The sequence below is a fragment of the Pogona vitticeps genome, chromosome 4 (assembly GCF_051106095.1).
Source record: "Pogona vitticeps strain Pit_001003342236 chromosome 4, PviZW2.1, whole genome shotgun sequence".
NCBI classification, from domain to species: domain Eukaryota; kingdom Metazoa; phylum Chordata; class Lepidosauria; order Squamata; family Agamidae; genus Pogona; species Pogona vitticeps.
The window spans coordinates 22,501,348-22,606,321 of NC_135786.1; the positions used below are offsets into that span (position 1 = coordinate 22,501,348).

At 40.7% G+C, this 104,974-nt stretch overlaps 3 protein-coding genes, 1 long non-coding RNA gene and 3 other non-coding genes across 36 annotated transcripts; 1 reads left to right on the forward strand and 6 right to left on the reverse strand.

Annotated features, from left to right (window-relative positions):
• Window positions 1-3,392: 3,392 nt before the first annotated feature.
• LOC110071821 (somatomedin-B and thrombospondin type-1 domain-containing protein) lies at window positions 3,393-19,916 on the reverse strand. The gene is made up of 5 exons (XM_072996868.2): window positions 19,541-19,916; window positions 15,327-15,521; window positions 13,949-14,027; window positions 13,117-13,293; window positions 3,393-3,870 (listed from the first exon to the last, which is right to left on the reverse strand). Exons 1-5 carry the CDS (start codon window positions 19,776-19,778, stop codon window positions 3,753-3,755), a joined length of 807 nt encoding a protein of 268 aa, XP_072852969.2. The 5' UTR covers window positions 19,779-19,916; the 3' UTR covers window positions 3,393-3,752.
• A 19,535-nt stretch (window positions 19,917-39,451) lies between these two features.
• LOC110071792 (uncharacterized) lies at window positions 39,452-44,564 on the reverse strand. 2 transcript variants are annotated; one of them, XR_002299280.3, is made up of 5 exons: window positions 44,481-44,564; window positions 43,707-43,824; window positions 41,996-42,123; window positions 40,235-40,329; window positions 39,452-39,594 (listed from the first exon to the last, which is right to left on the reverse strand). It is a non-coding gene; the product is annotated as an uncharacterized LOC110071792 (long non-coding RNA). The 2 variants fall into 2 exon arrangements; XR_012086150.2 differs by lacking the exon at window positions 44,481-44,564 and adding an exon at window positions 43,915-43,936.
• Window positions 40,081-40,172, reverse strand: LOC140707241 (small nucleolar SNORD12/SNORD106). Its single transcript, XR_012087161.2, has one exon. It is a non-coding gene; the product is annotated as a small nucleolar SNORD12/SNORD106 (small nucleolar RNA).
• On the reverse strand, window positions 42,203-42,293 carry LOC140707240 (small nucleolar SNORD12/SNORD106). The gene has a single exon (XR_012087160.2). It is a non-coding gene; the product is annotated as a small nucleolar SNORD12/SNORD106 (small nucleolar RNA).
• LOC140707242 (small nucleolar SNORD12/SNORD106) lies at window positions 43,948-44,044 on the reverse strand. The gene has a single exon (XR_012087162.2). It is a non-coding gene; the product is annotated as a small nucleolar SNORD12/SNORD106 (small nucleolar RNA).
• A 1,415-nt stretch (window positions 44,565-45,979) lies between the features above and the next one.
• LOC110071826 (retinol dehydrogenase 10) lies at window positions 45,980-57,277 on the forward strand. 3 transcript variants are annotated; one of them, XM_072996873.2, is made up of 6 exons: window positions 45,980-47,122; window positions 50,979-51,077; window positions 53,506-53,651; window positions 54,888-55,019; window positions 55,937-55,993; window positions 56,509-57,277. In XM_072996873.2, the coding sequence occupies exons 1-6, from the start codon at window positions 46,664-46,666 to the stop codon at window positions 56,612-56,614; spliced, it is 999 nt and encodes a 332-aa protein (XP_072852974.1). In that variant the 5' UTR covers window positions 45,980-46,663; the 3' UTR covers window positions 56,615-57,277. The 3 variants fall into 3 exon arrangements, with proteins under 3 accessions (XP_072852974.1, XP_020635210.2, XP_072852975.1); XM_072996874.2 differs by having other exon boundaries at window positions 46,197-46,951; XM_020779551.3 differs by lacking the exon at window positions 55,937-55,993.
• Window positions 57,278-57,712: 435 nt separating this feature from the next.
• Window positions 57,713-102,577, reverse strand: STAU1 (staufen double-stranded RNA binding protein 1). Of its 27 annotated transcripts, none has more exons than XM_078392651.1 (17): window positions 102,413-102,573; window positions 92,320-92,456; window positions 92,082-92,152; window positions 84,458-84,730; window positions 81,687-81,811; window positions 80,132-80,288; window positions 77,381-77,519; window positions 73,870-74,035; window positions 70,925-71,023; window positions 69,151-69,363; window positions 67,986-68,129; window positions 65,981-66,127; window positions 64,672-64,744; window positions 62,851-63,167; window positions 60,822-60,944; window positions 59,198-59,283; window positions 57,713-58,705 (listed from the first exon to the last, which is right to left on the reverse strand). In XM_078392651.1, exons 4-17 carry the CDS (start codon window positions 84,660-84,662, stop codon window positions 58,618-58,620), a joined length of 2,082 nt encoding a protein of 693 aa, XP_078248777.1. In that variant the 5' UTR covers window positions 84,663-84,730; window positions 92,082-92,152; window positions 92,320-92,456; window positions 102,413-102,573; the 3' UTR covers window positions 57,713-58,617. The 27 variants fall into 27 exon arrangements, with proteins under 27 accessions (XP_078248777.1, XP_020635128.1, XP_078248776.1 ...); XM_020779469.3 differs by having other exon boundaries at window positions 69,151-69,381; XM_078392650.1 differs by having other exon boundaries at window positions 84,458-84,733.
• Window positions 102,578-104,974: the final 2,397 nt, after the last annotated feature.

Genomic DNA, 104,974 nt, shown 5'->3' on the forward strand with positions numbered 1-104,974 from the left:
AGAAAGCTGACAGGGGAAAAATAAATTTGTTTGAAATATAGTAATGGAGGAGAGCTTTGCATATACCCTGGACTGCCAAAAAGATGTACAAGTGCATCCTAGAGCGATTCAAGCCTGAACTATCTCTGGAGGCAAAAATGATGAAACTTAGGGTGTCCTACTTGGGCTCAAAAAAAGCAATTTTCCCATACTCTACTGTTGTCACACTAACATGGAATGTATGGTTGCCTGGAGGTGGAGAGTATTTATATTTTCCAGCCTGAATAAAGCTGCAATCCTATGCGTGCTGTTTTAGGAGTAGATTCCATCCGATACTTTAGAATCTACATACATAGGATCAAGTTGTACAACAGAGCTTGCCTCTAATGTCAAATTCATTGTGGCAACTTATTGTATAGTCATAGAAGTGCCTGTCTTGGTGGCCACTCGCCATAGCTCAGTAGAGCCAATTTTGTTGAAGATAATGTTTTTGCATTATGCATTATGAAGGCCAGCTTCAAATGGAGGATTGTTCTCTGACAGACCGTCAAATGAAGGACTGCCCTCTCCAAAACAGTACATGTGGTCACCTGATATTAATCAACATACAGTCTGTTACCAGAAAATGAGTTCATCCCGAACAAACAAGATACTGGATTGATACTCATCTGTTCACAAAAGCAGCTGTTCTTTCATGAGTATTAAACTACAGAGGTCACAAGATTGTCATGGGAACAAGTGTAACTTCTAGAAAACATTTTGCTTGGTGTAAATCTGGCTGTGGGGCCTTTGTAAGTAATGTATAAAGTCAGCTTTTCCAGAAGCGTGTGGCCTTCAGATTTTAGTTCACTTCTTTATATTAAAGTTCCTCTTGCAGATATTAAGTCAATTGATAAAATATATGTTATGTTTTGGCTTTCACTTGCAGGTAGGTATTTGTCTTTGATGCACTTTCCTATGAACAGAATATGTATTTCCCAAATTTCCCAAATCTACTATCAATCCATAGTATCTGCCTTAAAAAGAAAAAAAGGAGGGCATTTATTGTACCGTGTTGGTATTTTTAAGATAGAATGAATAGTTCTTCCCTAAAGTACAATGCTCCCTCTTGTGGAATATTATTGCTAGTTTCCATTGCAGTACTAACTCTGCAGATTGCACAGGCCTTCCTCTCACACTTACATTATTTGTGCACCAATTCAACAGGTGAAGCAAATGAACAATCCTACCACATGGGTTTGGGAGGGATGATCTCAACAGGAACAGCCAAGAAGGACTCAGAATTATCAGTGGTCATTTTAAATTTCTCCAGTACTTTCTAATCTTTATGTTTGTCTTCTCTACACTGCTGTATGAAGTAGGTGGTTTGTACTGCCACAGGACAGAGACTCAGAGTCAATTTGGAGATGTAAGATATTTTGTGATAACAATCCTTGCACAGGGTTCAACCCCCAACCAGTGTACGCAGCATCCACTTTTTTGAGAATCTCTCTCCCTCAAAGCCAGGAAGTTAGCCCTGAACTATCGAGAATGGCTTATTCAAAACTTTGGGCCATATTAATATTTGGCGCAGAGCTTAGAAATGTTCTCTTTTTTACTACAATTCCCAGAATTACCCAGACATCTGGGATCCTGAGAATTATAGCAAAACTAAAAGTAACATTTCCAAGCTATGATTTGCTACGGTGCTTAACGATGTTGACAAGCTACATCCAAAGATGATAGGGAGGTACTGTTATATTCACCGGCACTTCTCTCAGGTACATTGTGAACAGCAGCTTTTTCCTCTCTTCCAATCAAAAATGTTCAGAATCCAGAAGCAGCATTGTGGCTTTCTGTCCATCCTCTCTAACTTATATGATCACATTGCGAATTCTTTGGCATCTCTTTATACAGTACAGTATTCCTTCTGGTGATCACAAGAAGATTGTAACCTGAATTATACTGAACAGATCACAGAAGACTGGGAACATCTGCATGTAGAAAGGGCTGTCAGGAGGGCAGACTTTTAAACACACAGTGCCCACATGCAATTCAGGACAATATAATCCCAAAAGAGGATGATTCTGCATGCCTCCTTCAGTATTTGAATAGAAAAGCAAACAAAGGTCACGGATTGTTCAGAAATCTGGGCTCACACCACTCTTGTTCTGGTTTCATATTGTCCTCTATAAGTAAGGTCCAAGCAAGTCATGAGTTTTTAAATATTGACCAAAAAAAAGCATCTTCAAAAGACAAGATGATATAAAGGAAGGAACTGGAATAGACGAGTTTAATCTTTTTCCAATCTGCCTCATTTTTTCCACTCTAAATGCTGGTCCAGCTGTTGTCTCCACAGAAGTTGTACACACACGAACACACTTCTGGAACTCTTCGAGAGGAAAAACAGGCTTGAGCGAGGGTTGTAATGTCTAGTTCAGCTCAAGTTATGTTGGATGTCGGCATGCAATATCCATGGAGAGGATCAAGTGACACAAAGTTTTTTCTTAACGTTGGCTAAAACATATATGGGATTTGAAAACTGGCTCTTTTCAGCTCTACCTAGCATTAACATTCTCACACATGTATGTATAAATAGCACCAGGGTCTTGCATGGAAACAAGCCAGAATTTCCTTTCATGAAACGTTCCAGTTCAACACAAGAGCAGAACAACATTATCTATGGTGGCTTCAGTTCATTCCAATTGTGATGATCCCCAATCACATTTTAAATTGGAGGTGGGCCATTTTGACAGCTCTGGGGCCCCTTCTGCTACCCTATAACCATGGGGGCCCATACCCACACCCACACAAAGTTAGGCATGAAATGGTTCAGTCCCACTCACCAAGAGCCTTGTGAATCTCTGGCCTTTGTTCACCCCACAATTCATAGTGGATATTTGAGGTATAAAAAGGCCTGGGGACAGCAATAGCATTTAAATAGCAATGCATGCACCCCTGAAGACTGGGAAGGGGCATGTAGCCATTTTCAGGCTGATTTTTTAAATTTAACATGGGAAAAATTAGAGAGGCTAAGGGAACTGTGGTGCCCCCATAGGAGGACTGGAGGGGCACACATGTGTCTTGGAGGTTGCATTTTGCCTGCCCGTGTTCTAAATTATCTAAAGCAGTGGTTACCAAATATGTTGCAAATATCACCCACATCACCTCTAGCCAACTATAAGACATGCTGGCTACAGGTGAAAGAGATTGTAATCCAAAGTCCTGGGACTTGGATTTGTCCTGAGACTTGAGACAACTGCTATGGAACATACCAGAGATACACATGCAGAGAAAGTGTGTGTGTGATATTTCCTTTTTGAAATATAATGCCAAAAATCCACCAGCCAATTGCCCCATGATTCTAGAAATTAGATTCCAAAAGAAGTACGGTAACTTTTGCCAACTCTGTAAAGACTGGCTAAAAATACAAATTTTCAATTTTTATGGAAATAACCTGACATTTATTCAAGTAAACCTGAGTTAAGCAGGGGTAAATCTACTCATCTCTCTTCACCACTCAGGATGTGTCAGCAGGTCTTAAACCCTGCTCTGATTCTCTCTAGCAGAAGTTCTTCTCCAAACTCCGCTACTTAAAATACTTAGCCAGGAAATTAAACCTAGCCTCAGATCTCTGAAAAATCTCCTTTAGTACAAGGTGGCAGCTCTTTAAAGCAGCAACACCTTGATCTTACAACCCTGAAGTCTAACCATATCTGTTCACAGTTGAATCTTTGTTAATTAGAACCAGCAAGTAAATGAAGGTTCAAGACACAAGGACAATCACAGGAAAGTCAGATGAACAAAAAGGTGTGAACAGAAGGACAGGAACAAATGTCCAGTTGGCGAACTCTCTTCCAGGTTCCGCGACATCTGGGGTTCCCCACTGCCTGCCAATGCAGCAATTGGTTCCTGGAGGAGAAAACAGAAGAGAACTTTTCCATGACACTATTTATTTCCTTCTACAAAGGTAATCTTAAAGCATGCACCACTTTCTCACTAATGGGGCAGCCAGAAATTCATTAGATCTTTTGTGCATAGAACCAACAGATTCAGATGGTCACATGAGCAGAAGGTACAAAAGACTTCACTCATAATCTATCTACTTCAGTGTCAGCCATCACTCTGTATGGATATTGACAAGGAAACTCAACAGAGTCATTGGAAGGACCACAATCATTTCAAAATAGATACTGTACCTAGAATTTCAACTGATGAAAAACCAAGTAAGGTAAAGGTTCCCCTTGACATTTAGTCCAGTCGTGTCCGGCTCTAGGGCACAGTGCTCATCCGCGTTTCCTAGCTGTAGAGCTAGCTTTTGTCCGAAGACAGTTTCCATGGTCACATGGCCAATGTGACTGGACACGAAACGCTGTTACCTTCCCACCAAAGTGGTACCTGTTTATCTACTCACATTTTTACATGCTTTCGAATTGCTAGGTTGGCAGGAGATGGGACAAGCAACAGGAGCTCACTCCGTCATGTGGATTCAATCTTACGACTGCTGGTCTTCTGACCTGGCAGCACAGAGGCTTCTGCGGTTTAAAACCAAGCACCTTCTGCATTTACAGTGGTGCCTTGCTTAACGAGCGCACCGTTTAACGACAAAGCCGCATAGCAATGTCGCTTTTGCTTACCGATCCTCGCATTGCGATTTTTTAAAAAACAGCTGATTGGCCGTTCCAAAATGGCCACCGGGTGCCCAAAATGGCCGCCGCAAGTGTTTTCGCGCCCTGCCCTCGCTTACCGAGGGCGCAAAAATGGCGGCGCTATGGAGGAACTTCGCTGAACGTGAGTTTGGGCCCCATAGGAACGCATTAAACCAAGTTTAATGCATTCCTATGGGTTTTTTCGATCCGTTTAGTGATGTTTCTGTATAGCGACGATTAATCCGGAACGGATTACTGTTGCTATGCGGGGCACCACTGTATATGTATTTTGGTTTTCTAACCTGGAAGTTGCAAATCATGAATTAACTAAGTGGTGATGTCTGTTGTTGTTTCAAATGATTTCTTGGTAGCTTCTCCATCTTAACAGGAAGGGGACCACATTCTATCCATGGAACCACCAATTTAAGAGGCTCCAAGGCAAAAATGCTAGGAATTTCCTTGCCTGAGAACCTGGTATTAGTAGTTAGAACAGAAATTACTAGATTACTAGAAGCCAGTGGCAATGGTGCGGCTAAATAAATAAATAAATAAATAAATAAATAAATAAATAAATAAATAAATAAATAAATAAATAAATAAATAAATAAATAAATAAATAAATAAATAAATAAATAAATAAATAAATAAATAAATAAATAGCCAGTGGAGTTGTTTGGTATAAGGCAGCTTCACAGGTTCATGGAGAATCATCATCATCATCTTAAAATTGAAGAGCGAAAAGGGACCCTGTGGATCATCGAGTCCAGCTCCTGGCAAGGAGGCACAGTGGGGAATTAAACTCCCAACCTCTGGTTCCACAGTCAAAGATGTCAGCCACTGAGCCATCCAGTAGTTTGAATAATCCCATTATTACTCTGCAAGAGTCACCAGATTCTCTAACAGCACCCTTAGGTCCTAACAACGTGGAAATCCTTTATTTATTTATTTATTTATTTATTTATTTATTTATTTATTTATTTAGATTTATACCCCGCCTATCTGGACTACCAGTCTACTCTAATACTCAACAGTTGAAACATGTGATGAACTCCACTTGAAATTTCTGAAGGCACCAGGCAGAAAGTATCAGACACTGATTTGAAGTAAGATAAATGAGTAGATAAATAGGTACCATCTTGGTGGGAAGGTAAAACGGTGTTCCCTAGTCACGCTGGCCACGTGGCAACGGAAACTGTCTTCGGACAAGCGCTGGCTCTACGGCTTGAAAACGGGATGAGCACCGCCCCCTAGAGTCGGACACGACCGGACTAAAAATGTCAAGGGGAACCTTTACCTTTACCTTTTTGACGTCCAGAGAAAGCTATCCTTTCCCATCTGCCGGTACATAAATGTCCATAATGAAACTGCATTCCACAATTAATAATAATAATCTCAGAACTGCCAAGCTGGAAGGGACACTGCGAATCTTTGATTTCAGTCCCTGTCAAGGAAGTACAGTAGGGAATCAAACTCCCAACCTCCGGCTCTGCATCCAGATCCCTGCAACCACCATCATTTACTGCAAACCATAAGGAACAGCCGATCCCAACAAGCTTTAAGCTCTGTTTTTTTTCTAGCAATTCCCATGTATGCTCTTTGCAAATGTCAGCTGCACTTACTTAGGACAAAATTTTCTAATACATGTTAATGCTATTATTTATTATATTATTAAAAGAATTTACTAGTTGTTTTACTATCTACCATGGTCCCCAAAATGATGTATCATATATATTACAGTAATATATTACACAGTATTAACATGATTATTAAGGGTTTTCAAGTACTGCTCGGAGAAAGATAACAACCAGAATAGCCGCCAGATTGCATCATTTATCTGCTGCTCTCAGAATTTAGTTTCTAAGTTACTGTACAAGTTAATCAGGCAGAACCTGGAACTATTTCCAAATAATCTAAGACAGAAAATGCTATTACTGGACAAAAGGCGTTTCAAATACAAACTTGGAACTGGAGGCAAAATGCAAGTTTAGCCATGCTGGTTGCAACACAAATTCCAAAATCTGTGTTGTAGTAATACCTTTATTAGGTAAACTAAAAAAGCACAACATTGTGTCTGCAAGATTCCAAGATCTCCAGATCCCTCCTTCAGGCAAAGATATTTTTAAAAAGCTGGGGGTAGTAGCTTTACAGCTTGACGTTAACATTAGTAAAGTCATGTCATCCCTTTAGTGTATTTGAGATGTGACATGAGGAAGAAGTTGTGGATGCTCAAATCAGGCTCACCGGGTATGAGGTTTCACCCTGAATTGGCCCTTGGCTGACTGAGAAGAAGACTTTAAAAGCTAATAAGCTATTAATCTCAACTTTAAAAGTACAAACAACCCCCTTCAGTACCCAAAATGTCTCTGTGCAGTGTGAGACTCATAGAATATTGAGCCTTCTTCTCTTGTTGTTATTTTTAAATATATTTTTTGCTCTTCTGCAAACCTATTCCCTAAGAGGCCACTGACACTTTCTTGTTTTGGTGGCCTTGTTTCTGCTGCTATCAAAATTTCTGGCATTCACCATCTCAGTTTGCTGCCAGAAGGAGAGGTGATGTCACACAAACATCCTGTCCCTTCCTTGAACCCTTGCAAGAGAGGAACTGTCTCCAGAAGGCATGCTGCTCTCCACTCATTCCAAAGACCTTCTCCAGCTGCTCTCCCTTCTCAAGTAATCAAGACTGGCAGATCTTCATGTCACCACATCCTCTGGTAAAACTAACCAATGCTCCGAAGCCTATTTCAGGAAGAAACAAGGAGGAAAGGAGAATGGATAAACTGGCCCAGTTGCACAGGACATGACCTTGTGAGACATTCCAAAGATGGCTGAACTAATTCGACAAAATGCTTTGAACTGCATGCACACAAACCAAAATTAGATCGCTCTATTAATCCAGCTTCATAACTGGTGAAGCGCTTCCCAAGAGTTTACTGAAAGACGTCATTCTGAGACCAACATTTTCCCCCAACTGCCAAAATAACAAAGGAGATGCCAGCAGCAATAGGAAAAAAATTAAGCCTGTAGGGAAAAAATGAATTCCACTGGAAAGTGTGAAAAAGCAAGGGCAAAGATGGAGACGAGGGACAGCTAACATTCCGATTTCCCAGCTGAAAATGAAAGTGCCAAAGTGGTAAATAACAAAAGGCAATTCAAAAGAACAGGGAAATCCCCAAATATCAGATTAATACTTGGACAGTTCAGCTTTAGCCAGGAAATGACTAAGCTTGGCTTCCCTATGGTGAGTTCCATCAAAGGCATCAGCTACCCCAATCCAAGAGAGGCCACTGACCCCATTTGTTACTCCACTGGGCAACTGGTGAGAACCAACATGGCTTATCCTAAGAAAAGCCTGGAATATAGGGTTGACAAGAATGATATCTCTGAACAACATCATTCTTGGTTTTTATAGGATGATGTGACAGCACAGGGGGAAAAAGAAGACCCAAATAATTATCACCCCGTCAGTCTGACATGAATTCCTGGAAAGATTCTAGAGAAGATCATTAAGCAGACAGTTTGTAATTACTTAGAAAGCAATGCTGTCATTACTAGAAGTCAACAGGGTTTTCTCAAGTCATGCCAGACTAATTTGATCTCTTTTTTTGATAGAGTTACAGGCCTGGTGGATGAAGGGAACGCTGCGGATATAGCATATCTTGATTTCAGTAAGGCCTTCAACAAGGTTCCCGACGATATTCCTGCAAAGAGGCTAGCAGAATGTGGGATAGATAGTGCTCCTGTTAGTTGGATCTGTAATTGGTTGACTGACTGAACCCAAAGGGTGATCACAAATGGCTCCCCTTCGTCCTGGAAAGAGGTGACTAGTGGGGTGTCCCAGGGTTCTGTTCTGTTATTCAACATATTTATCAATGACTTGGATGAAGGAATAGAGAGTATGTTGATTAAATTTGCAGATGATACCAAACTGGCTTGGGAATTGGGTTGCTAATTCTCCAGAGGACAGGATTAAAATTTCAAAATGACCTTGACAGATTAGAGTCCTGGGCCAAAACTAACAAAATGAATTTCAACAGGGAGAAATGTAAGGACCTACAGCTAGGCAGAAAAAAATGAACTGCACAGATATAGGATGGAAGACACGTGGCTAGACAACAGCACCTGTGAAAGGGATCTAGGTGTCTTGGTAGACCACAAACTGGACATGAGTCAGCAGTGTGAGGCGTCTGCCAAGAAAGCCAGTGCAAGTCTTGGTTGCATCAATAGGAATATAGTGTCTAGATCAAGGGAAGTGATAGTACCACTCTATTCTGCTTTGGTCAGACCTCACCTGGAGCATTATGTCCAGTTCTGGGCACCTCAGTTCAAAAAGGATGTTGACAACCTGGACCGTATCCAGAGAAGGGTGACTAAAATGGTTAAAGGTCTGGAATCAATGTCCTATGACGAGTGGCTTAGGGAGTTGGGAATATTTAGCCTTACAAAAAGAAGGTTGAGAGGGGACATGATAGCTGTGTTTAAATATTTGAAAGGATGTCATGTTGAAGAAGGGACAAGTTTGTTTTCCAGGGCTCCAGAGACCAGGACACAGAACAATGGTTTCAAACTACAGGAAAAGAGATTCCATTTGAGCATTAGGAAGAACTAATTGGTGAATGGCAGAGGGTTGGGAGTACTTTGATGGTTGTTCCCGCATGGCAGGGGGTTGGACTGGATGGCCTCAGTGGTCTCTTCCAACTCTATGCTACTGGCCTATCATGCATCATGGGTCCATTTGGTCCAAGAAGCCCAAAGTGGAGGACAACTTCTACTGTGACATCAACCCCTTGGGAGCTATAGCATATTCAAGTTCTTTTCATGATTAAGACACAACCCACCATGGCTATGCAAGGAAGCACTGACAACAATCATATCTAGCCCAAGAAGTACCTGCACCAAGAGCCTGTCACCTTCATTCACTGTCATATGGAGGGGATGAAGTCAACTGTGATGAAAGTAATTCAGGCATTCAGTTCAGAGGACCTGCCTGCTTGCCACAGGATTCTTACATTATCAAAGCTCAGCACACATTAAGGGTCTGCAGGATGTTCTTTTCATTCACTTTTCCTTTCCATCTATTCTTTCTCTCAACACACCATATATGCAACTGCACAAAGTTCTGGATTCTGAGAACTGATCAATCCTTCAACAAATTATTTTAGCCTCAATATGAGGAGCCTTTTTGGATCAACAATGGTCCTAGTCCTAGAATCTATTTTCCCAAAGAGGTCAAAGCAAAGTTCATGAAAGATAATTTTTTAGACTGTATCTTCTAGAATCCCATACTTCCAAACGGGTCCATGATGCATGACTTCCAGAACTACTCTTCTTTCCTAGTATGTTGCATTCAGTGCCATATTAGCAGTGAGCCTGAAGGTTTCCTATAGCACAGATGGGCAAAGTACAGCCCTGAAGTTGTTTTTAGACTACAACTGCCATCTGCCATAGCCAACCGGGAGGCATACTGGGAGCAGCACCTCAGCAATATCTGAGGGCTGTAGTTTGTCTACTCCTACCACAGAACCAATCCTATCCCACAGCCTTCCCCAACTTCATGCCCTACAAATGTGTTGGACTACAATTCCCATCACACCAAGCCAGCAAGAGCAAAGCTAATATATATAGTAATCACAAGCTCAGTGCCCCAATATATGAAACCTTCTTTAGCCAAATTAGTTCCCTTCATGATCAGAAGTATCAGCTGAAACTGAGGAGGAATCCCAGACTTTGCTGATGTATCCAAAATCTTTAGGGAATAAAATCTGCTGTAGGGATGGCAGCAAAGTAGTTCCATGGACAACGTACAGACACTCAACTATTTTTCACATTCTGATTTGCATTTCTCAGACTAATATGTGGACTGGAATGTAATTATCTTCCAGTTCTCTCACTCCTCCTTCACTCCACCCATCGATGCATACACACACAGACACACAGTTTTGTAGCAAGTGACTTGCTACCAAAAAAGAGTCTCTCTTAACTGATGGGAGATGCCGTGGATTGCCTATTGGACCACTGGTGTGCTGAACGAATATCTTACCACTGAACTATGGACTTTTTCTTTCTCCTCTCCAATCACTGCAGCCGTGGGGTACCCAATGGAAACATACAGACAAACAATATTGACTTCTTTTAACCAATTCACACATGCAAGTCCATCATCACCTTATTTATCTAATGCATGTATATTCCCCTCAGTTTATCCTCCCACTTTGAGCAGGCCTACCGTATCCACAAGAACCGGTTTCAACTGTCTATTTTTCTTTATGAAACAAATTCAAAGTTCCTCTGTGACCAAATAATCTAGAAATATAGGCATTATCAGAATGGTCACTTGCACTTCAAAATGTACCATTACACTGCAGAGTCCAGTATCACAGAATCACAGAACTGTGTAGCTGGAAGGGACCCCAAAGACCATCCAATGCAGCCCACTGCCGATGCAGGAAATCCATATCCTAAATCATCCTTGACAGGTGGCCATCCTACCTTGGCTTTAAAATCTCCAGTGAAGGAGAGTCCACCATGCTCTGAGATTCCTAACATTTAATCAAAATCTCCTTTCTTGGAACTTGAATCCATTTCTTCTTGTCCTATCCTCCTGAACTGCATAAAAAAAAAAACACAAGCCACTCCATCTTCCATATGAGAGCACTTCAAATACTTAAAGACAGGTATCATTCTTTTAGCCTCAATATGAGGAGCCTTTTTGGATCTCAGCCTTTTCTTCTCCAAGCAAAACATGGCAGGTTCTCTCAAACATTCCTCATAGGGCTTGGTTTCCAAAGCTGTTACAATTCTTTTTGCTCTCCTCTGGACCTGTTCCAGCTCTCAATATCCCTCTTAAATTGTGGAATTCAGTACTCTAGGTGAGGTAGGTCTGACTAAAGCAGAGTACATATAATGATACTGTTAGTTCCCTTGAACTAGACACTTCTGTTGCTACACACAATTAGCTCATGTTTAACTTGTGATCTACTAAGACCCCAGATCCTTTTCACAAGCTCTGCTTAAGCCAGCTTCCACTGACAAGAAAATCACCTTTGTAACAATTGCTGTCACTGAGCGAGACAATTAAGACACGATGAACGTGCATTTGTGGACTCTGCATAAATGTGCAGCAAAGTGGTTTTTGAGAATTATGGGTCTTGGTCTTCTACTCTTAAAAGCCCACAGTTCTGCAGGACTTGGGCTCACCTACTCTTAATGCTTTTCTTTTCTTTTTTGCTTCTGAGATTTCCAAAATTGTATTAGGCTTTCACTCCCATTTACATTTTACTGCATGATATGGTTTCTCCTGACAGCTTTACTGACTGCTATTGTTCTCTGTCAGAATAACTTTGCAGTGCTATGTGAAAAGTAGTGTGGATGGAGGGGAGGAGACCCAACAGCCCAGCTTTTGTTTCGCAGCACAAACATACCCCATCAAGAAAGACTTTACTGGCCAGACTAGCTGTTTTTCACCGATGAGCATGATTACATTCCCTAATAACCCAATGCTTATGCATGAAACTGAATTTATTCTGAATCCTGGGGAAATGCACCTAAAAATACTGACAAAGTCATAGTTAAGGCAGGATTGGCTTTTACGTTACTCTATATTCAGAAATGATCTTGTTGAACTAATACCTTTCCCACAGTCAGAGGGCATTCACACATGCATGTCTTTAATAACCATAATGTCAGTGATTATCCGAATACGTGAATCACCAAACCCTGACCTTATACCCCATGTGTTCCCACACCACCTTAGTCGCATCAGTGAAACTGGCCTGTCAAATTGTCCATCATCAAGAACGGACTGGTGTGATGTCTCCTAGTCTTTTGTATCTTATGCTCCATCAATCACTTTATGCAAGAACCTGGATTCCACTATGACAGAAATAAAAAGTGAACTTATTCTGCAAATAAGCCTATTACTATATTTATATTTCCTGTTAAATTTTAAGGATAGAAAAACTATTATAGCATTGTTGACAGTACTACTGAGTATAATATTGTAGAGTATAGTATTGCCGAGTGCAGAAGTTGCTATTACTGGAACTGTAATAATAATAATAAATAACAATAATTACTTTTAAATTATTATTATTATTATTATTTATTTAATTTATATCCCGCCTATCTAGTCGTGGTGGACTACTCTAGGCGGCCGGTACTATTATAGGGAATAAATGTCATCGCTGTTTGTAAAACACAAGCAAACAAATCATAATAATTTCATTATGAAAATCCAACACCTTATCTGGACAATGTCTGCATCCCAGTGGTGTTGCACATACCACTAACAGAAAACAACTGGACTAATTAAGTGATGCAAATGCATGGGTGGAATGGGTCCTTAGACCTATCTCCAAAGAAGCATATTCAGGGGTACCACATGTAGTCTATGCCATGTTCTCCCATCCCAATGACCACATTCTCTCAATAATTTATAGCCCCTGCAGGTATCTAGTGGTGTGAAATGAAATGATCCTACATAAAATCCCAAGAGAGTATCACCATCTCTTACTTCTTGGCTTCACTGCCATCTCCAGAGCAGTGCAGACTTCTGGAATCCAAAGCTGGATGCTGACACTCCACGCATACCCTGTGTCCTTCACTAAGATACTTCATCCAATGAGTATATGAACTGTTTCCATGTAGACATCCTTCTGCAATGGCCATGAGCTGAAACTCAACACAATACCTGCCATGGAAGAGACAGAAAAGAAAAAGAAAAAAAGAGGCTGCAATGAAAGCCTAAGGATGTTTGTTTATAGGGCAGAGATAGCATGCCTCTGTATACCAGCTGCTTGGGAGTCCACGTAGGAAGATGCCATTGCAGTGGTGTCCAGCTTAGATGCTTCCCATGTGCAACTGGTTGGCTGCTGAATTAACACAATGCTGAATTAGGTGGCCCTTTGGTCTGATGTAGCGTGTGGCTCTTTCTAGGCTCAAGAAAATCTTGCTGTGTTCAAAGGGGTTCAAACTCAGGAAAGAGTGCAGAGGACGGCAACGTCTGGCCAACTTCTCAATAAAGTGGCAAAACTACCAAACTACCAAAAAAAAACTGCTACAACTATTTCCAGACCAGCCTTTCCCAACCTGGTGGTCTCCATGTATGTTTGACTACAACTATCATCCCCGGGAATTCTCATCATTCCTTGTCCAGGACAGCCAATGCCCTATTGGCTGAGAAATGATGGGAGTTATAGTCTAATATATCTTCAGTACACCAGATGAGGTGATGGACTAAGTGGGCTAGACTGACTAGTCCTTTGATTCTCACTGTCTGCTACACAGATTACACTGTGACTTGGGGGGCTCTGCTACAGCCTTTTGTGCTCTGGTGCTTTACTTACCCAACTCTTTCATTCTCACTGAACACAGCACGCTTTTTCCTTGCTTTCCCATAGCCTCCAGTGGTTATTAATGCTGGGACTTTTCACAGAAAGGGGGAAAAGAAAACACAACAGATTTACTAATTAGCAATTAAGTGTCCCAGACCTGTTTACAACTGTAGAACAATAAAGACTGGGTCATTTATAGACTTTAATGCCTTGACATTTTCTTTTGGGCAAGAAATTAAAGAGGCTCCTTCTCTATACATTTCCAGGTCCCTTCACCACGTCACTGGAGAGAAACAGCAACTCTCAGAGTCTTGGAAATATTACTTGTTTCTTTGAACTGAGCTGGCCGGATAGCTCAATGGTTTAGGTTGCTGACTGCAGAGCCTAAGGTTAGGAGTTCAATTCCAAACTGTGCCTCTGGGGAGAAGACCCAGCCTGTGTAGCCATGGGCAAGCTGTACAGTCCCAGGACACTCCCCAGAAGGCGGGAATGGTAAACCACTTCTGTGTATTCTCTACCCAGAAGACCGTGGTAAGGGTGGCCTAAGTCAATATTGACTTGATGGCATATATTGACAGCTCCCAGAAGCCCACATTCAAAATGGACTATGGCCACCCCCACTGCAGAATTTTGGGACCTACTTTCCTCCCCCCCCCGCCGCCTTTGGCCAGAAGGGATTAATTGCACTTCCAATGAGTCTTGCAGTGATTTGGTGTGTGTGTATGTGTGTGTGTGTGTGTGTGTGTGTGTATGTGTGTGTGTGTGTGTGTGTGATTTTTTTTTCTTCAGCCGGAACAGATTAATTGCATTTCATTGCATTTCTATGGGAAATGGTGCTTCGACTTACAACCATTTCGAGTTACGCCCATCTTCTGGAACAGATTATGGTCATACGTCAAGGCACCACTGTATATCTTAACTGTGTTTTAGTATTATGAACTTAGTTCATCTATCTGTACCTACTCAATCCATCATCTTGTAAACTTAACACCCCACTTTTGAAGAAAAAGGGAGATATAAATCAAACAAATAAATATAATTATTAATTAATTATTAAGTGCTTTCTTCCTGCAAGTTAAGCTTCTCACTTCATTTATTGTTATGTTGTTATATATTGTTTATTTCTTTATTTATTTCATTTATATTTTTCCATTTCCTCCAGTTAATTCAAGGCAGTGTTCACAGCTCCCTTCCTCGCTGTTCATTTAATCAGGCAGAGATGGGATGGCCAAAAGTGAACCAATTGAGCTTTGTGGCTCATAGGTCTCCCAGATCACAGTCCAATATTTTAACCAGTACAACATAAATGCTGGCTCTGGACCTATGGAAAAGCTAGATTTTGAATATCACTAAGGTCACCTTCCCTGTTCCACCCAACTGCTCCACTTACTAAGGGACTGCTTGCATTTGGTTCCTTGGTGAGTCCAATACTCTAAACAGCCTGCTTTCTCCTCTAGAGGAGGGCAAGGTTCTCCTCCATTTCTGGGTTCCTGGATTATCTGCCTCCTTCGGATACGGTACGTCGCCTTGCAAGGCTCCGCGCAGCCACTCCATTCGCTCCAATCGGAGACCACGCAGGAGATCTCTGCAAGAAGGAGAAGGAGAAGAAGAAACACTTCCAGTTGGGATCCATTCTGCACAACACAGTTCAGCTGTTGAAAGGGAGCGGAATCGCTTTTTTTTGAGGCCAGCTCCCCAGTCAGGATGGCCACCCACTCTGGCATTAGCAACCTGACCTGGCAAACAGCAGCATTCCCATCCCTTCCCTCTCTGGAGGGTCAGCAACAAATGTCCAAAGTAGGTAATATTTCTAAACCGAGGACAGGCAGGAAAGGGAGGCAGCAGCTGCTGGTAGCAGATTTGGGTGAGGGAGTCACAACTGGGTAGCAAATTGTTAAGTTACTTAATTTATCATCATTGTATTTTTTCCTGCTAGGGAGGGGGCAGAAGCACTTGTGGGATTTTTCTGCATCTTGTGCCAAAATAATTGTCTGTCTTTAGGTGAGCTATTTGCTGTTCTACCTCACGTGTCAAAGTGCTTTGACCTCAGGCATGGTCTACACAACAGAATAAGGTGATAGAATACACCAGTTCATTCCTGTTTATTATTCCATGCATATGCCACCTTTCCTTTAATGAACTCAAGACAAAATACAAGGCCCTTCTCCCCCTTTCCTCTGTCTTCACAACAACACAATGAGAAGGTCAGGCTGAGAGTGTGTGATTATTCCATTGCATATCATGGCTGAGCGGGGATTTGAATCCAACTCATCCTAGTCAATAGACATATTGCCGCTCATTCTTGAAGTTTGAGGATACCATTTTCAAATACCTTTATACATGAAAAGCACAAAAACTATCTGCAAGCAGATAACTAAGAGATACAAAGACATTGGCATAGTTTCCACACAAGGTGTTCCATGCAGTTGACTTAAATTCCCTGGCTTGCCGAAATTAAGGTCATTATACTGTATTTGTCTTACAAGTGGTAGTATTAAACATAACATATTGCTATTCTTCTACAATGCCACAAGATGGCATTCTAGAAGAATATGTCAGAACATGTGCTTGTTCATACCTAAACCAAAATCCAAGGAAACAGAAAGTAAGGGATTCATATTTTGGAGCTGGAATAAACACTTATCAACTGATTTGTGGTTTTTTCAGAAAGGGAAAAGCTCTGTTCTGTTTGACCTCTTCTGTATAAAGAGGATCTGTATGGTTCTTTTTACCTGTCTATTGGTGCATGCAACATGTGTCTCTTGGATGGCTTTATGGACATGTGGTAAATGAATGTAATTAAATATCATCGGAGGGCAAGCTGCGTTTGCAGAAGGCTGTTCTAGCTATTACAGACTTAAAGAAAGCCCCATGTTGTACAAACAATGCCTAACAAAACCACAAAAAGCAGCATTTTCAATATTATTTTATCATGATTTTTATGCCAAGGAATAACAAAATACTATCAAAATGTAATTCTCTGTAAACTGGTAAAAAGCAGGCTAAAAGTAGATGAGATTCTCTTGATGGTTCACTGCCAAGCTACTGAGACTGTTAGCAGAGAGCTTCTGCTAAGCCAGATCTGGGGAGCCTGTAGCCCCGCAGAAGTTGCTAGAGTCCTTTCCCCAGATGATAGAAGTGCATAAAATTACACGTGGCATGGAAAAAGGAGATAAAGAGACATTCTTCTGCCTTTGCCATAATCCTTGAAGAACGGGTCCACTGAATTTAAATGGTGGGAGAATTAGAAACAAGAAACAGGATGTGCTTCTTCACACACAGTGAAATTGTAGGATTCACTGCCATAACAGGTGCAGGTGGCTGTCAAATTAGGCAGGTTTAAAAATAGATCCAATGCATTCAAGGAGGTTAGGACCATCTGTGGTTCCTAATCCAGATGTTATACACCACTTCCAGTATCAGAAGTAGTATGCCTGTGTGTATCTTTTGCAGGGTCTTATGAGAAAAAGGGTACGCCTGCACCTTATCCTGCTGGTGGGCTTCCCATGGGCCCACTGTGGAAACAGAACTCTGGATTGGATCGCCTTTGTTCTCATCCAGCACTGATCTTATGTTCTTACTGTACTGAGCACAGAAGGGGTCTAATTCAGTACAAAACAAATATAAGGCAATATGAAAAGAGCTGTGTCAAGTCAAATCAATATAATACATACTCTGGCACCTTGGTTTCCCCAGTGGCCAACCAGATGCCTAAGCAAAGCCCACAAGAAAGGCACAAGAGCAACAATAATTTCCCACTGGCATTCTCCAGCAAATGAAATTTAGAGCACGATGCCTCTGGTATGGGAGATAATATACAACCATCACAATCTGTAGCCACGGACAGCCTTATGTGACTAATCCTTTGTTAAAACCATCCAAAGCTGGCAGCCATCGCTGTAGTGTGTGGTAGCAAATTCCAAGGTCTGACTACATCCTGTGTGATTAAGTCTTTCTTTCTGTCTTGTGCCTCCCACATTTTCAGAGAAGGAGAAAATGCCCCCTTCTCTGTCTCCATACTATGTACTATTTTATAGCCTTCCATTAAATCCCATCTTACTTATCCTTTTTACAAGCTAAATAGTTAGAATGGACAAGATGCTACAAAGCTGCTCCAGCTCTTTAATACTTTGGGGGTGTACTCTTCTGCACACTCACACAAATGCGCAATCACACCTGTATGCAAACATACATGGTGGGAACAACCTCCCACCATGCAGGCCACACTCAGCATATTATTCCCTTTAAAATTACATCACGTTCCTGTGATTAATGCAATTCCAAACAAGGAATAATATTCTTCCAAGAATGCCTTGAAATACCAAGGACAGCAACACTAAGGACAGATCTGTCTTCATTTTCATTGCATTTATTCATGTACAGTCTTTCCCCCAATAAAGGAAATGAAGAAAGCTTGTTGACTCATTCCCAACACCTGAAAACAGTGACTGTATGAGCCTAAGTATATTTACTCAGCAAGTCTGGATAAGATCAGTGGCCAATATCCTGTTGCATAGCACCATCTGCACAATGGGAATGTCACCGGTAGTATCAGATTTCTGTTAATTAAAGAGTTCCTCTTTTTTACTTTAGGGTGCTCATGACTTTGTATTATTGACATGAAATGCCCACACTTTGAAATAAAAAAGGAACTCTTTTATTAATGGTTATCTGCTGCTGCCAGTGATATTGCTCTTGTTGCACAGGCAGAGCTACACAACAGGATACTGGCCACTAGGACCTACCCCCAAATAAGCATCTATCAGGCTGCCAGACTCTTCCTTGTTACTAGCACAAACTGTTGGCCGATCTACTCTGAATGGAAATTGCTCTCCCTAGGATCAGACAAAAAAAAATTCTTTTCTGCCACCTGCTAATTGATTGCATTATCTATCTGCCATAAAGTGGGATAGATTTCAACATAGAAACTCTGTAACTGCACACATCTAAGATTAGGGACTGGGTTGTCAGACAAAACATACACCAGGATGGGTGATATCATTGTCAGACCATTACAACATTATAAACTGAATAAACAACAAACATTATAACTTTTGACTCCTATAGCAGTCTTCATCAAGCAGGGCATGACAGATCTGGAAATCTATAGGGCTCCAATACTGTACATCTCCAGTCTGCAACCCTAGAAGCATGTTTGGGGCTCTCCAGATGTATTGGATTCTTTCTCCCATCGTGCCAAGCCCGGACATCTAAAAGGTAGCAGGCTAGGGGAGGATTTGATTTCCACAGAACTCTGGTACTTGTCAGCAAAAATTGTTCAAGGCTGCATAGGGCAGGGACAATTCCAGGCACTTGGCTTTGGGAATAACCCCCCCCCCCGGGAACCATAAGACATTTATTTATGAGACCCCATAGGTGGCGTCCTCGGCTCGCTTCCTCCTCTCTTTAGATTTACAACCACCCTGCCAGGTAGGGCTGAAAGAGAGTCAGTCACTCAAGACATCCATGAACTCCATGGCCCAGTGGAGTCTCGAACCTGGGTCTCCCGAACCTCACTCTCTAAAACCAGACGTTGTCTCTCCGCCTCCGCCCCCCCCCCCCCGCCGCCGCCACCTCGACCTGCCCGTCCACCTCGAGACGCACCTGGGCACGCCTGCCGGTAGTCGTGGCAGCAGTCCAAGGTGTAAGGACACGCCTGGTCGCAGTAGCAGGGGCCGCGGGAGCCGTCGGGTCTCCAGCCGGCGCTGACACAAGCCAAGCTCCTGCCCGCGCAGCACCGCCCCAGCGCAGCGCAGCCGCTCCCCGCGCCCGACGGAGCACAGAGGACGAGGAGGAGGAGGACCAGCCCGGCCACCAGCAACTGGGAAGGGGCCGCCGGCATGTCGCCGTCGCCGGCAGGAGAGACGGCGTGCGCCCAGTCCCTGGCGGACGCACCAGCAGAGTCAGAAACGAGGCAAACCTGGGCGCGGGGGGGGGGGCGAATCGTCACCGACTCTCTTGCCGGTGCAAAACAGCGCCGGCTTATGAGCCTCCTGACGCGGGGAATGGATTTCGGCCGTCCAGCTCTCCCCCGACCTTGGCGATGGCCCGCTCCGCCAAGTGGCAGCCTCGTTGCTGGAGGCACCACCAGGCCGCCCGCGGAAATGGGTTCAGCGCGGATGGAGGAAGCGGGAGAGGGAGGGAGGGAGAGGCTGGCGCTCCTCCGAGCCCCCCCCCCCGGCTTCAGGGGTCTCCAGCCACAGCAGCTTCCAGCTCAGGCGAGGGAGTGGCGACCAGCTGTCGTCCGGGCTGCGCTCTGGGAAGTTCTCCGCCCGCCGATCTCCACCGAGCCGGAGAGCCCCGGGTGGCCTTTCGCGCAGCCTTTCACCTGCGATCCAAGCGGGACGCGCCGCGCTCAAACAGCCGGCGGGCACCGTGCCTTGCCCGCTCCGACCTTCACCCCACCCCCTTTTGCGGCCAGGCGGCGTTTAAAAGGAGCAGAAGGCTCTCCGGAGTGACGCCGGCGCGAGTGGCCTTTGGGAGCAGCCTGGCAGAGCGCCCGGTCACTCCCAGGCTTCCTTCCTCCGAAGTACCTCATAAAAGCGGCCGCTGGGACTGTATGAGCGGCTTCTTCCTCGTCTCCCCCACAGGGTGAAGGTTCCTTCATTTTGCTGTAAGCAAGCAAAGGCACACCTGGGAATGCAGTACTTGGGTTTAAAATGAATGAGTTGTGAACCAGAGCCTGTTCTGCCCAGTTTTCATCACAGTAAAACCACCGACATTTCCCACCTGCTCACCCTACAGAATTGTTGTATGAGTTTCTCAGAGAACCTGTCTTCAGTTCTCCATAAATCACAGTGGGAAGCCTTTGGTTCTCCAGATGTTTTGGGCTACTGCTTCCATAGTCCCACCCTTAACCATCCTGGGTGGGGCTGATGAGAAGCGCAGGCCAAAACATCAGGAGACCAAAGGATAATGGTATTTAGAATACAGTGCCATAGATGTGCTCTTGGGAGCAAACCTCCTTTTCCCCCCAATACATAGGACTGTGTACTATTGTACTTTTCAGTTTGGACTGCATAGTCTTTCACTATGCAGCCTTGACATTGTCCGACTGCACTGGCAACAAAACAGGTGCAATGACAGTTGAAGTGCAGATAATAATGGACACAGAAATACACCCTTGCTTTTCGATTTCTAAATTGAAAATATCTCTAGATAAGCACTCAGTCATTTAAATGATAATATCATTGTCAATGGACAGGTTAGTAACAACATCCGATATGTGGATGATATATTGTTACTAGCTGGGAATTTGACAGACTCTGGCCCTTGTCCCAGAAATGTCTTCTAGTGTTCCTGTGAGAGCCAAATCCATCTGCTCTATACCCATAGCCCTGGCCAAGACCTGCTAATTTGGAATGATTAACAGCTTGATTAATCCCATTCCTGTGTTAATAAGCCATTGTCACATTGTCTATTATCTCTATCCTTACCTGGACATAGGAATATGTATAAACAGTATATATCATAGAATCATAGAAAAGTGAAGTTGGAAGGCGCCTACAAGGCCATCAAGTCCAACCTCCTGCTCAATGCAGGAATACAATCAAAGCATATCTGCCAGGTGATCCTCTTAGGTTTTTCTTCAGTACCTCCAGTGTTGGAGCACTCATCAGCTCCTGAGGTAACTGGTTCCACTGTCGTACTGCTCTAACAGTTAGGATGTTTTTCCTGATATTCAACCGAAATCTGGCTTCCTTGAACTTGAGCCCACTGTTACATGTCCTGCACTCTGGGATGATCAAGAACAGAACTTGCCCCTCCTCTGTATGACAGCCTTTCAAGTATTTGGAAAGTGCTATCATAGCAAACCCCACTCCCGACTTCTTTTCTTAAGGCTAAACATGCCCAATTCTTTCAGTCTTTCCTCATAAGGCTTGGTTTCCAACCCTCTGATCATCCTTGTCGCCCTCCTCTAAACCTGTTCCGATTTGTTAGCATCCTTGTATTCGTGGAGGCTTTCACGGCTGGAATCTAATGGCTGTTGTGGGTTTTTCGGGCTCTTTGGCCATGTTCTGAAGGTTCTTCCTAATGTTTCACCAGTCTCTGTGGCCGGCATTTTCTGCATCCTTCTTGAAGTGTGGTGTCCTGAACTGGACACAATACTCAAGGTGAGGCCTAACCAGTGCTGAATAGAGATTTATTTATGCAGTCTATTTATGCAGTCTAAAATAGCATTTGCCTTTTTGTAGCCACATCACACTGTTGGCTCATTTAGCACATGATCTACGACAATTCCAATATCCTTCTCGCTCATAGTTTTGCTGAGCCAGGTTATCCTCCATCTTGTAACTGTGTACTGTAATTGGTTTCTTTTTCCGAGGTGCAGGACTTTGCACTTTTCCCTGTTGAATTTCATTCTGTTGCTTTTGGCCTGGTGCTCCATCCTATCAAGATCATTTTGAATAGCGTTTCTGTCTTCTAGGGTTTTAGCTATTCCGCCCAAATTTGTATCATCTGCAAATTTAACAAGCATTCCCTGCACTCCCTCATCCAAGTCATTAATAAAAATATTGAAGAGCACTGGGCCCAGGACTGAGCCTTGGGGAACCCCACTAGTTACCTCCTCCCAGTTAGAGAAGGACCCATTAATCATCACCCTCTGAGTACAATTCTGTAGCCAATTGTGTATCTACCTGACACTTGATCCATCCCGCCCACATCTAGTTAGCTAATTAGGAGACCATGAGATGCTTTGTAAAAAGCTTTGCTGAGGTCAAAATATACTACAGCATTCCCTCTGTCTAGAGTAGATTCATCTAGACGGGCAGTATAAAACCAAATAAATAAATAAATATCAGGGAGGTTACCTGATCAAAAAAAACAAATCAAATTAGTTTGGCAGGATTTGTTCTTCACAAGTCCATGTTGGCTTCTAGTTATTACTGCATTGTTTTCTAGGTGCTTGCACAATGACCACTTTATGATCTGTTCCAGAATTTGGCCTGAGATTGATGTCAGGCTGACTGGCCTGCAGTTCCCATTTTCCTTCCACCACCACCACCACCCCCGCTTTTGAAGATAGGGACAACATTGGCCCTCCTCCAATCCTCTGGCACATCCCCTGTTTCCCATATAAATCTACTGATCATGTATTTACACTCCAATGTCTGCTGAAGGTGACTTTGATCCACCAAAGTCTGCACTGAAATAAAACTATTAGTCTTCAAAAAAGTACAATATGTTTTTCATGCTTTCTTTTTCCTTTCTTTTGCCGACATGTTTTTATTAATTTCAGTAATAGCATTAATGATCCCCTTCACAAGCTTCTGGGATTTTCTCTTGCATGGTGTGACAGAGCACAAGAGGGTATCCTGTAGACCAGAGGTCCCCAACCATGGCCTTGGAAGGACCAGGCCATGGAGACAGATCTCCCACCACATTCTCTCCATGCATGCACACCTGCACACAAGGCCCACCCACCCACATGCATGGGTGCCCAACCCATTTGTGCATATGCACACATGCACCGCACACACCTGTGAGCACACCCCACCCATCCACCCACCAATGCATATGTGTACCCCGCACACCCGTGAGCATACCCCACACATCCACACATGCGTGTGAACATGCCCCGCTGCTGCCCCCGCCGCTGCCCCCGTCCCCCCAACCAGTCTGCAGTTTGGAAAAGGTTGGGGACCACTGCTGTTGACCATCTTGACTGCTGTCATCGGCATTATCAGCATTCAGGTTGCCCTTTGCCATGTAAAGCTTGCTGGCAATATGGGCACGATGTTGTGCAGCAATATTGGGCCATTTCCTGGCATACTGAGTTGTCGATACAGAAACACAACATCTCACATTCATGAACCAGAGGTTTTTTGAAGGACTGAATTTATTTCTCTGTCTTATTAGGGACTAAGACTTTGAAATGGTCCTCCAGGAACATCCCTTGGCCTTGCCAAATTTTGTAAGGTGAGTCAGATGTACTTCCTTCCATGATGGCTGCCTGCTCCTAACCAAGACTACATTAGACTTGTGGGTCTCTTCCAGGGAACCATTACCAACTCTGTGCTGTTAAAAGCCAACGTCAGTGACCTTGACTCCAAGAAATTGTGGCTGCTTGCTGAGACCACACTGCTGGTCACAGGGAGTACATTATCTGCTTCTTTGGCACACAGTCCTTCTTGGCCAGCCTCTTGGGAGTTTCCTCTTCTGACTTAATTAAGAAAACTATACAGTGGTGGAACTGCCGGTGACCCAGTTCCCAGCGGCTTTCACTCGGTTGTCCTCTTTTGTTAAATGGATGGGCAGGAAGATCCGGGCAGCTGGGAACTGATAGACACAAAGGAACACTTATTCTCACTTTCACTGCTGGCTGGAAGTTGGCCTTGTTAATTGCTCTCGTTGGCCAGAGGCAGCATCAGGATTTGTCTGTGCACAGCAGGAAAACACTCCTGCTCCTGGAAAGGGGGGGCATCCCATTTAAGCAGTGAATGCCAATGCCGGCAAGCACAGAGGAGGTATACCCAGAAAATATAAGTAATCTGTATATATAATACATACAATAACATCTTCCATATTTTGCTTACCTGGCCACCTGCTATTTTAAGAACAATATTTCTGGCATGAACTAGATAGCTGCTGTTGAACTCCAGCTCCTGTCATCCTCAGCCAGCATGGCAAATGATAAAGGAGGTGCAGATGGGAGTTGTAGTCTAATGTTCGGAGGGATACAGTTTCCCTGTTGAGAGCCCCCACCCCAAAGTTGTGTGTTATATGCTACCGGGACAATTTCAATTTCAAAGTAGCCCTCCTGGTAGGGCTTCTAAGGTATGCGAGATGTTTATGGAGTGGTTTTACCAGTGCTAGCGAGTTTCCATGGCCAAGTGGAGATTTGAACCCAGGATCGCTGAAGTCCTAGTCCAATATTCTATCTAAGGGGTTGGAGGCCACACTCTTCCTTTCTAGTCTGTACTTTCTGATTGTCATTTCAGTCTCAACAAGTTTTTACAATCCACATCTCAACCAACCATCATCATCATCATCATCATCATCATCATCATGTGCTATCAAGTCAATTCTGACTTGTAGAGACCCTTTCAGGGTTTTCCAGGTAGAGAATAGTCAGAAGTAGTTTATCATGGGGGGGGGGACGGTTTACACATGCATAGCTCACTGGGGGGCAAATTTTCATTTCCTTAATTATGTTGTAACTACCCAGAGAGTGCTCGAAGCACTATGGAGCGGTATATAACTTGAAACCACCACCACTGCAACACACACGCATGCATGCAGGAAGCATATCCACTGATGAAGCAGACTGCAGCCCACACAAACATATATCACACAAATCTATTCATTAATCTTTAAGAGTGACAAAAGACTTCTCTCCTTTCCTTCCATCAGCAAAATTAAGTATCCTTTTGTAGCGGTTATCCTGAACCAGATTTTTATCCCATTTCCTCTCCTCCAGCAGCAAACTTCTTTGTTATCAGTGACTTTTTAAAGATGCTGACATGGAGCAGCATGAAAGGATTTAGCTGATAAAGCTTTGGAAACATTATTTAAATAGGAGACCAACATTTATCTCAAAGGTATGTGACATGTACCGTATATCTGTTGCCAATTGAAAGTGTTGTGTACTAGAAAGCTCATAAAAAGTAACAGACATTATCTGCTGTATACTGAGTTGTTTAACTCAGCAGACAAAGATAATCCTAATGGTGACGTCTTGAGGTAATTTGCCACCAAAGGCTACGTCATTGGTATTATGCCGGTGCATCTACGCAAGAGGATTTTGGCCAGAGCATTTGCCCATTGTGTGGATGGTACAGAGAGGTGGCTTCTGTACTTTCTATGCTAATGTCCAGGGAACTTTTTGAAAGAAAATTCAGGGGCCCTGCTATACTTTAACATTAAACAGGAATCTATAAAGCAGGACATATGGCTACTTTAGCAACATATACCTTTCTTGCTGCTATGGGCTGTCAAATTTCTTCCGATGTATAGTGACCCTAGCGTTGTTGTCAAGGTATGTCAGATGTTCAAAGAGCAATTTACCATTTGGGGAAATGGTAAATTGGAAACCACCTCTGTGAGTTTACATTTGAATCCAGCTCTCATGAATCCTAGTCCAATATTCTATCCATTACACCGCACAGACTCTCTAATATGATCTTTAGTGATATATTATATAAACACTTGTTTTAAACATGACGGGGGCATCTATTTGACATCGTCAATTCAACTCATTTTTGTTTTCATGTATATTGATGAAACAAGAGTATAATTCTCTACCAGAAGCAGTTCTGATTTTTATCGCAGTATTTCCTGCCTCGGAAATGCTTAACATAATCTTTGAATATGGAAAAAGAAACTTAGTAGATAAATAAATTAATAAATAGGTATTTGTGGAGACAAACACAAAAGGTCAGAATGTATGATGTTCAGTTCTGCTGTTGTGCCATACTGTTAGTCTTTGTTATAAACATGTGGTAGGGAAATATGATAAAAAAGGAGGCCAAATAATTATTTATTTAATTTGCTTTTGAGCCCTGTCGTCTATTCGACACAACTTTCTCTCAGCTAATTAAGTTTCCATTTCACTAAACATTGAGGGAATCTTTGCCAGACTGCTCTATTTCCTCAGGTCTCCTGAATGGCTTTTCCTTTTCGTCCCCTCTTTTTTTGAAAACTGTTTAATCCATCCCTCCCACCCAGTGTCTGAAATAAAACACAATGGCTGAAATACTGTAGAGCAGCTACACAAGTGGCATAACTGTTAGATGTGAATTGTTGTAAGTTAAGAAATCCCAACAGACATTATCTATTGCATACTCAGTTGAACGACTCGTGTTGTAACATACTGTAATGTCTATGGATGTTTCTTAATTTTCATCAATTTGCATCCAAAAGTTAAACAAGCAAATAAGTGTTACACTGTTCACGTAACTACACAACAGGATTTCAGGCAGTGTTTCTGCTTATTGATCAATCTGAAAATGATTCAATGCATATACTCTAGTTGGGGCTAACAATTATATTTAGCCCAATATGTTTACTCTGCTATTCTGTTCAAGTCATTTTGGTCCAAAAGAGAGAGGAGGAGAGGAGGAGAGGAGGAAGAGGAGGAAGAAAAAGAAGAAGTGTTATAACTGCTGAACAGCTCAGTGATTTAGGCATTTGGCTGCAGAGCTAAAGGTTGGGAGTTTGATTCTCCATGGTGGCTCCTTGACAGGAACTGGCTTCGAATATCCACAGGGTCCCTTTTAGCTCTGCAGTTCTGAGATGTCTTAAGTAGAGTAGGCCAATAAAATAAAAGGAACTTACAGAGGAATTTATTTACCAGATTTCCATTGATTCAATGGGCCTACTCTAGTTGTGATTTACTACACAAATAACAGGACTTCACTCATTATGTGCTCAAAAGACCCGATCTGCACTGAAGCCTTCAGATGCACACTGGAATTTATGGATTTATAACTCGCATCAGCTGTCATCCTCTCAATAGCCACAAAGGAAATTACAAGGAGAGATTTGAGAGACAACATAGAAAGGCAAAAATATATATTTTTATAGATACTAAAATGGAAAACACGATTCAATGTAAACAAGTGCATATTGGGGTATAAATATACTGTATATACCACATTCACATATACACTGATGGGCTCTAAGTTGGCAGTGACCGATGAAAAAGACTTGGAGATAGTGGTACTGTAGACAATTTGATGAAAACGTTGATCCATTGTTCCACAAGGCTGCAAAAAGGGCAAATTCCATATAGGGCATAACAAGAAAAGGGATTGAAATTAACACTACCACTTTCATATTACCGTTAAACAAATCCTGATTGCAGCCATTTCTGAAATACTGTGTAATTATATGGCCATCATATCTAAAAGGCACTGATGAAGAGATTAGAACAAATTTTTTAACATCTGTGCCTATTTAGCTGGAGGGGGGAAAACAAGAAGGGAAAACATGATGAAGGTGTAGAAAGTAGATAGGATGCTTTTCTCCCTTTCTCATGATATAGTGGATGATCCCAGGCAGTGGAAGAATGGTGGGAGATTCAAGACAGATAAAATCTTCCTTTATATATATAGTTAAACTATGAATTCACTGCCATAAGATATACTGATGTAGCCAATTTAGGTGGCGTGAAAAGGATACTGGACAGATTCACGGAGACTACTAGTCAAGTTGACTATTGGCAGCATGTATATCAGGCACAGCGTGTCTTTGTGTTTCAGATGCTGGGGGAAATGATGCAGATGACATGGTTGCATTCCTGTCATGCAAGCAATCTCTCCATGGGGAATTGATTGGCCACTATATGAACAGAATATGAAATAGGACTTTGGTATGACTTAGCAGTGTAGTGATGTATGGAAGTGAGAGCTGGACCATAAAGAAAGCTGACCGCCGAAGAATTGATGCTATTGAATTGTGGTGCTGGAAGAGGCTCTTGAGAGTCACCTGGACTGCAAGGAGAACAAACCTATCAATTCTAAAGGAAATCAACCCTGAGTGCTCACTGGAAGGACAGATCCTGAAGCTGAGGCTCCAGTACTTTGGCCATCTCATGAGAAGAGAGGACTCCCTGGGAAAGACCCTGATATTGGGAAAGTGTGAAGGCAGGAGGAGAAGGGGACGCCAGAGGATGAGATGGCTGGACAGTGTCATTGAAACGACCAACATGAATTTTACACAACTCTGGAAGATAGGAGGGCCTGGCATGCTCTGGTCCATGGGGTCATGAAGAGTCGGACATGACTAAACAATTAAACAATGACGATGACTTAGCAGAGGCTAAGAATTGCTGGATGGCTCAGTGGTTTAGGTATCTGCCTGTGGAGCAAGAAGTTGGGAGTTCAATTTCCTACTGTGCCTCCTTGATAGGGGCTGGACTTGATGATCTATGGGATCCCTTCCAGCTCTGTAATTTTTTGATGATGATGATGATGATGATGATGATGATGATGATGATGATGATGATGATGATGATGATGATGATGAATTTACAGTTCAGCTCAATTTAAATTCAGCCCCAAAATACAAAAAAAAAGTATCATTTGATAATGCTATGGGACTTCACACAACTTAGGGTCTCATCACAACTTAAATTTGGCCCTGGGCAACGTTGTGAGAACCTGCCTACCAGCAACTGAAAAGCCCGGAGAAGCTATAGTTGAAGGCATCTGATTCCTATTATCATTTGTGCAACCCTTTTTAAAGAACAACAAGGATCTGGTACTGTCAGGTTTGCTCAGCTGGGCTGACTCATTGACAGATTGATTCCTGTGCTGTAAAATTACTAACTGCTGCAAGAAGAATCTTTATTTTGAAAGAAGAGCTTCATTTCATTCCCTGTTTTGGATCTGAGCCATTTCTTGTGATGTACAGTCTCCTACACCTTTACAGAAGACACACACTGTGAATTCATTAACCCAGGGTTGATTTCATTAATTGCAAACACAATTACTGGTGCTGGTATCATAAAAAAATTTTCCATTGAGTCTTCTGTTTTGTGTTCATATTTAACCTACTACTCTCCAGGGACTCTGCAGATCTGAGGTTGTGCTAGAAGATAGTATAAGATGGGAGAATAACTGGCTTTCATTGAAGTCAACAGAGAGGAAAAAATGCTTAATTGGGAACTGGAGCACATCCAAATCGGCTGAGCTATTTTTAAGTGAAAAGAAAAACACAAATACTTTTAGAACCAGTATCATCACTTTTCTACAACCGATGGTACTCCCAAAAAATGAGAACTTTTTTTTAAATGACCTCTGATTTAGAGACAGTAGAAATATCTCATTTTAAAAGTCTAGGATTTTGTTGAGAATATTTTGCAACAGAAGAAAATGGTTTTGAGAAAGAAAGAAAAAAACCTTGGCAACAGTTTTAAAATAGTGCCCGGATGCCATGGGTTGCATAGAGACACATGGGCAGGATTGAAACATGAGATTAAATTATGGCTTCGTGTTACATGCAGGAACATGAAGATCGTGTGATTATTCTGTCATTATTTCTCCTCCAAGGTTACCATGAGCAAAAACTAGTCCTCCTTTTCCCACCTTGGTAGTTAAAGCCCAACCCCTCCAATTTCCTCCTTCAGCCTTTTCATCTGTCTCCCCCACTATTTCATCTTCCTTGGGCGCCAGAGGGGCAAGGTGGGACTTGGAGTTTCCCTCTCCTTTTTTTATTTGCTGCCCCTAACATCTCATTAGGGTAATTTACAATCAATCTTTAATTACGCATTTTTATTACATTTATTTATTCATTTATTTATTTATTTATTTTATATCCCGCCTATCTAGTCGATTAAGACCACTCTAGGCGGCTAATCACCTAAATATGTTTGAATGTGTCTTGCAATTTGTATTTCTGATTTTCCACTTCCTATTGATTTTAGATATTCTCCCATTTAGAATTTATTGATTTTGTACTAGTAAAGGGGATGGGTTGTGCACCTTCTCAGGAGTCAATGTATTTTTGGAAGGGGAATGGGGCTCCATAAAAAGAAATAAATAGAATATCTTTATTGGTCCCGGAGGGGTGCACATTAATTGTATTTATTGTTTTGTCTTAGTTTTGTTTTGTATGTAATTAAAAAGAAATTTAAAAGAAATTATTATTATTATTATTATTATTATTATTATTATTATTATTATTATTATTATTAATAATAATAATAATAATAATAATAATAATAAATAATAATAATAATAATAATAATAATAATAATAATAATAATAATAATAATAATAATAATAATAATAATACAGTGGTGCCCCGCACAGCGAGGTTAATCCGTTCCAGATTAACCTTCGCTGTGGGAAACATCGCACTACGGAACACAAAAAGGCATTGGAACGCATTAAACAGCGTTTAATGCGTTCCAATGCCAAAGATTACTCACCGTTGTGCGATGTTTCCCAGGGGCCGGCAGCCATTTTCGCGCCCTCCCCTCGCACAACGAGGGCGCCAAAATGGCTGCCATCAGCTGTCCGTCGGGTCCAAAATGGCCGCCGGAACAGCCGAAAGGGGCCGGGGCGCAGCATTTTCGCACCCTTGGTAAGCAAGGGGAGCACGCGAAAACGCTGCCGGAAGCCCCGAAATGGTTGCGCCGGCTGTTCCGGCGGCCATTTTGGACCCGACGGACAGCTGATCGGCGGATCGCAAAGCGAAGGTCGGTAAGCGAGCAGCTTACCAACCTTCGCTCTGTGAATTACCGCCTATACGGGCACCGTTTTGCGATCGCAAAAAAAGCCTCGTAGAGTGAATTCATCGCTCTACGAGGCGCCCGTTGTGCGAGGCACCACTGTAATAATAATAAAATAATAAAATAATAAAATAAAATAAAATAAAATAAAATAAAATAAAATAAAATAAAATAAAATAAAATAATAATAATAATAATAATAATAATAATAATAATAATAATAATAATAATAATAATAATAATAATAATAATAATAATAATAATAATAATAATAATAATAATAATAATAATAATAATAATAATAATAATAATAATAGATATTCTCCCATCTCAGCACCACCCTGATGCTTCTGCTATGTTATCAGAATGTTGCCGGCGGCTACAGCCTCACTGAAACAACTATATGCTTCTTTTGCTAGCTCTTCTAATATTCTTTCAATGCTGTCTGGCAGTGAGAACTTTAAAGAAAACTATCAAAGGAACGACGTTGGTGACAAATGGGGTCACCAGACTTTAAATAATTGCACTCTAAAAGAACTGGGAACTTTTTAATAACATGCTAAATGAGCAAGAGTAATTGGCATTACAGCCCAGAAGTTGCATTGCAGTACATCTGAAAGATTCACATTCCTTCTTGTTACCCCTATATGTAACTGGCGATGGAAGAAGGAAATCCTTTATAGCCAGTTCTTATCTTAACTTATTAGACTGAAAAAGAATCAGAGGAGAAGTTAGAGAGCACAGAAAAGTGTCTTATACGTACTTTCTTAGTCACAATGCAAACAAACAGAATGTAGTGAATTTACTCACCGATAGAACAGGAATCATATCCTGTGTGCATAATACCATAGGGGTTGTGATTAGACGAATACAAATATTATTTCAACATATAAACCTTTTATTAACTGTGAAAAGCATCAGATTTTTGGCAAAAAAAGTTCTCTATTGCAACACTTCACAAATCCTTAGTTTTGCCAATAATATAATATATTTTAAAAATTGCTGGACAGCTCGGTGGTTTAGGTATCTGGTTGTGGAGCTACAGGTTGGGAGTTCAATTCTCACTGTGACTCCTTAACAGGGGCTGGGCCCAATCCGTAGGCTCCCTTCCAGCTCTGCTGTCCTATGATAATGATATATTGTGCAGTTTTTGGCATCAGATTAAGTTATAAAGCATCAGCATATAACGTCCCATCTTTTATACCAACTCTGACCATTTGACTGTTTTTCCCAGTATGTCCTTCAAGCAATGGGTTGCTTTATATAAGCCAGTCCTCTAACTCAGTGGTTCTTAACCTTTGTTACTCGGATGTTTTTGAACTGCAACTCCCAGAAACCCCAGCCAGCACAGTTGGTGGTGAAGGCTTCTGGGAGTTGCAGTCCAAAACTCCTGAGTAACCCAAGGTTAAGAACCAGTGCTCTAACTGAAGGGTAGTCATGGGGCAGCCCTCTCTTTGAAGATGTCTGCTGTCCAGGTTTGATTTAAAGATAAAATGTCTAGTCCAAGCTTGGTTTAAATATAAGAACCCTTCAAAAATGGAGAGGAAGGGCATCAATGCTGCCTGTTCATGCTTACAGTCTTATTACCTATATATAACAAGAAGCACCATGTTTCTATGTACTTTAGTTACTTCCCACATTTTTAACCTGATTTCCACTAAAGAAAATAAGAGTTTAGAGCAGCTAACAACATCACTGAACACAAATTAAGCAATAAGATAATTTAAAACCCCATTAAAAAGAAACTAAAGTATAAAATCAAACATTAAAATCAGTCCTAATGATTAGTTCCAAATCTGTATGTATGCATATACATATAAACTGGCACATATAAACAATCCACACCATTGTTGTGGCCATCCATAACTACCCACTCTGCCTGGGACATATAGCTGACCCTAATAATGGAAGGCCTTAAAATTCAACCCCACCAGCACCATCAACAGCATGTGCATATGTACCTGACAAGTGAGGATAACATTTCCTGAATCTGATGAAGCAAAATTCAACCTTTGACAGTTTATACACAGGAAAAGTCTTAGTTTCATCAGTTTTCAGGACTGAAAGTTGTATTCTTCATGTTTTGTTCATGCTTTTGTGGAACCTGATCTGCTCAGTGACCCTTACAGACTTAGAATCAAATGTTGGTTTCCAAGGCAGAGAAGAACTTTCCAGGGAAATTATGCTAGTTTGCAAAGTGTCTAAGCATCATGAGCAATGGAAATATACATTCCAAGTCAGCTACCTATGAAATTTTGGACACTTCACTAGTAAAAAAATTGAAGGATTTTCAAATGGTTTGGAGTGAGAGGATAGTTCCTTGTGTCTGCTCCATTAGGAAGAGTCCAGCTGCAAAATTCTCACTCCTTCCCTGCCCTCTATTGGTTTGGAACACTATTTGAAATTTCTTTCCCACAACACAAAATACGTGTAGTCCCTTCTTGATTCTATCCCCACCTATTATGCAAAAAGGTTTGTTCAGGTGGCCTTTTGGAAAAAACAGCAACCATCACAGCAGAAGGCATCGCTGTTTTTAAAAGTGCAACAAATGCAGGAAATCCTTTACAATTGGGAACACTTTGGTAATGTGCTTTTTCTGTTACATACTTGTGCACGCACACCATTTAACAATGCTCTTTGTGAACACAACTATGTCAGAAGACTTAAATAGCCGGTAGTTATTTTAACTTAACAAAACAAGAAATTTCCTCTTCTGCTTGCTTTTGGTTTCAGTAATAGCCATGGTCCAAAGAAGAGGACATGAAGATTACATGTGGGCTACAAAGAGGCCACGCCGCTGTTCTCAACAACAAAACAAATCTCCATTTTTTAAGTGGTCCTTTCCAGTTTACATTCTTGCTGCCTCTGCTTCTTCTTGCAATCCACCTTTTCTCAAACTAATAAAACCAATTTTTGCATAACATCTGGATGTATCCGATGAGATTCTAACATGCATCATTAGTCACAATTAGCCTTTTAGAAAATGCCTGTTGCTTAGCATAGTACCTTGCACTGGAGTAGGCCCACTGAATCAGGGGGGATTTAGTGAGTCGATTCTTCCATGTTGTTGTTGTTATGTGCCGTCAAACTGGAACTGACTTACAGCAACCCTAAAAGGACTTAGGTCAGATATTTAAGGAGTGGTTTTACCAGTTCCACATCACCAGTGAGTTTCCACGACAAAGTGGAGATTTGAATCCAGGCCTCCTGGGTCCTAATCTGTCTGTCTAGCCACTATACCACACTGAGTAACTCCTACGTAAATTCCATTTATTCAGATGTGCCTGCTTTAGCTGTGATATACTATACTAACTCCTGGGAAAAACCATCACAAAAGCAGGTGCCACTCCAGAAAAAGTTCTTGCACAACTACCTGATATACATTCATTACTAGTAGAACAATAGATTCTACCATCCTCAATTATTAATTGTGTGTTGTTTTGAGTGCCCTATTATTGAAAAAAAACTATACATGAAAGACCCTTTTTGCTCTTCATACACACATCTCATTTTCCAGAAACAAGTTAATTAAACTTGCCAGCTCTCCAAGGAAAAGTGAGATTCTCTTTTACATCCATTCTCTGGTTGTTACAGTAGAGGTTAGGCTATAGCTGCCATCAGCTTTGTATAAGCACATTTTTATTAGCATTTTTTTCCATTTATAAGACCCACACCCCCACACACTTTTCTAATTCAAAAATTAAGAAAACTTAGCTTTGAGTATTCAGCCTCTGGGCTCAGAACACTCAGACATTATGAGCCTCTGTTGAATCTGAGCCTACAGGCTCAATCTCCAACGAGGTGTGTTCCAATTGGTTTGTTCAGCATCAGCTGACGTTGGTTCCATAAGGCTCATGATTGGAGGAAGCTAAGTCTCCTGACTGTAGGAAGCTAAGCCTTGTGATTGAAGGAAGCCTGTTTGCAGAGGCAAGGTATGAGCCGTTTTGTTCTCTCCTCAGCTATCTCAGCTTACTTCCATGTAAAAGGCACCCCTCAATTTTTAGCATAATGATTTTAGGAAAAAAATAGTGTCTTATACACATAAAAATATGGTACCTGGGAATGGGGTTGATAAGGACAAATCCAGTTTTTCTTGACATTTGTATTGAGGAAGGAAGGAACATCAATGCATGTATATCCCGAGTGGTTCAAAAAGAACAATTCATTCATTTGGTGATCAGTTATATTGTATTTTACTTTACGTCCCATGATCTCAAAAGTCACGGCCATCCTCCCAATTATGTTATCCACACAGCAACCCTGTAAGTAGGTCCGGCTGAGAGTGACTGGTCCAAGGTTACCCAGGGGCTGTTGTGGCATAGTGGGCATTAGTGTCTGAATTGCCCAAATTCATGTCTGTCGTTCTGGGAGTGAGCAAATTTGGTAGGATTCAGCATCTGTCACACAAAAACAAAGGAAAATCCCAACCAGTACTGGAACAGCTGCTTCCATTTCTTGCTGTTGTTTTGTTTTTGACCACTTCTGATCTATGTGCTTTTACTGGGTGTTTGAAAGCAACCTCTTTCCTAAGATAATTGTGGGCTGTAAAGTCAATTCTGACTTACAGCACAACCATTTCCAGGGTTTTGTCTTCTGCAATACTCAGAAGTGGTTTACTATAGCCTTTTTCTCGAGGCTCTGTGGGACTGTAGAACTTGCCAAGGCTACACAAGCTGGCTCCTTTCCCAGGAAGCACAGTGGAAAAGCTCCAGTCCTGCAGCCCGAGGCTTAACTCACAGAGCTATCCAGCCACCTGTGCAATCCAAGCCCAGTTTCCAAAGAATGCAGGAACACCTCTGTCTTGTCTGGATTAAATTTCAGTTTATTCACCTTCATCCGTTCAGTACTGACATTAAGACACTGATCTAGAGCTGAGCCAGCTTCCTCAGATTTAGATGGCAAGGACAGATAGAGTTGGATGTCTTCTGCATACTGGTGACAGATGAACTCCCAGACTCCGGACATGGGGTTTGTGTAAGACACTATAAATCTTTCTGGATATCAAGGCTAAAATACTTTAAATAAATAAAATGTGTCTTGATGACTTCACTGATACTAATAGCCTAACCCTAAACACTTTCATTTAGAATTACAGTAGAGGTATAGTCCAAACCTATATGCTTAGGATTGCAGCTTTAGGCATTTTATTTATTTCAGAGGAATTTGTGTATGGTTAACATTACATGAAAAAAAGAAAAAATAAGTTCTCTGCAGTGCTTACAGCAATGATATTGAAAATCATTGTAGCACTCAGAATCAAAAGGTGTTATAAAATGTAGATCTACATGAACGTTCTTTCTTAGGCTACATGCCCCATTACTAATAAAATCTAAAGCAGTTTTTAAAATGCTTCTGTGGTCTACAAACCAGATAATTCACCTATTAAATCTCTTGGTTTAGAGACAAACTGAAGTGCTGATACGGACTGGAAAGAAGTTATGACTTGGCAGATTTAAATGCTCTCCATAATTCATGGACAGATTGGGTAATAGTCAAACCAAAAGAAGTCCTCAGCAAAACACATGCTCACAGCACCCTCTGCAGTCTCACAATTAAACCTAAACTATATCCTCTCATTCCTAGTAATTAATGCTGTACCTCTGCACAGCTTTGAAATCTAGCATCGCCATTAGCAAATGATGTTGGAGGAGAAACATTTCCAAGAAGCAAGAGTGAGAAAACTCAGCCATGGTGGTCTGGTTTTTTTTCTACTGAGACGATGTCCCCTGATGTGAAATTTGGTACAACCACAGGTCAAGTTTCATGTTTCCAGACTTTCCCTTTGAATTTTAGTTAAACTACATATCTTGTAGCTTCCTATGGTTCAGTGCCCTGGAGGATTCACATGATGTTTTCATGGTATTTTTTTTTATATGCCACTAAGTCACATCTGACTTAGAGCAACACCGAGTGCATTTTCACTGTATGTGAGCTAAAGAGTGGTTTCTCCAGTGCCAGCCACCTGGGAATTTTCAGGGCAGAACGGGGACTTGAACTCAGATCTCTCGAGTTCTAGTCCATTATTCTACATATTGGACCCCACCAATTCTCAGAAATATTGTTGTGCTCCAATAAAGGTGCCATGTCACTCTCTCTCTCTGTTGCATCGTCATAACACATTGCCTAAGGTATTCATTTTTATTTCAGATGGCAGACTTGCAGTTAAAGACTTAAGTTTAGAACTGCTGGATAGCTCAGTGGCTTAGGCATCTGGTTGGGAGTTTGAATCCCCACTGTGCCTCTCTAACAGGAGCTGGACTTCCAGCTCTGCAGTTCCAAGATTATTATAGATTATTTATTGAGAGAAAATTCCAGTACAAAATGTGCACTGGGACTGGAAAGCAGAAGGGTAGCCAATGATCTGAGGGAACTGGGACATATTGTACCACCCTGGATGCCAGGAGGAATATTCGGAGCTTGCAAGAGTCTCTTGAAAAATTGAGGGAGTCAAGAAAGTAAGATTCTCCACAAAGACGCAATGATGCATACAGAATGTTCCACTTTGCCTTGGAAAAGACCTTGAGGTTAGGAAAGTGTGAAGGCAAGAGAAGGGGACGACAGAGGATGAGATGGTTGGACAATGTCATCGAAGCTACCAGAATGAATTTGACCCAACTCCGGGAGGCAGTGGAAGATAGGAGGGCCTGGCATGCTCTGGTCCATGGGGTCACGAAGTCAGACACAACTAAAGCGCCATTTGGCTAGAGGGACATAAACCACTTAAATTCACAAATTTAATAAAGAACTGATCCTCTTATGATTCACTTTGATTGCATTAGCTGTAGAGAGTTGTGAGAAAAGGAGCAAGTGCCTCATTGTGAGTTGTGAGAAAAGGAGCAAGTGCCCTCTTTATCCCTTCTATTTGTCTATTTTATTATGTTTATTTTATGTAAAACTGTTTTATATATATTCACTGTTTTATTTTATGTTGTTAGCCGCCTAGAGTGGTCTTAACCGACCAGATAGGCGGGATATAAAATAAATAAATAAATAAAAAATTGGATCTCAGTTGAGGCATATGTAGCAGTTAAGCTCCCAGCTTGTTTATCCCCAGAAGTAACAATGCACACCTGTCTACCAGTGATAAACAAACTAACAATCTCAAGTGTTACTGTCAAAATTGAAAATGGATGCAGGGAGGCACATGTATTGTTTGAAATCTTGTTGAGTAGCTACACAGATATAACCCAGCACTGCACCCATGGTAACTACAGGAACAGCAAGGTGGAAGCGCTATCGACTAAGCACTTCCACCAATATACTGGTTGCAGTATTGGTCAAGACAGGAACTGCGCAACCACTGGTGCAATCCTCGTTGTCAAGGTGGGTGGCCAGCACATTTCCATCTTCTCATGTTACTTGTGTACTTACATGTGTTCTGTGATGACAAGTCAGGACTGACTTTACAGTGACCCTAATAGGGCTTTCAAGGTAAATGAGATATTTAAGGATTAGCTTTACCAGTTCCTCCGCCACTATTTACATTGGTACCTCGCTGGAAAAAAAACTCGCAAGACAAATGGTTTTGGCAATGGGGGTTGATGACTCGCAAGACAAATGTTCCTATGGCCGTGCTTCACGAGAAGAATTGTTTCTGTTTTTTTGTTCCTGCCTCATGTTTGCTAATTTTTAAATGTTTTTCTATGATGTTTAAAAAGTTAAAAAAATTTGATTGAAATTTTTTTAATCATCTGAACAAAATGTATGGCTTTAAAGAGCACTTAATAAACCCTTTGTAAACCAAATTTGCCTTTGTTCTGACTTTTTTGCCCATAGGAATACATTAATTAGATTTAAATGCATTCCTATGGGAAAACACATTTCGCAAGACAAATCTTTCGCAAGACAACATTAACCACGGACCAAATTAAATTTATCTTGTGAGGCACCACTGTATTTGCATGGCCACGTGGGGATTTGAACCCTGTTCTCCAGAGCCCTGGTCCATCACTCTTCACTAGTCAGTTTAGTTACTTCACATCTTGATAAATAGGATTCTGGGCATTTTTTGAGCTTCTTAGAGGAAAGGGAAGATACAAATTTCCTAAGTAAATATTCATGAAATTTACTTTACAGAAGAGTTCACAAAGACATCAGGCATGTAGCTGGCAGAGGTCTTTGCAATACCGCTGCTCAATATCCTTTTCACTGGAAATGTGATCACCCTGAAATATTATGTAAGCTAAAAAAAAAAAAAAAAACACTTTCACATCAAGCTAGAGCCCCTCTTCAGCTATCCTGTCCCTACAATATGGTAACCTCTGAAGGAACCAGCCCCATAAACAAAGCCGAATAGTAGTTCGTTTTGCAAACTGATGAAAAAAAAATTCAGGTCGTGTTGCTACATCGATTTTTTATTAGGATGCAAATAGAGAACTTATTAGGCATTGCGGGTTTTTTAAACAAAATAATGTAGTTGTTCTTTTGGACACCTTGTATTTCAGACCAACCATCAAACAGCACCCCAGAATCCTCGAACCTGTTAAAAGAAACCAATGAAACTTAGTCCTCTATTTACTGCGGCACATACATACCGAGAATGATTTTGCTTTTCACAAGAAAAAACACTGCTGGTAGATTGAGTTACCTCTACCTATCAAGAGTGGCTTCCCCCAACCTTGGGTGCCCAGATGTTAATGGACTACAACTGTCAAAAATCCAGTCCAGCACAGCTAGTGGGTTGGGGACCACTGATCTATGATTTCCTCCAGGTTATCTAGGTATCACAAAAGCTGCATAAGAAATATAAAAACAGTTATGTGCAATGCCAGAACAGGCTCCCAAAACAACAGTAAGGAGCTCTATTATTTAAAACTACCACCAAAATTGAAAAGGTTCTCAAGTCCAAGGAAAGCTGTATGCAACTTCTCACACCATAACATTTACACTCAGAGAAGGAACAATAATCTGGTGATAATAATTCCAAAACCTCAAGATGAAAGATAGAATTTGGAGATTGGAACCATCAGTGGAATCAGACTTTCTGGCTAGAATGCATGTTTGATCAGCACTGCCGATATGATGGGGAAAAAAGATAAAGTCATCATGTACCACTGAAATAACGTGCTTTTGCTACATCCTACCCCACTAGTCTAATCAACTACAGTATTTCATCTTACCTTAAGAGCGCATGCAAGCAACCGTGGTGGCAAGGATCAGCCAGCTTTTCCACTCCTAATGGCAAAAGGCTTTTGTGATCTACTTTCAAAGCCCTCTATAAAGAAAAACATATACAGTACAGAAAGTCATATCAAGGTACCAGAAACTGGATGAGCTGCAAATTCCTCACTGAGAACTCCAGTTCCCAAAAATCTTAGCCCTCAAGGCCAATGATGAGGGAACACTGGGAAACTGAGTCCAGCAATATCTGGAGAATTCCCACTCCTGGTGTAAACTAACTTCAGAGCTTGCTGTTATACACACACTTCAGGAAATAAATCCCACTGAACTTAAACTGAATTTCCACACCATATGATTATTAACCATCACACTCTGAAGTTGGCTGAACATCATGTGTGGCAATCTGAACTATAATGGATGTGTGGTGATCTGAACGAAAATCTGTTTCTCCAAACCAGGTCCAATTCACTACAGCCTAGTTTCCAAGGAAATCTTGTGCAAACTTTCAGAATACAATTATGAACTTCACATGACTGAAACTTCTTTATTATTCTTTCCTCTGCATATTAAAAAAAGGGGGTAATGCCTTTTGGGAATAAGGCATTTTAGGAATCTCTCCTGAGCACTCTTTTAAACTGTTTCTAGTGGGAAGCACCCAGTCATGGAAAGTGTGGGGATAAAACTGAGATACAGGTTTATCACTGCACTGGAAAACAAGGTCTCTGCCTGTGTTTTTTCAGTCATCTCAAAGTAGACACTATTGACCCATTCTCACAGCTTTTACAGTTCAATATTCTAACTCCAAACAGATTATCAATTATGCTTAAGCATTTGAACACACAGTACTCCCCCTACACATCATCTAATCCTCAAACTGCTCCAAGGCTGGACAGCAAAATTCCCATATTGCAGCATGGGAGGGAGAAAGAGGCAATGGCAAATAATCAAAGCCTGCAGATACTTATTGCACATGTTACTTTTTATTTTTGTACTAGATCCGACAAGAACCCCCAGATCAGGGACAGGCAACCTCAGAGGTCCAGGAGCCACAGTCCTGTCCTTAGATATTGATGGACTCCACCTACTTCAACAAGCCCTACTCACATTTTCCCCTACAAAAATGATTTTTTCCTCCCAAAACATTAGTGCCCTCTAGTGGCCAAAATATATATATTTTAAATGTTAACAAGTAAGATGTATTATCCGTATAGGCAGGTAATACAGGAAGGGGGCTGTCATCTTATAACCACAGTTACTAACATCAAAGAATAACTGATAACATGAAATGTATGCCAAATAAAACCAATTATGCTTTAAGTTGTCACTAGACCTTTTGCTATCACTTGCCCATTAATTAAAAGACACCCCCCCCCTCAGTACAAGGTGCTGGATAGTGAAACTAGACTCAGAATGCCTGGGTTCAAATTCCTACTTGGCCATGGCAACTCATATGGGTAGGGTGACACTTTCACTTGTATTGAAATCCCTATTATTTATTTAATTTATTTATTTGATTTTTACCCCGCCCCTCTAGACCATGTCTACTCGGGGCGGATTACAAAATCAAACAGGACAGTATACAAATATATAAAATCATAAATTACAATTACAATTTCAATTTAAAACAATTAATTTAAAGAGAGGATTACCAAGATGGCATAGCAAAAAAGAAAAAAGGGTTGCTAGTCAGTTTTGACATGATAGTCCTTAGTACAAAAGAAAAAAAAAGAGGGTAGGACAATGAGACTATTCTAAATTACCAGAATGAGCCAAAAGAATCCTTTACATCCAGGCTTCTTGGAAACATTTTGAAGAAATGGTCCCGTTTTCCTAATCCAATCGTCTTGCTCTCACCAGTCCTTCATGGTCCCGTTTCTTCCCTATGAGCCTGAAGAGAAAAAAAAAACCAAGAAGCTCTGTAATTTGTTCCCAGGACAGTCACAGAGATGGAAAAACACATACAGTATGCTGATGTATCAGACAAGAACTGGCTAAAATAGCAAAATCAACAGTGTCGATCTGATGGGGAAAAAAGATTTAGTCATCATTCACATCAGCTTTATAGACAAACTAGAGAAGAAATGGCACCCACCGCACACAAGGCAGCTGCAGACGTAACTACAAAGGTGCCCACAGGTGCTTAGACACAAACAGGAAGTTTCAGGCCCACATATTTAATATACAATGTATTCTTATGTCATCTAGATTAGTATCTTTTGTAATAGTTTTTTCTTTAAACATTAAGACAAAACAGCTTTATCTTCTATGAACAGTATCAAGCACAATACGTATGCACTACAAATGCTATCCACTCACACAATGGATGCAACACAAGCAGCTTGAATTTTACAGCACTTTTGAAAGGGGCATTCATGATCTCTCGGCACAAGCATAACCTAAGTTTACTTGTAGCAGAGCTCTCTACTTGCCAGGTTAATGTGCTAGCACAGTGTTACACTCTGCTGGTGCTTAACAGAATCCCTGCCTAAAAAAACCTGAATGGCTATGGTAGCTGTGGATGACGGAACCTCTATTCCCATACCTCCAAAGGGTACCAAGTTGGGTAATGCTGCCATAATTACTATATATAGTTATTTTAAAGGTGCAGTCTGACATGTGCATGAGTACTTTAAAAAAATTCACATGGAACTTGAACTTAACACTTTTGCAACAACTTCTATAGCAGATCAATAGTATGGCATAAATGTACATAAATCAAGAGAGAAAGACCAAATCTTGCCCAGAATGTTGCTTATCCTTGCACAACAAAAGAATCATGGCACCTTAAAGACTGAACAGGTTTATTTCAGGACGAGGTTCCTTAAATTATAACCCACTTTCACAGACTCAAAAGTCCTAAAGTCCTTTTAAATAGTGCTTGATCTGGTCCTTGAAAGCCACCTGTGACATGGCTACTCACACCCAAATGAAAATAAGTGCCACAAATGTGTGTGCATCAAATCATCACCTTTTGCAATCATAAAGAGAATTCTCTCTCCAATAATATGCCCAATACAATGATGACCCTGAGGAAAAACCCCATAAATCTATGGAAGATTATGGAACTGAACTGCTCATAAAAGAAAAACCAGCAGTGGGCTTCATTTCTATTAATACACCACCTATTACTGCTTAAAACATTATATATAACTAAACAGATTACAAAAATACTGTAAGTTCAACCTATTGTATCTTTTAAATTCAATAGGACCCGTCTATGTATAGGATCAGTATCTGCTGATTCACTTTCCCAGTCTGAAAACATCAAAAATATTAAAAGAAAATTTCTAGAAATATATGTTTCTAAATATGAAGTTACCAGAACTAGCCTGAGACCATGCTAAGTATAGCGTTCACTATAATCTGCATTTTCCGGCATGAGGGGAGGGCTTAGAACCGATCCCCTGCAGATATGGAAGTCCTACAGTATTGATTTTCCAATTAAAAATAAACATAAAGTCAGAAACTCACTTTTTAAAAATATTTCCCTGAAGCTTTTAACACCTCTATGCATTTCAGGTGACCCCATCGCTTTCAGGCCGAGTAGTTTTGCCCCCGGTCTTCATTGTACACACGTGGCAGAACCGACCTGCATAGAGAGGGAAGAAAGGACACGTGTTATTATGAGTCAAGGTCTACTTTCCCTCTCTCTCTCTCTCTCCGAGGCCAGGCGACCCACCGCGGCAAAGGCCCCTCTCCTCGCCCTGTACAACCTGGTGCATCAGACCATTTCTGGCTGAACAGCAAAAGGAGATCACCACGTCCGCTCTGATGGGGAAAAAAGGAAGAAAGTCATCACGTGCACCCGTGGAAAAAGGTCCAAGCGAAAGAGGCGGCAGGAGAGCACCAGCGCTTGGGCGGATCGGCCAGCGGGGTTCCCGCTGGAGCTCTCGACAAAGCGAGCCCGGCCTTTTTACACCACCCGCCCTTCCACCAGGACGAGGATCCCGAGGATTCACCCCCAAGCCTTCCTAATCCGAGGATATCTGCTCGGTTTCTTCCTCCGCAAGGGAGAAAAGGAGGGTGCGCAAACCCCACGTTGGTCGCATGAAGGTTCAGGAGCGGAAAAGACGGGGGGGGGAAGGGGCTCCCTCCCTCCCTGCACCCCTTCCATTGCTCTACTTGTCCTTCATACTATTGCTACTGGCTTTAGCTAATGCTTTGGCTAAGGCTGCTCCCACCCCGTGGGGGGGGGAAGGGAAGACCGCGGACGGCTAACCATCCTGCCATGCACTCCGTACTCACCCCTTCCGAGGACGCACGGGAAAAGGACTCGTGGTTGCCTTTCGCGTCCTTATATAGCCCCACTGCGCGCTACTGCGCAGGCTCGTCTCAAGGCATTTTGGGAATCTGAGTCTTTCATGGTCACGTGACGGTGCGGTTTCGTTCACGCGTCGCTGCCATGCGCTTGCGGTTCGAGCCTGTGTAGGGTTTTCTGGCAGTACAGTGGTTCTTAACCTTTGTTACTCAGGTGTTTTTGAACTGCAACTCCCAGAAACCCCAGCCAGCACAGCTGGTTGTGAAGGCTTCTGGGAGTTGCAGTCCAAAAACACATGAGTAACCCAAGGTTAAGAACCAGTGCAACTACAGTATATTTGGGCACTTGGCGCGCAGTACATAATGGAAGCGGTGGCCAGAATCTTTCTGGCTCTAATGGAAATTCTGTTACGGCCCGGAGACCCGCTGCCCGTCATTAATGAGGGGCTGGCTGTGTTCCTTAGCGAACGCCCCCCTTTCACCGGCACTTCCTTGATGAGAACACGTTGACTGCCAGGGCGCCGCTGGTCTCTTAGGCGAACTGAAATCGTCAGTAGGGTCTTAGCCCTTGCCAACCCTATAGCCCATGCTCCAGTCGCACCATCAAAACAATGTACAGTTGGGAGGGCATTTCATGGTTTCTGCTAAAGATCTGATCTGCTCAAGCTATTGTTGATCACCACTCCAGTCCCAAATAAATCTGAACTGATTTTTTTTGTCTTATGGTAAATGAGAAGGCTGACCTGGTTTGTATAACTGCAGCCTGGTTGGGCTTGGGAATGGTGTTACCCTTTCCTAGCTATGCACCACCCCCAAGATAATTCCTTCCACCATTTTAGTTGCTCAGAGGGGCAGGGAGGGGGTGTTGCCATTGTCTATAGGAAATCTGTTAATGTCACCAGGCTCTCTGCTGATATGAGCCCAGGCTCCAATGCATTTGTCCCATGGTCCAGTGGTCCAGATAGATGGGGTACATATCAAATAAATAAATAAATAAATAAATAAATAAATAAATACATACATACATACATACATACATACATACATACATACATACATACATACATACATACATACATACATACATACATACATACATACATAATTAATAATGTTGATCCAGTGGGACAGAGTGTGAATCACATTAATGTACTGTATACCCCATGACCCAGCACTCTCCCTTATCAGGTTTGATGGGCATACTTTCTGGTGCACTGTTGAGGTGCCCCAGACTTTTATTTCTGGGGGACTCAAAACATCCATGCAAAAGACACATGTTGCTGGGATGACCTTGGGAGTTCATGGACTCCATGCCATCCATGGGCCTGTCCCAACATGTCATGTGGCAGGACACATGTTGAGCATGGTGTTCACGTTGGCAGAGGGAAGATGATCTGAAGGTGGTAAACCTTGAGCCTTCTACCTTGTCATAGTTTGTCATTACAAAGCTTTATACTTTGTACAACTGTGTCCCTCTGTGAGGTGGATGGATGTTTTAGAATGGTCTATCTCCAAAATCTGATGGATCCAAATGGTTTCCAGAATGTCCTTGGAGGTTTTCTAGGTGATGTGGCTGGTGCTCCAGTTGAAGTAGAGGTCACCACTTGTACTCAGAGGAGACCAAGGCAGTGGGCATAATCAAGATACCCTCTCTAGGGTGCAGAGCTTGATCCTCAGCATTGTTTATGGAGGAATTGAGGGTGATGAAGCAAAGATAGAGGAAAGTTCTCTCAGAATGCAATCTGGCTGCAGTTAGGGAGATGTTCGACAAAGACTGCCATTTACTTAAGGCTACAAAAAGAGGCTGTAATACCAAATTGATTAATGTAGCCTCTAACCAACAAGTTATTTCAAGTTGTGCACAGCCTTACAAATGCTGGACAGATGTAGACACTACCAAGTGTAGTATTCTGGCTACTGCAATAACCTCTGTTTCTTTTCATGAAACAGAATTATTGCAGTAATACATACCAGCCAATAGCTGGAGAATTACTAAGTAACAGCTCCATTGTTGCCCAGATTCTACCTGCTTATTGGTAGCACTTGCTGTAATCTCTTACATCTCATTTTACTCAGAAGGATAGACTTCCCTCTTGGTTTGCTTTTCCTGGGCACTTTCCAGTTAACTATAAAGCTTGCAATGGTTATGATAGTCTTCCCAAAGACCTGAGATGATGGCCGTAGTTGTAGACTTTTTTATACTCACTGTTCAAGTATTTGGACACATCCTCCATGCCTTGATTCAGTGGGTGAAGAAGCCCAGAGAAAAACTGGTCAGAAACAACATCTGCTTGATCACAGGCGCTGCTAGTGCAAATGGAATTGGTCGGCTTTTTGCACTGGAATTTGCCCGACGGGGAGCTATACTCGTCTTGTGGGATGTAGATGCCGAGGGCAATGAAAGCACAGCTCAGGAGGTGCGCAAGCTGGGAGCCAAGGCTTACACTTACACCTGTGATGTGAGCCGGAAAGAAGTGGTCTATGGTGCTGCTGATTGTGTGAGAAGGGAGGTGGGTCATGTCTCCATTTTGGTCAACAATGCTGGCATTGTAAGTGGAAAATCCATCTTACAGTGCCCTGATGAACAGCTGGAAAGAACTATGAGGACCAATTGTCACGCTCACTTTTGGGTAAGTACCACTCTGTGCCACACTCATTGCTGGCTTTATGTTCCCAGTGAACAGAAAGTTGAATTTGGAACCTGCAAATCAAATAGCCAATTTCAGGCATGCAGGGCTGGCTTAATCATAAACTGTGCTACCACCTGGAATACCAGCATTCTGGCCCTACTGGAGTTAGTGAGGTAAAATGGTTTGAGAGAAAAAGCAGCTGTTTGCACTGTTGAAAGAAGTAAGCAGAACCGGCTTAGAAAATATTCAGCTGGAATTAACTCCTTTGGCAGAGAATTTTTGGAATGTATAGATGGAAGGCCATAGGGTGTAGAGTAGGAGGACTGGAATGGGATCTGGGAGATCCATTTTCAAGTCCCCGTAGGACTGTGAAGCTCTCCAGACAATCATGAACCTGTCACTCTGCCTGGCCTGCCTCACAGGGTTTTTACGGGGAGGAAGAAACCTGTGAATCCTACCTTGGCCTCCTGGCAGAATAGGTGATACATCAGTGTAAGTAATTTAAAAAAAAAGCTCTGTGAATGATTGTGGTTGGGAAGATAGGGTCGGTACTTGCAACAGATTATGGTGTAACAATATGTTATCATTTTCATTTTTATACTCTCTATACTTATTGTGATGCTGTAACATCACTCTTCTATCAAAACATGCAAAACAACAAATAATTATGACTGATATTTGTTATTGTTTAGTCATTAAATCGTGTTCGATTCTTCGTGACCCCATGGACCAGAGCACGCCAGGCCCTCCTGTCTTCCACTGCCTCCTGGAGTTGCGTCAAATTCATGTTGGTAGCTTCAATGACACTGTCTAACCATCTTGTCCTCTGTCGTCCACTTCTCCTCTTGCCTTCACACTTTCCCAGCATCAGGGTCTTTTCCAGGAAGTCGTCTCTTCTCATGAGATGGCCAAAGTATTGAAGCTTCAGCTTCAGGATCTGTCCTTCCAGTGAGCACTCAGGGTTGAGGGTACAAGAAAAATATACACCTGAATAATGCCAAAAATCTATGTATATCTGTTGCTGTTGCTATTGTTATTCAGAAGTAAGTCTTGAATTCAGTTGGATTTATTATTCCCAAGCAGGCACAAAACTGTATTTTCAAATATACTTTTAAAAAGTTAATCTTAAAATAACGTCTTAAAGTCCATTTATGGTAATTTAAAAGAGCAGCAACCACACGCCATCTTCAGTACCAGCATCATACAGATACTTGTGGGCAAAGGAGGAACTGAGTCTCATGTGCCCACTGATAGGTGAGAAGTAAAGAGACCAAGCAAGTTTCCCTTTGAAAGTTGTTCCACTCTTACTACCTTGGTGGAGAGGGTCCTGCAGCTGATTCTTTAGATCAGGATAGCAACTGTGATCTTCCAGATAGCTCTGAGCTGCAGCCGCCATCAGCACCGTTGGTCTTGTTATGTGTCGTCAAGTTGGAATTGACTTATAGTGACCTCAGTGAGGCTTTCAAGATTAGTGGTGTATTTGAGGGGTGGTTTTTAGCAGTTTCTATGGCTCAGCAGGGAATCAAACCCTGGTCTCCAGACTCCTAATCCATAACTCCGTCTGCTTTACCACACTGGGTACCCCATCAGCACTAGCAGCTAATAAAGGGTTATGGAAGGTGCAGTCTAAAAATCTAGAAGTTTGCTCTCTGTGCAATTCTAGTTTAGATCCTTGTGTCCTAGGAGTTTTGAGAGCTTTAAAACAAAGACCAGCAGCTTCATCCCTAGACTAATTAATATGTGTACTTGGAACTACTCGACTCAATGGAACATCATTGTGTCCAAGCAACACTGTTCCTTTCTTATTACCCAACATCAAATCTTTATTTATTTACATTCCCACCCTACTTTCCATCCAGTTTGCTCAGTGTGATATACATGGCTCCCTGTGAGGAAGGTCAGGAACACAGGCAAAGTGATTGGCTGAAGGTCACCTTATGAGTTCTCACCCTCTGGAGACTCAGACATAGATTTCCCAAGTTGCCTGGTGAGCTTCATAGCCAAGGGGGACTGAACCCAGATCTTCCATATACTGTACTAACCATTAAGACAAACTGGCCGTAGGGTAATACAACTACATCCAGTCAATTTTAAAGAACTTTCCACAGCAAATCTGTTTTAAAGTACCCTTCCCTTGTGTTTTTGGCTCTCTCTTACAACATTTGTTTGAAATAATTAATTGAAGTAACCTTTACAAATGGTTTCTCCTTGCTTTGCCCAGACAGCTTAGCAGAGTTATTCATAAAGCTTGAGTACACAAAGGAGTTGTACAAAATGCTGCATCCTGGAACTGTCCAATTAGGTTCTGCTTCAGATTAATGTTCCTCCTCCAGTGTGAATGGAACCTTTTGCGGCAGCTAATGCTGGAAAGCCGCTTATCAACCAGGTCTTGCAAAACATGGGCTGGCTCTCATTAATCCTACCTTGCGACCCTGAAGAGATGAAAAGACAATCAAATGGAGGGCAATTTTAAGAGCATTAAAATGAGAACTAATCTTGTTACACTCTTTATCCTTGTCATATGTACCATTAAAATTAAACCTTTCCAAGGGAACTTTAAATAGGCATTAGGTTTCTCATGACTGCAGGACCAGAGAGTACACTGGGAAATATATGGATGAAAGCAAGATGGTCTACCTTTTCACTCATGATATTTTAACATCCTTGTGAAGCTGCTGGGAGAGATAATTCAGAGATATGGGTGAGAGGACTGTCAATATGCAGATTGTACCCGGCTCTCTTACTGCCATTGTTAGATGCCAGGGAAGAGAATGGAAGTTCTTACAGCAGAATTTGATTTCAATTTTCTAGAAGTCAATGAGTCATAGAATGATGGAGTTGGAAGGGGCCTATAAGGCCATCAAATCCAACCCCCTGCTCAGTGCAGGAATCGAAATCAAAGTATATCTGACCAATGGTTCCCCAATGTTCTCTTTTGTCATACAATGTCTCTTCTGTTCTTGGCTCCTCATCTTTGGCAGATATTTTGTACTTCAACTCCCAAAAGCCCCAGCCAATGTGGCCAATGATAAGGGATTTGAGGAGTTGAAGTCCAAACTTTTGGAAGGGCCAAGTACTGAGAACTACCGTTTGACTTAATTGCTACATAATATATCTAAAAAGCGGGGTTGTCACCTTGGGCATTCCTAGGTGTCAGAGGCGGTATGTCAAACTATCATGTCTTGGCACCCGCAATTTGTTATATGCTGTCAAGTCACCATCAACACAGGGTGACCCTCTAATAGAATTAACAGCCTTGCTCAGCAAACTTGAGGCCATGGCTTTCTTTATCAAGTCATTTTTTTTTCATATTTGGTCTTCCTCTTCTATCGCCTTCAACTTGCAATACGAGTGTAATAATAAAGAACTTTGTAACAAAGAGAGGTGTAATGTAACATTGAGAAGGTGCAAAACTTTGTCCCTCCAGAAATGCATTGCTTGAGCTGTTTTTGCACAATCACCATGCAGACCAAGTCTGTTGTTTACATCAAAACAAAAGGAGGCAAATTTGCAACTTGCTGAGCACTGAGACACCCCAAGGGATAATCAAATGTTCTTTGCTTCTTAGGACAGCTCTGCTTCAAATCACAAAGCCATCATTTTCCCTGTTTCTGCCTTCTGTCCCTGACACTGTATCCAGACCAAACAGTCCCAAGGCATCCTCATATTTATCATGAACACCTGGAGGAAAAGACCCTTTGTGAGAACCATTGAGCTCTGAAAAGTTGATTTGTGGGACGACAGCTCTCAGAATCTCACCGCCACCAGGGCCAAAAAGCAGCGGAGTCAGCTTTGGAAAATTGTCTTTGCTGTTTTTTGTTATAAAATATCTAACGTATTTTGATTTATTTTGCAGACTGTCAAGGCTTTCCTTCCACAAATGATTAAGAGAGGACACGGGCACATTGTGACAATTGCTGGATCACTTGGACTTTTTGCAACAGGTTATCTGGAGGTGAGTAATTCACAGGGCCTAGAAATGTTAAAAAACAAATAGCTACAATTATAGTACCAACATGCTACAGTACAGAGCTGGGAAGCAACAGATTAGAAACAGTCTGCTTTTTAGGGGCGACTTTCAAAGTGAGTAGATTTCTAAATTGCATGTTATGGAATTTTTACAGACATTATGACAGGAGTTTTTCAAGAGTTACGCTATTCAATTACAAAATTCTAAGTCAGTCTGCCTCCTGCAAAAGAGAATGAAAAGTAATTAACAAGTAATGAGTAACACGAATAAACAAGGCACTTTCCAAACACTGATGAGTAATGGAGATGCATTTACTTTTAAAAGTGACTTTTCTAACTGGTTTAGTGAAACACCTAAAAAATAGTTGCTTGTTATTATAGTTACAATGAACAGAATTCTACTGGTGTTCAGCTAAAGTTGGCATAACTTGCCACAATTAACTGTGCCTAATAGATGAAGTGCTGGGTGCATCTTGGTTGCACATTTGGGTGTGTGACTCAGCATGTGACCAAAAAGCACCCAGACACTTTGTCAATTAGCTGCAGCAAGTTTTGCAAACCCTTATGTGAACACTGATAGGATTCAGGCCATAAAGTAACTCTTTAGTTTCCTCTGTCTCACAGGTAACTAAAATAGTTACTTTTTCATACTGTAAAAGAAGTGATACAAAACACACTTCATTTATGGTCATCTTGTCACCTCAAAAGCCACAACAGGACATAAAATAACAGAATAAGCCAGCATTTGAAGTATTGGTATGGTTTCTTGTTATGTTACAGTTATCACATAATGTAATTATAATAGCTTATATATTGGGAAAAGGAACTAATTTCAAGTAATGGTTTATTCCAGTGTGTTAGTTGCATTACTTTCCTATGTAGTATCCTCTTTATAGTGTATGGATGGGGTTGGAAAATAATTTCACTTGTGTGCCCAAGTTCTGCTGAATTATACAGTTTGTTAAGGTCAGAATCCTATTCACCTATGGGGTCACATAATGGCAATTGTGCAATCATTTCCCTCTGTCTTTCAGGCCATCTTCCATGTGACTGGTTTCACACCCTTTGAGAAATCAGGATTTACACCCAGTTGCATCACGACTCATGAGATGGACGGCCTCCAATAGCCATGCTTATGTGCACAGTTTAGCTCAGCTGGATTTTGCCCAGGAGATCTTTGCAATAAGATAACTAACCTTTCTGAAGCAGTCCTTTTGTTACAAAGGTCTCCATCTATTCACTCCAAATCAATCTAAGGTTTCAGTGGGAGAGACTGCGGTCTATGCCAATGGTTCCCAATTTTGGTAACCCAAGTGTTCTTGGTCTGTAACTCCTAGAAATCCTGACCAGCACAGCTGGTGGTAAAGGCTTCTGGGAGCTACAGTCCAAGAACACCTGAGTTTTCCAAGGTTGGGTCTATGCTCATGACAACCAACCTTGGAATGTTTATCTAGGCTTATACAAAGACGCTTCTAAAAAAACATCATATTGTATTGTTACCAAGAAAGAGAACCCAGGATAAGGCTATGTAGATTAGGATGCATGACTATGTAACTGGAAGATTGCACTTGGTGAGAAAATTAAGGTAACTCTGTTAGCTCCCCTTGACCAGCTTAGCAAGGCTTCTAACAGGTGTTCATCCCAGGCCCTGTGAGGTGCAGAGGTCCTTCTTCATGGAAGCAGGTAAAGGTAAAGGTTCCCCTTGACGTTTTTAGTCCAGTTGTGTCCGACTCTAGAGGGCAGCACTCATCCCGTTTTCAAGCCGTAGAGCCAGTGCTTGTCCGAAGACAGTTTCCGTTGCCACGTGGCCAGCGTGACTAGGGAATGCCGTTTTACGTTCCCACCGAGGCGGTACCTATTTATCTACTCGCATTTGCATGCTTTCAAACTGCTAGGTTGGCGAGGAGCTGGGACAAAGCGACGGGAGCAGATCATGAGTCAAATGTTTCCTACATCTCCTGCACAACCACCAGTGTTCTTGTCTTTCTTCCTGAGCGGTGACCTTCAACAGGATGGAATGATTAAAAAGTCACTTTAGCCCTGAAGTCCTACAACTTCTAACCTTATAAGTCCCTTGCAAGTAGCCTTCAAGGGTATATGTAGTAGTATCATTTCTTCCCATATGGATCAGAAGGAAAGAGTCTGTGAACCTGATGATCATTGGCAAGCTTTCTGTCATGTTCTGGATATTTGTTTCAGGGAGGCAACACACCTCCCAAGACATCCTGTGAGGTCTGCAAGGGGCTGCCTCCATCCCCGTCAGTAGAGAGTCTTCTACTACCACCACAAGTCTCCTCCTTCTTTGGCTTAAATTCAGGGAAACATTGCCCTCAGTGAAATTAAACATTTGAAGTTGTTTGTTGAAGGCAGGAACATAATGCTTATTCATGATAAACTGCTTCATGTTTTCTCAGGATTACTGTGCTAGCCAGTTTGCTGTTGTAGGATTCCATGAAGCTCTTAGTCATGAACTGAAAGTCAAGAGGATTGACAGTGTGAAGACCACTCTTGTGTGTCCTTACTTCATTGACACTGGCATGTTTCATGGCTGTGGGATCAGGTAACAACCAACACCTTGCTCCTATGGGTTAGGTCCCACTCTATACAGATCTGCCAGTTTGGTCCTGGACTTAAAGAGCTGGCCCACTAAGTGGAATCTTGTCAGGCTTTTTCAACAAGGGTGCTGCCTCTGTTAGAAGAACAGCACATCCTCAAATTCCGCTCTGCACAAATGTTGGGGCGAGGGCATGGTGACAGCATGTCACCATGTAGACAGCATGAAGTCACATAAGTAGACTTCAAAATGGCTTTGCCTCTTGAAGAAGACAGAACAAAAAGAGAAGTAAACAGAGAAATGTCCACTCATTTAACTTGAACTGCTTCTGTTGATCACTGATCCTCAGCTGCTTAATGTTTCAAAGGAGAGTGCTATTTCTAGCTATCGTGATATCCTGAACTCACCTTGTACAGAACAGAATCAGGAGCTCCATATTTAGACTTCTTCCTAACAATTCTATTCTGGTTCAGCAGTTCGTACACTTGTGCAATTATTCAGTGTCTAGCTCATCTGTAGAAATTGCTGCAAAGTGTTAAGGTGGAACATTGTGATTGAAGACAGTGGTTCATTAAGATGAAAGAGTGAAATACGGAAAGGTTATGGCATCTTTAATCAATGGTCTATGGCTTTGCCTCTTACTGCAATGAAAGTCACCCCATGGCAGCAAGAAAAATGCCCATATGCAGTTGCTCATTTGATTCCTCTAGGAAATTACCTTACATCAGTACATACTATATCTCTCTCTAGCACGGGATGGTCAACATGCACCTCCAAGTATCCCACACACACATTTAAAACAATTTTTTGGAAATATTACAGTATTTGGCTTATAAGTTCCCTTGTGCCCTCTTTGTTTTCAGGGTCCCCCAGCACCAAATATTTTTAATTTTCAAAAATTTGGTCACTCAAGGGCACAGTGGGGCATTTTTAGTTGTAAAATTTTGCAAGGCAAAACGTTTTCATGGGGAGGTGGGTTGTGGTAATGAATGTGGCCATTTAAGGTCTCAGGGATGGGTGTGTGTGGCCTCAAAACCTGTAGTGATTGCCCAGCCTGATCTAACATAATACAGTATTTATTTGATGTAAAAATATATCAGTTTTTACCACTGTGACTGAGTTGGCAAAGGAAAATGCTAGGAAGGGCTGCAAAAATAGGGTCTTCTGTGTGTATTTGTTTGCTGTGGAAAATAAGTTATATACTACTTCATTTCCCCCTCAACACATTATTTTTGATTCTAGACAAGAATTGGAAGGCCTACTTTCTCCTCTAAAGCCAGACCATTTTGTGAAAACAGCAGTGCAAGGAATACTTCGTAATCAGCACATGATTTGTATACCCAGAGTGATATATTTTGTAGCCATTTCAAAAAAGTAAGTTCAGATAGCTGTGTATGTGTGGTTCTTTTTTCCTCCCCTTCCTGTCCTCCAATAAAACCTTTGGCAGGGAGAACCTGCATGAAAAAGGTGAAGATAAACTAGTACATATATGTAACAGAAATGAAGCCTTTCTTAAAGCAGGTTGATAGGTTGAAATCTACAGTGACTTCTAATAGAAAGGATCCACATTTATCTTTTTAATGAGAATTAACTTTTCAGGTGTACTTTCAACAGACAGACAAGGTAAACCTCTTTGATAGGAGCCCACCTAGGCTTGACTGGCCTCTTGCCATGGTGACAGCCTCCATTGCTAGCTCTGGAACAGCAACAACATGAAGATCCAATAAGCCATTATGAAACAGAGAGGAGTGACATTTTGAGGTGGGATGGAAACAGGGCTGTAGACAGACCATTCATGCTTTAAGCAAAAGGTGTATTGATCAGAGCATGGAAGTTTTATTTTCAATGACAGCACTCAAGAGTTCTCCAGTGATGCAGGCTGGGGAAATCTGTCATTCAAAATTTCTTTTCCAGGCTTTGTGAATGCCCCTTTTCCTGATGCTACTACTAGGCATGTGCATGGTGAAAACTCTTGTGTTTGATTTGTTTTGGGTTTTTTTTGGGGTGGGTGGGCTTTTTCATTTTTATGTACTTCCCCTTTTGTTAACAATAATCTCAGACCTTAGAACTGCAGAGCTGGAAAGGATCATCCACGTCCAGCCTGTCAAGGAGGCACAGGGGAAAGTGAGCTCCCAACGTCTGGCTGCACAGCTTGATACTAAACCACTGAACTATCCAGCAGTAAAACACAAAAAAAGCCTGGCTATTTTGGGTTCTTTTGTTCTGTTTTCCCACTTGTTTTCCTTTAGGCATTTGTCCAAAATGGTCCTTAAGATAACTTTTTTTTACAGTTTTACAAATGCTGGAACAGAAAATCTTTGCAGACTCTTACACAGGCAACAAGCAAGGTAAAAGAGAAAAAGAGTTAGAGGAATAAAAGGCAATTCCTCTGCTCCTCCCTAGGCTTCCCAGTTTTTTCACCATGCATATTCCTAGCAGACAGCAGTCTTGCATAGAAAGAGTAACTCTCTTCCTCACTGTGTTCCAACCAATCCAGGCCCCTTTTCAGCTTCAAAATTCCTGCTCCCCCTCCAAACATTCTGATTGGTTGTTGACAGCAGCCCTTGCAATGATACTGGCTGAGGAATTTCCCTGGCAATTTTTATAGACAAGGGGTAAATGAAAAGTTTAACAAAACAGTGCAATTCAAAAGAATATAAGACTGTTATGTATCCCTTTTTGGTTAAATAAATCCTTCATATTTAAGTAGTTCTCTTTTGGGAATCTATGAAATAATCTGAAAGCAAAAGGAAGAACATAATTGCATTTTTCTATCTTTAAATGAAAGTCCCAATCCTAATTATTGTATAAAGTTAAATAATATGGTGCTTTTTTTAAAAAAATGCTCTTCCTCCTTGTTTAGCCTCCTGCCATGGGATGTTCAAGTTCTCATTCAAAACTTCCTAGGACTGGACAAGTGTATTCCACAAAAAGCAACCTATCATCATTCAGCAGCAAGAAGATGCTAATGTTACCTTTTTACAGAACATGTGGAGCAAAACATCTAAAAAAATTCTAGTTCTAACCCAAGAAAAAAGAACAGCTGGATAAAATCCAAGTTGGCAGGATGCGGTACACATATAGGCCTTTTCTGATTTTGCTTGAACGGGTTTGCCTGCGATGCATCTTTGAGAGCCTTGCCGGTCCAAAAGTATGGTGGGAAATTCCTTTCAGCATCTATACATATTACGAGACTTCTAGGAATCTAGAATGGTGATGCTACGTCGTATAGAATAACAATAAAATAATATAGGTGAGAAAAATTACTATCTACATTATATGTTATTCTTATTAGGGAGTGTTATGTTTGATCATTGTATTATACCTGTCATTGCCCAGTTCTTCCCGAAAAGCTGGTTTGCCCATTTTCCTACTGTATACTTCATAAAAGAGGACTGTAGCTTCTTATCACCAAGGAGATAATTGAATTCAGCTGAATTGATGCCAGCACTGCAAGTGACCTGGTATAATGGATTAGATGTACATATTGTGCACTGTATTTCTTCCACTGATAATGACTGCTTTCCAGATGGCCACTTTAACTGGCGGAGGTGGGGGGATGCTGGCACAACAAGCAGCAATAGGTATTATTTTATCTACCTTCTTCAGAACTGCCACGTAGGAATTATTTTATCTGCCTTCTTCGGAACTGCCTTGTTTTAAATAGTCATAAATAGTCACTGAGTGAAGGAGCAATTCAGAAATCCATTAAACAACAGGAAGGAGGATTCAACATATAGTTGCTAGGCTTGATTTGAGTACTTGAACTGACAGCAGATCCCATCAGCTGATTTCCCCACAAAGCACCCGCCAATGTTCTTCCTGCACCCAACTCTGGACTCTGTCCCATGCAATTCTTCTCTAGAAGTTGTTTCCCAGCCTCTTAATGGATCACTTTTACTTTAGCACAGGCATGTAGCTGCTAAGCTGTTATGTTGCCCATCCTAATACAGAGAATTTTCTGCAGTGAACCATAATCTGATATATTATGTCTTTTTGCTAAAATTAGCACACATGAGTTTTAAAAATCTCTTGTGATATTGCCATTTAAAAATAAAAACATCATATTTTTAGGATTTAATATTTATTGGACACTCACTATTTTACTTACATTCCATGGGGAGAAAAAATTCCAGCGTAAACAATGAACTGAAGCAGTACTTAACTTGCAAGGCTATCGTGCTTTACCTGGACCATATGCAAAAACTTTATTGCACACATCACTGTGTGCAATAAACACAACATCAAAAGCAACACAGTTTATATATAAACATAGGTAATTTTTTTCAGCCCTACATGGAGATGTAATTAAACAGTATAAAGCACTCAAGGAAAATCAATCTGCAGTTTTATATGCACTACATTGAGATCATATCCTGTATTGTAATGAGTTTGTGTGCCTTTATATACAGACACACACACACATTTTTTTAAAAACAAAGATTAGCATCCATTTAAACTTCTGCTGCATTCAGGTTCCCCACCCTCCTCCCATTCCTCAAAAATATTCTAGAATCGAAGTGATCAAATAAAGTTTAAAATTCTTAAAATGTATAATTATTTATTCAACCGTTTGATCATCAGGCTACGTTTGCCTGACTGACTTGGTAGGCACACAATTTGTTTCCAGTGAAATTTTTACAATTTCAGTAAAAACAAAAAGATTGAACACATACATGGATATGATCTTTCCAAGTTAGTTCATAGGTAAGTGTGTCAGACAACAAAGTTTCTAAACTGTGCTATAATTCTAGGTACAATTAAGAAACTTTTTGAAATGAAAAATTTATAGTGTCATTCAAAACAATGCAATGAAACTAAAAATTTTATCACTGTTTGAAAAGCAACGGTTATGATTTAGACACTACAGTGGGTTCTGACAACTGTAGCGCTCTAAAACAGTTAGGTTACATTAATTAGGAAGCATTTGATTTTCTCTGGTGCTTTCAGGTTTGGGTCCAGTCAAGCCTTTTTAGGCAGTGGTGTCCAGTGTTTGTCCCAAAGTGTTTGAGCTAGCCGGTTTGAGGAGAGGATCACTTTCCATTTCTTGCTTCACACATCTAAAAAAAAAAAAAAAAGATTTTTTTCAGAAGAAAGCTATGGATTATTCAGGTTTTTCTTGGCTGTTCCAAACTCCTGTTCCTTTGAAAGAGCAAACTCCTGATGTTGTATTTATCAATTTGCTTTTAGTATGCTATCAAGCAATGCAATTAAAGACAGTTCTGGCAAGGGAAGCCTGCTGTGCTAAGGAAACAAAGCAAAGCATTTCCCGAGAATGGGATGATTAGAATGATGTTCTATTTATAGCAACACATTCATAATTTCCGATATATGAATGACAGGAGAGCTGCTTGTAAATCTCTCAAAAAGAGTCCTGGCAATGTGGACTACAAACCTATTTTCCACCAATATCAAGATAGGAAGCCTTGGTTTTTCTAATTCCCTATATAAATACATATGAGCCTAATAACAAACTGTTATTTTGTGAAACAGTCTGAATGTCATGAAGCTAGAGGTGCTTTTATCAATAAGTGGTAAAATATTTCACTCACACAGACATTGGTCCATTTCCTGTTCTTGGCATCTCTGTACTTTGTTGGTCCAACTCAGACAGCAATTTTAAGATGTTTAGTGCAGCCTAAATGAAGAAAAGAGTCTAGTTAAATTCTGCATATAACTTGGGCATATGTTGCTGCATGTTTAATGGGAACAATACTGGACAATGTAAATTGAAAATATTAAAGTGCTTGATAAAATTTTAACAAACCCCAAAGTAACAAGAGTCAAATGCAATGCATCTTGGGCTCAGCTAAATCAGATGGCACATCAAGGTCGTATGACAATACTGCTGGGCTGGGACCTCTGAGCAGCGAAATGAAGGCCTAACATGGTAAAATGGATATCCTCCAGGGAGTATCAGAACCCTTCCCACCTGCTCCAAGGTGTCCATCTGGGTGCCAGAAGCCATAGAGATTTTTCCAAATAAGTTTTGGAGATTTCATGAAAGGCAAATGGATCATTTCAAATTAACCTAATCATCCTGACCACATTTATTGTACAGTAATTCAATGCAGACATTTGAATCTCCCATACTTTTCGTGAATAAGTTAGTGTATAAGGAAAATTCTACATGAAACAAGTGCAAAACAGCAGTTTGATTCGTGCTGAGATTTCTAAAATTGCCACTCTGTTACAGTTTTTTTTCTTGTAAGATATAATAGGTTGAAACAGTTGAAAAATGAATATATGGTATCTTTCAAAATTTAAGTATCACCTGGCTCACAAGTCCTATACAACAGTGGTCCCCAACCTTTGGGGGCGGGGTGGGCGCACCCCCGCACTCACAGGTGGGTGTGTCGCACTCGTGGAGGGGCGTGTTGCGCTCGCCCACCTGCAAATGCAACACGCCCACTGCACGTGCTGGCGGCAGGTGGAGAGCCATGTCTGCAGCCCAGTTCCGGCAAGCCCACGGACCGGCACTGGGCCACGGACCAGGGGTTGGAGACCCCTGCCATACAATGTTATATATTTATATATTGAAGGGTGCTTTTGTCATAATTTACATTGATTCTCTTAACCAACAACAGAACATTTCACAAGCTGCCTTATGTTATTCAGTATTTTCCATCAGTGATTAGATTACATGTAGCCTCCCCTGGATCCAAAAAAGGGAAAATTTGGAGATTTTAATACAGACTTTCTGGTTCTTCCATTCTGAATGTATAAAGTGTCATATATTAAGAAGGTAAAGGTAAAGGTTCCCCTTGACAATTTTTGTCCAGTCGCGTCCGACTCTAGGGGGCGGCGCTCATCCCGCTCTTCAAGCCATAGAGCCAGCGTTTTGTCCGAAGACAATCTTTCCGTGGTCACATGGCCAGTGTGATTTAGACACGGAACGCTGTTTACCTTCCCACCGAGGTGGTCCCTATTTATCTACTTGCATTTGCATGCTTTCGAACCGCTAGGTTGGCGGGAGCTGGGACAGGCGACGGGTGCTCATTCCGCTGCGTGGATTCGATCTTACGACTGCCGGATCTTCTGACCCTGCAGCACAGGCTTCTGCGGTTTAGCCCACAGCGCCACCACGTCCCTTATATTAAGAAGATCTTGTGCCAATAATTAAGACCCCTATTAATTTCTATAAATCAGTTTACGTGATACTTCCAGTTCTCTTACCATATCATGGCAAGATTCAACATCCTTTCCAATTCCATGGCTGATCAGGGGTGGCTGAGAGGAACAATTTATTAGAGACACAAATTCATTCTTGTTGTTTTTGGGGAAATCTTTGTATTCAACCTGAAAGAAAAAGTTTTAATTATTTCCAAACAAGTGTCCCCAATCCACTCATTGTGGAAAGTGTCACAACCCTCTGGCAGGGCAAAAAGAAGCTCAGGTTCCCTCCCCAAAACTCTCATCAGCAATGTAATGTGGAGAAGGTTAACAACATCATTTCCCTTCACAAAGAGGCTTCTCCTATTTCTTGCCTTTCCAAAAGCAGGGTAAAGGGCTGCTTGCCCTTCTGCATATGATGGAAGATTGAGGGAGATTTAGTGACGTATTTGCCGCCGTACAAGGCGACTGGCCGTATAAGACGAACCCCCAACATTTCCACTCAAAATATAGAGTGGATGGCTCTGCTGCAGCGCCGGTGGCGGCTGCCCAGGCCTCTGCCCAGGCCCGCCCTGGAACTTCATGGCTGGCTCAAGCAGCGAGAGGGCGAGGAAGAGGGGAAGAGGCTGGGTCGGTGGTGGGAGGAGGAGGAACAGGGGAAGCGGGCGGGTGGCGGGCGAGCAAATGCCTCCATCCCGACTGCCTGCCTGCCTGCCTGCCTGCCTGCCTTCCTCCCCGGCGGCGCCCCTTCCTGGCCCAAATGAAGTGCACTCGGCGTACCAGACGACCCTCCCACTTGGAGGCATGTTTTTTGGGCCAAAAAAAGTTGTCTTGCACGCCGGCAAATACGGTATGTCTATCAATTAACACAGGGAAGTCACAAACAACAGTAAAATGGATATTACAATTAACTGTAACATATGTATACAATCTATGTACCTATACGAACCTTCCAGAAGGCTCACATCAAGGTCTGAAATCTTCGCCAGTGTTTTCCTGACTATCACAAGTAGGGTGTGTGGGTGTATACTATAGGCAGAGCTTTTCTAAAAGCAGCTCTTAAATTGGGATTCCTTCCTGGGTTCCACTGACTCTTGCTTTAAGTGAGTCAAGAGAGGATTAGCACTGTATTTCCTAGAAATTTTAGTTTGCTTGGCATTTGTTGTTGGTGTCATGGGACATCTGTTCACTAGAGCAGCCATTCTAAGCCTTTCTTTCTTTGCCATAAACACACATTATGAAATAAATACAGCTGAATCAGGATTGTATAAATTGCATAACGAACTTTATAAAGTGTTGCTGTGAAGAACTATTTCCAGTCTCTGGCCCCTTTCCAATGTGCCAGCCCTCCACCCCAAAGGCCATATAACTCTAGAACATCAAATAACACACCATACCTTTGATGCTTTAATGTTGTTTTTTTCAAAACATCACTTTAAAAGCTAAATATTTTAATGTAAGCCATCTTGTAATTCCTAGAGGTGCAAACTACCAGGTGTGTGCTGCTTGTTAGAAAGCTCGCCAACAAGTAGAAAAGTAGTGTGTCTGGAAGAAGGATATTTGTTTAACATGTAAAAGACAGCACTACTTCCAAACATGCAAAGCCGAACTTTTTAAAATAGGAGATTCATTCTAAGAGTCAGCCTTCACTTACAGTGCTGCCCAGTTGACTGCATCTTGCTCATGTAGACCAGCATACTTTGGGGAATGGAAAGACAAATAAAACAAATGCCAAGTCTGCCTGTCATATCAACCAAGGAAGAAATTCAAACACATTTCAGCTGCACAATCTTTCTCGGAAATGGGACCTTCTTGAAAGCCATACTAAAATGCTGTACAGCTGAATGATGGGGCTGAAGGTTTATAAATGGCTAAGCACACAATACACCAAAAAGAACAGCACAGGAAGAACCTTCCAGGCTACCTATACTGTAGGCCTATACTTGTTGGTAAGCTTTCTCGCTTAGGGGAGAAGTGGATGTGAATAAACTCATGCCCTTTTCCAAAATGGCTGTGGAGAACAAGTTCTCTATCTAGCAAACCAAATCCAATAAAGTGAGGCATCCAAATATTCAGTTTTTAATCAGTTTACCTGGATTCCTTGAACACTGGAAAGATAGTCCAACTGTTCAGAAGGTCTAGTGAGAGGTCCATGAGGTACATGGCCTGAGGAGCTATTTTTTAAAATGGTCTCAGCAGTAGGAGAAGTGCCGCCATATAACAACTCTCTAGCAATCATGGCCGTCACTGTAGCCTTGGCAGGATTGGGGGCTGCCCTACTGAACTCTTTGGTGTGGTGTCCTTGATTGACTCCTACAGCCTGTGCAACCTCGGGGACCATGGGAAGAATGCCAGCAGGAAGCTGCTGATGGCTGAGATAAGGCATCCTGAACTCATCCTCTTTGTTACCTAATAAAGAAACAGAAGAAGGGAGATTACTTCCTTTAACAGGCAAGCATCTGCCATATACAAATCATGACATCATCAGGCACCAAGTCTGAAATCACTTTTGAAACCAAAACTCCATTATGACCTTCTACAAAATGGAAGTGCATCTTTTGATGCTACCAGGCTTTTATTGTGAAAATGGCATTGCTGCTTTTCTCAAAGAAGTTTACAAGAAATAAGGCAAGTGCTGCAAATAACTCATTTCTGATACACATACTGACATTTCTGAATGTATTTCGTATTTTCAAACAAAATCAATATTACAACTATACCAAGATGGATAGATCAGATTTCTCCAAAGTTTAAGTTACAATACATTTCCCTTTAAAAATAAATTAGTTCCAAATGAATCCTGAAATAGGAATTTATGATACTTATGAAAGGCTGCCTTTATTATAAAGAAGCAACTGGAGGAAAAACATCTCTTATTAGTTACTGAACAGCAAGTAATTCATCGATTTACATTACAGCTTAATCCCAGAGACCCGCAAGTCAACACAGAGATTCTCTGAGACATCTCTGTGAGCTTTATAACCAATTAAATACATGACTGATCCCCCAAAGGAAGCCACAGGCTTGAGTTTACAAGAGCTGAGCAGGGCTATTAAGGACAGGACATTTTGGAGACGGTTCATTCATAGGGTTGCCATAAGTCAGAGATGACTTGATGGCACAGAACAACAACAACAATAACAGCAAATACCTTGTCTTAGATGTGAGCAATTGGGTTGGAAAAAGCAGAAATTCCAACCCATTCCTTCCCACGGGAGCAGTTCTGCCCCCCCCCCGGGGCTATGAAAATGCCATTAAAAGGTAAAGGTAAAGGTTCCCCTTGACAATTTTTGTCCAGTCGTGTCCGACTCTAGGGGGCGGCGCTCATCCCGCTCTTCAAGCCATAGAGCCAGCGTTTGTCCGAAGACAATCTTTCCGTGGTCACATGGCCAGTGTGATTTAGACACGGAACGCTGTTTTACCTTCCCACTGAGATGGTACCTATTTATCTACTTGCATTTGCATGCTTTCGAACCGCTAGGTTGGCGGGAGCTGGGACAGGCGACGGGTGCTCATTCCGTCACGTGGATTCGATCTTACGACTGCTTGGTCTTCTGACCCTGCAGCACAGGCTTCTGCGGTTTAGCCCACAGCGCCACCACGTCCCTTCATGAAAATGCCATACAAACTGTCAAAAGTTTATAAGCTATGGTAGCAAGGACAAAGAAGATCTCCAAAAAATAAGCCAAAGGAATCTTTCGTTAAGAAAATGAAGATCCTAAATACAGCTCAGCATTTTTTTAAAAAATGACCACAAATTATAATGCATTTTAGAAAGTATCGAAACAATTACTTGGAGATTTTTGATTTAAATTAACTCTTTAGAGGGCCCTATTTTTTTCACAGTTCATCAAATTAAACTCATTTATCCACTCATCTATCAAATATCAAATGAATAGTGAAGATTGCTTACTAGTAGCTGTTTCTTCAGAGCCAGGTTCAAAAAAGGTTACTTTTCTTCCATCACCTGGCTTTTTCACGGGTGTCTAGAAGAAAAAGATATTTAAAATGAATATTCTATCCATGTAAATATGGAAACCGAACAACTATTTTAGGAGTCAACATCAAAATCACTCTGTTCTGACATCATCATTCTTGCATCCAATACTAATAAATAAATCTCTAACAATTCAGGCCTACTCTGTGAGTCAGACTGATAAAACCTGCCCCGAACATAAGCCACCAGCTTTGAGAGGAAAGGTGTCTTGATATACCCTAAGGATTCTACTGAATTAAATGAACATGCATGACACTGTAACAACTTTGTAAATGGTTAATTTGCAAGAAAGGTACATTGAATCCTTCAGGCAAATGATTCAGTATTGACAACCCCACTGTCAAAAGCTGGGAAGAAACAATTAAAACCATGTAGTTCAGAAAGCGAAAAGCACTCCTTTTGGTTTTATCTCCTTCCTAAGCTAATCAAAATTACATCTCTTTCATAACTAGGTCAGAAATCTGCAGGAAATGAACTGTGTGGCTTATAAATTGAAGTCTATAGGTAAAGATAAAGGTTCCTCTTGACATTTAGTCCAGTCATGTCCGACTCTAGGGCACGGTACTCATCCCCGTTTCCAAGTCATCGAGCCATCATTTGTCCATAGACAGTTTCCATGGTCACGTGGTCAGCACGACTAGACACGGAACGGTGTTACCTTCCCACCATGGTGGTACCTATTTATCTACTCGCATTTTTACATGTTTTTGAACTGCTAGGTTGGCAGGAGCTGGGACAAGCGACGGGAGCTCACTCTGTCGTGTGGGTTTAATCTTACGACTGCTGGCCTTCTGACCTTGCAGCACAGAAGCTTCTGCGGTTTAACCCACAGCGCCACCATGTCCCCTCATTGAGGACTATACAGATGAGCTAAATCCAATCACCAGTCCAAACTAGCGCTGATCTTTTATCAGTGGAATCTACATAAACATTAACTTAAGCGCCATTCAATCAATGATAAACCCTATTAAGTAATAAATAGTGGATGTAGCCCGGTATTTCTAAAGTTCAGCACACCTCACAATAGCTTAGTGTGGAGATGGTGGTTTTCACCATCAGATCAAAAAAGTAAAGTTGTTTCAATGTTCAGTGCCAGTTTACAAGAAGCCTGTTGCTTCCACAATCACATTATCTTCATGGGAACTGCAAAGTCCAGGTGTTCTTCAACGTAATAGTCACAATTTCAACAAATATAAGTAGAAGACAAAGACTTTAAGAACTCTACCTTTTCTTCTGTTTTGAGTGCTGGCTTTGGGGGTTGTGGTTGAGGAACTTTGAAACCTAAGAGCTCTAGCATATTTTCAGCTGCATTGCGCTTTGCCACTTTCTTGTTAGTTCCCATTCCTTCTGCTGTGTGCATACCAACTTTTACCTAGAAGTAGAGAGAAGCAGGCTGTAATTTGCAGCTACATCCTTGGACAAACTAAACAGAGATGATAATTAGCACCCTAGCCATTCAATATAACCTGAAATGTAGTTGAGAAGAGACTACTGATCTCAATCCCTTTCAAATATCTCAATGCCATCCACAAAGTTTACAGCACAGAGGGCAAATTTAACTGTACTCTATTAGCTTCCTTCATGAGCATTTTATACTGAAATTCTGGGTCTTGGGAATACAGTGAATACGATTCCAAACTGAGCACAAAGTACATGCAGTTGTTTTTTTTTCCAATGAAGGACAAGATGGAAAATTGGAGGCAGAAAAATATCTAAACGTTCAATAATAGTATTGTACTATGTTGCTTATCTATGCATAGTTACTTCATTTTTAAGGAGAGCAGAACTTCTCAAGGATTCTGTGAAAAATTACCAGGTAATAGTGAAAATATGAAGATTCTTAAATTATGTTTTAGAATTAAACTTTTTTCATCCTGAACTAATGAAGATCCAATCACGACAAGAATGAGTTTGCAGACATCATTAGTAGAACTGGGTATGATGGGCATATATGGGCAAAAGAGGAACATGGGCTCACAGGACTACTTGGCGGTATTAATCTATAGGATTGAAGGGTAAGAGATGGAAACTACTTGCAGTTTATATTGACTGCTGTAATGAGTCAGGACACAAAGATGATGCATTTATATAAGACAAAAGGGAAATGCAATATTAGAGAAAACACTCTCTAATGGTACTGCCATTCATACAAATAAAAAACTGAGATAATACATTTGAACTTTGTAGTCAAACATGTACATATCAAAGAAAAGCAGGATTATTCCAAAATCTATCGATTTCTTATGTTTCAACATGAAATTTCAACCAAGAAATATTCCTCATGTCCTTGCACAATTGTCAATATAAAGTGCAGAAGGCAGACTGAAACACTGGTCCTTTTCCTGTTTTTCTAAGCAGTACATAACTCCAAAGTACAAATGACAGAGAGAAAGCAAGGAGGAAACAGCAACAATTTTTTGCACTCAATGTAAATTAGGATTATAGCCCGAGTGACACATTTTATTGTCTAATACAGGGCTGTCACAGTCACTCAACGGCTAGTATCCTGTTCATGCCAGTGTAACAAGGTTACACTGGCATAAATATACCAGGCATTACACTTGGCAACAAAGTACTGAGCCATGCACTTTTTACAATTGCTTGTGCTTCCATAGCACAACTAACTGTGCAATTCACCACATAAATGTTTAGGAGGTTGGACTTCCACCTCAGCCTCTTTGCAACTATCACAGGCACAAACTCGAACTGCACAGCAGAATTTTGTTGCTACTTAACTATAGCAATGTTTTCTTCTATGGGTCTGTCCTTAAAACAGTTAAGCATCAGCTAGTCTAGAATATGTGAGCATATCTTTCGGTTGGCTGTTACCACAGACAGCATATGAACATCACTGGTATGCTTATGGACTACATTCATTGGGCAGTTTTCAAAAATTTGAAGCCCTGAGCCTGTGGGATTTAAGGTAACAATTTTGGGCATAAATGTCACCTGAATTAAGATCAATCTTCTACTAACTGTATTTGTTTATTAGAGGCACATGAATGGTGAAAACTGCCCACCCATCGAAATTCACCAGCCCACTTTATTGTAAAAATGCCTGTATCAAACACTGAAAATATTGTCTGAAAGACTAAGCACACTGAGTACATATGAGAAAAAGCAACCTATACTGTACATACAATCAATTAAAATAAGATATACACACACTCTCTAAAGCTGAGATGACCGCACTGCACAGACTAATGGAGAAAGCTGAACCCTGCACAAACCTGCATAACAAATTCCCTACGCCTTGGCAGCCCACGTTCTGTGATGAGCATATACTCTGGTTCCTTCTCTTTTTTTGCTTGTTGTATCTGAGCCAGTCTGCTAATAGGGTTCATACCTTGGCCGTATTCAGGACTCGTCTGCAGCTTACAAAGAAAATGCAAAGTCATGTAATCATTAAGTACAATTCCAATACAGTCACATTAAATATATTAGATTTGTGGTTATTTAAACAAGAAGTCAGATCTTTGCTATTTTGTTCCCATAGAGCCTAGAGTCTATTTGGAATAACAATAGCAGAAAGTACTAATTTAATTATGCTATATTTGATTTCTACACATGGTTGAATACAGATGGAGGACTTTCAAGGCATAAAATATATTCTGGATGTTTACTATGCAACCCCTCAATGAAATGGAGATACTGTACTTAAAAGCATCTGCCTTACAGAAGTGAGCAAACTCACAAAACAGAATTCTAAATTTAGCCAGGACCCATGCTTCCTTATTGATAAAGAAACATCACTAATTTAGCATTGCAATGGATATACAGTGGGGTCTTGACTTGAGAACTTAATCCGTATTGGAAGGCAGTTCTCAAGTCAAAAAGTTCTCAGGTCAAATCTGCATTTCCCATAGGAATGCATTGAAAACCATTTGATCTGTATCTGCTCTTTTCCGTCCATAGAAATTAATGGGAAGCTGGTATTCCTCCTTCAACCACTAGAGGGGGATATTTTGTTTCTTTTTTTCTTAGGTCAAGAAAGGTTCAGGGAAGGCAGGGAAAATACAGTCCAGGCAGTACAAGTGGACCCTTGACTTACAGAATTAATCCGTATTGGAACGGTGGCTGCAAGTCAAAAAGTCTATAGGTCAAGTCTCCATTGAGCTACAGTGCATTGAAAACCGATTAATCCCGTAACAGGCCGTTTTTGTTCCATTTTGGTTTTTTTCTGGTCTGTAAGTCAAATCTCAGTCTGCAAGTCAAATCTAAATTTTGCGGCCAGAGAAGTCTGTAACTCAAAAAGTCTGTAAGTCAAGCCGTCTGTAAGTCAAGGGTCCACTGTAAACCTAAGGCCTATGTTATAACGGAGGTCTCTAATCCTTGTTTTTATCAGTGATTTCCTTCTACAAGAGATATGACTTGGTTACTGCATACTTTGTTTACCTTGACTATTGATTTTGTTTTCTTTTTGATTCGCGGCTTCATTTTCTCAACTGTGGGAAGGGGGGGCAATTTCTTCAACTCCTCCAGAACAGCTATGGCTGCATTCTTCTTTGAGATCTTCTTGCTCTTGCCTTCACCCTCACCCATAAACTCGCCCACAGATACTTTCGTCACAAAGCTCTTCATATGAGGGGGACCACTTTCCCGGGTCACCTGTTTCAGAGGGAAAAACTGAGTGAAAGCGTGATAAACACTCATTAAAAATGGTAGGGTACAATGGTTGTAACAAATTTCATTCACATGAACTACAATGCAATTTGAGGGGGATGGGGAAACAAAGATGAATTAATCAGAATTTCTGATAATCCAGAAAGTGGCTGTATTTTAAAAGCTTCCATTATCCCATTCCCTACAGTTTAAAAAGCTATCCCAGACATTGTTTAGATGCTTTAATTACTTCAGATTTTTGGCAATCTTATTTCATTCAATGGTTGAAATCCTATGCTTAGCACAGCAAGTCACAATAGAGTAAGCCTATGGAATCAATGGGAATTTGGTGAGCCAGCTTCTCCATAACTTCTACTGATTCAAATAGGCCTACTTAATATGCTAAGCAACAGGATTGCAGCTAATAAGTACCACATCAATCCTCTGGAATATAAATTTCGCCCAAATTAACTAGTATGTAGTAGGCCTGAGCAAGTTTTTACTTGAACAAGTACAAAACATACTAAACCCTGACATGCATTCATGCTTACATTAAGTAAATACCCAAATATTAATTCATAGCAAAGGAATAAATGCTGCCAAGAGAGACATTTTGTTCTAAACAGATTCTCATTAGCATACATATACAACACGTTATCAGAAAGAAAAAAAATATTCCTAAGCAGGTGGATATTTTTTAATATTCTCATGCCATGGTAATTCAATAGTGGAGCTCCTTATTCCAATTTTTTTCCTAATTCTTCTTTGATCCTTTGAATTTTATTACTAGCTTAATATAAACAAAGCCTGAGCTCATGCTGTCACCCTTCTCTTTCCTACCTCCTGCAGTATGAGAAAGAAGTACACTTAAAATTAAACCTTTAAAAAAGCTATTTTAAGTTGTTGCTTAAACTCAGGCCTATTTTACACCACAGTTAAGTAAGAATGGAATCACAGACATCTGACATTGCCCCTCAGACCAATTGGGAGACATGGAACGCAGAGACTTAAGGCTTGCTGTGGCTCATTCACCTTACGTTAAACTGTTGTTTAGAATGGTAATTAAACTCAGCCAAAAAAAATCCAGATAGGTGTATCTAAATGCAGTTCTCCCCTTTTCACTGCAACCTCCTAGCACCTTCCTCCAGCGGCACTTGGGGACTTGGAGACTTTTGAGGATACTGTGGGTACAGAGGCTGCAAAAAATTAGAGGCATTGCCCCAGCTATGCAAATAAATGCATCTTTAACTGCATGATTAAGCCCCTTTGATTTCAAGTTAATATATTTGTTGTTTTCTGTATCTTCAACCAACCAAAGACATATTGGTGGTACCTTTTATTCCTTCTGCTACTTTGCAAAAATTATACACTGCCAACTATTAGCTTCCTAATAGATTTTAGGTATGAAAAATATAGCTGTCGGGACCAGGGAAAGAGAATCTAGGCACTCCCCAGTATATAATTTGAAAAGGTCAGCTGTACCCGACCCAACAATATCCTGTCAAGTATATTACTATCCTCAATATACTAAAATAAAATCACTTTTACAGCAATTAACTAAACCTACCTCAAAATTCACAGGCAAGTTCCTTTTAAGTGCAATCTCAAACACTTGGCTTATTTCAGATTTATTGAGATTTTCATCATCTGGTTCTCTCCCATTAATCTAAGAGAAGAACAATTATATTGAAGAGGCTTCTTGCACAGCTATCATACCAGCTCACTAACAAGACTGCCACACATGGTACAAGGTTAAAAGAGGAATTTTAAGCATGAGTTCTGCAGAAGCAGATTTAATGGAAAGCACAAAGACATTTCTCACTGCAAACTGTCTGACATGCAAGTGAAATGTCCCAAAGTAATTGTCATGTCTGCTAATCTATGTAGGAACATCAAGTAGCTCTGAAAGATACAGGAACATGTGTTAGACACGGGAAAGGTTAGTTTTAATGCACGCATGAAATTACTTACTGGCAACATATAAAAGAAGTGGCAAGTAAGTTTAGAGTTTTAGGCATATACTTTTTCACTGTGGAACAACCAATGTTGTCCATCCATTTTCAGCTTTCAGGCTTTTCAATTAAATATCATTATATGAATTATGACATAATTATTTTGATGCAAGGGGGCTTGCATTTTTTTCAATAACAGTCCCTTCCCACCTCTTCTGCTGCTACAAAGCACATCACTTTCAAAACAAAAGGGGAGCTTTCAACAGTAGTTTTCAATATAGCATATGTAGAAAGACTCCTACGCAAAATCAGAAAACTTCACCCGAAACATAATGCCAACCCAGCCCCCCCAAAAACATGATAGTTCAGAATAATCACCATCTTTTCACAGAGGCTGTGTTCAACCATCTTTCACCCTGCAATAATTTCAGCTACTCAAACATACATCAAATTTATTTCAGCCATATGCAGGCCACAGAAGTGAAATGTAAACTTGCACTTCATGAGACGAGTTTATGAAATGTCCTCTCTTCCCAATTCTAGAGCAAACCTCTACTAAAAGATAGAGCCCTAGTGCTTTTTATACTAGTGTGGTTAATACTGATATTTCACACATGCATGTGGGGACGGTATTAACACTGGAACATTTGTTAACTAAGGATTAGGCACAGAGGAGATAATGGCAGAATGGCAGTTTTAAATATCACAGATAGATACTCTGTTTGATCCATTTTTATGGTGCCAGTTTATAATCAGATTATTAAAAAAAACATCAATTTACTTCATAAGATAACAGTAACTTTATATTGAAGCCACACACATACAAAGTCTGAGCACATTTTTAGACTATTCAAGGTAACTAGTATGTTGATGGGTGTATCTGACTATGCCCTTATAGCTATAGCAGCTGAGCAAAAAGGTCATGCAATACAGAGATACACAACAAAAGCAATGTCAGCATCTTTCACATAAATTATCAAGCAAAATTAGTTAACTGCAGGGAACTAGAGTACAAAACAGAGGAGTGAATGAGGAGAGTTGATGAATATAGGATTTGCTTAGAATTTTACTGTCAAGAAAGAATAATGAAAATGGTAGGTGAAGGAAAAGTTAGAATGATGGATGTTATCTGGTACTACCTACAAAGTCACAGCTTGTAGTACAAAGAAGATGGCTTGGCATATGAAGGCAATAATGTTCCAGATTTGATCTCTCTACCTAAGAAGGCCTCAGATAATAATGGTGCAAAAGTGTCCTAACAAAGATCCTGGAGAATGGCTGCTGATTAAGGTAAATAACTCACTGTGACAATGCCAAACTGGGCAATTTCATATTTATTGTTCTTTACACCTCTATGCAAACACTATCTGTAATTCAATTCTGCTTTCACTGAGGACAAGTAACACCTTTCTTCCTGTAGCTGAAGCACAATGGAGCTAAAGAGAATACGGAGGTCTCTGTAAACCTAAAATGCTAACAATTACTAAAAGGCTTCAGTTGGATTTTCAAAAAAGTGATACCCTTACCACTAACCTATAACCAGCAACACTGAGAGAGACTTATAAAATTCCACTTGCTTCTAAAATATTGCTTAATCATATCCTGTAAGGAAACTGCTCTCAATGCTCCAATTCTATAAAGCCTCTTATTTGACACTGGCTGCTACATTATTTGAACTGGATTTATCTTTAGCACAGATCTGGCCAAGATTCTTCACTTCAGGTTATACAACAAGTGCTCACAATCATTCTAAAGAACACCAAAATGAGAATCTGGTGTGCAAATTTGTATATGAAACTTACGCTCAAACTGAAAAAGCAGCCTCATTGTCCTTTTAAGACTTGTGTATATCCACTGAGTTATTAGACTTCATTTTGAAGCCATAATTTTTCACAAAGGCAGTATAGTTAATCTATAAAATATCTTGTAAGATAACATGCTGTATGTGTGGCATGCTAAGCAATGAGAAGCGGTTAGGTGAGAAAGACTCTCTTGGAGTGGTGAGCTGAACAGCATGGGAAAGAGTTGTAATATCAGAGGAGCCCAAAAGACCATGAATGTAACTCCTCACCCTATAAGCTAGCCAGGCTAAGCTAGTAGCATTATCATTTTTATCTTTTTACTGAATGATCCATGTTCTACACTACTAGTATTATAGGATCACACTCCGTTACAGAGTATGCATTCATATTAAGCACTGCTGTAACACTGTGCCTGTAATATTGCAAATTCCATCTTATATTTTGCCTGCTATTATGTAAGCAGTTCATGTACCTCTCGGATGCTGCAAAAGAGAAATTTTAATTTATGTTGAGTTAGCAACAAGTCCCTTAAGGATTAACTACAGCCAAACAGAAAGGCCACCACAACTAAATACTGTTTCTAACAAACAACAGGGGCAGGTAGGAGACAGGCTGGGATAAATGGTGCAAAAATATAATGGTCGTGCAAGCTTTCAAGCTCTATAGCCACCACATTTGCACAAATTACTAAACAAGATTTTTGCTTTCAAGGAATATCAAAGCAGAAATATGAATTACAAACTGAGCTAAAAAACTACCTCTGGTTTCTCAGGCAGGGGCTCGTTTTGCAGGATTTTCAGTGCTTTTGCAGCTGCATCATGCTTAGCAGCCTGTCTTGTTCTACCTTTCCCATGAAACTGCTGTCCACCAATAGAGAGCTCCACTTGATACAGCCAAGGTCCCACAGGAAATGGATAGAAGTACCTGAAAACCAAAAGACCTGAAATTTCAATTTTGTGATAAATAAGGAGGATATATGCCTCATAATTTAAATAAGTCCTTGGTAACGTTGGAATCAAATATGGAACACAGTGTACTGTTTTTAAACTCTTCAAAGTTTGGCTTTTGGGATTCTGCAGCAATTACAGTGTAGTGAAAGGGTAAAAGTTAAAATTAGAAATTAAAAGTAGCCATAATAAATTAAAACATAGATGAACTCAGATTGACTTAATTGGTAAGATGTTCTCACATTTAACAGGACATGAAAAAAAAAATCCTTTATATATTTTCATCTTTCTCTCTGTCTGATTTAGACCTACCAGCAACTACTGATAACATTAGCAGTAAAATGATAACTCTATATGCCCTCTCTAGTTCACTATGGAGAGTCCCTCAACTCTCTGGTATGGATATGGAGGGAGAGGAGCCAAGATTAGAGCAATATCGTAGACAGATGCTGTTATGTTGGGCCATGGCACTGTGATAGATAGTATTCTGAAAAGGCAAAACACCAATCTATTATTTTTAAATCTGGCATATTATTTTTTCTACTGTTTGTAAGGGACAAAGGAATATTTATGAGTTGAAATATAGTTATACAACTTTTCCAAACATAAGCAGAAGAAAGAAACCAGGCAGTTTTTGCTCGAGCAAAGAAACAAGCCCTATTCAGGCATTCACCCTGGAAGCATGTTGGATTCAATACATGGTGAATGTGCACATAAACCCATACCTTATGCACACATCCCACCCAGAGGTCCTGCAGACTTTGTTGTGTTTGGTGGAAAACCATGCATAAACCTTATAATTGTATTCAGGTTTGCAACTTTTCCTTGTCTGGGCTGTCATTTGCAGAAATGCTATAAGCCTGTTCAGCTGGATGTACATACAGTGCCTATGCAGACTTTTATGCTGAATATGCAAAGGTCTGGAGAACTTCTGATGGGGTGAAGCAGGGCTTACTTGCATCCACGCCACTCTTTGATTCGTAAATGCTTTCAATCTAAATGCCTGAATAGGGCTACATACAAACATATGCTTTAAAAAGATCCTGAAAACATTTACAAAAGCAATGAATGTATGGCTCAATTAGTTAGGCAACAGAGACTCTCCAATGAAAACCTCATCCTTTTTTGCCACAGACTGCTTTCAAATACTGAGGGTATAATGCTTCTTTCTCATAAAAACCTATTCCTTTGATATATCCTCGCTCTTAGCATTTTTTGTACTTCCTATCCCAAATAGAAAAGTACTATCAGACGAACTATTCTTTTCTCTCTCTTTTACTGTAATTATGATTAGGAAGACTGCAATATTATCTTGCGTAAGTAGAGGTAACTTAGTGGTTCTATGGCACTGATCCCCAACCCCCGGTCCGCGGCCCAGTGGCGGGCCGTGAGGGGCCATCAGCTGGGCCACAGGGACACAGTGGCAGCCATTTAAAAAAGAGCACAGTGGGGAGGCATTTGAAAATTCCCGGGCTCCTGCCTCCTGAGGCCGCTGAGTCCGTCCGTGCTACTGGCTTTCCAGGTGGGCTCCGGGAGGCTGTGCTCGCCATTCAGCAAGGACTCATCCCGCTGCATGGGAGGGCATGGAGATGGCTGGGAAGCCATTTCCTCCGGCGCAGCAGGACCACCTGGACAGTCTCCTTGTCCCACTTTCTCAGCCTTTCCTGCATCTTGCCAGTGCACCCCCACCCTCCTCCCTGTCTCCTGGTCTCAGTTCCCTCAGTCCCCGTCAGCTGCACATTGTCCCGCCAAAACCGCCACCCCAGGGAGAGAGCTCGTGCCACCTCTTCCCCTCGGGGCGGCCGCTTTGTCCTCATCTGCCCTGTCAGGGCTCAATCTCTCTCTCTCTCTCTCTCTCTGGCCGTGTTCGTGGGTGGGGGAAAGAGATGTCCTATGATTAGTGGGAGTTTGGAGAAAGCACCTTAAACTTGCGCGGGGCGCCAGCCTGGAATGCCTGCGCTTTCTTTCCACAGTTCCAAAACTGAAGTCCTGGTTGGGGGGGCGGTGGAAAGAGAGGGTCCAGGTCCCTTTCTCATGGCAAGGAAGGAGAGCCCCTGTCCTGGAAACAGATCTGATTTTTTTGCCAGACGGGGAAGCTTGCCAGGTGAGGATGGGAGTGGCTGGCTGGGGGAGTTTGGTCTTCACAAAAGTTACTGCCTTGGAAACGCGCCTTGTCCAGGATCGGAGGCGCAGCTGCGTGGGTTTTCCTTGGGCATTGGCAAAAGCTGGTGAAGCCTAAATGCATACATAGGAAGCCTTCAGGGGGTGGCTGCATATTTTCGAGGCGAGGAAGGTGCACAGGGTGGGTGCTGGCTGAGCTCTTCCCTCTCGAACCCTTTTCCTGTTCACCATCCCCTCCCGGAAAGCTCCTTTTCTCCAGGGAGAGGCGGGAAGGAAGGATATTACAGCCTTTCCCCCCCCCGCCCCCACCTCCACCAACATCCCTGAAAAGCCAGTCTAAATGTGCGTCCATCGGGAACTGCATGTTTGCAGTGCGGTCGTACCAGGGGAAGGCTACAATTTCCACCACCATCACCCCCGCGGACGGACCCAGCAGTTGGAGGCAAAGCCCAGTGGGGAGGCCATTTGAATTTCCCGGGCTCCTACGTTCCGCCGCTGGACCCGTCAACGCTGCTTGCTTTCCAGGCGGTGGTGGAAGTGCGGGAGGCCTGCCGGAGGCCTCCCAGCAGCAGCGATGGAAGTCCACGAGGTTGAGGAGGCTTCAGACTGGTAAAATGGTGCTTTTTCCTTTTTAAGAAACTCTTCTGGGTGGGGTTTGGACTGGGGGGTTATTTTTCTGTGCTTTTTTTGTTTTGTTTTTGGATTTGTGGTTTTTTTTCAGTCCCAGCATGGGACTTGCTCTGTTTATTTTTATTTTATTTATTTTTTGTATTTTTTTGAAATGCTGGAACGGATTAATCCTGTTCCTATGCATTTCAATGGGAAATGGTGCTTAATGCATAACATACTACAGTACTGCATAACAAGTACCCCCATGCACGGACGCCCCCATTAACAGACGCTGGTGGCGGCAGCCCACCGCCCCCCTACCTCACCGGTCCTTGGAAGAATGGTCTTCAACAAAACTGGTCCCTGGTATTAAAAAGGTTGGGGACCACTGTTCTATGGCATAGCAGCAGATAGACTAGATTGTACCAATCACTACATCATGTTTCAAGCGGTTGCCTTTAAGTATCCATTTGTGACATCAAACTTCCTTACACCTGAGAGAAAACTAGAATACAAGCTAAAAACACTGCGAAGCAAAGATGATAGAGGGTGGCCAGAGGACGTCATCATACATGTACATGCCATGCCATACCGTGGGGGATAAGCACCACCTCTCATATTGTAATTGTAGGTGGATCTCATCTCCGTATAAGGATCTATAGGCTTGTACATAGGTTTCTTTCCCAACTTCATACAAAGCGCATTCAGTTCCACTGTGGGGGTTACACTATCTAGAAAGAAGAAGACAGATCAACTGTTACAACATGGAAGCTGAAAATACTAAACACTAATTTAACATTAATTTCCTCAAAAGGTAGGAATAAATTTGAGAAGCATCACAGATTGCAGAACATGTAATAATGGGTTCAAGTTACAGAAAACCAGATTGCAACTGAATATCATGAAAAATTTCCTAACTGAGAAGTACAGCAGTGGAGATGGTGAGCATTCCAATGCTGGAGGCATTCAAGAGAAAATTAGACAACTATCTGTCAGATATACTCTGATTTGGATTCCTGCATTGAGCAGGGGCTGGTCTTATTGACCCCTTCCAACTCCATTATTTTATGACTGTGTTAGCATGTGTGGTGAAAAGGACTGTCATGTATTAACTGGTGACAGAGGACAGTCTCAAAACTCCTCCTGTAATTCATAATGTAAATTTGATGGCAAATGTGTATTTCTTTTACAGAAACCAAGTGTCAATTCAAATGCCACCTGAAGATGTTTTTGCTGCAGCGTGTGACTTGAATTACATTTGCAAACTGATATTTAAATACTGGCATTTGAGTGTAAAATCTGGTACAAAAAATATGCTATAGACATGATGTTCTTCAGACAGAGTGATTTATTACCAAGGTTTGCATTGCACATGCTTGATTTAATATCAACACCTTTTAACTTCATTCATGTTGCCTATATTGGCATTTTGCATTGTACTTTTGCCTGACTGGCAGCCATTTGTTATTCACATACTACTGCGGCAGTGCTTGCAAATTTCAGTTCTGGTGAGTTGAGATGAATGGCAGAGATCCAAAGGGCTACAGATGAGCTTCTCTAAGTGCAATAGATTTTCCAGCACACTTTTGCCACCTGCACTGCAGCCTATCATGGACCTCAGAAGTAACTACCATGTTTCCTTGAAAATAAAACAGGGTCTTACATTAATTTTTGCTCCAAAAAACACATTAGGGCTTATTTTCAGGGGATAGTTTTTTCCCCTATTTACAACAATCTACATTTATTTAAATACATTCATGTCATCTTCCTTTGGCTGCTGCACAATGGTGGTGGGGTTTCACTTAACTGGGGCTTATTTTGGGGTAGGGCTTATATTATGAGCATCCTAAAAAATCATACTAGGGCATATTTTCAGGTCAGGTCTTATTTTCAGGAAAACAAGGTACTGAAGGTCAGACGACCCTTCAAAGTAGCAACTAGTGCAGCATATGAAGCTGCAGCTGAAAGAAGAAGGAAGAACCAGAGCCTTAAATAAATGCATATAGCCTTCTGGATATAAATAAAACAAGATTCTAAAAGACTGAAAATGACACCAAACTATTTTATGGATTATCTTGCCTTGATTAAATATAAGACTGCTTTAACAGAGACTTGGAGAATTGTTAAAGTTGGTTGTTCAAGCATTAAAATTCATGTTACATAGATAAAAGCAACATAACATAAGAAAGCAGAGTTAATTACATAAGGCTGTTATCAAAATAAAATTTTAAAACACTTTATCTAGCACTAGGAGATGCTTTCACATGCACAAAATTAAGGCTAGACCATATGCGACTTTCATATAACAATACATAATATCCACAGGCATTTACAGCTGGGATCTACAAACTGTATGTTCTTTCCATATAAAAATTCTAATACATAGCTTTAAAAAACAGAAAAGGGTGAAAAAGTTTCAGGTAGTGAAGTTAAGAGCACACAAAGTTGATGACAGATGGTGGCAGAGCCCAGATTAGAGATAATCAAGGAACCAGGCAGAATTCACATAGGCAGAATATGAAGATCCATATAATTAATCCAAGAAACCTGTGGATTGCCAAACAGCAATGACCCATCTACCCAAACACCTAATCCTGGTAATCTTCAGAAAATAAGAAGGAATATCAGAAACAGTTTGTGGTATGGCATGGGGATGTGCTGTTAGAGGGGGAAAAAGGAACTAAAGGGCAAGAAAGACACAGGTTGGAAGAAGCCAATCTATGACATGGCCTAATGGCAAGCAGAACTTGATCAATTAATAGCAGAAGCACTCTTTTATAGTTAGCATAAAACATCAGGTCCAGAAGACTACATTACATGCTTTGCCACAAATGTACAGCTGACATAACTAAAAGATAATTTAGCTTACATGTTCAGAATAGTTTTTGAGTGCCAACAGACCAAAATTAAATGGCTAGTGTGTGATACTGTAAGATAGCACTATAATAGCCAGGATGAAAATTCAGAATGACTTTGCATATCTGTGTTTGTGGATAGTACCATCCTAATTTGAAAATATGGCTTATATAATAATTGCAAAAGAATAGATAGGTAGTGCTTGTATCACCCAACACCACTTGTAAACATACTTTGTAATATGTGCTTCACACTATCAGCTGAGTCACTAATGTTATTAATTCTCCTTATTAATTCTCTAAATTGCACTTCAAGTAAAAAGGCTGATCATTATATTCCTTCTTCCCCCTTCCTCCCATGCAGAATTCCCTGCCTGCATCAATGAAGGCTAGAAACTTAAATCCAAAATCCTTTGGATTCTAACACTCATGCCATTGAAAGTCACTGGTATCCACATGTAATCTCTTGCCCTTTTCTACACACCTACCTGGGTTCTTTCCTTCATTACGTGATGGACGTGCTGTAGGTTTAGGAAATCTTGTCCCTTCCAAAGCTTTGGCAGCAGCTGCATGTTGAGCCTTCTTAATACTAGTTCCTTCAGCTTCCCAGTGCTGGTCCCCAAGAGTCAGCTGCACTGTAAACACCTGTAGGTGAAAAAGAAGCCTTCATTATAACTAATTTCTACTTAGCTTTTTAAACTATATTACAAGATATCCGAGATCCACCTATTGGAGTGTTACAAAACGTATTTATTTATTTATTTATTTATTTATTTATTTATTGGATTTATATACCGCCCCATAGCGCTACAAGCACTCTCCGGGCGGTTTACAATTTTAATTATAAAGGCTACACTATCAACAGACTATACTAATTAAGATCCACTCTTATTACCTTGAACTTCTAAAAAAATGTGAACATAAAATTCTACCTTTATAATTTTCAGTGGTCACATCATTTGAGGAGTACTGAAGTTTGCCCTAAAACAAACGGGCACTTTAGGCTCTCCGATGCCATCTAGGATTCCAGATATTCACTTACAACTACGAAGTTTATAGTGCTCTGCAAAGTGTTTGCTTTCATTTTCAGAACACTTTCAAGGTGAGCACATACAAGTACAGTATTACAGTGAATAATTCTGTTCTGTGCATCCTCACCAGATGGTCCAATCATCACTCATTTTTGTACACTAGCACTTCAGCTTGCAAACTATCAATGAAGAAAAAACATTCACAAAATCTAAGAAGACAACTAGTTAGGGACCTCGTACAGAAATAAGTGTCGCTGCTTTTATTGAAAGAAAGTGGAGTTGAAAATGTTCTACCCCACACTTGAGAGAATTCCTGTTTCTGACTGAACTTGTAAAAGCCCTGATTGAATCCACTGATGTCCTTACTTGTCACAGAGATGGCAAAACCTGCACACCGGACTTATATGGGGAAAAACACCCCTGGGGCATGAGGGCTCAAGGCAATGCAAATTATTAAAGATTAAAACCAGCACCCTGAAGTGCATACTTCAGTTTCTGATATAAGGCCTTAATTAACCCTAGCAGGAGGCATTAGTAACAGCAGCTTAAAAAATTAATGATCTTATTGGAAGTTATGCTGGCAGCATAGCTCAGTGGTTTATGTATCTGCTGCAGAGGCTGGGAGTTCAATTCCCAACAATGCCTCCTGATAGTAGAGCCAGACTGTGTGGCTTTGGGAATGCTCCATGGACCCATGACCATGTAGTAGAAGAGAAGAGAAGCCACTTCTGAAAAGGGTCACCAGAAGTCAGAACTGTCTTGACAACATATTACTATTATAAGATGTTAATAGGTGTTCTGGCTAATTTATTGCCCACCATCATGTGGTGTCTGGACAGTAAGAAACTGAAAGGGCAATGTGGGGCAGATAAAGCTCATTGGAAGCCATGAAAGGTTTATAAAATTTCTGATGTTCCCAAGAATAAATTTCTCTCTCATGCATGCGTGCATGCACACACAAAACCCTCTTCATTGAGGAGATAAATATGGCAGTCACACAGTCAATGTTTACCTTTGAGTGAGCTGGACCCTGCTCACTCAAAAGCTTATACTCAGGCTGAATCTTGTTGAAACGGGCTAACTCATTCACAAGACACATCGGGGTTTTCTCTTTGGGGTTTGCCATGTTAGAAGGAACTGAAAAGAAAGACAAATAAATACTTCAGTATATAGATGCAAAACTGATGATCTAGTTGTTATCAAACAATAAAGAACTTTTGTCTTCACAGCAACACTAAGGGGAGTTTAATATTCAAAGCCAGGGGCACATGACACAGGACTTAAATTTATTTGCTTTCTATAGGAGATGATCAAGACCCATTCAGTTTCTGGAACTAAAGTAAATTGGCTTCAGAAAATCAATTTAGATTATCAGAACACCAAACAGAATCAGCTTTATATCCAACATTTTAAGATCAGACAGTGAGTAAATATTCTATTTCAATATGTGCCAGAAGATCAAATTTAATTTGGTCTACAAGAAAACCAGTTAGACACCTGGATGCTTGCTTTGATGTTTAAAGGCTGTGGGTCTCTATGTAGCACATTCTGTTCAGAAAAATCTTCAATTGCTTTGACATGTCCTGAGGAGCCAATCCTAATCTAAGAATTCATCTTTCTGAGGACTCAGTTGTGTTGCAGTTATTTGTGTTTTATAAAAAATGTAATACTTCAAAACTAGTAAAGTTTCAGCTGTCTTTATTGTATGTGTTACTAATTTGTCACCTTCTTTAACATAGACAACCTTTCTGAATGTCTCTTCCTAAATAATGTATATATTATCCTAGTCAATACATCCCAGCTTGGATCAAAACAAGGACACAACATTCAGTAGGCTTTACAAAAATCTTGGCTGAACCAACAAGGCAACCTAGCTCAAATGAATGCATGTATAAATCCTATGCCTTCCAGCTTTCAATATTCTGGAGTATAAACACACAACAAATTCTTTAAAGGTTCACCGCATTGCAGCTCTAATTACAGATGGCACTTTATAACTTGTCACTCCACAAGATAAGCATTGGCAGACTTCTTGTTTCCCTATCATTTTGGAGACATGATAAAGCTTAAGTTTACTGAGAGGCTAGAGACTACAGATGACCAACACTGACCAACCCTTTTAATGGCTATACACTTGAATACTGTTTAAGTGTTATGCATAAAGACCAACATATACTAGGTACATTCATATGATCTTCCAAACAATGGTTTGGAGGAATGATCAATTTGAATGGCATAAAGACAAAGAATGGTCTAATAAAAATGAGAATGAATTAAGCTCTATGCACAGGCACAGCACTCATTCATGTCTAAACCATTTGAAAGGTCTTCTGAGTGCTACTTCTACAGATTGCACCAGTGATAATATCTCCTGGAGATTCCTTTGATGGCAAGTTCATCATCATCATAGTCTTTATTATGGCCTTTGGTCAGTCAATAAAATTACAAACAAAAATACACAAGCTAAATAGAACGCATATTTATTTTGATGACAAGTTGGTAACTCATTGGATCTTTCCCTTTCTCTGAAAGATTATGCTGCAAATCAATTACATTATAAACCAAAATTTGTCATGTAGAGTACAAGCAACAAAACGAATAGGGACACAAAAATTATTTCATGCTCTGCCTATTGTATCCTATCTTTGAAATGTTTTGCAACAAAAACTTCATGTGATTTCAATCCCAAATCAGTTCCAAATAATTAAACACAGAAAACAAGTAACTTAACTTTTTATTTAGATGCTATGGGCCAAAAAAGCAAACTCCCTTCTCCCTACTGTTGCATGCAGTGCTTACCCGAAATATTTAAAAAGCAGACTTACTGTACAACAGAAAGGCTTTATCTTTTGTCACACAAAAGACAGAAGCTATAGGAAACAGAGTTGAACCTCTCAACAAATTCTTGTCCTACTGTTTTCTAGCGGAAACCTGTTTTGGAACTTTCTTTGCACTAGGAGGACCACTATGAAGTCAGAAAGCTGGGTCAATCCTTTTTTAAAAAATAAATTCTTCTTATCTCACTGTATTTGTTAATTCTATTGCGTAGAAGCATCTGCATTACTATCCAATTTTTCTTTATTTAACGGTTGGTATCCTATTGACATTTGTATAACTTGTCATGCCTAGTTGCAACTAATTGAAAAGGTGCTAAGATGCACCTCCTTTGCACAAGAGGGCACATGGCTAGGCACATAAGAGACAAATCTTTGAACCTTATTAATTACCTATAATTAGCCACAAACTTTACACAAGTCTTGCACAAACACCAACAGAATTCCAGCTAATGACCGTTATGTTTTCACTGCCTGTTATTTTTGCATTTCTGATTCATTTTGCCCTGTTGGTTTCAATCTCATACGTATAAGAGTTCATAGAGTTCATAGTTTGGAAGTGTCCTATACGGCCATCCAGTCCAAACCCTTGCTCAATGCAGAAATTCAGATCTAGACTACAGGTTAAACTAGCTTCTATTTTTGGATTAGACAAAAACTCGTCATATTCATACTGGTTGTCCATACTAGGATAGCCTTGTTATCTCCCAATGACTGTCAAAAGTGTTCAAGGTTTGCCTTCATATTCAACTACATCCCCATTTTATCCAAACATGTGTATGCCCATTTGCCTACCACATGAATGGGAAAACTCCATTCATGTTCTGTCTACAAAAGTTTATGCCAAGTAAAACTAGTTAGTTCTTAAGTGGTGCTGAACTATCTGTTTTTTGCTACAACAGATGAATACAGCTACCCCCTTGGAAAATCATCACACTTTCAGGCTTACCTGCAGCTACACTAGTAGATGTAACAGATGCAGAGGGTAAAGCGGAGTTTTGAAGAGGTCTACCTGCATTTTCAGAGGGCAGAGAACTAGCGGGAGAAGGAATACTCAAAGGCTGTGTGAGAGATTGGTTCTTGCTTAGTATCTGGTTGCTTGAGAGAGTTGCTGATGGATTCTGAATTTGAACTTGAGACATGCTGATTTCCATTCAACACAAATCACCGCAGGTAAACTTGGTTTTGAAAGTATCTTGTTTATGTACAAGTGCTTCTATTTCTGCTTTAAACAAAAAAAGAAGATAGAACCGTGTCAATTATCTTCATTTTCCAATGACATTTTCAAATCAAGTATGCAACTGAGATGCCACACGTCCTGTTTTAATTTTTGCTGCTCCCATACCTGGTCACACATATGTTACATTATGTTATGTTGTGTTATGTGCTGAGCAAGGACTGGAACCCAGGCCTCTTGAGTCCTGGTCTGTTACTCAACCCGCTACACCACACCAGGTATCTCTGGTACACGTAAGGAGTCTACAATTTCTATTTGCTTATTAATTTCTCATTCCTTGCATTCATATTAAGCCAGTAAAGACAGTATTTTTAGGTCAGAGTCTGTGTACATTGCCACATTAAAATTATATAAACAGTTTAAATATTAGCAATGGCTTTCACAGAGATTGCTCCAAATAGCAAATATCCTTTACACTAACTTTTTGTTGGTAAGAATTGTGTCTTTTACTTTAGGGTTAACTGCTGAAAATGGATAAATCCAACTTTCTCTGAAGTTGTAACATTCAATACAAATTATGACTGGTGTAATAGCTGTACTTTCTATGACAATTCATATTCCATGACAGTTAAATAAAAGAACATACTGCAGTACGCTGACCTAACTGCTGTTGCTTGTCTTCAAAGTTAACCACAAATATTTCATGCTTTTCCTTATTTTGATTTGTGTATTCATAAAATATTTAGACATGCCAATAAAAGAAGATAAAATTAAGCAACTTTAGATAGAAAGCCTGTACAGGTTTTCTTGTTTGGACATAACAATCTAACCACACTTGTGTTAATTATTTAGGTGTTACTAGCAAATAACACTGAGACTTTCCTGAAATCACAGGTTAATGGACAATGTTTCTGTATAATGCAGCTTAACAGATATGGCATTGGACACAATTCAGCTGCTTTAAAGTTGAACGACGATCTACAGCAAGGAATGAAGGCTGCATAATAGTAGTGCTTAACAAATTAATTCAATATTTATACAGTCACTGATAAGAGGACAAGATATTTATATGCATTTATGAGGACCAAAGATAAACATTTTTTTCAATTTACAAAAGTTAACCAATTGCTAGCTTTACAAATGAGAAAACACTGCTCTTTAATTTCCCTAAGCACACAGCAGCTCTTTGAAACCGATGCCATGCATAGTCTTCCAAATTAAAAAAGGTAACACAACAAATAATTAGAAATTCCTCTAGCTGATGTTAACACAGATTAACATTTCTGAAAATTCATATAAAATTTGTAGCAAATAAAGGGGAAAAGGTTTCACAAAGCCAGAACCACTCTGAATGCAACCTGCTTAAAATATATTAACTGTAAAGTGTTAGTTGGAAGGAAAAACAGCTTTAGAATCCTACAGTCCCACCCTATCCTATATTTTCATCCTACCATGTTAGCCTGTTGTATTCAGAAAGAGGCCGACAGACCCAATTTCTTACATGTAGTCTGAAGTGACAGAGACCAGTGCCTTATTAATTAAATGCGCTTCCTAATAAAAAACATTTTCAGCTTTAAGGAGTCAGACTTACACAGCCTAAGTAGCCAAATGCAGAGAATAGTTTTCTCAAGGACAACAGAAAGGTTGCTGCCAAGAGCAGAAAGACACACAAAGTGATTTTGAAAAATTCCATCATGTTTAGTGTTAATGGATTACAGTTCTTCAGCACTCATTCTACCCCATATCAGCTTTCCCAATGATGCACGTTGGGATTTAGATTCTAGAGCATTACAAGAATATCTGCATAACTGAGTCAGACTATACAGCAAATGCTGAAGAGTTTGACAAGTTATCACACATGCACAAATTTTCAAGGAGTGCTAAACTCAAGAAAGGGCTAAACTGTTAGCAGATACAGACTGGTGCTAGCAGACATCATAGGACAAAATGCCATGTTTTTGCAGCTGTGACTTGACAAATTTTGTTTTACAATTAGGTCTGGAAATAATTGGACACAAGACACAATTTTCATAATTCTGGCTCTGTATGCCATCACAATGGATTTAATATGAAACAATGGAGATTGAATTGGAGTACAGACTTTCATCTTTAATTCAAGGGATTGAACAAAAACATTGTATGAAACGTTTAGGAACTGCAACCATTTTCATACACAGTCCTCTTATTTCAGGGGCTCAAATGTAACTAGATAAATGAACACAATCATAAATGAAATGCTCATTTTTAATTCTTTGACAAGAATGCTTTGTAGGAAATGACAGTTTGAAATCTGGAACACATGGACATCATCAAACACTGGGTTTCCCCCTTTGCGATGCATTGCTAGGTCTTTACTGTAGCTGTCTTCAGTTGTTTGTTCGTGGGTCTTTCCGCTTTATGTTTTGTCTTCAGCAAGTGAAATGCATGCTCGATCAGATCGAAATCAGGTGATTAACTGATTGCATTGCAGAGTATTCCACTTTTTTGCCTTAAAAAACTCCTGGGTTGCTTTTGCAGTATGTTTTGGGTCACTGTCTATCTTTAAAGTGAACTGCCATCCAATCAACTTTGCTGAATTTGGCTGGAGCTGAGCAGAAAATATATCCCTATAGACTTCAAGAATTCATCTGGCTGCTTCTGTCACATCACCAATAAACACTAATGACCCAGCATCACTGGAAGACATACATTTCCATGCCGTCAACTATCTTCACTTTGTTTTACAGATGATGTGCCATGCTTTGGACCATGAGCTGTTCCAAGCCTTCATATTTTCTTTTTCCCATCTTTCTGGTACAGGTTGATCTCAGTTTCATCTGCCCAAAAAATGCTGTTCCAGAACAGGAATGGCTTTTTAAGGATTTTTTTTGGCAAAGTCTAATCTGGCCTTTCTATTCTTGAGGCTCCTGAATGATTTGCACCTTGTGGTGAACCTTCTGTATTTGCTCTCATGACGTCTTCTCTTTATAGTATAGACTCAGATAATGATATGCCTACCTTCTGGAGAGTTTGCACCTGGCTGGATGTTTGTGAAGAGGTTTTTCTTTACCATGGAAAGGATCCTATGATCATTCATCACTGTTGTATTCCATGGACATCCATGACTTTGTGTTGCAGAGCTCACCACTGCATTCTTTTTTTCTCAGAATGTATCAAACTGCTGATTTAGCCACTCCTAATGTTTGTTTGTTTTTTCCTTCCTTCCCTTCTTTCTTCAGTTCCTTCCCTTCTTTCTTCAGCTGAAGGATGTCCTGTTTCACTTACATTAGGAACTCATTTGAATGTATTTTATGGGTTCACAGCAACAGCTTTCAAATGCAAATACCACACCTGGAATTAATTCCAGACCCATTACCTGTATAATTGATGATGAAATAACAAAGGAATAACCCACACCTATTCATGAAACAGCTTTTGAGTCCACTGTCAAATGACTTTTGGTCCCTTGAAAAAGAGGGGGCTATATATTAAAGAGTTGTAATTCTTAAACCATTTCTCCAGTTTGGGTGAGAATATCCTCAAATTAAAGCTGAAAAACTGCACTTTAAGCCCATATTCATTATTTAACTGTAACTTGAATTTATTTTGGTAAACAGCTGAAATAACAAAACTTGTGTCAGTGTCCAATTATTTCTGGCTCTAACTGTAAATCAAATTTCTGATTCATATAATGAACTGAACAATATTTTTTTTTATTTTCTCATTTTACTGGAGCATAAATTCAATTTAAGCACCACAGACCAAAGATTTCTGGTTTTCTGGCAACTTCATTACTAAAATGATCAATAAAATATCGACTATAATGTGTAAAAGCAGATTTTCATAGTTATCTTCTATGCTTCCTTTTATTAATTATTCAGTGAGTGGAGTAGCTTACAGCTTGGTTTTATTAAGTCTACACTGACATGGCACTCAACAGTTTACGAATGTTGCAGATTTCATCCCAGCATTAATGCTTCCTGTAGATTAAAATAATCTGCCAAAACTTCAGATTTTAAAATCCTGAATAAATGTCCACAAAAAGGTGAACATATGCAGAGGAAGAGACCTACCTTAGTGCAAGCAAAATATGAGGGGGTGCTGATAAGTATTGAGCCTTTCCCAGAAAAAATTGAGCTAGGAAGCTATAAATTGCAGGGTATATTGGCCGATTTGTCTGTACAGTATTCAATGGTGCAAAAATCAACTACCTATGATTTTAACTTATCTTTCATGTTCAGGTCCAAAGTGAACATGGCAGTACCTCCAGAAAAGTTCAATGTGGAAGAGCATAGGACCATAATCAAGTTCCTGTTTCTCCAAGGGAAAGGTGCAAAGCAGATCCATGATGAAATGTCACAAAGTATGGGTGACAGTGGCCCTTCATATGCAACGGTTAAACGTTGGGTTGTCAATTTTAAAACTGGCCATTTCGGTGGTGAAAGTGAGAAACCCAGTGGAAGGCCTGTTTCTGTCTCTGTGCCTGCAAATGTGAAAGCCATCCATGACATGATCATGGAGGACTGCCGAATATCAGCCCAAAGTATTGCTATATATCTGAGAATATCACGTGAGAGAGCTGGTGCCATTATCCACAACAACTTGGAAATGAGAAAGCTAGCAGCAAAGTGGATCCCCAAACTTGACAATTGAACAAAAGAGGAAACGTGTGGAGTGATTGGTGGCTGTTTTGGAACATTTTGCAAGAAATGAGTCAGATTTCCTGGGCAAACTGGTAACTGGTGATGAGACATGGATCTACTTTTATGATCCTGAGACAAAGGAATGGTCTACGGAATGGAGGCACAGTGGTTCCCCCAGGCCAAAGAGTTTCCGAGTGCAAAGGTTGATGCAGAAGCAAATGGCAACAGTTATTTTTTGGGGGGGAGAGGTAAGAAGGAGTTCTGCTGGCAGACTACCTCCAACAGGGTTCAACCATCAATGCAAAATATTACCGTGCTTTATTGACGAAGTTGAGGCAAAACATCAAGGAAAAATGTTGAGGAAAGCTCTCCAAATGCGTCATCCTGTTGCATGACAACACCTTGTCACACAATGTAGGTGAAACAATGGCAAAACCGATGTCCTTGGGCTTTCAAGTGATGCCCCATCCACCCTATTCTCCCGACCTGGCTCCTTGTGACTATTATCTGTTCCCCAAACTCAAAAAACACCTAAAGGGACAACGATTTGGGAGTGTTCTGGAGGCAACTAATGCTGCAAATGAATGGTTACACCAGCAGTCGGAAGAATTTGATTTGCAGGCACTTAAGAAGCTGCAGGACAGATGTCCCAAGTGCATTGACTTCCAGGGGGAATACGTAGAATAGTGTAGCAGTTACAGCTTCCTAGCTCAATTTTTTCTCGGAAAGGCTCAATACTTATCAGCACCCATTTGTATTCATGGCAGAGTAACAGTTCAGCCACATTGTGACACACACTATTCTTATTTTATACACAAGGCCCAGTGAAAGAGCATATGCTTTGCATGTTCAATCTTTTTACACCCACAATTAGAGGGATCAGGTTGCGGATGATGGGCAAGAACTCTGTGAGATATCTTGGATAGTCATTGAGGAGACAAAAATACTTGGCTGGGTGGACAGCTAATCTGATCCTGTATGAGGCAATCTTCTATGTTGCTACATTTCCACAAAAGGAATTCACTTAGTTTCAACGTTCTCTCTTTACATACTCAAACAAGATCTGCACAGGCAGATCTGACATTTTCTTTCAAGTGACACTGTGCTGATTTGGAGCAGGACAACAATATGCACAACTGACTGAGGAGACCACTGCCAAAAGCATACAGATTACAAGGCAATACTTGCCTGATTTCTCCAAGAGTCTTCACATGCAGCCAACATCTAACACAGAGATGGAGGAAAATATCACCTCCATGTTCTACTCCTCACACAGTTACTCATTAAGGTATTTGTTGCGAAGAGTGTTTTAGTAGCAAGTTCCCCCCCCCCCAGCTATAGCCTAAAACTCTCCTAAAGAGACATGCACATTTTCAGTTCAAATAAGGAGAACATCATATTTCTATTACACATGAATTGCCACTGAGCAGAACTGTTTTTTTAACTAAAGTAACTAAAAGCACTAACTGAACTGCTCAACAGAAGAAAATAAAAAACAAAGAAAAAACAACAACAGCAAAGTAACTGCTATACTGTATTTTAATGTGAGCTTTTGTGGAGAAGTCCACTTCTTCACATCCCATCATATAAATATATAGCAGTTAGTCCAAAATTTTTGTGTTTTTTCTCTCTCTTTTTTTGCCTGATATGCTCAACAGAAGGTTTTTTCAATAACGTGACTGTGTTTGGCCTTTCCATACATTCTGGTTGTTTCAGAAAGCCTGGATACATCCCATTATCCTGACATGCAACTGATGTTTTCTATCCAAAAATCTGTTTAGAATGACTCACTACCACATTAAGAGCACTGAGTCACTCAGATGCAGGCAAAAGACAGGAACAGGTTCTTTACTGAGTGGAGACTTCAGTCTGCACTGCTCCATTAAATTAAGACCAACACATTTGTAACATATGATCTTAAGAGTTATGCCCATTTTGCAGGAATACCGCCACAATATTTGAATATTTTATACAAACAAACAAACATTTTAACAGAGTTTTATTGGTAGGTTTCAAACTCTTTGAATACTAATTAATATTCTCTCCTGTCTAATCATTTTACTAGTTTATAATTGAATATAATAGAAAGACTGAGAGTCTAAACTGGAAGTAGTGCAAAGAATTATATTAATCCTTCCAACCCGCCCTCATGATTCACGCCAGAACACCTCTTTTCCTGGAGATTTCTGTTCAGCTTAAAGTCTTTCTTCCTTGTACATGGAATATTGTGCAAACAAGAGATTCAAGGATGCTACTGAGAGTAACAAGGCAGGGAGAAAGGACAAACAGGGAGCTAAGAAGATGAAAAGGATCAGAAGTCAAAACATGGAAAAACAGGAAAACCTAACATCAGTTTGTAATCTGGCACGTATATGCTGAGAAACAGGCCTGAGAGAAAGAGAGACAAAAAGCCATAGAAAAACTAAAAAACTGAGGGGGAATTTTTCAAAAAGAGGTTTGGGAAGAAATCTAGGGACAGGAAGAACTGTTTTAATGGCATGGACAGGTGTTAACACTGAAAATTACCTGCCATGGGAGGCTCGAACCAAGATTGAGCTCAAAGTGAATGAACTACACATTTAACTGCTTTAAATCAGCAAGCAAAACTCTGGCTGGAAGACCAATAATTTGAGTATTTAATCCTCAGAGCATGCCAGGAACAATAAAGAGACTGACAGTTAGGAAGCTATAGAACTTTGATATATTACATTTTTCTTATTAATGTCTACCTCAAAATATCTAGGCTGTATTACTAACACATTAGTTTCCTGTACCTTTAATTGATCCAGGAGCAGTGTACTTTTGGCTTTAGTTCCAGGGGGATTATTTATATGTTGGAGATTGCCTATAATAAAAGCAAAAAAGGGCATAGTTAGAAAGATACCCTGAGATGTTACCAAAATATTTTACTATTCTGCAATAACATACTCATAATCAACAGTAGAAACAATACAAATCTTTAACTGGGTGAAATTGTACATCATGCACACTGAAAAACTAAGAAATGCTTACTTTTTCGTAAGTGTTAGGTGCAAATGAGCCACTGTACTCCCAAAAATGATCATTTGAACCATTTCACTATTCCATACATTTTTAGATGGTTAACTGATGTTTGAGGTCTGCTCTTCAGAACTAGCAACCTACTGATCCTGAAGGAAAAGAACAGGGATTTTTGTTTCCTTACTATCAAAGCACACCATGTAAATATGTTTGAGCTCTGTTTCATTTTTACATCTGTCCTTTCTCAGTTGTATCTAATTACTGTTATCAATAGTCCCTGCCCCCAGTCCTTCAGAAATCCATATTTTACATATACCTTAGCTTCATGCACAATAAAACTCACATTAGTCTTCCACATATGATGTACATGTTCCATAACGCATAAAATATATGCTACTCACTTCTGGCACTTGTCGTAAAAAGACCCTGATCTGACTTGACATTTCTCAGCTTTCTAGGATGTTCTACTACTACAGGTCTAAGAATTGGTGCACATTTTTTCTTCATATACTAGAGTCCCAAATTAACTTAGAGATATTAAACAAATCTACTTCTGCAGGTTTTATATGGTCAACATCATGAGTTGAATTAAGTATGTGGCATTATCATACAATCGCAGTGTGCCTCTAGGAAGTGGAAGGTTGATGTTTCAAAACTTAACACACCCAAGGGCTGATAACCCAGTTTAAGTGTTGCGAGAACTACATATGAACTTCTGCTAGCATTCATACCTAGTGTTATTTAAACCATGTTTAAGCACATTTCAAATAGAGGTTCTTTTATGGTTGAAGAAAAAATTCTAAAATTTTGAAAAAAGCTTATTCGTGAAAAAATACTGATAAAAACTACAGAAGTATACGCTAATAATTCCTTTACGCACTAATGTTTTACAATAATTTAAGATAACTACTGCAATACATCTTTTAAAAAAGATTTGGAAGTATTAATGAAAAAAGAAGTCAATTTAAGGTTGAACGCGGACAATTCCCTTATACATCCAGGCCTTACAACAGCTCCTGAAATCTTGCTAAGTGTAATAAACTGTTTTTGACTTATTTGCTGTCATCCCTGACCAACTAAATAATGTCTAGGATGGTGGTGGGGAAGCACTTTTTCAAGCTTTAAAACAAGCACTTCCAGTCTGAAACAATGCATTGAAGTGCCATGTACCTTGTCTGGAAGTTATTGAGTATATCCAGAAGCTTTCCGAGGAACTGCTCTTATTTGTTCATTTATTGCTATCACTACATTGTTGAATAATTTCCATTCAGCAACACAGCCCCTCAAGCCCTACTTCTTGGCTATGACTTTTATTCACATACTGAGCAACTATTTTTAGGCTTTCAACAAGAAGCACGCAAGCAAAAGAAAAAAAAAAGATGTTTTGCCACTTTAAAGACTAACTGCTATATTTTAATGTATGTTTTCATGGAACATTGCCAGCTTCTGCCAACATATGAGTAGAATACAAGAGACTACATGACAAAACATTAACTGAGAGACAGTGCTGTTTTGGTTGCATTTCACAACTTGTAATGCTTTATGAGCCCTGTTTAATACTCAGTTCTTTTGACACTATGTTTTGTAAACAGCAACATGATTAAAAGAACCAACAGAGGAACAACAAAATGTGGTAATGTAAAGAATGGCAGACTTTACTTTTGAGCCTTGTTCTGAATAGATGGGTCTGGTAGTTGTAAAGGAAAATAACAGTAGCTAACAGTTTAATTATTACATTTGGTAAAGACTTAAAGACACCTTGACTGATATTTAATTCATTGATAGCATGTGTATATATTTTCTGATATCTGATATATGCCCATTAATTCTTTTGCATAATGGTCATAAATCAGACATCAGAAATCACAATCTTTAAAAGGTGTGAAATGTAACAAAAATCACTGTTTCTTAGTGAATATTCTGCCATGAAAGTATATTCTACTCTCATGTCTGAAGCAGATTATGTTTCACAAAAGCTTCCATTAAAATACCTGTATAGCAGTTAGGCTTTAAAGTGCCACAATGTCTTATTTTTGCTTTTATTTTTAATTTTCTAAACTTGTAACTAATTATCTAATTTTCTGGATGGGGAAGCTGAAACTGTTCACCTTCACTATGCATTTCAAAGATATCAGTTTAGCAAGAAGTATAAGGTCATACAGATCTTCACATCAACAACTGCCCTTCCTATCATCTTCATTATAAAACTAATATTTGTACAGCAGCAGCAAGTGCACTGCAGACACCTTGTGATTACTATATACACATATATAGCTAATAATCTTCTAAATTAAAAGTGTGGCATTAATATTATTGAGTAAAGCAATGTCCTCCCTTTTCTCTACTGTTAGACACCCCTTTTGCTAACAGAAAAAGCTGCCCATAATTTGAGCACCAGTCCTGATCTATGTCAGGCAAAAGCAAAACAAAAATAAAAAAGAGGACAAAAATATTGTGGCACCTTAAAGACTATCTGCTGTAATGTGAGCTTTTGTGGACAAGTCAACTTCTTCAGATATCTATGGTCCTGATCTATGTTCTCTTACAGGTGGAACTAAATGTAATAGAACACCACCCCCCAAAAATTGTGATTTGATCATAGAGATACGCAACACCGAAATATTAGAAGAATCAGAGATACAGCTCCCATCTCCACAACATATAACAATACAATCTGCTGTGCAATATTACATGGGAAAGAATGACCAGACATAGGAAACACATAGTAAGTATTGACTAGAAAGTTTCAGGTGTAGTACAGACCAACCGGGAAAAAAGCTTTATTTTTATGTTATATGTCAACCACCCAGATACGTTCTATATGGGCAGTATATAAATCTAATAAATAAATAAATAAGGTTATGGTGCAGAGAAACACTTCAAATATACTTCTCAGTTTTAGCAGAATACAACTATATGCAAGTCCACTTTCAAGGCAAACACAACACACACATATATTTAACAGCAAAGCCTCTTTCGGTCCAGTCAAGGTTCTATGACGCATTGGGCCTATTTATTACCCTCTTGTAGCCTCCTATGATTTTACCAATACAGGTACCTAGTCCTAGTCTTCATCTCTGAAAGCACAAACTACATTTCAGTTTGTTCCAGAACAAAAGAACCAAATTTATCTCCTCAGTCACTTTATTTGTCTTAATCAAAATAAATTACTGGACTGAGTGCACCAACATTCTAGTTCTCAAATAGAAGGGAGAGGGGGAGACAGCACTGTTGAGGAAGAAAATCATGAGGCACTCAAGTCAGACAAAACTGGCCTAATCACAAAACGAGAACAGAAAGGAACATGGCCAAGTGAGCGGTTTGTGACAGCACAAACTGAAAACCAGAAATGACCTGCAAAATCTGGAATAATGCACCAATCCCCAACGCATTAAAATCTGTAAATTATATTGCTGTTCATGTTATATCTGACTGGAAAAAAAATTTCACCTCTCTCATGTTGGCTTATTTGCTTTTGAGAGTTACCTCAATAGGTACAATTTAGCAGCACAGCTTGCTCTCTGTTTCCACTACACTACACCTGAGTGACATAGGCTGAACTATAAAGAGTTAGTGACTAACAAAATCCCCATAAGACCACAGGAAGAATGCCTTTTAAAAGATTTTTTTTCCCAGTTCTGTTCTTTTAAATAAACTCAGTGGCTAAATTCAGCTGTGAAACAGTGAGAATTCTTTCTTTCTCCAACATTCAATATAAGTATATTTTCTTATTTTATGTACTGACTGGAATAGTTTGCTACATAATAATAATCATTTAAACTATATAATTAAGAAATGATCAAAAACAAACACCACCACCAAAACAGGAGAAGAAATTGAAAGTTTAATGCATCAGCTTGGCTTAAAATAGCAAATATTTGAGACAGTCATCTGAGTAGAAAAAGAATAGGGGAAATGCAAGCGCAAATCCTCACTTATCAATAAAATCCATTGTGTGACCTTTGCCCAATCAGTCTCTTAATATCACCTCCCTCATAAATATCCTCAGCTGTCTTCTTTGCAACTCTACAACCTACTGGTAGATCACACAAACTCTTACCAGTGTTAGAGACTTACTGGGTCGTTCTCTGTGCATGTGTGTGTGCAGGTCCATGTGTAAGGGGAGGGAGAGTAATCCCAAGCCCAGGAAAAGAAATAGCGTGTTTCCCTGAAAATAAGACAGGGTCTTATACTAATTTTTGCTCCAAAAAAAGCATTAGGGCTTATTTTCAGGGGATTTTTTTTTCATGTACAACAATCTACATTTATTCAAATGCATTCATGTCATCTTCTGGTTGCTGCACAATGGTGGAGGGCAGGGTTTCACTTAACTAGGGCTTATTTTTGGGGTAGGGCTTATATTACGAGCATCCTGAAAAATCATACTAGGGCTTATTTTCAGGTTAGGTCTTATTTTCAGGGAAACAGGGTAAGAACGCTGTGTTTTTAGAAAAAAAATTAAAAATCCAATTTGATCTGCAAAGCCAAAAGCTGTGTTCATAACTTTATACTGATTTGGAATAATTTATTTGTGTCCCCCTCTTCCCTGCTCAACAGATTACAGAAATATGTTATGTCTACCATATGCCTACCTATGGCTTTGTATTCCGACTTAACTTTGCTTATAAAAATAAAAATGACTTCAAAATTAGCAAGCTTGCCTAATATTGTATTGGAATCAATTTGCTACTAATGAATTTTATGACACCTGTTTTTAAGAAACGAAAACATTTCCACAGAAAAATTAAGCATGAGAAAATATTCTGCACCTCAATCCACTTAACTATAGGTTGTGAAATGTTTGAACAATGACTTGTTGACAAGAGGGCCTTAGTGCTGGAAGAATGGAGGAATAGTAGATAAAAACAGCAAAATATAAGGTAACAATGCAATATTCATATATAGCTTATTCAAAACTACTGATTCCTAATATGAACAGTATCAAACAGTGCACAGTTTGGTCTTAATTTCTAGTAGGGGTCAGACAGAAGTTGACATTTTCCCACTAGTCCTTAAAGATCACTGAAAACATTACCTTGAGTGTCAAACACCTCTATAGAATGAGATACTTGGCAGGAAAGACAGAAATAATGCAGAGGCTTCGTCTTTCCTGTTTACAGGAGCTGTCTCCAACTGATCTACAGGTTTCCTATTCCCAACCCTTGTGTTAGAGCCAATGTTGTTCAACGGGGTGAGAGCAGAGAATTTTCGAAATTGGCTGGGAATGTAAATGCATGAAAATTAACTAACTCACTCCCTTCTGTAGAAGGATCTCTGGATTCCACCCATATGCTTCCCTCACAAAGGACATGAAGAAGTTTTGAAGTTTAGATCTTCTCACGGCTTCATCACATGCATGTTTTACAAAAACCTTTTGTCTAACGTGCAAATAAATCTGTCAAGTTTTTACTGTATAACAAGTAGCAAAAAACCAAGTTTTTGCTGCAGTAGGATAACATGACCTCTTGCTGTGCTTTCTGCTTCTAAGTCATTTATCTATCTATCTGAAAACATTAAGGCTGTTGCTCAGCATCCTATTCATGCGAACAGAACTTATGCACACACAAGACTCTTGATGGATTGCGTTATGTGGCTGTAAGAAACTGGCTACAAAATCCATACATGTTATGCTGTGATGTTTCTCTGGTTTCCATGTTTAATGACAAAAGAAACATAACAGTTCATAATGGGAAAAATAAGTCTTCCAAATGCTTTGATAGCAGTATAAGCACGTTTGAACAGATACTGCTAATTTCAGCATTGACAGTTGACAGTGATGTTGACAATTACTGGAATAATTTTTACCAGTTCTGCACCATTCTTATTACAAATATTTGTACAAGCACAAAATGCCTCTTACTACTTCAAAATCTTCAACAGCCCATTATTCTAAAAAGCCAAGAGCACAGATTCTTTTTTAAACCTTAGGAATTACTACCCAACTCAATTCAGGTGAAGTCTACCAAATACAAATATGAAATAAGATCACCTAGAGCAGATTCATAACAAATGATAATGTGCAATGATAGACTATACTGTCAGCAACAATACAGAAAGATTGCGGGGGGGAGGGGGACAAGGAAAAAACAGACTAACACACTTGGTAAAAACATTAGAAACAGACCATATATTTTAGACTGGCCTAAAATATACATGCTGAGACATGTATACAAATACCAAAGGATGATTAACTTGAATTACACAAGTCATATGGTCAGAAATTTACCCATGAAGTATATTGGATATGAACCATCATAGCCTTGGTGATATGGATTACCACACACCGATACATTTATGTAAGGCAGTGTTCCTGATAGGAATGCATTGCCATCTAATTCCAGGTTGGGAAGCACTGTACTGGGTCCCCAGGTGTTCTTGGACTAAAACTCCCAGAAGCCTTCAGCACTAGCTGTGCTGACCAGGGTTTCTCTGGAGTTGCAGCTCAAGAACACCTGGGGTCCCAAGGTTGGGAACCACTGCACTAGATCATAATTTATTTATGGATTTGCAAGGCAGCAGAAAAAACTGAGAGGGCAGACCATCTTCACACATCCATCACCATTTAGAGGACAGGGATTCAACTTGCACTAGATAGGATTACATTCCTTTTGAAACATCGTTCATAGCTTGGATGCACTCCTAGATTCAGTACCAAATGTGAATGCCCAAACTTTAAGCAGTAACCAGGGATGTGTGTGTACAACTGATGCTAGTGTATTAGCAGATCTGTTCCTGGAGATACTGGTAGCATACATGCCTTAGTAACATCCCATTTGGATTACTGAAACATGCTGTAAATGGGGCCACATTTGAGAAGCATGACAACTCACCCAGTTGTGCTGGATATTATCTAAAAAGACTTGCACAACTTGTGGCCAGGCTATGAGACAGAATGTCACACAAGTCTGCCAGGTTTTAAGCAATTTTGGGAGATCCTTTGTTTGGTCCTGTCACTAAGGGCACATCTGATGGAGAAGAGTGTGCCTTTTCAGTGCCTGCTCACAGGATCTAGAACTTCCTGCCAACCTTAGATTGGTTCTCGCTTTATTAGCATTCTATAGGCAGTCACAAGACTGCTGTTATTTTTTAAATTAAAGTAGGTGTGCATCACTTAAGGTAGCAGGTTGGCCGAATGAGGTTTTAAAGACTGGATGCTCTGCAATTACAGAACACTGCTCTGTTTTCATCAATTAATTTGTAATTTTACTTGAGGTTTTGCTGTTATTTGCATTATGTTATTGTCAGCTACTCTGAATCATATTTTTAGTAGAAAGCTAGAAAAATGTAACAAGCAAATTGTTTGGGTACTTGAGTGTATTCCCTAAGACTTGTCATTAAGATTGATCACTGTTTTTGTAAATGGAATTACACATTGACAGTGCTGACATGCAACAATTAGCCTGACATCTCTAGGATTCTGGAAAATTCCAGCTTATTAAAAAATAGCTTTGCTATCAAAATCAGGGATCCCAATTTTCTGCTCCATATTAGTCAGAACTTCTAACCAAGAGCAACCTTACACCGAGATTCTTACTTGTAATCAACAAGTCTGGATCTCTTGTTCAACACACTGGTCTCTTGTTCCATATACTCTTCACTGGATCTCTTGTTCACATACTGTTCTTGATATGTTTAGTGGTTATCTAGCAAAGAGATCAACTTTCTCTATACTGTTGTACGGGAATATAGCCAATTTATGATTAATATCTGCTAACTCCAAATGGCAACTTGCATGAATGAATAATCAATCCACTACAGATGATCCATGACAAACTGAAAACAGTGCTGTTCAATTGTTAGTTTACACCATGTGCAGCAATTCATCAGGTGTTATGCAATCAACTGATATACTGACTATAGATTAATTAATCATTTTCTTTTAAAGCTCACCTCTACATTCATTTATGCACACACCACTCAACAGCATGTACTATTCAGTATAAATGCTTAAGACTGCAGTTTTGCTCTGACAGAACAAAATAAAACCAATCAAATATAAGCAGCTGATAACATATAGCACAGAATAAGTTCCTTAATGGCTGAGGTTTAAGTATAACATTAAACTTGCTATTGCAGTGTTTGAATGCTTGTTAAAAAATCAAAATCAAACATTTTCATTTAGTTGAACAAAGTATAATGTATAACAGAGATCACACCAAATAAAAGGAACCAGTAATAAGGCAAAGTATTTTTGATAAGGGTAAGAAAGGCTAGCTTGTGCCTTTGTTGAATTTTCCCCCTTATATTTTTTCTGGAATACAGTACCATTTAGGGCAGTCAGAATGATGGTTTATATATAACAACCACAACATTGTTCACTTAACTAGCAATTAGTTCAACAAAAGATCTGGTCACATGTGTAGAATATGAATACCAGTCTATGACTTCTTAGCTTTAGAATGCTTCACCGGAAAATGTTGCATCATTACTTACACAATGAACCAAATATATCTCAAAATTAATATCAGGGAAAGTTTCAAGTATCAAGATACTAGCAGACCAACTTTATTATTCCATAAAACCCAAGGAAGCAAAGTATTCCTGAATTTCCAGTTCAGTTACAATGGAACTGTAACTTCCATAACTGGTAGCAGTAAAGGCTTCTTTACCATAGTGAGCGGTGGTTCCAAACCTAATAACTAGCCACTACAGCTCAATCTGTCTTAAACTAATTTAAGCATCACTGACACAAAGGGATATATATATCAAAAATTGCTTAAGTCTAGAGTCACATTGACGGAAGTGAAGTAAAAGATGCACATGAAAAAATAGATATGTTCTGACAGTGGCTCTATTGCCACATCACAGAAAGAAAAAAGTTGAACATTATAGTGATAAAGTGAAATCGCATGAGACAAATTATGTCTGTGGGCATGTGCAGTAAGGAAAAAAATAAGCCATTAAGCCATTCATTACTTCCATTAGGAGCTGAAAGCACTGTGTGTGGAACTGCAAAATGCCAAAGTCTTTTTTCCCAACCAAGTGAAACTTGACAGCTTTATCATTCAGGAAAGCAAGTCTTGGACAAAAGCCTATGTGCAATTCAGAACACAGGGCAGCACTGCCACATAATTATTATTTTTGCAATCATTAAAGAAGTAAACTCACACTTCAAACTGCTAAACTGTCAACTTAAGTCGCAAAGATATTAACACCTATATGCATAGGCATTACAAGAACATTTGGAAATTCAGCTAAAAACCAATACCTATTCGGAGAACACTGGATATCATTAGCAACATACATTGGCTGCAAAACATCAACAGTTTAGGGAGCAGCAAGGTAGACAGCAGGCCACAGATGGTGAAGCAGCCTGGTCTATAGTGATGAGTTACCACTTACCTGTTTGTTTTAATGCCATTTTGCACAAACAGAGGAGTGACTGCCACAGATCCTTTCCTTTTCCTCCTCCTCCTCCCCACATGGACTTCTGTGCACAGTGCAGATCCGAACAGGCACACTGACTTCCAGGAATAGAAGACCAGCCCTGACGGATCGGACCAAAGGCCCCCCATCTCGTTCCCACCCTAACTGTCTCTCTCTCTCCCCACACACAGCGGCCAAGCAGATGCCCTCAGGAAGCCCAGAGATAGAAGGTGGTGGTGGTGAGGAGGAGGAAGAGGAGGAAGGCAAAAGAAACGAGCGGTCAGCACATGAATCCGGAGAGGAAAAGGTGCGACTTGGAAGGGAAAAAAATACAGAAGAAATTCAAGTGTGAAGAGCGGGAAAGGGGCGCCGAGAGGGAGAGGGGCGAGACTTCCAGGGGGCTCCCGAGGAACCCCTTCCCCTATCTATATATATATACTGTATACTGTATATATAAGGGGGAGGAGAGCTTGTCAGCGCCGCGCCCTCCCTCCGCCCACCGGCGCCGCTGAGCAGCCCACAGCCACCCCCTCCGAGCAGCCGAGGCTTTTCCCTTCTCGGACCCTACACGGCTGGCCGACCGTCCCGCTAGGCCCCAGCCTCCTAAACGCAGGCCCGGCGAAGGCCGCCTCCTCCTCCTCCTCAGCCCTCTCCCTCCTCGCAGCCCCGCCGCCGAGCTCGTGAGGCGAGCGAGCGGCGGGAGCCCCTCCTTTCCCCCTCTGCCTTTTCCTCCCCTCACCTGGTGGTTTTTCTGGGCTGGGGCTCCCGGGCCGGCTCGTGTTGGCGGGCGGGCTGTCGGGCGGCTCAGTCCATTGGTAGCTCCCAGGAAAGGGGGGTCCAGGGTAAGGGGGGGAAGCGAGCGAGTCGCGGCGGCGGCAGACACAGGGCAAACACTAAAGAGAATGAGCGGGGCCAGGTCCGGCCGGGGAGGAAGTGACGCCAGCACGCAGGGAAGGAGGGAGGGTCCTTTGCGGCTATTTATAGCGCCGCCCAGCTGAAGAACCCATGCGGGGCCCTGGGCTGAATTTCTTAAGGCCTGGGCTCGCCCCTCACACACGTTTCCCTCTCTCGGAGAACTACGACTTCCAGCATGCTCTCCGGCAGTCATAGGGCTATAAGCGTGTGGCTGTGTTCTCCGCGCCTCTGGCTTTTCACCTCAGGAGGAAAAATAGATAAAGACTACGCTTCCCGTCATGCTCTATTCCCGCCCGGAAATAGCAGCTCTCTCACGCTCTCTGTGGTCCACGTCTTCTGCCACGCGCCTCTCCGCTTCCTACAGTTTCCAGCGTGCATTGCTCCCTCACCGGCCGGAGGAGGGGCGGGGCTAGCCCTGCACGCGCTCCATGCGGAGAGAGATTGTTGTAGGCGGGAACTGCAGCGGCTGCTACTGCGGTTGACGGGCTGTCGAGCATATAGCGGTGAAGCCTCTGAAACCTGGGGGGCTGGCTGGCTGGAAAGACGGGCTTCGTTGGTGGAGGGAGAGGCTCCTTGCAAAAGGCTGATCGGGTAACTTAAGAGTTTCCGCTTTGGCAGGCCAAAATGTATTCTCGTGCAGCCACAAGTAAGTCCCGTTGAGAAGCGCCGGGCTTATTTTACTAATACTTGTACCTAAGATTGCAGCCTGAACTTTACTTTAAAAAGGTGGATGGAATCAGCCAGGAACCGGCCGTGCTTTGAACTTCAGAAAAGAAAGGCAAAAAAATCGTTCTTCTCATCATTTATCAAGTCGCTTCTAATTTACTTTTTGAATTGGTGACACTCCCCCCCCGCCAAAAAAAATCCTTCATTAAGACCCTTGGTCAGGGCTTGCAAACTGACTACCGTAGTTGGGTTTGAGTCATCTCACCTCACAGTTTTTTTTTCCTTGCCTTCTGTGATTCTGGTTCTTCAAGTTTTGGTGGCGGTTCCCTCATTTTGGCGGGAATAAGAGGCGATTAAAAAAAATTCAACGGCGTCTACTTTATTAACTCCAATATCCAAATTAACCAAATCAAATTAGTCCAAGCAACTTAGTTCCGGCAACATTTTATAACTTAAAACTTTAGCCCCGGGAGTCAACACTTCATTCCTCACATCGGGGCTGGACCAAACCGCTCTCGATCCCTTATTCTTCTCAGTGGGGTTACTCCTGGCCCCACAAACTGCCCCACAGCAGGGGAGTCTCGCCCACTCCCCTTCTACTGTAGAGGTGGAACATTGTAAGAGGGACTGGGACGGATCGCTCTCTTTCCCCACCTTGGTTGTGGCTCCTGTCTTCGCCACTTGGGGTGTCTTCGGGTCTGGCAGCAATTCCCCCTCCTGTCTTTAGACTGGGGAAATCTTTCAGATTACCAACCTTATCCGAGGTTTCTTCTTCCCTCTCGGTCTGTATGGCACAATCCCTCATCTCTCCCCTCATTTCATCAATGTGGAGAGGGGGGATCTGCTGTTTGGGTAACAGCCTATCCTCCATATGATTTTACCCCAGGCTTCATTCTCTGGAGAGGACACTCCTCCATTCAGAGCATGTTACCATAGTCTCTGGAAACTGAAGGATGCCTTGCCTGCTCCTCAGCAGCTCCGTTTGAATACTGAATTCCTGCATACCATCTCCCTCTTTTATTGCCTCCTCCCATATTATCAAATCACGTTCCTCCCCTTGATCTTCCTTTGATCTCCGTTTGCCTTTTAAAGCTCTTCCCTCTCCCTTTTCGTTCCTGTAAAAGTGTCTTACAATGTTTGGAAGCCGTTTTAAATGGTTGCAATGGTTAGCCCACCTTCTGAAACCTATGCAAACTGATTTTGGTGTTCTGACACTTTGTTAATTTATGGTAATTTTTTGTTTTCCCCCCTCATTGAACTCCATGCATTTCAATGAGGGGGGAAAACAAAAAATTACCATAAATTAACAAAGTGTCAGAACAACACCAAAATCAGTTTGCCTAGGTTTCAGGAAGTGGGCTAACCATTGCAACCATTTAAAACGGCTTCCAAACATTGTAAGACACTTTTACAGGAACGAAAAAGAGACATCGTTGTGTGAAAATCCCCCATAGGAAACATCGCTGTGTGAGGCGGCAAATTTAACAGAAAAAGGCATCGTTGTGTGAATTCATCATTGTGTGAGGCACCCGTTGTGTGAGGCACCACTGTATTCTGGTTAACATACTTTTAAAAAGCAAACAGCAAGTATATACAATATTTCAACGAATGCATAATGATTGTCAACAACTCGAAAAGAACAGCCAGGAATATCTTATCAAGCATTTACTTTAGTCCTGTCCCGATATTTTAAGCATGTAAAACCTATGTGAGCACCAGT

Bases quoted from the DNA above. Each gene is read 5' to 3' on its own strand.
- LOC110071821 (XM_072996868.2), bottom strand. From the start codon at position 19,778: ATGCCGGCGGCCCCTTCCCAGTTGCTGGTGGCCGGGCTGGTCCTCCTC. The intron at 14,028-15,326 runs GTAAGTGGAGCA...TTCTGTGAAAAG, and splicing joins CAAATGCAAGCAGTCCCTTA to TCCCAGCATTAATAACCACT. The intron at 3,871-13,116 runs GTAAGAGATGGT...TTTCTCCTCCAG, and splicing joins GATGGCAGTGAAGCCAAGAA to GAACCAATTGCTGCATTGGC.
- LOC110071826 (XM_072996873.2), top strand. From the start codon at position 46,664: ATGATGGCCGTAGTTGTAGACTTTTTTATACTCACTGTTCAAGTATTT. The intron at 53,652-54,887 runs GTAACAACCAAC...TTTTGATTCTAG, and splicing joins TTTCATGGCTGTGGGATCAG to ACAAGAATTGGAAGGCCTAC. The intron at 55,020-55,936 runs GTAAGTTCAGAT...TTTTTTTTACAG, and splicing joins TTTGTAGCCATTTCAAAAAA to TTTTACAAATGCTGGAACAG.
- STAU1 (XM_020779466.3), bottom strand. From the start codon at position 84,662: ATGGAAATCAGCATGTCTCAAGTTCAAATTCAGAATCCATCAGCAACT. The intron at 81,812-84,457 runs GTAAGCCTGAAA...CTTTCTTTTCAG, and splicing joins ATCTACTAGTGTAGCTGCAG to TTCCTTCTAACATGGCAAAC. The intron at 58,706-59,197 runs GTGAGTGAAATA...TTTTTTTTTTAG, and splicing joins GGAAATGGACCAATGTCTGT to ATGTGTGAAGCAAGAAATGG.